The 113,402-nt window shown below is 40.2% G+C and overlaps 1 protein-coding gene across 3 annotated transcripts; it reads left to right on the top strand.

The window, feature by feature from the left end:
• The first annotated feature begins 11,790 nt into the window (after positions 1–11,790).
• Positions 11,791–98,060, top strand: gpr45 (G protein-coupled receptor 45). 3 transcript variants are annotated; one of them, XM_072577580.1, is made up of 2 exons: positions 11,791–12,189; positions 93,942–98,060. In XM_072577580.1, the coding sequence occupies exon 2, from the start codon at positions 94,087–94,089 to the stop codon at positions 95,281–95,283; it is 1,197 nt and encodes a 398-aa protein (XP_072433681.1). In that variant the 5' UTR covers positions 11,791–12,189; positions 93,942–94,086; the 3' UTR covers positions 95,284–98,060. The 3 variants fall into 3 exon arrangements, with proteins under 3 accessions (XP_072433681.1, XP_072433683.1, XP_072433684.1); XM_072577582.1 differs by lacking the exon at positions 11,791–12,189 and adding an exon at positions 87,770–87,897; XM_072577583.1 differs by lacking the exon at positions 11,791–12,189 and adding an exon at positions 89,697–89,766.
• The last annotated feature ends 15,342 nt before the right edge of the window (positions 98,061–113,402 follow it).

The raw sequence follows: 113,402 nt of genomic DNA, 5'->3' as shown, positions 1-113,402 counted from the left end.
GGCTAATGGAATGCTGATTTTTATAGTTAGAGGATCAAATACAAGTGGATAGACATGCTTCAGCAAAACAAAAGTCTGGTTTAACTTCTGGAGACATGCAAGTAATTTGGGCACTGCAGATTGGCCTGGGAGGGAGTGCAGAATAGATTCATCAGAATGATAACTCAATCTCAAGAGATCTTTGCTGTAAATTTGGAAGTTTATTGAATGGTTTGATCTAATTATTCAAGGTAGTAAGGAGAACAGGTACAGTTTAATGGGGGAAAAATACTATATTTCTTAGTTGGACTATCTAGAACTAGAGAACTAGACTTAAAATTAAAACCAGACTTCCAGAAGTGAAATTAAAAAGCATGTTACACAAGGGAAGGTAGAGGTTTGGATCCCATCCCCAAATGATTGTTAATTTTAAAGATTAAACTGATTTTTTTTATCCAGACATTTTGGGATGGGACAAAGGCAGAACAAAGTCTCAGATCATTCATGACCTCATTGACAGAACAGGGACAGGCTCAATGGGTGAAACAGCTTTCTGGTCTTACATTTATATCTTATTTGCAAAATAATTCTCTTATGTAAGAAAAACCAATACCCAGAGAGAGAGAGAGCAAATATATTTGGTTAATATTCTGCAAGGTCACATATTATTTGTTACATTGCCAATTTTGTCAACAATTATCCTTTCTTCTTTATATCTTAGGGTAGATAATTTTGAGGATGCTAGACATTCCACAGTGCCTTGTTTAAATGGCCATTAGTCATTTGTCAGTATTGCAAGCTGATGCTGCTTAGTTGAATTCAGCATGCAGCATTTGATTGACCTGCTGTGCATAATGGGGATCAAAGGCAAACAAAGGATGGCTGGGATCATAACTGATTCTAAGATGATCTTGGTTGCCAGTAGCCAATTATTGTAGCTCTGGGCTATCACTAATGGAGTTTCTCAGGGATATCCTCTTGGCCCATTTATCTTCAGCTGTTTCCTCAAACACCATTCCCCTCCCCTTTCAGAAGATGAAGACTATGATCAGTTCCACAGTCCATTCATACCAACTCTGTTAAGAAGCTGCTCTATAAAAGGGACTTTGACACCATACAGCCTTGGATTGAGGCCAAATTATTTTCTAAATTAGATGACACCTCTATTTGACTATTAAGCCTAATGGCTCAAAAGAAGCTCATCATTCTTTTCCAAATCCAATAATTGTTACTTAAGCCATTTTCTTTGTGGAGATCTTGTCACACTCAATATAACCGAAGATGGTGTATGGTGATAATGAGACCTTGACATGAAACCAAATTCCACGTCAGCACTTTCATAAGAAAACATTTTTGGGAGCAACATGCTGCACACTAATTATTTGTTAAATGCAATTTTGGAAAATTCATTTCCTTTGTTACTCAGTTTTTGTTAGTGGTTTCTTGTACCTGAGAGGATGGAAATGCTCATCTGCTAATTTTCTTTTGGAGGGGAACTGAAACCATGTTTAAACAAGCTGATACAGATCAGTGGTCTATTGTGTATTATCACTGATTTTACTCATTAACTGTTCTCTTTTTGTAAAATCATGCAAGAAAACCAGTCCAGACCCAATCTGGCAAATCACTGACATGGAAATGCATATTAAATTCTTTTAGGGTAGGATTCCACTTAGCAAAGTGAAAATTAAAAGCAGAATTTTTAAAAGTTGAATGCTAAATGACGATACTGTTGATAATATGTATAAGCATTTATGTTTAGTTTTGCAGTTGATGCGCTTTACAGCAATTGCCAGAAATTCTTTAGATATATCCTCAAAGTATAGGCATTGCTTTGCCAGTAACCCAGTTTACACAGAGTTTTGCGCACACTTCCTCCTGAAGTAGTGTTAATGGATTGGAAGCTGTTCTGAGAAATTCTGTCCCATATTTGCATTAATATTAGTTTATGATGTGATCTGTAGTCAAGAAGTATAGAGTGATGGACATTGTCACTTTTAGCATAAACAGTAACCTATTTTATCTCTATGTTCTACACCCATGCCAGATTCTTTTGTAATTGACTCTAATTTTTAAAAAACAAATTATAAACTAATGATTGTCGTGTATGTATGGGGGAAAAAAATCTGCATGTGATGTGGATTTTTTTTTCCTCCTCCAAGGCCAATCAGTAGTGGTTTTCGTTACTAACTTGGATCAAATTGGGACATAGAATCTTGAATTAATAGAATGAATACACTGCAAACAGAAGCCATTTACCCTGTTGCACGAGCAGTTTGGCTGGTCCCATCCCTGGGTTCTCTGACTCTCTGTCTCTTTCTCCCTCCCTCCCCCCACTTAATAGTCTAATCCCCTTTTAAAAGTCACAATTGAATCTCTGCAGAGCGTACCAGATTGGAGTCACATACTGCATATAAACTATGTTCCTTATGCTGACATTGTTTCCGTTGGCAATCACTTTAAATCACTATCCCCAAGTTCCCAACCTTCCACTACTGGAAGCAGTTTTCTCTATCCAAGCTTTTTAAGGTTGTCATTATCACTGCACACCATCTTCAGTTCTATTAAGAGAAAGTGCATAATCCAGAGATTCAGATTACTGCTGTCAGGACAGGTGGTGTATTTCAGTGGCAGCTGGCGAAACTTAACTTTAATTAATTAATAAAATTGAAAGTAAATCCTCCACTTACTCTCCATTTGCATCTTGCCAAATGGGATAGGTGGCAAATAAATGTGCCAATTCAACTGGGTATTCATGAGATTTGGTGGGGGTCATTAAGTGCAACAGAATTTTACTCAAACCATCAGTAACCTGCAGTCTATGCTTAATGTTAAGCTAGGAATCAGTTTGATTCAGTGAAGGGTGCAAGTGATCTTGCCAGGAGCAGCACCAGGCATATCTGAAAGATGGTGTCAACAAGGTGAAGTTACAATACAGAAATACTTCCAGCCCATGCATTAGAATCAGCGTGCAATAGAGCTATGATATCCCACAACTAATGGTTCTGATTAAAGTTCCACAGTTCTGCCACATCTCATAAATGGCTTCTTTATTCTTTTGTGGCATATGTGTCACTGGCTAGGGTATCATTCATCGCTCACCTTAATGGCCTTCTAAAAGGTACTAGTGAGCTACCTTCTTCAATCACTGCAACTTATTCAGTGTAGGTCCACATTGATACTGTAGTAAAGTAGGATGTTTTCATTGCGACTGTGAAGGACTAGCAATAGAGTTCAGGTCAGGGTGATGTGTGTCTTGGAGTACTTTCAGGTAATTCTGTTCTTTGTACTATTGAAGGAGCCTTGGTGATTTGCTGTAGTTCATCTTGTACATGATTTATATAGCTGTCACTGTGTATGGATGATGGAGGGGCTGAATATTGAAGGTTTAGAATTGGTTCCAATCAAGTGGGGTGTTTTGGATGAGTCAAGCTTCTTTAGTGAGTTGAAGCTGCACCCCTCCAAGCTAACTAGTAGTATTATGTATTATCAGTTCAGTAATTAATGTTAGACTTAAGAATCGGGGAGAATCTTCACTGGCATTAAGAATGAATGATATTGTAAGGAAAAGAGAGTACAGGTGCATTCTTTATTATGATAAGATGCTAGTGAGCTGTCAAATGAGAGAAATATTGATTTTGTTTGGTAATAAACTTTGTTTTTATGTTAAACGCATTTTGGCAACCCCTTGACTACTAAGGTAATAAAATTGCAAAAATAAAACTTATGATTTATTGGGCCAGGCTTCATGTTCAGATCTGACAACATGAGCTAGAATCACATTTAATTGGGGGCTCTTAGTGGGATGGAATTTTGTTGAATTTAAGAACTATCTTTGATTTTTTTCTTTTGAAGAGATGAGTAAGTGTAAGTATTAGGCATAATGTGAGGTATATCACATAGATTGGAATGTGAAAATGGTTTTGTCTATGCTAAAAGGTTTCTAGAAGTAAAAATGGAACAATGATTATTTGAAATCTTTGAGGCTACACTGAAAGAGTTAGCAGGTAAATTTAAGGTAGAAATAAAAAATAAGATCTCATAAGGAAAAAATGCATTTAGAGATAAGAGGGGAACCTGAAACTGATATGTGACCACCAGAATTAGCTAAAATTTGACTAGAAATTAATAGAACAATAAATGGAAGGAAAAGAACAAGTTGAAAAGTAAAGCAAGTGGAAATTGAAGCAAAAGAATAAAGAAAAAAGAAACTTTGATTTGATACAGTAAGAAAAAGGATAAATAACAAAAGGGAAGTGGTATATTTAAATTAGCTCGAAATCTAAACGCAGGATAATCAGGCAACATGGCTAGAGAAAACTTAGTGAAATAGAAGAAAGAAATGAAAGTAGATCAGAGGAAGGTTCTGATTCAGAAAATAGATTTGATTTAACTTTGTTTAGTGCAGTATGTTTACAGATGAAGCAGTTGAAAGGTATTTCGCCTTATTTGAAAAAAATGGCTGTGAATGTGAAGTGGCCAAAGGCTCTTTTGACCTTGTGTTGCATTATCCTGATTGTTACAACAAACTGCATGCTATGAAACTGTCCAAGGCAATACTTAATGCTTATTATGTTTTTTTTTTGCTGAAGCTCATCAATCAAAAGTTAGGAGTAAAGAAAATAAACCTATTCTGATGTTTGTAGAATTTTGCAAGAAAACAAAATATGCAGTAGAATCAGTAGTTTTAATTACTGAAGCTATAGAAATTTTTTGAGAATATGAGTGTAATCATGATGAAGGAAGAATTCCAAAATAGTATTCAATTTACTCTGAACTTTTGCTTAGATAAACATAAAGTACGAACAGTCTGTGAAGTGGGTGTTCTGATACATACCTATGGTATCTTACATAGGCATTTACATAGTCATATAAGAGTCAACACAACTTGCAGGAATAGAAAATCTGGAGATGGAAATGGTATTAATTTTATGAGCAAATAGAAGGATGTCAAAGTAATAAAGGGGAAAGACTAAAACCTATAAATGAAGTAAAAACAAATAATAGACAAACAGCTTAAAGCTAATTGTGAATGATAAATGGGAAAGTTTAAAATAGAAACATAGGAAGTAGGAGCAACAGTAGGCCATTTAACCCATTGAGCCTGTACAGCTAAGCATGATCGTGGCTGATGTTCTATCTGAGCACCAGACACTTTCCTCCCCATACCACTTGACAGTTTGAGTGTCCTAAATATATACAATAATTTGGTTTTCATATCTCTTACAGTAGTGTTTGCCAATGACCAGCACCATATGTGACAACTTGGATACTGAAACAGCTCATGTTAAATTGAAGCAAAACCTGGAAATAGCCAGGCTTGGACTGCAATCTGGCAAGTAACATTTGTCCCACAGGCAATAGTTACATCAATAAGAGAATCTGACACCAACCCTTCACATTTAATGGTGCCACTTATAAATATCCTAGGCTTGCCATTGAACAGAAACTGAACTAGACTCACCATATAAATACAATGGCTACAATAACGGGTCAGAGGCTCCTGACTCCCAAAGGCCTGTCACCATCTACAAGGCACAAATCATAATGGGAAGGAATAGTCCTCACATGCTTGGATGAGTCTAGCTCCAATAACACTTGAGAAATTTGACACCATCCAAATCAGCCAGTTAGATTGGCACCATGTCCACAAACAGTCACTCCTCCAACATCTTTCAGCAGGAGCAAGATGAACTATCAATAAGAAAGTTGCACCTTCCAAACACACAATTACTACTACCTAAAAGGACATGGGCAGCAGATACATGAGAACAACACCACTTACAAGTTCCCCTCCAAGCCACTTATCCAATTTTGACTTGCAAATGTCATTGGATCAAAATATTAGAATTCCCTCTCTAAAGACATTATGGGTCTACCTATAGCACATAGAAAACAGCAGTTCAAGAAGGCAGCTCACCTCCACTTCTTCAACAGGGACTAAGATTAGGCAATAAATGCTGACCCAGCCACCAATATCTCCGTCTCATGCGTGATTTTAAAAATGAGAATTCCACAGGGACTCAATTTCTGAGAAAAGATATTTCCCTCGTGTCAGTTCTAAATCGTCTACTTTCTATTTTAGGTCCATGACTCTTTATTCTACCAATGCTGCCCTTCCCCCACTGTGTCCTTTGTTCTGCTAACTCTGGCCCCTCCTCCTCCTCCACCACCACCACCACCACCACCACCCCAGACCAGGGTGAACATCGTCTCTGTATCCTTTAGGGAAGGAAACTGTTCCTTATCTGATCTGGCCTACACGTGACTTCAGGCCACAGCAATGTGGTTGGTTCTTAACTGTCCTTTGGATAATTACGGTTGGGCAATAAATGCTGGCCCATATACCATGAATGATTTTTTTTAAACCAGCCTCTTATATTAAGAATTTATATATTTCAATAAGATTCCTTCTCATTCCTCGAAACTGTGAATTTAATCTAATACAAATCTCTCCTCGTGATCAAACGGTCTTCTCAGGAATTGGCTTGGTGAACCTTCAATGAACTGCTGGAATGGCAATTATGTTGTTTCTTAGCTAAAGAGACTAAAATTGCATGTAATCCTCCAAGTGTTGTCTCACCAATACCCTGTACAGCTGCAGGAAGTGATCCTTGCTCCTATACTAAAGGCCCCTAACCAATGCCCTGGAAAAACAATGTATCAGGAAAGGAAGTGGGTAGTAAAACTGTGTAGTAGTGGTAAGGATGGAGCATGTTCCCTCAGAACCTACTAGAAAAGCAAGATGGCCAAAGAAAATTATTCTTCAAATATTGCTTAAAAGAATCAGAACACTGGAGATTCTGATTTTCATTTTCCAAAGGGAAAGGTACTTAAAGTCATAGAGATGTACAGCATGGAAACAGACCCTTCGGTCCAACCTGTCCATGCCGACCAGATATCCCAACTCAATCTAGTGCCACCTGCCAGCACCTGGCCCATATCCTTCCAAACCCTTTCTATTCATATAGCCATCCAAATACCTTTTAAATGTTGTAATTGTACCAGCCTCCACCACTTCCTCCGTCAGCTTATTCCAAACATGTACCACCCACTGCGTGAAAAAGATATAAAAGGGACCTGAGGAACAACTTTTTCACACAGATGTGCTATGAGTATTGAATGAGTTATGAGAGGAAATAGTGGGAGGTGGTACAATTACAATATTTTAAAAGGATCTGGATGGGGAAATGAATAGGAAAGGTTTAGAGGGATTTGGGACTAGATTTGGATATCTGGTTGGCATGGCAAAGTTGGACTGAAGGATTTGTTTCCATGTTATACATCTCTATGACTCTGACTCTAAATCAGAGTTAAAGTTTCAGGTTTAGTGACCCTTCCTTATTACTCAGAACTCCTGATGGAGTGTGCCAGTTTGTCACCTAAAACCAGGGATGGGAATTGATATGTTTTTAATAATTATGGATGTTCCTGCAAGATTTACTGAGGCAGTCCCTTGAGGAAAGAAATGCAATAAAAATGGTAGTAGGAGAGTTTGTTTTTTGAAAAAACATTATGGATTACCCAAAGATGTATGATCAGATCAAGGTTCAAATTTTGTGTTAGAAATAATTCAAATAAATAATAAGCAATCTGGGAATAAGAAAAGCTTTCACCTTCACCTTACCATCCACAAGCCTGAACAGCATTGGCATAATGGCATTAAATTGTAAAGACCATGATTAGAGATTTTTTTTTAAAATCAGGTATGTCCTTGTGAGTGGGGATAAAGAAATTAACTTGTTGCTATTTGCCAATCAGGATTCCATGATTTGGAGTTGATATAGGGGCATGCGATGAAAAGACCCATTGAATGAATTAAAGAAAAACATTATGAAGCAAAGTACAAGACTACACTTCTGAATATGAGTCAAGTTTCTTAGAAAATCTAACTAACATATGTAAAGTCTGAAAAGCATTTGAAGGGTGCTCAACAAACAATTAAAAAGACCAATGCTTGGAATTTTGACATTGGAGACAAAATGTTAGTGCTGTTACCTATCTCTAAAGAACCATGAAAATCAAGAATCACTGGACCTTATAAAATCAAAATACACTTAATAATGTTAGCTATACAGCGTGTGTACTCCAGACAGAAGAAAATATCAGCAATTGTGTCATGTTGATATGTTAAAGTAATACTGTGACAGGGAGAATTTCCAAACAGAAGCATATGTACAATAGTGAAAGAGATAGTGAGTGGAATAAAATATTCAGAACGTTTGGAAAATAATCTGAAATTGAACATTCCTAAATTGACCTCTGTTATTCAGAACCAATAATATGGAGATGTTTGAAAAGTTAGATAGAATAATATGCTATCTCCCAGAAAACTATTGCAGTGACTTACAAAAGGTATTGCAACCTCATAATTGAATGTATGTAAATAATTCAAAAGAAATATCTTTGGCTATACATCACGTTAATGTAGTCAGAAGTCATACAACACCAGCTTTTAATCCAACAGGTTTATTTCACCTGACAAAGGGGGCTGCACTCTGAAAGCTTGTGATTTCAAATATGACTATGATCTGGCATCATGTGACTTCTGACTTTGTCCTCCCAAGTTGAACATGCCACCTCGATCATGTTAATGTATGGAATATATTACCCATAAAACAACATACATATAGACTCAACCCAGTGAAGTTAGCCAAAGTGACATACAGATCAAATTTATCATGAACAGTTACATTATTCAACTGAGTCACAATGCCATCTCACCTATTGCAATGGTGTCAAAGTCAGATGGATCATCATGATTGTGTATCAATTATTGAAATGCCAAGGCTGTACCAAAGTTGGAATCATATTTAATTCATAATTAAATGTTTGTAATGAAACAATTAGACAAGCACAGTTAATGATTTTTTTTTAAACTGATGTGTTAAAAGGGCATTAGTGCATGCTATTGATTGAGACTGAGAAACAAAAACATCATGAAAGCTCAAATAGACTTGATCAATGTTATGCGCTTCAGAATGAAAAATGCATAAACCTTTACTACAAATAACCAACAAGATCATTGAAGGATTATGCTATGTATTGTAGATGACTTGATTACAAACAGCCAAAAATGAAAGGGCAACATTTATAAGATTTGAATAAATTATGTAATCAATTAAAAAAAATTTTTGGTTATACATTTGGCTAAGTGAATTTGCCAAGACAAAAATGACTTATCTGGCCTGCTCTGTGGGTCAGTACCAAAAAGCACCAAGCAAATCAAAAGTAAGCGCTACCTAGGATGTTGCTGTGCCTGAAAGAACAAGTTATTGGCACATCAACAATTGTTGCTTTTATCCAAAAGTTTTTCCAAATTTCAGCACTCTGTGGCATGATACTTGAATGGACAAAAGAATGTCAATAATATTTTGACAACTTGACTACCATATCAGTTTTAGCAGCATCAAATTATGTTAAGCTGTTTAAACTGACTGTAATGTAATTTACTGTGGTTTTGATGAAATGTATAGGGAACAAGATGGGGATCGAACAACCGGCAATTATTTTCCCATAAAATTTAACTTGTGCCAAAAGAAATACTGACCCAATATTGGCTGTATAACATTTTGGCGTGTACGTATTCAACAACTCTACCGAGATCATAATCTTTTAACCTTCCTTGAGTGATCTAAGGCTGTTTTATTGGGGTTTACTACTACAACCATATAATTTGAAACATTATTCATATGTGTGAAGAGTCAATATAATAATGGACGTTTGGTCAAGCACAAAAATGAATGAAACAAAGGTTCATATTGAAGATGAAGTTGTGTAGAAATGCTTATTATGACAATCTACATTTAATGCAGGTATTATTACAGCAAAAGTTAAAATATAAGTAGTGATAAGAGAAAACTTTAATAGAACTAAAATGATATCTCTTAAATGTGCCTTTTTTTCTGGGGGACTTGTGAAAAAGATTTCTGTTATTATTTGGAAATTTGTGTTCTAAGTACAGATAGATGGGTTTTTGATTCTGTGGAGCTGACTTTTTTTCTTAAATGGTCAGAAATATTTTCGTTAGTATTGGCCGAAATCAGTATGTCCAAGAAATCATGTGACTTTAATTAAACAAGTATCCAAGCAATTTGTGAGGTGATGGCTGATGTGTTTATGAAGTTAAGGTTCATGATTCAGATAGGCCAAAGGCCAGAAGCAAGTTTGGTTCAGAAAAAATGATCCAAACCAGCACCTGTACTATTTAGCAGTCTAAGTTGCTGGTAAAAGCAGCAAACCTTTCTTAAAATTTAATGAGGAAAAATCAGTTTGTTAGTCTATTACAGAGGGTAATTATGACAATCACATCTCATCAATATTCAGCACCACTATTATTGACAGTTGTGTAAGGAACTTTAGAGTAAAGAATGGGAATCATATTTCACTGGGATTGAGTGTCTGTAAGGGAGATTACCAGCAGAGAAAAATGAGGGTTTTTTTTGTTTTTGCTGTTTATGGCCTTTCCAAGTTGTCATATATATAGTTTTGGGTGTTTTTTCCCCCTTTTACACATAATCTATTTTGATGTTTTTTTGTTAAAAATACATTTACAAATCACATAAATTAACTAATTTCAACTCAAAACTGGTTTTTGCAAAATAAATCCCAAAGTTTTTCACCATTAACTCTCTTTCTTCTTCCATTGAATCTGCCTGAACTGCTGTTATTGCTGACATTTTGTTTAACTTCTAATTACCAGTTTGTAAGTTTTAAGCTGGAGTTCACATAATTTATAAAGGTTCAAATTTACTTCTTCAATTAATTCAGCTTAGATGTTCCAGATTCAGTAGAGATCTACAATCACATAAAGCTGGAATAGTGAGTTGATGAATGATATCAACCTTTAATGAATATAAGCAAACAATATAATACATTAATCTAACTAACAACATTGTGTAAATACAAAAGCCACAAATGTGTGCTTTCCAGATATTCATGACAGACTCCAGATAAAAAAAATACATTAAATGGCTCCTTTCAGGGCGAATGTTTTAGTCCAGAAAATAATGGTTCTTCACCTTCATTAGATCAGAAAAATACACCTGTCTGTAAAAAGCCTCTAAAAATACCCAGATTAAGGGAGCGATTCTTATGTCTAAAGTCTATGAACCCGAGTTCAGTTACATTTTTGTGCAATATTTCGTTTTGGTGTAGTGTGTGTCAATGTCTACAATATCAAATGACAACATTCTTGAATTATCTGTATTTCAGGACTTTCGTGCAGTTGTTTCTCAGTTTCTTGATCCCACATTAAATGGGGAATAAAAATTAAAAGAATCTGGGAAAACTCAACAGGTCAAGCAGCCTCTGGGACAGGAACAATTTATCCGGTAAACAATCTTCCATCAGAACTGGGGTGATACCAGAATTTAATGGGTATACTAATCAGGAAAGGCTGAATAGGCTGAGAATCTTTTCTCTGGAAATGGGAAAACTGATGAGTAATGAAACCACCAATATATCCAATAAGGAATCCAGGAGAAATTTGTTCACCTACTGAGTACTGAAACGATGAAGGCAACACACAGATGGACCTGAAACATTTAACTGTTACTCTGCAGAGATGCTTCCTGACCTGTTGAGCTTTTCCAGCTTTATTATTTTGTTATTATTTCAAATTTCCCGAATACCCGCAGTATTTTGCTTTCCATGTGAGTGGATGAATTCCATGTTTAGGTGGGGGTGGGCGTGATAGAAGTATTTTTTAAATCTTCCTCATAAGCCGTGACTGTTGAAGCTTGTGTTTCCATTGAGCGTTTCGGAAGTTTCGAGAGGCAGAAAATGACCATCAAACCCCGCAGTGCATTTCTTCCCGAGAATACGCTTTCCCCCGCCCAGCCTGAAGCCTCGCCGTCCGCTGAAAGTATACAGCTCCTCCCGCATGACTGGCTCTTGCACAGCAGACTTTCCACTGCATCCAGCCTTCTTTCTCCCACAGACACTCCATGACTTGAGTAAAGTGTTTTTTTTCTCTCGTTTCTCTGACAACCACAGCGGAGCCATTGGTGCGAACAATCAGCAAACTAGCTCCTTATCCAGGCTGGCTGCGGTAACTCTTGTTTTCATTTAGATTAGCGGCATTGATACTCATTCTTTGTGTATCATTGTACATTCCCCTACTTCTCTGGTTTTCATACGGTTACTTGCGGAGCCGCTGTGATCCTATTTTGTCATTTATGTGGTCGTGACCGAGAAGACAAATCGAAGGTAATTCCGTTTCCATCTGTGTATGTGTGTGACCGAAAACCGAAAGAACTGCGGATGCTGTAAATCAGAAACAGAAACAAAAGTTGCAAGTCTTTTGATTTCTCTTTGCAGGTGCTGCCAAACCTGCTGAGCTTTTCCAGTAACTACTTCTGTGTTTGTCTCTGGTGTGTGCCACTGTTGTGCATTCTCAACGTAAACCTCTCCGCTTTCCTAAGTTGCTGCATGACGGGTGAAGGAGAAAAAGAGCTTTTTACTCTCTTTCTGCAAAGGTGGCAGACGAGAGAGATGTGAGGCAATTTAAACCGGTGTGCAGCTGGGGCCTGGTCTGCTAACCTTAGCACTGAACTGATTTCATATAGAATTGGAACAACTGCCCACACCAGTTCTGATCAAAGTATTGCATCATGCCAAAACGCTCTTACATCAAAAATTGCTGGAACTGCTCAACGAGTCAGACAGTGTCTGTGCAAAGAAAACAGAGTGAATGGCACAATTCATGTTCACACCTGCTGAACGATTGGAGCATTTTCTGTTTTTATTTCAGATTTTTAGGATCCTCGGTGCTTTATTTTTGCCTCATGATAGAAGTGTAAAGTACAGCCATCATTAATTAAATGTGTATTGTCATTATTGAGCAATATTTACAAATCAGTGGTTTACGTATAAATATAATCCTGTGGTAAAGTTTGCATTACTAATAATCTGCATAAATGGTTGGTGTATAGAATGAGTTGCCAGAGGAACTGGTGGAGGTTAGTACGATTGCAACATTTAAAAGGCATCTGGATGGGTATATGAATAGGAAGGGTTTGAGGGATATGGGCCGGGTGCTGGCAGGTGGGACTGCATTGGGTTGGGATATCTGGTTGGCATGGACGAGTTGGACCAAAGCCTCAGGCGACTGACTGTGTGGAGTTTGCACGTTCTCCCCGTGTCTGCGTGGGTTTCCTCTGGGTGCTCCGGTTTCCTCCCACAGTCCAAAGATGTGCAGGTCAGGTGAATTGGCCATGCTAAATTGCCCGTAGTGTTAGGTTAGGGGTAGATGTAGATGTAGGGGTATGGGTGGGTTACGCTTCGGCGGGGCAGTGTGGACTTGTTGGGCCGAAGGGCCTGTTTCCACACTGTAAGTAATCTAATCTAATATAATATAATCAAAGTGTCTCTTTCCATGCTGTATGTCTCTATGACTCTTCTTAATGTAACCTACAGATAACAGATATTTCTAAACTGAACTCATTTAGTTAAATATAACACAAATTAACTTGGCATTGGAGGTGGTATGTTGCGGCTCCAGTGCCTTGGAACTAGTGGACATCTGCGTAATGTGAGTTGATATGGTTTTGATGCAGATGAGGCACTAGCAAGAGGTAGGCCAGCTAGTGGGAAGGAGTTTCCTGGGAAGGAACCAAGGGATCAGTTAAAGTGTGTTTGCTTTAACGCAAGGAGTATCAGGAATAAAAGTGATGAACTTAGAGCATGGATCAGTACCTGGTGCTATGATGTTGTGGCCATAACAGAGACATGGGTTTCTCAGGGGCAGGAATGGGTGCTGGATGTTCCAGGGTTTAGAGCATTTAAAAAGAATAGGGAGGGGGGGAAAAGAAGAGGGGGTGTAGCACTACTAATCAGAGAGAGTATCACAGCTACAGAAGCTTCCATTGTCGAGGAAGATCTGCCTACCGAGTCAGTATAGGTGGAAATTAGGACAGCAAGGGAGCAGTCACCTCGTTAGGGGTTTACTACAGGCCCCCCAGTAGCAGCAGGGAGATGGAAGAAAACATAGATTGGCAGATTTTGGAAAAGTGTGGACATAATAGGGTTGTTGTAATGGGTGACTTTAACTTTACCAATATTGATTTGAACCTCTTTGAGTAGAAGATTTGAATGGAGCTGTTTTTGTAAGGTGTGTTCAGGAGGGTTTCCTAACTCAGTACGTTGACAGGCCGATGAGGGGAGAGGCCATTCCAGACTTGGTGCTCGGAAACGAGCCGGGGCAGGTATCAGATCTTGTGCTGGGAGAGTATTTTGGTGATAGTGACCACAACTGCCTCACATTCTACATGGCTATGGAGAAGGAGAGAATTAGGCAAAATGGGAGGATATTTAATTGGGGAAGAGGAAACTATGATGCGATTAGACATGAGTTAGGAAGCATGGATTGGGAGCAATTGTTCCATGGTAAAGGCACTATAGACATGTGGAGACTGTTTAAGGAACAGTTGTTACAAGTGATGAATAAATATGTCCCTTTGAGACAGGCAAGAAGTGGTAAGATAAAGGAACCTTGGATGACGAGAGCGGTGGAGCGTCTCGTCAAAAGGAAGAAGGTAGCTTACATAAGGTGGAGGAAGCTAGGGTCAAGCTCAGCTCTAAAGGATTACAGGCAGGCGAGGAAGGAGCTCAAAAATGGTCTGAGGAGAGCCAGGAGGGTGCACGAGAAAGGCTTGGCAGAACGGATTAGGGAGAACACAAAGGTATTTTACACTTAAGTGAGGAATAAGAGAATGGTCAAAGAAAGAGTAGGGCTGATCAGGGATAGCATAGGGAATTTGTGGGTGGAGTCTGAGGAGGTAGGGGAAGCCCTAAATGAGTTTTTTGCTTCTGTCTTTACAAAATAAACCAACTTTGTAGTGAATGAAACCTTTGAAGAGCAGGTGTGCATGCTGGAATGGATAGAGATAGAGGAAGCTGATGAGCTGAAAATTTTGTCAAACATTAAGATTCACAAGTTGCCAGGCCCGAACCAGATTTGTCCTCGGCTGCTTTGGGAAACGAGAAATACAATTGCTTCACCACTTGCGAAGATCTCTGCATCCTCGCTCTCCACTGGAGTCGTACCTGAGGACTGGAGAGAGGTAAATGTAATTCCTCTCTTCAAGAAAGGAAATAGGGAAATCCCCGGCAATTACAGACCAGTAAGTCTCACGTCTGTCGTCTGCAAGGTGTTAGAAAGGATTCTGAGGGATAGGATTTATGACCATCTGGAAGAGCATGGCTTGATTAAATGCAGTCAACACGGCTTTGTGAGGAGCAGGTCATGCCTCACAAACCTTATCGAGTTCTTTGAGGATGTGACTAGAAAAGTTGATGAGGGTCGAGCTGTGGATGTGGTGTATATGGACTTCAGCAAGGCATTTGATAAGGTTCTCCATGGTAGGCTCATTCAGAAGGTCAGGAGGAATGGGATACAGGGGAACTCAGCTGTCTGGATACAGAATTGGCTGGCCAACAGAAGACAGCGAGTGGTAGTAGAAGGAAAATATTCTGCCTGGACATCTGTGGTGAGTGATGTTCCACAGGGCTCTGTCCTTCGGCCTCTACTGTTTGTAATTTTTATTAATGACTTGGATGAGGGGATTGAAGGATGGGTCAGCAAGTTTGCAGATGACACAAAGGTTGGAGGTGTCGTTGACAATATAGAGGGCTGTTATAGGCTGCAGCGGGACATTGACAGGATGCAGAGATGGGCTGAGAGGTGGCAGATGGAGTTCAACCTGAATAAATGCGAGGTGATGCATTTTGGAAGGTCAAATTTGAAAGCTGAGTACAGGATTAAGGATAGGATTCTTGGCAGTGTGGAGGAACAGAGGGATCTTGGTGTGCAGGTACATAGATCTCTTAAAATGGCCACCCAGGTGGACAGGGTTGTTAAGAAAGCATATCCCATCTACATGACTGGGATATCTGGATAGGTTGGACCAAAGGGTCTGTTTCCATGCTGTGCATCTCTATGACTCTATGACTCTTCATCAGAGCTTTTCACTCCACGGATGCTATCTGACCCACAGTGATTTCCAGCATTTTTTGTTTTCAGTCCAGATTCCAGCATCTGCAGTAATTTGCTCCAATTCTGTTTTGTAACATGTTTAATTGTATACAAGATTCCTTTGCATGTCACTTCCCTTCAGAGAATGGGAGCACAAAAAGCAAACAATGAGGAAGGAATGTGATGAACTGTAACTTGGGAATTTAGTAAAATTGGGAATGAGGTGTGGAGGAGAAAGGAGATGTTTTTCAGTTTTCAGTAGTTGGTGAGTATTCAAAGGTATTAATTAGCTCAGCAGATTGGAGAGTTTTTTTTTAAAATCCCTCTCAAAGGTGGCAATAATTTAAACTAATACTGGAGAGATTTAAGAATTACATTAAACTTATAGCATTACTTGTTAAAGTACAAGACGTTAGTTAGGCCACTTCTGGAATCTTGCGAGCAGTTATGGTCTCCTTCCTATCAGAAGGATGTTGTGAAACACGAAAGGGTTCAGAAAAGATTTACAAGGATATTGCCGGGGTTGGAAGATTTGAGCTATAAGGAGAGGTTGAATAGGCTGGGGCTGTTTTCCCTGGAGTGTTGGAGGCTGAGGGGTGACTTTATAGAGGTGTATAAAATTATTTGAATGTGAGCATAAGAGGTATAGTTAGTAAGTTTGCAGATGACACCAAAATTGGAGGTGTAGTGGATAGCAAAGAAGGTTACCTCAGGTTACAACGGGATCTTGATCAGATGGGCCAATGGGCTGAGCCCGGGCAGGTCAGTTGGTAGAGCATCAGACTTTTAATCTGAGGGTCCAGGGTTCATGTCCCTGCTCAGATGGTCGCTTTGGGTGGCACGGTGGCTCAGTGGATAGCACTGCTGCCTCACAGCACCAGGGTCCCAGGTTCAATTCTGCCTCGGGTGACTGTGTGGAGTTTGCACATTCTCCCCGTGTTTGTGTGGGTTTGCTCTGGGTTTCCTTCCACAGTCACAAAAGATGTGCAGGTTAGGTGAATTGGCTATGCTAAATTGCCCATAGTGTTAGGTGCATTAGTCAGAGGTGGGTTACTCTTCAGAGGGTCTGTGTGGACTGGTTGGGCTGAAGGGCCTGTTTCCACACTGTAGGGAATCTATTCAAATGGCAGATGGAGTTTAATTGAGGTAAATGTGAGATGCTGCATTTTGGGACAGCAAATCTTAGCAGGACTTATACACTTAATGGTAAGGTCCTAGAGAGTGTTGCAGAACAAAGAGACCTTGGAGTGCAAGTTCATAGCTTCTTGAAAGTGGAAGCGCAGGTAGATATGATAGTGAAGAAGACATTTGGTATGCTTTCCTTTATTGGTCAGAGTATTGATAGGAGTTAGGAGGTCATGTTGCGGCTCTACAGGACATTGGTTAGGCCACTGTTGGAATATTGTGTGCAATTCTCGTCTCCTTCCTATCGGAAGTGTGTTGTGAAACTTGAAAGGGTGCAGAAAAGATTAACAAGGATGTTGCCAGGGTTGGAGGATTTGAGCGTTAGGGAGAGATTGAACAGGCGAGGGCTGTTTTCCCTGGAGGGTCGGAGGCTGAGGGGTGACCTTTATAGCGGTTTATAAAATCATGAGTGTCATGGATAGGATAAATAGACAAAGCCTCTTCCCTGGGGTGGGGGAGTCCAGAACTAGAGGGCATAGGTTTAGGGTGAGAGGGGAAAGATATAAAAGAGATCTAAGGGGCAACTTTTCACGCAGAGGGTGGTACGTGTATGTAATGAGCTGCCAGAGGAAGTGGGTGGAGGCTGGTACGATTGCAACATTTAAAAGGCATTTGGATGGGTATATGAATAGGAAGGGTTTGGAGGGATATGGGCTGGGTGCTGGCAGGTGGGACTAGATTGGGTTGGGATATCTGGTCGGCATGGACAGGTTGGACCATAGGGTCTGTTTCCATGCTGTAGGTCTCTGTGACTCTATTTAATATAACCTACAGGTAACAGTTTGAGAGATATTTCTAAACTGAACTCATATAGTTAAATATAACACAAAACTAGCTTGGCAATGGAGGTGTGTGTTGTGGCTGCAGCTAGTGGACATCTGTTTGATCCAAGGCAAGCACATCTCCAGCTGCGTGAGAAACTGCAGCTCCAAGTTGATAAGCTGGAGTACAGGCTTCGGATACTGCAGTGTATCAGAGGGACAGGAATTGGACACTTGTTCCAAGAGGCAGTCATGCCACTTGGCCTACATATATTTGATTTGGTCTGTGGACAAAGAAATGGAAATAATTGTGAGAAAAGACAGATCAAGGGCCTTGAAGACTTGACTGAGACTGCAGGGAGGTGAACAAACTGATTATAATGTGATACATGAAGTCATTTTTAGTGGAATGAGTAAACATGAGTGTTATTATAACAGTAAAGAATATAATAAGGAGGATAGATATGGTTCTGTACAATTCAGTTGCAGTGCCTATTTACCTGCTCAGTGCCAGGGATAAAGATATCTTCAGGCCACAGAAGAACTTAGAGTTGGAAAGAAAATGTCCGTAAGTTGTGGTGAATTTGCATATGAATAACATTGCTTCTAAGAGCATACAGATATGTGAGAACTCAAGGAAATATGGTGACAGTGGGAAAATTGGCTTCACATGAACAGATGATGAGCGTTTACATGGAGAGATTTGGAAATCCAAAGAAGTAGAGGGTAACCTGGGGAGTAGTAAGAGTAAATAAATTGAGACAATTAATATCCGGAGAGGAAAATACTGGAGAAAGTCAAGGAAGTAAAATCTGACAAATCCTTAGGACCGGATGGACTTCTTCCTAACGTTCTAAAAAATATGACTGTCAAGGTCATGGATGTATTATTGCATCAGAAAGTAAGGCCTGTGCAATAAGTAGTAGTAAAAAGATGAAATAGAAGTCACTTTATCTGAATGTGTAGAACATCCACAGGATGATGGACTTGTGGCACGAATAGAGATAGCTAGTTTGGATCTAATTGCTATTATGAAATTACAGTTACAAGGTGAATGAGGTTAGAAAATAAAGATTCCAAGATGAATTTCAAAACCATTTGAAAAGACAGACACGGAAAAGGTGAACACTTATCCCTGATAATAAAGAAAAGCATAAAGACATCAGTGAGGAAGGATTTTCGCTCAAAAAATTACTAAATTCATTAACTACGAATGGAGATTCTGAATAGAAAAGATTAAGAAATGTTGGTGGGAATACTTTATAAACCACACTGTTCAATAAACTGGAAGTTGTTGGAGCTTGCAATAAACACAGTATAAGAGTTGTAAGAGACTTGAACTTCATACAGACAAGTAACAGTTTCAAAAGTGGACCCTAGAAGATGAGTTTAGGAGAAACCATTCTCCGGAGAGACCATTCCCATCCATGACTTCCTCGTCAGGTCCTTGCCCCACTGTTGGCAGCTTTCCCTGCTACCGCAGGAACTGCAAAACCTGTGCACACACCATTCCCCTCACTCTGTCCAAGGCCTCAAGGGATCCTTCCACAGAGATTTACCTGTACCTCTACCAATGTCAGCTACTGCATCTGTTGCACCCAGTGTGGTCTCCTCTACTTTGGGGAGATAGGACGCCTTCTTGCGATCGTTTCCGAGAACATCTCTGGGATACCCACACCCACCAAGCCCACTGCCCCATGGCTGAACACTTCAACCACTCCCTGCCCACTCCGTCAAGGACATGCAGGTCCTGGACCTCCTCCACCGCCAAACTGTTACCACCCGACGTCTGGAGGAAGAACGCCTCATATTCCACCTTGGAACTCTACAACTACACAGGATCAACGTGGATTTCATCAGCTTCCTCATTTCCCCTCCCCCCACAGTATCCCAGTCCCAAGCCTCCAACTCGGCACCACCCTCCGGACCTGTCCATCACTCCCTAAACTGCTCCCCCCCCCCCCCCCCCCGATCTATCACCTTGTCCCTCACCTTCATCCATCTATTGCTTTCTCAGCTACCTTCCCCATTTACCTCTCAGCCCTGGCCCACAAGCCTCATTCATGATGAAAGGTTTATGTCCGAAATGTCGATTCTCCTGCTCATCAGATGCTGTCTGACCTACTGTGCTTTCCCAGCAACACACTCTCGACCCTAGGAGATGAGTTTGTAGAATGTCTTTGTAACAATGTCCTAGTGGAATATGTTGTGGAAGCAATTGGAAATAATGCAATTTTGAATCTAATATTGTGAGGTGAGGAATATTTTATTAGTAATGTAGTTAGTAAAGGATCTACAGGGATATAGTGAATATCATACAATTGAATTCAACATTAGGTTTGGAAAAAAAACTCCAATTACAAACAAGAGTTTTAAACTTAAGCAAAGTCGATTACACAGGTACAAAGTGAGAGAGTGATTACAGAGGTACAAGGTGAGAGAGCGATAAGAAGGCACAACTTCAAATGAACAGTTGAAAACATTTTCTAAAAAATTCAAAATGTTGAACAAAACAAGTACATTTCTTAGAAAACAAAATCTTAGCAAGAAACATCTACCTGTGGTTTACTTTGGCAGTTAAGGATAACATTAGAGTAAAAGCAGAGGCTTAGAAAGCTGAAAATAATAGTACGAAGGGCACAATTTTTTTTTCCCATAAGGGCTGTTCTTCTTGTTATCCTGAAGGCTACATTTTGGTTTTCAGGTGCTACACTTTTATTCTCACTAACTATTCTCACTAAAAATAGCATTCACACCACACAAATCCTAGGCTATGACCATCACCAATAAGTGACAATCTAACCACTGACCTTTGACATTCGATGATATTACCTTCACTGAATCCCCTACTATCAACATCCTAGAGGTTACCATTGACTGGAAACTCAACTGGACTCGCTTCATAAGCACAATAGCTAGAAGAACACATCAGAGGCTAGGCATACTGTATGAAGTAGGGCAGAGGTTTACGATGAGAGAGGAATCATTTAAAAGGCACCAAAGGGGCACCTTTTTCATGCAGAGGGTGGTGTGTGTATGGCATTAGCTGTCAGAGGAGGTGGTGGAGGCTAGTACAATTACAACATTTAAAAGGTATATGAATAGGAAGGATTTAGAGGGATTTGGGCCAAGTAATGCCAAATGGGACTAGATTAGGTTAGGATATCTGGTTGGCATGGACAAGTTGGACCAAAGGGTCTGTTTCCATGCTGTACATCTCTATGACTCTGTAAGTACCTAACCTCTCAATTCCCCAAAGCTTGTCCAGTGTAATAGGATACTCCTCACTTGCCTGGATGAGTGCAGCTCCAAATACACTCAAGAAGCCTGACACCATCCAAGATAAAGCAGCTCACTTGATTCGCATTACAACCACAAGCATCCACTCCCTCCACCACCAACACTCAGTAGCAGCAGGGTGTACTACTTACAAGAGGCACTGTGGAAGTTGACCAAAGATCCTCAGACAGCTGTTCCAAACCCACAACTACTATCTAGAAGGACAAGGGCAGCAGATACATGGGAACACCACCACCTGCAAGTTTCCTTCACCATCCTGTCTTGGAAATGTATTTCTGTTCCTTCACTGTCACTGGTCAAAATCTTGGAATTGTCTCCCAAATGGCATTATGGGTCAACCCACAGCAGGTGGACTGCAGCAATTCAAGAAGGCAGCTCACTACCACTTTCTCAAGGGTGACTAGGGCCTAACCAGTGATGACCACATCCCACAAATGAATTAACAAAAACATTTTTTTTAGTTGGTGCAGTCATGTAATAATACATTCTCTGCTTGCTTTGATATTTGTGGTATTTGGACTTGTGCAGGAGCAGAATTTGAAGAATTCATCAATATCCTCAATAATTCTCAATCTTCCCTTAAATTTAAAACCACACATACAAGGAAACCATTAATTCCTTAGATACAAGGGGATCTAAGTTAGCGCAAGACAGCATGCATTCAGTTTGCAACATCACTTTTTCAAAAGAATGGACACACACGTCTACATACAGAAACCATCATCCTAAACATAGATTCGCTGGAACTTTACCGACCTGTGCTAATCTATTTCCATCAAATAAGTATAAAGCTGAAAGATTTTAACCTGTGTTCTATCAGAAGGATGTTGTGAAACTTGAAAGGGTTCAGAAAAGATTTACAAGGATGTTGCCAGGATTGGAGGATTTGAGCCAAGGGGAGAGGCTGAACGGCCGGGGCTGTTTTTCCTGGAGTGTCGGACGCTGAGGGGGTGACCTTATAGAGGTTTATAAAATCATGAGGAGCATGGATAGGATAAATAGAGAAGGTCTTTTGCCCTGGGATTGGGAAGTCCAGAACTAGAGGGCATAGGTTTAGGGTGAGAGTGGCAAGATATCAAAGGGACCCAAAAGGCAACTTTTCCACACAGACGATGGTGCATTTATGAAATAAGCAGTCAGAAGAAATGGTGGAGGCTGGTACAATTACAGCTTTTGAAAGACATCTGGATGAATACATGAATAGGCAGAGTTTGGAGGGATATGGGTCAAGTGCTGGCAAATGGGACTAGATTAGGTTAGGATATCTGGTTGGCATGGACGAGTTGGACCGAATGGTCTGTTTTTGTGCTGTATATCTCTGTGACTCTATGTCAGTACTACCCTTTTTATTGTATCTCCACATTTAAATTTAACAATTGAAAAAGTGTTCATTACAATAGCCTCTGCTGCATTTTGCCTCATATACTAACCTCTGTACCAATGCAACCTTAAGAGATTAGAGATGTGTCATTTATTTACATGTATTCATTACCACATTACCTTCAGGTTTCTGTGACTCCCAATTAACTGAATGTTCCTTTGTTGACTGATTTAAGACTATTTGTTCTGCTTTGCAGGCTTCCTTTCCCCCAACGTTTGCAGTTTCCTTCTCTTTCTGCTTAACTTGCATCTAACCTCTCTTCTGCCCCTTGTCTTGCAGGCACTCTCTCTTCACTCCTTGTAGCCTTTCTCTATTGCCCCTCATTGCAGCCTCCTTCTCTTCTCCCCTTTGAAGCATAGCAGCCTTCTTCTCTCTTCCCCTTACAACTTCCCCACTTTGTGACCTCCTCCTTGCAATCTCCTTCTCCACCTCCCCTACTTTCCTTTTAGCCTCACTACCCCTCCATATTGCAGGCTCCACATTCCCTCTCAACTCACTAACACCCCCTCCCAACCCTACTAAACTGCAACCTCTCAGTCCCACCCCTCCTCCTATCCCCACTCTGCACCTTCCAATTTTCTGGGCCTCAGCAAATAGACCCCTTCAGCTCCTAATAAATGGTAATAAACCCCATCCCACCCTTTGATAAAAAGGCCCCCTTCCTGGTCCTCAACAAACAGATGTGTCATTTATTTACATGTATTCATTACCACATTACCTTCAGGTTTCTGTGACTCCCAATTAACTGAATGTTCCTTTGTTGACTGATTTGGCTGCCTCAGAGATTCCATCATCACTAGCATGTATTTACCGAAAATGTTCATGACCAACAAGCACAGGAAAATACAGCCTGTGATTTGAGAGCTTCCCACTATTGCGTTCCACTCCATGTATGAGGACAACTTTTCTCCCATGGTCTCCTTTGGGCATTTTCAGGCATAAAGTCAGCTTGCATTCTCAAATGTTCTGAGTGCTGATAGTAACTCTGACAGTTGGAAGTGTTTAGGGAACTGGCAAGTGCCCACTAAAAGATGATAAAGGAAAAAGTAAAATATGACCATGATTAATTGGAAATATTTAAACAGACTGTAAGAGCTTCAACTAGTAAACAAAAAAAAGAAAGTCACTAAAATTAATGTTTTGTCTCTGAAGCAGAGATTGTGGTGTCATCCCAATCGAGGTCAGAAGTGACATTGGATGGAGAAAGAAAGGGTAATCTAGGGACTAACAAGAGTATAGACATTAATAGAGAAAAAGTGCTGGAGAAACTCAAGGAATTAAAATTCAACAAATTTCCAGTTCCTAATGACCTACATCCTTAGGTTCCAAAAATGATAGCTGCAGAGTTCATGAATACACTAGCTATGATTTCACAAAGTTCCAACAGGTTTAAAATGTAACACTGCTACTGCATAAAAGAGGGCAACATAAAACTTTGAACTATCGGCCAGTTAGCCTAACGTGAGTCATTAGGGATGTTCTGGAATTATTAAGGAAGACTTAACAATACACTCCGGAAATCTAGTATGATTAGAAAAGTCAATAATTTTACAAAAGGAAAGCCATGTTGACAAATTCATTAGTGTTTTGAAAATGCAACAAGTTTGGCAGATATACAGGAACCAGTAGCTACGAAAAATTGATATCCAAAAGGCATTCAATAAGGTGTCACATAAAAGGTTAAAACAGAAGCTAAAGGTTCATGGAGTTGGTAATGCTATACTGTAATAGCATGAATCGCTTAATAGATAGAAAGCAAAGATACCACAGAATTGGGGCATTTTAAAGTTGGCACACTGACTAATAGACTGCAACAGGATTAGTTCTCAGTCCAAAACATTTTCCAATCTTTACCATATATATTTGTGTATAGGTTGAGTTTTGAAGACATTTTTTAGCTGAAATTAGGGGGTTGACTTATACATGTCGTATTGTTTTCGAGGGGATGAAATTCATGATTGGCTTGAGTCAAAAAATGGACAAACAAGAGCCAGATCTCTTTCTAAAATAATAAACAACAAAAGGGAAAAGAATTACGGCCATTATTGAATACTTATCTTCGAACTAACTGTAATCATTTTGCCTGCTATGTTAGAATGGTACTATTGTACTGTATTCAGTTACCATTACTGTAAAGTGCATCTAGGTTGACTCGTATGCACAAAAGTTAATAGACATGCCAGCAGGTAGTCAGACAATCTACTGGGGCTATTTGTACAACACACAATTGATGAAATAAAAACAGAGGAGCAGTAAAAAGAAAAAAAAAGCCATATTACTTTATTAGAAAAAGACAGCATGAAACAGTTAATAATGTATGATAAATATTTCACATCAAAAAACTGATATTCACAGCAAAAAGCTCTTCTCACCATACATCACAAATATTATGGGATAGCTGCTTAAAACAAAAGTTACTGGTACATGCAAAAGTCCATTAGAATCCTTCAAATTCACTGCCCTCATCAGTTGCACTGCTGAATAATTCATTCCAGTCATCTGGGTCAAGTATGTTGTTGTATGGATTATCTTCATCTGCACTCTCAAGGGCATCATCAATTGATGTGTCATCACTTCCATCTGACCATAAATAGTCATCCTCCATACCATCCAAAGCATTAGAAATTCCACATTTTTGAAGGCTTTCGCAATAATTTCAGTTTTCGTCTCCTTCCAGGACTCACCAGTCCACTCACATACAGTTGCAAGTAATGGAGCATTCATGTTGCCGGCCTTTATGAAGCTTTTTTCTCCTGCTTGCATCCAAGTATCCCATTTCTTCTATACGAAGTCCTTAGAAGGTTTATTGATGCTCACATCCAGTGGCTGCACCATGCTTGTAACGCCTCCAGGAATCATTACAATGTCAGTATTGTTAGCTCAAAGTTCACTGATAACACTTTTGTTTTCACTCTTGTGTGATCTGAACATATCCCAAACCAGTAAGCTTTTTTCCTTTCTAAATCCACCTAGTTGTATATTCCAGATCTCCCTAATCCAATCTTGCAGCTCCCTTCATCCATCTACCCTTTTTCACGGATGAGGACAGCAATGGCTTTCGGAAATTTCTGTTTGGGCAGAGTTTTCTTCTTAAAAATTACCAGAGGTTTTAACTTTGTTCTATCAGCCATACAATCAAGTACCAAAGTGAATCAACTCCTTTCATGGCCAGGAGAAAGTGAGGACTGCAGATGCTGGAAATCAGAGCTTAAAAATGTGTTGCTGGAAAAGCGCAGCAGGTCAGGCAGCATCAAAGGATCAGGAGAATCGATGTTTCGGGCATAAGCCCTTCTTCAGGAAGAAGGGCTTATGCCCGAAACGTCGATTCTCCTGCTCCTTTGATGTTGCCTGACCTGCTGCGCTTTTCCAGCAACACATTTTTAAGCTTCTTTCATGGCCAATAGTCTTAACCAAAACTGTTCTTGCTCCAATCTGGTCCACAGTTCTGTTCCCTGACATATAAAAGTTCATTAGGGTTTCGTCCACATTGCTGATGCATAAGAGCCTGTACCCATTTTTCTTCCGACTTCTGATTACACAGTGATGGAACTCTATTCTCTTGCCATTAAGTTCTACTGGTAGACATCAGGCAATCTTGGTTTTCTGTCTAATCACTAGATCGTACCTTTTCATAAACCATCTATCACTGGCTTTGAAATCACTGAATCCATCTTTTTTTACTTTGTTTTTGGCACATATTTTTATACATTGTTGAGTCACTCTGCTTCCGTTCTGATGACACTGAATTACCCAGTCAGCAATCTTTTCTTTTAGTTATGGCCACTTGTTCGGCTTTCCTCAGTTGGCATACTTGTTTTAGCATCACCTTTAACTGTGTTGCTTTTCCCCTCCATACTTGAACAAGTTTTTCAGAAACACAGAACTCCCTTGCATCTATAGTATTGTTATTCTTCTCTGCAACTTCAAGAACATTTAGTTTAAACTATGCTGTATACTTGTTTCTTCATGATGCCATTTTGTCAGAAACATTTGGGGGAGTTTTACAATAAGTTCAGAGCACAACTGTACATGGTACCTACTTTTAAGAAACTGAGGCAACACAAGATCAAGGGCTGCCATAAGGTACTGTAGATATTTGCATGCAGAGGTCAAATATATGTATGTAAATATTACATAAATGTATACAGTATTTTTAGTAATCAACATTCAATTTAATGATTTGAAAATCACGTTGCACAAATATATAATGGTGCACGTAGCATGTGATGATGCAGGTATTACATTTGAATCAAAAATGTGCAAATTATGCCCTTTAAGGCTGCATATATGGTCAGTAAGAGACCCCTGGAAAGAGTAGAGTCGACTTATGCACGAGGTACATGAAAAATACTAGATTTTTAAGCCACAAATAAAGGGTCAACTTATACATGAGATCAGCCTATGCACGAGTATATACAGTAATAATGACTTAAATGAAGAGCCCCAGACTAAAGTATCTAACTTTGCTAATGATACAATGCCCGGTTGGAAGGAAAGCTGTGTGAAGGTCATAAAGAAGTATAGGCAAGTTAAGTAAGTCAGCAACAAGGTGAAAGCTAAGAGTTTAATATCGGGAAGTGTAAAGTTGTTAACTTTCATCTGACGATAAATAGAAGCTTTTTAAATGAATGAAACTTGTAAATGTTATTATTTGGATGGATATGTGGCGTACGTTTACAAGGAATACCTGAAAGATTAGCATGCTGATATAGCAAGCAATGCTTGTGGCATGTCGCCCTTTTTACAATGTGATTTGAATACAAATGTAAAGAAGACATGCAGCAAATGTTCAGGCCAAATCTAGAAGGGTCAATCATTTTGGACTGATGTAAGGAGACATTTCTTCACTCAAAATCTTTGGAATTCTCTATCTCAAGGTTATGGATGTGGCATCATTGGATATATTTGAGGCAGTGGTAGGCAGAGGTGTGTTCTCTCAGTGAATCAAGAGATAAGGGGAGCAAGTGGGAAAGGAGTTGGAGCACAATATCAACTCTGATAATATTGAGTTGTGAAGTAGGCTGTGTGGTCTTCTGTTACTGTTTTTTGTTTATTATGTTTTTGACTTCAGAAAACACACAATATCAGCCATGACAATTTTTTATATATATTCAAGGGACATGGATGTTTCTGGCTAGGCCTGCATTTATTGTCCATCCCTAGTTGTCCATGAGAAGATGATGGTGAGCTGCCCTCTTGAGCTGCTACAGTCCATTTTATCTAGGGAGGACATTCTAGGATTTTGATTCAGTGACATTGAAGGAACAGCGATACATTTCCAAGTCAGAGTGGCAAATGGCTTAGAGGGGAACCTGCAGGTGGTGTTGTTCCCATATATCTATTGCCTTTGTCCTTCTAGATGGTAGTGGTCCTCAATTGGAAGGTACTGTCTAAGGAGGTTTGAGGAATTGCAGCATTGTAGATGGTACACATTGCCACTACTCAGTCAGTGGTGGAGGGAGTGAACATTTGTTTATGTGGTGTCAGTCAAGCAGGCTGCTTTGTCTTGAATGGTGTAAATGTTTCTTGAGTTTTATTGAAGCTGCACTCATCCAGACATTATAGATGGTGGACAGTCTTTGGGGTGACAGGAGGTGAGTTACTCACCGCGGTATTCCTTGTCTCTATTTCATAACAGTCTAAATTATTAACCAGCTGTTATATTAAATGGGATTTGTTATAGAAATAAGATAAAGGTAAGATATTGTGCAATTCAGTACAGATTTTACAGTCTGAGAAATGTTCACAAAGAATGAAACGTTATACCAGTCAGATGTGGCAGCTGTGAGTCAGTTGTAAGACTCTCATGTAAATCAGAAAATTGATGTCAGGCTGTGGTTTCAGATTTCACTCTGGAGATTTGAGTGCACAATCCTAGCTGACTATTTCAGTGCAATATCAAGCAGTACTAAACTGTCAGAGTTGCCATCATTCTGATAAGATATTCACTGGAAGCTTTGTCTGGTCTTTTGGATGAATGTAGATTACCATTCATGGCATCGTGATGTATAATTGGAAAGAAATGACCCCAAGTGTCCTCAGCATTGAATCCAAATCCCATGAAGTGTCATGGTACCGCATCAAATACTGACAATCAGACCTCTTACCGTTGATTACTTAACGGCCATACCTCATCTGGCGTATTAGTAGCTTCCATGTTGAAAACCACTTGGAAGATGCTGTGAGGGCAGTAGAATACAGAATGTGCCAGTGACTGAGTGGTGCACCCAGTGACTGAGGCCTGAAAGATATATCAGCAGGGGCCTATGGCAGGGGATGAGAGAATCAACATAATAGAAAAAACTATTTGACCTCATCCTTGACACTCTAGTGTTGCACATTTTTTTATAGTTCAAAAATATATTTTATTCATTGAAAATGTTTTTGTATTGTGGGACTGAAATCTGTGAGTGGCAAAAATAGCCCCTTTATTCAGCAACTGTAAGTAGCACAAATTCAAAGTGACTTTAGAAACCCAAAATACAGTTCTTACACTAGCCTCTTTATATACTGTTCTTACACATATTAAAATTCCAATACTATGGTGTTACATTGTTTTATCTACAGTATATAAAGATTTGAGGGGCTTCTGTCCTGGGAGACAAGAGATGGGTTAAAACATGGTTTGGATGCAAGCATATGAGGTACAGTTAGTAAGTTTGCAGAAGACACCAAAACTGGAGGTGTAGTGGACAGCGAAGCGGGCTACCTCAGATTACAACAGGGTCTTGACCAGATGGACCAATGGGCTGTGAAGTGACAGATGGAGTTTAATTCACATAAGTGCAAGGTGCTGCATTTTGGGAAAGCAAATCTTAGCAGGACTTATACACTTAATGGTAAGGTCCTAGAGAATGTTGCTAAACAAAGAGACCTGGGAATGCAGGTTCAAAGGTCCTTGAAAGTGGAGTCGCAGGTAGATAGGATAGTGAAGAAGGTGTTTGGTATGCTTTCTTTTATTGGTCAGAGTATGGAGTACAGGAGTTGGGAGGTCATTTTACAGCTGTACAGGACATTGGTTAGGCCACTGTTGGAATATTGCGTGCAGTTCTGGTCTCCTTTCTATCGGAAAGATGTTGTGAAACATGTGAAAGGGTTCAGAAACTATTTACAAGGATGTTGCCAGAGTTGGAGGATTTGAGCTATAGGGAGAGGCTGAACAGGCAGGGGCTGTTTTCCCTGGAGCATCGTAAACTGAGGGGTGACCTTATAGAGGCTTACAAAATTGTGAGGGGCATGGATAGGGTAAATAGGCAAAGTCTTTTCCCTGGAATTGGGGAGTCCAGAACTAGAGGGCATAGGTTTAGGGTGAGAGGGGAAAGGTATAAGAGACCTAAGGGGCAACTTTTTCACACAGAGGGTGGTACGTGTATGGAATGAGCTGCCAGAGGAAGTGGTGGAGGCTGGTACAATTGCAGCATTTAAGAGGCATTTGGATGGGTATATGAATAGGAAGGGTTTGGAGGGATATGGGCCGGGTGCTGGCAGGTGGGACTAGATTGGATTGGGATATCTGGTCGGCATGGACGAGTTGGACCGTGGGGTCTGTCTCCATGCTGTATATTTCTATGACTCTATGTACTAAGTACTGGCTGCTATTCCTGATAAGGATTAAGAGTGTCTGCCTGGTCTGCTTCATAATTAAGAGGTGTTAGTCCTTTTGTCTTTTATGTTAGTGAAAAATACTAGGTGTATCTGCTCTAAATAAGTTAGAAATTGTTCCTGTACTGAATAAAAGAATAAAGGATATTAAACTGATTACCACGGCTGGCTTGTGAGATTTGTCTAGTCTTTGTCAGTGTGAGTTTCATTCGTTCATGTAATTTCGTGGAGGTGCTGTTTTGTTATTTAAGGGGATAGTGGCCTTATTAAAAGGTATTCAACAAGTACATACTAATTGGGGAAACTGTTTGGTATTTCAGGTCCAAGAGACAGTTGGTACAGTAGCATCCCAAATAAACAAACAAATATTTGAGTTTGACTGTATCCCAACAAACAATAAGCTTGGGGCATCTGCCACCAGGGCGCAGTGGGGACAGACCACTGTCTGAGATCTTCCTGCTGAAAGTAAATGGGAGTCTGTTCAATTATTGGATCCTCCTAGTGTCTCAAATGTGCAGTATGTAAGTACCCTATTGTATGGGTAAAAATCTGTCCATGACAGCATTAGTGGACATTTACCACTACTTCATCCTTGTGGAGATGAATAGCCTATGCCTGCTCCTTATTCTTGAGTTTTTGACTGGAGCAGTCCAAGAATGTGGATTATCCCCTGTTATTTAGCAAAGCTAATATAATCATAAAAAGACAAATTATTCATCAATGCCATCATTAAGAAGGATATCGGCCATATTTAACTGGTCAGCTCCATTGCTGACTTTAATTGTAAACTAATGTGATTGAGTCTTAATCTGTCATCTAAAGTAATCTAAAGTATCAAAGCATTTTTAAAAAATGTTCAAGGAGATACCACACTATAACTTTCTCAAGTCAGCTACAGATGAGCATTAATGTTGGTCTTATCATTGATACCTAAGAATGCATAAAGAAAAGCAGGAGTCTTTGTATCCTTGACATAGAATCAGAGATTAAATATGTCTCAGAAGGAAATAAGCAATTTGATTCTGAAGCAGAAATGGAATGTTCTCTTTGTATAAATTGCCTAACTGTAAATATAATTAATACTCATACACTTTGGTGAGGTATATCATGTATATCAAACACAACATGTTTTCAGTTCCTGTTTTCAAGGCTGTCTGTTAGATAAATCTAACAGCTCAATGTAAGCAATTATCTGTAGAGCCTATAAACATAATCACCAGGAATTTCCATGGCAAGATGTCTGAACAGGGCTTTGATTAATAGACTGATGTTAAGGTGGTTGATTAACAAAATTCCAGAGGAATTCCCAGTCTAACTTCTTCAGGATGGCTACCAGAGAATGTTAATAACAGCCACAAATAAGCAATGGCAGGGTTTAGATATAGTAACAAAATAAAAGACTCCCCCCCACCCCCAAATCAATCTCAAATACATAACTATTGATCAGAACATCTTTAACTTAGTAGATTTTTCTGATCAGAGATCACACCGTGTTGTTGCAGATATATTTTGTATTACAGTGATTCTTAAAATAAAAACTTTGCAGTGAAAATATAGGGACCTTAAAGCAGATGAGGCCTATGTGTGTTTGTCTTCCTCCTCTTCCTTTCCACATGCTTTCACTCATAGGGTTGGCTGTAGGCAATGTATCTGCTACCATATGACACTTGGCTCTGACTCGCCATCACTTCATTCCATCCTTGTTCCTTGAAAGTGGAATCGCAATTGAACAGGATGGTGAAGAAGGCATTTGACACACTTGCCTTCATTGGTCAGAATACTGAGTATAGGAGTTGGGATGTCATGTTGCAGCTCCATAGCACATTGGTTACTTTTACAACACTGCATACCATTCTGGTTGCCCTTCTATAGGAAAGATTTTGTTAAACTTGAAAGGGTGCTGAAATGATTTCCAAGGATATTGCCTGGCTTGGAGGGTTTGAGTTAGAGGGAGAGGCTGAATACATTGGGTTTTTTTCTCTTGGAGCTGAGGGGTGACTTTGTAGAGGTTTATAAAATCATGAAGGGCATAGATAGGGTGAATAGCCAAGGTCTTTTTTACCCTATGGTGGAGAAATCCAAAACTACAGAACATAAGTTTAAGGTGAGAGGGTAAAGATTTAAAAAGCACCTGTGAGGTAACATATTCATGCAAAGTGTTATGCATGTATGGAACAAGCTGCCAGAAGAAGTGGCAGAGGCGGGTACAGTTACAACATTTAAAAGACATTGGGATGGGTATATGAATAGGAGGGGTTTAGAGGGATATGGGCCAAATGCTGGCAAATGGGACGAGGTCAGATTGGGATGTCTGGTTGCTGCGGATGAGTTGGACCAAAGGGTCTGTTTTTGTGCTGTGTGATGCTCTAACTCTTTTGTCATACAATCATCTTATTGTATCAGATTGCATGTCAAGCAACAGGAATGGATCATTCGAAACTTCTTGAATTGAACTTTGCCAATATCAGAGCCATTGTTTTTTGCCCTACCATGAATTGTCACTGACATCGTGATCCTGCAACGTCTCAGCACCTTGCTGAACCACAGCTGAGTTTGAAGTCAAACATTTTTCTATTACTAAAACTACTTGAATTCATCTCCCTCCCTTTCACAACTGAAACAGTATTGATGTTCTCTCCCTGCCTCTACATCACCTCCTTGGAGGATCAGCATGCTTGCTTCACATTATTGAGGGTTGCCTCAGCATCTGTATACAGAGATAAAACCTTCCTCAGCATTTCAATGAGTCTAAAACTTCCATTGCCTTTTCAAAAATACAAAGTAACATTAACCACTATTTCAGTCAACTCTTTAGAAACTAGTGCAATTCCAAGTGATCCTGAGAGTAAGTCGAAGATTTGTTGGCCATTCATAGTGATTGTGTGTAAATATTGTACCAGGTTCAGTGAACTAGGAGTTGTTACATTACTCCTGTTGATCTTCCCTGCTTAGGTAACGCCCCATTTCCCCAATCATGAACAAATTCTCTTTTACTTCATCAATTGCTTCTGCCTCACCTCATCACATTTCGAGCATTTGACTCTCCTTGATATTGCCTCATTGTGACACACAAACATATGAATTAAGAACAGAAATAGACCCTTTGGCTCCAAAGCCTGCTTCACCATTCAATAATATTGTTTATATTTCAAATTCCACATTTGCATTTACCCCAATAGTCCTTGATTCCCGTGTCTCGCCAGAATCTACCTGGAACTTTTTGGATTAGGTTAACAACAGACTTTCTGAATGACAGATATCTGGTTTGCTGACCTGAGTGCTAATTAATTGATGAACAGCCTCTCTGTGCATTCCACACACTGTACCTTGCTGTACTCACAGTTGCTTCACTGTCAGTCTGGCTTTGTTTTTTTCTTGCCCTTTTGACTAGGCAATTATACCCTTTCTTCATCTGGAACCATTTGTGATGGCTAAAATTAACTGAGCTGTTTTCAGTGTAGGATTATATCTACCTCTCCCCTTCCACCTCCACCCATCCACCCACCAGCAACATCACAATCCCACTGCAGGATTTTCAATATTGCATATATTTTATTGGCAATTCTCAATTCTATTGTCCTCCCCTTCCCATCAAATTTTAAATTTTAACTGTAATTATCTGGTGTCATGTCTAAAGCCCCAGTAATTACTTATTTTGGCACATCACAATCTGTACTCTACAATGAATCTCTGCATGAAATCTCAGTACTTATTTATCACGAAATGATCGTGCCATCTTTTGTGCACTAAGTTCTCTATCTCAACCATTTAAAAAGCCTAACCGTGGACTTCCCGTGAGAAAGAAAGACATTTAAAAAGTGACTTTTATGACCTCAGGACTTTCCAGATCCTTCACCAAAGATGAAGTATGTTGCAGTGTATTTAACAATAATAAGGTTAGAAACACAACAGCCAATTCGTACACAAAAAGCTCCTCCTAACAGCAGTGAAATATCAATCATTGTTTTAGATGTTGGTTGAGAGCTGTAAATGTTGGCGAAGGGTTCTTGTAGCACAGAGGTAGAATCCCAATTCCTGGACCAAGAGGCCTAGTTTACTGTCCCACTTACTCCAGGGATGTATAATAACAACTCTGAACAGATTGATTTAGAAAATAGGTTAAATTTTTTAAAAAGTTGGCTTGGAGGCTCTTGTGGCACAGTGGTAACGTCACTACCTCTGAATCAAGAGGTCAAAGTTCAAGTGTCATCTGTTCTAGAGTGGTATGGACCAGACCAGACCCCCTCAAAATATATTAGGAAAGTGACCAAGACTCTAACTTTTCTGATTTTAAAGGCAAATGTGAGGTGCCGTGTTCCAGGTGTAATTTGATTGTTTAAAGTACTTGATGTAAAAAAAAACAATTTATTTAAACACTATAGCAAAAGTACGACAAAAGGAGGAGGAATTTGGAATAACTTTACGCTATTGAAAAATTTAACAAAATAGTAGTTTTCAAAGTTTGTGAAAAGATTTGTAGCTCGGGTGCTCGTTGTTGTGGTTGTGTTCGCCGAGGTGGGAATTTGTGTTGCAGACGTTTCGTCCCCTGTCTAGGTGACATCCTCAGTGCTTGGGAGCCTCCTGTGAAGCGCTTCTGTGATCTTTCCTCCGGCATTTGTAGTGGTTTGAATCTGCCGCTTCCGGTTGTCAGTTCCAGCTGTCTGTTGCAGTGGCCGGTATATTGGGTCCAGGTCGATGTGCTTATTGATTGAAGCTGTGGATGAGTGCTATGCCTCTAGGAATTCCCTGGCTGTTCTCTGTTTGGCTTGTTCTATAATAGTAGTGTTGTCTCAGTCGAATTCATGTTTCTTGTCATCTGCGTGTGTGGCTACTAAGGATAGCTGATTGGGTCGTTTCGTGAACGATCTGCATCCATGAACACCAACTAGCCACGAAGCGACACGACCAGCTATCCTTAGTAGCCACACACGCAGATGACAAACAACATGAATTTGACTGGGACAACACTACTATTACAGGACAAGCCAAACAGAGAACAGCCAGGGAATTCCTAGAGGCATGGCACTCATCCACAGATTCAATCAATAAGCACATCGACCTGGACCCAATATACCGACCACTACAGCGGACAGCTGGAACTGACAACCGGAAGCGGCAGAGACAAACCACTACAAATGCCGGAGGAAAGATCACAGAAGTGCTTCACAGGAGGCTCCCAAGCACTGAGGATGTCACCTAGACAGGGGACGAAACGTCTGCAACACAAATTCCCAGCTCAGCGAACAGAACCACAACAAAATAATAGTTTATTTTACTAATAAACAGTAACTGTTCCAATATAGTAACATGCCATCAACACACCCTTGACAAAGAGGCAAATTCAGAAAACCGATTGTCTCACATGCAATTTGCATTATAGGCAGAGAGCCCCCAGCTTTTGGCTGGAACTGAGAGAGAGACTCTGACAGCAACTGCTGAATTTAAATAAAAATCCGGGATCTGTGAGAGCTTGACCATACCCAAACAGACTGCTTCTATTGTTCCAACATTAACAAAAAAATCCCCAAGGTCTCACAAGTTATCTATCTTCTCATAATCTGCTCGCAACCTGTCTCCTAATCTTTCTCAAAGAAACCAGGACAAAAGGCACCACTTAAAGCCACAGCTTCATCACAAGAAGTCTATAATAACATCTCTGAACAGGGTTGATTAGAAAATAAGATCAATGTTTGCTGGAATCCTGGGATTGATATTTGCTGGGATCCTTGCTTGTCCTTGCATCAGTCATGGAATTGCTTACATTCACCTGAGAGAATATGTTATATATACTAATTCTTCACAATTTTACATTGATACTCTATTTCAGCAATATTATTATAGTAAGGATACAGATGCACAGCATTTAACACAGAATGTATTCAATAATGTGTATATTTTTCAACTTGAGTAACAAACCTATCATTGTTAACTGCAGTCTGTCTGCATGTGTGGAACATTACCACCAACTTGTGTTTTGACCACCCTTTCCCAGGAACTCATGGTAGTATTCATGATAGTAGTTGGCATAAATGAAGTTGAGAAAACTATGCTAACGTAGCTCACAAGACTACAGTAGAGCAGGTACAAACAAATGTTACATGTTACAGTTCTTAGAAAATACCATGGTTTATATGGCTTGTGAATTTGTTTTGGTTGATTTATGTATCTGTGCGAATGATTTTTTGGCCAACAAAATTGATGAGGAATAGGGACACTTCAACCTAAAGAATTGCCTTATGGAAATCTGTCTGGCATTGGGTTGATTGAAATTTGGACAAATGAGAGGCCATCAAATTGTGAAGAGCAAATTAAGAATTATGTATGATGATGTGGAGACCCACTTCTTAAAAAATAGTCATCCTTAGGAAATCTCACCTCTGCATGCCACATCTTGACAATCTAAATCAAGTTCCATTTCTACTAAGCAATAGAATAATCTCCTTTCTCTCACTGCAGAGAGAAAATTATCAAATTGTTCCTGAATTGAGAGCAGCAAGTTGGATGATTCATTCAGTACATCATTCGGGAAATGTGGTCAGGTGGTAACTCCTTCACAAAATTATAGCTAAATAGCTCCAGTTTATCTGTATCACAAACACAAGATCAATTGTATTTGTAACTCAGCATTTTGTATCATATGAATTATTTTGTACAAAGTATAGATAGCAAAGCTTCACATTCCAGTTTTCTGGCTTGTGAAAATCCCCCACCCGCAGTCAGTGTAATCACCTGAAAATGTGATAAAGTGGTTTCCTCCTCCTCATCTTTTTCCGATATCTACAAATAATCCACATCTCTCTCTCTCTCTCTCTCTAATGCAGTTTCTCCACATCAGCCAATCTCCCACTTTTGCCAACTGCCCTCATTATCAATGACCTTTTGAAGCTATTTACTTTTCCTTCCTTTGCACAAACTCATGTCTATAAAGATCATGTTTTTGCCTCTATTTAACTTTCGCAGTTACAATTGTTTCTACGCAAAAAAAATTTTAGAATCACAAATGTTGATCCGCCAACAGAATACAGGAATCCTGTGCTTTTGGTTATTACTTTGATTGTGGATGTCTGCGACTAATCTATCATTTCCTAAGCTTATCTGCTGAAACTTAGTCTGTTTTCTCCCTCTCCTCTTGATCATACCACTGTTTGTGTGGCTGACATTTCACCTTGCACCCCCACAAAGCTGAGCTCATTCAAAACAGTGTTCCCCACATCAAATCTCATTCCTGCACCATTATATACTTGCTGACCTACACTGGCTGTTTGTTTAGAAATGCTTCCATTTTATAATTGTTATTCCCAAAACTCTGTTCAACTTGTCTCTGTAACTTCCGCCAGTCTTGCAATCTTCCAAAATCTCTGTGCTACTTCAATTCTGGACTTCTGTGCATCCTCAATTTTCATTTCTGTGCCATTGGATGCTAAATCTCAACTGTCGAGGATCTAATTCTCCCTTTAAATTTTCTCTGTACTTTTCCTCTTCCTTTGAGACATTTGTTTAAACTTTCCATTTGATGAAGCATTTATGAACTTGTGCAAATAACATCTCATTGATTCAGTAGCAAAATGTAACTGTTTTAAGCTCCTGTGCAACAATATGGTCTTATGTAAATATGTGTTGTTGAGTGAGGTGGAAGGGAGTTTGGAGCACAAATTATGGCATTGTTTATAGGATAAGACAGCCATGGACTACTTGCAGACTGGGACTCGGGATGAGGTGCCTTCCTAATCAGGCCTTTGGTGCCCCATGAAGACACCTCCCAGTGGCAATGGTTACCCCAGCTAATACAACCCATATCTCCCTGTCCTCTCTAATCACTCACCACTCCTGAACCATTAATCACCCTCCAACCTCTGGCACCTCACCCAAGGCTGTAGGCAACACAAGTATTTCTGCTAGTGGCCCCACAATTTCTTCCTTAGGTTCCACAATGTCCTGGGACACACTTGATCAGGTCCCAGGGATTTATCTACCTTATATATGTATTCAGACCTCCACCACCACCCCTTCTGTAATGTGGACTGATTTTAAAACATCACAATTTATTTCCCTAAGTTCTCGAGTTCCATGTTTTTCTCCACTGTAAATATTGACACGAAATATTCATTTAGTATCTCACCCATCTCCTGAAATTGGAATTGAAATTTAGAAGCATCTACTTTTTAAATTTTTTTAAAAATCTTTTTTCAAAATCTACTTTTTAAAATGTTAAAATTTTAAAAATTTCTCCTGCTCTAGTAAGTTATCTTACTCCTTGGAGAAAACTATGTTAAGGGAGTAATGAGTGCTTTATGATATTCTAGGTTTTAATGCGAATTCAACATAGGTCATGCTGAAGCTGTGCAATAGTTTTTTCAGGCTGCAAATGGAGTACAATATAGAATTCTGGTCCCAATTACATAAGCCCAAAGGGTGAAACAGGTCAGAGAAGAATAATCAAAGTGAACCTCTGAGGCAAAGATAAATGTTATGAGGATTGACTGGATGAGTTGGGGTACTTCAATGGGCGGCACGGTGGCACAGTGGTTAGCACTGCTGCCTCACAGCACCAGAGACCCGGGTTCAATTCCCGCCTCAGGCGACTGACTGTGCGGAGTTTGCACGTTCTCCCTGTGTCTGCGTGGGTTTCCTCCGGGTGCTCCGGTTTCCTCCCACAGTCCAAAGATGTGCGGGTCAGGTGGATTGGCTATGCTAAATTGCCCGTAGTGTTAGGTAAGGGGTAGATGTAGGGGTATGGGTAGGTTGCGCTTCGGCGGGTCGGTGTGGACTTGTTGGGCCGAAGGGCCTGTTTCCACACTGTAAGTAATCTAATCTAATCTAATCTAATCGAAAGAGACACCTGAAAGATGACCTTAGGTAGATTACATGGTAGAGTAGACAAACTAGATCAGAACTTGCAAAAGTCAAGATGGCAACTGTACAGAATTAATATCAGTAGGTACATCTTTACAGAGAGGTTGATAGGACCTAACTCTGAAATAATTTACAAAACTGTTGGCTGGAGTAAAGACAAGATGGCAGGGCTAGTGTTCTGGATGGAGTCAGATACATTACAGTCGAGAGTGTGGTGCTGGAAAAGCACAGCAGGTCAGGCAGCATCTGAGAAGCAGGAAAGTTGACGTTTCAGGCAAAAGCCCTACATTAGGAATGCGGCTGGGAGCCTAGGAGCTGGAGAGATAAATGAGTGGGGAGTGGGGCTGGGGAAAGGTAGCTGAGAGTGCAATAGGTGGATGGACATGGGGATAATAGTGATAGGTCAGAGAGGAGGGTGGAGTGGATTGGTGGGAAGGAAGATGGACAGGTTATGAGGGCGGTGCCGAGTTGGAAGGTTGGATCTGCGATAAGGTGGGGAAAAGGGAAATGAGGAAACTGGTGAAATCCACAGCGATGCCATGGGGTTGGAGGGTCCTGAAGCGGTAGATGAGGTGTTCTTCCTCCAGGTGTCAGGTGGTTAGGGAGTGGTGATTGAGGAGGTGCAGAACCTGCATGTGCTTGGCAGAGTGAGAGGGGGAGTTGAAGTGCTCGGCCACAGAGCGGTGGGCTAAGTTGGTGCGAGTGTCCCAGAGATGTTCTCTGAAGCGGTCTGTGAGTAAGCGCTTTGTCTCCCCAGTGCAGAGGAAACCGCATCGGGAGCAACAGATGCAGTAAATGGCGTGTGGAAGTGCAGGTGAAACTTTGGATGTGGAAGGCTCCTTTGGGGCTTGGACGGGGTAGTAACGGGAGTTCCCATTTATCTCTCCACCACCCAGGCTCCCAGCTTTTGCCCAAAATGTCGACTTTCCTGCTACTTGGATGCTGTCTGACCTGCTGTGCTTTTCCAGCACCACACTCTCGACTCTAATCTCCAGCATCTAAAGTCCTTACTTTCGCCTCGGATACACTACAGGGCCATTTTTGCATGAGTTTGCTCTGTGATCATTGTAATAATATTCTTGTTTCATCAAAATGCAATACAAGATTGAATAGGACAGAGTGGTAGACGTTATTTACTTAGACTTTAGTAAAGCCTTTGATAAGGTTCTGCATGGTAGACTAATTAGTAAAGTTAGATCACATGGGATTCAGGGGGAATTTGCTCATTAGAGACAAAATTGGCTTTACGGTGGGAGGCAGAGGGTGATGTTGGAGGATTATTTTTTGGACTGGGGGCCTGTGACCAGTGATGTTCCACTGGGTTCAGTACAAGGTCCACCTTTGTTTGTCACTTATATAAATGATTTGGATGAGAATATAGGAGGTGTGGTTAGTACATTTGTGAATGCAACCAAAATTGGTGGATATTGAAGAAAGTTATCTAAGATTACAAAGAATGCAAGGTATTGAATTTTGGTAAAACAAACAAGGGTTGGCATTTTTACAATTAATGGTAGGACCCTGAGTAGTGTTGTAAACAGAGACCAAGGGGGTTCAGATGCATAATTCCTTGAAATTTTCCATCACAGGCAGACAGGGTGGTTAAGATAGTATTTAGCATGCCTTCATTACTCAGACCTTTGAGTACAGGAGTTTGGTTGTCATGTTGAGGTTGGTAAGGCCTCTTCTGGAGTATAGTGTACGTTTCTGGTCACCCTGTTATTGGAAGGATATTATTACAATGGAGAGGGTTCAGGAAAGATTTACCAGGATATTGTCAGGAGTGGAGGGTTTGAGTTATAAAAACAGGCTGGATGATCTGGGACTTCTTTCACTGGAGCATAGGAGATAAGGATGATTTTATACAATTAGGCATAGACAAGGTGAATAGTGAAGGTCTTTTCCCAAGGTGTTGGAGATCAAAACTAGGGGACATATTTTTAAGGTGAGAAGAGAAAGTTTTAAAAAGGACATGGGCAACTTTTTCTACACAGTGGTTAGTGTGTGGAATGAACTGCCAAAGGAAGTGGTGGATGCAGGTACACTTACAACATTTTAGAAAACATTTGGATAAGTACATGAACAGGAAAGGTTTGGAGGGACATGGGCAAAATACAGGCAGGTGGGACTAGTTCAGTTTGGGAATCTGTCAGCAAGGATTAGTTGAACAGAAGGGTCTGTTTCTGACCCATAAGTCTCTATGACTCTAAATAAGGTATGTGAAAATCCCCAGACAGAGCCTTGGAATAGTTGGGAATACTCTTGAGCAATGGTCATGTGACAACATCTGACTGCTTGGTTTATTTCCATTTTGAACTCTTCAAGGGTTCAAAGGTGATAATAACACAATCACATAAGTGAGATGATCTAGATCAGAATTGCAGTGGGGAAGTTAACATTGGCCTCAGTATATTTCAAATGAGGAGGAGAAAACTGGTAGGAACCATTTTTCCGAATACTATTCAGCAAGTCTTGCTGAAAGATTCATGTGAGGACACAACCTGTTTTGTTTTTGTATTCTCAAATCATTAACTTTTTTGGTTCAGTTTAATTGCATTATATTGAAGGGGCATTTTTCTTTGCACTGCTAAATAAACAACATCTTGGGTAAAATCTCCCAGATCAGACAAAACGTTGTCCAGTTATTTTTCCAAGATATTACTGGCTATAATTCAGGAAACTGTGTAACAGAAATAGACATAAAGGCAGCAACAAGATTTATCTTCACAGAAATATTTTCTTTCTTTTGTAGCAGTAGCTCCAATGCTCCATAATTAAATGTCCCAAAGTGATTTTGACAGCTTTTGAGGGAATGTAAAGCTGTAATAAGTGGGGGATACAGTAGCGGTGGGTGCAGGGTAGGATATCAGATGATTGATGGAATATAGCTCACAGCTGGATGAGAGTGTACAGGTGGCAGTGCCAAGAGGGTGGCAAGTGGAAGAGGTGGTAGTGTGGCAGTTAGATGAGGGATGTAGAGTGCCAGGAGTGTGAGGGGGTGCATTGGTAGGTAAGAGAATAGGTGGTGGGCAGATGTCAGGAGAAGCATTTGAGTGTCCGGGGAGTAGGGTGCTGAGTCGAGTGTTTGGGGATGGATTTAGTCAGTGCCATTGAGGTGAGGGGTCCTGGATTCAGTGTCCTTCAGGAATGATGGGCCTTGGGTACTTGCTGTGGTCAGCATGAGAGGGTGAATGGTCAGGTCTTAGTGGTAGCTGTGGGTGTGGTGCGAGGGTAAATGTTAGGTACTGGATTGGATGATAGAACACGCAGAGTGAGTGATGGTGCAAGTCGGGGGTAAGTTTTAGAGTTAGTCTGGAGGTTGTACTTTTAATCCTCTGACCTTTCCTGGTTAACTGTTTAGGTCAGTAAGTCGGGACCCTCCAAAGTCTCGAACTCTAACTCAGAGATTGGGAAGCTTTACCAGAGGATTCCCAATGTGGAGTAATTGCCCATTGGAAGTTTCAACTTCCTGGGGCAAATCCCACATAATCAGTGCATCAGGATTTCCGAGAGATCTCAAAGCATGTCTTCCAGTGTATGGCTATCTGGAGACCAGTTGATCTGAGCAATAAGGATCTGGAATTATCTGGCTCTGCAAAGAGTCTTAATGAATGTCAGTGCTGGGCTCAGTATATAAATTTGACTCACTGCATTCCTAATATTGAAATGATTCATGAACTTACCATTTACTGACGATTTTATCGCATTGACTCAAACCGGCAGTGAAACAGTTGCTGATGCACAGTTCTCAGTGGCTGCTTACTTGGCACAATGACATTATACACACTGCTGCGCCTAAAATGGCAAGTCTATCAGAGTCGATTGAGAAGCTCGACGTAACAGTCAGAAAGGTGTTATGGATTTCTGGCAGGGGTTTGCTTGCAGCTTTGAAAATAATGGTGATTTGGTGTCCTGGTATTTTTTCTCTGGGGTGAAAAATATATACCATACTATAAGGATCAAAACCAGAAGCAATCCAGCAGCATTGAGAAAGGATTGATTTTGTTAAGTGAACCCTGTAGTGAGAAGAGTGGGCAAAGTGAGGACTGTATGGCATGCAGTCAGGTTAGTGCCGAGAAGGGCACTACCTGTGAGATCCTACACATATGCCCGGTTGGGCTATGACTCAGCATGCTGCCCTTGAAGCAGCTGTGTTGGGGGTGGGGGGGGGGGGAACCGGGGTGGGGGCGGGCAGTATAGTGGTGCTGTTGAGACTGTTATATTTCTCTGGCTGGAATCTACCTTTGTAAAGAACATTGTGGAGAAAGATGCAGTGGTTTTTGTTGAGGTTCATCCCAACAGCTCTGTGACCTGGGTCTCTGTGCACTATGGCTGTTCCCCAGGACGCTCACCAAGACAAACATTGACCGTGCCTGGAGGATCATCAACTTGGTGAAAGGTGCTGTTTGGTCTACCCGAACCTTGTTAGTCTTTCAGAGCAAGGAGTTGATCTTAACCATGTGTTGCAGACTGGCACATTCTAAGGTCCAGGACCACATACTGAGAGATGCACGAAACCTTGGGGCATCTGCCGCCAAGGCGCAGCGGGTGAGGACCACTGTCTGAGGCCTTCCTGCTGAAGTTACTTGGAGATTCATTCAGTTATCAGATCCTCCTAGTGCCTCAATGTCTGTAAATATAATTTTGTATGTGTAAGAGATGACTTTGGATTGTTGGGATAGAGTCAACCTCAAATGTTTGTTGAGAATCAAACTGCATTTGTAACTAAACTTAGATTTTTATGAATAAAGTATTTATTTAAAATTGAAAAAAGTCAGCATTGCTAAGAGGAGTGGGTGAGGTGAGAACCCTGTTGAAAATGTGTACAGGGTTTAAGCAGGTAGGGAAAGAGTTAAGTTTTGTGAAACAAGAGGTTCTGCTGAGCATGACTCAGATCAGATAAGAATTTGCCATTAACAATGGAGTGCTGGAGATAAGGGTAATGGGTTAACAAGGTGGAAAAGCATTCATTATGTAGAGCCATTTAACAATATTGGAAGGATTCAGTATGTAAGGTCAGTTTAACAAGATGAAAACTCTGATTGCAACAGTCACCCAATCAATATATATGTTGTCTTATCTGGATGCTCCTCCCCGTAAAATGACTATGTAATTCAATAAGAAACTACTGTTTGAGAGAGAAGACAGAGAACTAATTTCTCTGTACACAGGGCCAAACGTTCTCTCTCTCTCTCTCTCTCTCTCTCTCTCTCTCTCTCCAAGGCCCAGAATAAAGATGAAGGAGGCAAAATTATATTGTGTCTCTAAGCATTTTGTTTCGGAGGCAGGGGGGGTAAGGGTCGACACTGTGACAGACTTTAAGGAGTTGGAAAGGGAATTGAAGAGCAGGTATTGATCTCTGGATTACTCGTGGTGTCACACTGTGGTGGGTAATGGGACATAAGGGTATACCAGATGAATACGTCGCTGGAGAGATGGTACAATAGGGAAGTCTTTAGACTCCTGGTGTTATGAAGGTGTAGTTGCATACTATACCTTTGAGAAAGAGGAAGCTAGCAAGGACTGACTGAAAGAATAGAGTGCTGAACAAGGTAAAAATGTAACACCTGGTTGAAATGAATAGCTGGAGTTGTGTTGCCATGGAACAAAAACAAATTCAAATGCAACCAATCAGTTTAAATTATGCCCCAGATACCAAAATCTAATCGAATTTGAATTTAATGTTTTGATGATATCAAACCAATGAAATGATTCTATGTTTTGGGGTGTAAAACCAGACAGTTTGAACAGTTAAGGGGGAGAATCGCAAAGAACACCAACAAGTACAGACTGCTAGCCAAATAGCTCTCTGAAAGGTACCTGTCCATAAGAAAAGTTGTGCAGCAGAAGACTGAAGAAGAGATGACCCAGGAAAAGCCAGAGGAAAATTGCCAGAGCTGAACTGGTTTTGAAATGTGATTAATGTTTTTTGTAAATCTTAATTGGGTTTTTTTTATCAGACCGGTATTGTAGAGTGGGAGGTAAACGATCGGTTTAAGAGAAAGAAGTTGTAAATAATTGTTTAAGGTTCTGTATTGGACTTAAAGAATAAAATTGTTAGTTTTTACATTAAATAGTTCAATCTAGGATAGTTCTTTGCCTCTTGAAATTTAACAGCTTACAAGGCAAGGTGAGCTTCTCTTGAGTCGGGTTAAGATTAATGGAGGGGTTTACCCTGTATCATAACACTGGGCCATTGGGACTGTTTCAGGAGTAGGTGAGACATGTGCAAGTTGGACAGGTTACATCACAACAGGAACAGGACCACCAGCCTCTTGGGGAGATTTGCCAATGCTGTTAAGGCAGTGCTAAAGTAGACTGGCAGGGGAATGGAATCCTAACAAGGAGTTCAGAGGGGAGAAAAACTGAGGTGGAATTAGACGTTAAAATGCAAGTGAGTCTGAAACAGAGGAAACATATAAGTTCGAAAAGAAAGAAGCAAGTTTCGCAAGGCTAAATGGAAAATATTTTAATGCGTGGCATCTGATGAATAAGATAAGTGATTTGAGAGCATAGATAGTCACAAAGGAGTATAATATATAGCTATGACTGCGACTTGGTCAAAGGATAGATAGGACTAGCAGTTCAACATTCCTGGTTAAAGGGTATTCAGATGAGATAGAGTAGGGGATGCGTGGGGGTGGGGGGGTGCAAATCACAGTTTTGATCAAGGAATCAGTTAAAGCAATGAGGAGGGATGATATCTTGGAGGGATCACTAGTGGGGCCCTGTAGGTAGAATTGTTGCTTTTAGAAAGGGTAATCGCGCTCTTGAGTGTACAAATAATCTGGGAGAAATAGTAGATCAAATATGCAAACAAATTTCAGAAAGATTTAAAAATAAGACAATAACAGTAGGGGATTTTAATTACCCAAATATTAAGTGGGATAGTTTTAGTGTACAAGGTAGGGAGATAACAACATTTTTAAACTGCATCCTAGAGACATTTTAACTTTTTCAACTTTTTTAGTATATAAAGTCCAAACAAAAGAGAGGTCAGTTTTGGACCTAAATATTCAGAAATAAGCCTGCCAGGTAAAAATGTGTCAGTGGTGAAGCATTTTGGAGATAGTGACGATAACTTAGTTAGATATAGGATTGTTATGGAAGATGATAGAATGGTCAGAAATAAAGGTTCTAATTTTAGTTTTATTAAGATATTCTTTGGCCCAAGTGGGCTAGGAGAAGCTACGTGTAGATAGAGCTGTGCCATAGCAGTCGGAGACATTCAATAAGAAAATTTAGAGATTACATGGCAAATATGTTTCTGTAAAGTCAAAGAGTGGGACAAAATCTGAAGAACCCTGGTTGTCAAGATTAAGAAAAACAGAAACTGATGGCAGATTCTGAAGTTCCATCAAGACCGAATGCTCAGAAAAGTATAAAAAGTGCAGGGGTCAGTTAAAAAGGAAATGATAAAAGCTAAGAAGGAGCAGAAGAAAGCATTGGCAGATAGAATAAAGAAAAAACCAAGTAGTTTTATAATTTTCTAAAGAGTAATAAAAAACTAGAGGAATAATGTGGCCTATGAGGGACCATAACGTAATCCGTATGTGGGCCCAGAAAATATGGGTACAGTCTTCAATGAATACTTTACATCAGGCTTCGCAATAGAAGAGGATAATGCAGACATAGACATCAGTTTGGAGGCCTGTGAAATATTAGAAGAAGTTAGCATACAGACAGAGGAGGTACTCAAAACATTAATAACCTGAAAGATGGATAATTTCACAGGCCCCGATGAGAAGTATCCGAAGCTGTTGAGGGAGGTAAGGGGGGAGATATCAAAGACTCTTGTAGTAATTTTCAAATCTTTGCCCAGAGGTGAGGTGTCAAAGGAATGCTGGCATTGTTGCACATAAGTCAGTCCATCCTCGGCAGCGGGGAAGTTATTAGAAAGATTTCACAGAGACAGAATATATTTGCACTTCAAGAGGTGTGGATTAATCACGGATAGTCAGTATGGATTTATTAAGGGGCAGTTGTGGCTGATAGAATTTGGGTGAATTTTTTTGAGGAGGTAACCAAGAGTGCTAACAACGCATTTGATGTCATATATATGAGCTTGAGCAAAGCACGGTGGCTCAGTAATTAACACGTTGCCTCACAGTGCCAGGGACCCAGGTTCAATTCTAGCCTTGGGCGACTGCCTGTGTAGAGGTTGCATGCTTTCTCCAGGTGCTCCAGTTTCCTCCCACAGTCCAAAGATGTGTACATTAGGTGGATTGGTCATGCTAAGTTACCCATAGTGCCCAGGGATGTGCAGACTAGGTGGGTTAGCCATGGGAAATAGAGTTACAGGGATAGGGTAAGGGGCTCGGTCCACGTGGAACACTGTTCAGAGTATTGGTGTGGACTTGATGGGCCGAATGGCCTGCTTCCGTACTGTAGGGATTCCATGATAAGGTCCCTCGTGGCAAATTGGTCAAGAAAATAAGAGCCCACAGGATTCAAGGCAAAATGATACAATGGATTAGCTGAGAGTCAAGAAGCAGAGGGGATGGAAGAGGGGTGTTCCTGTGACTGGAAATCTGTTTCCAACTGGGGCTCTAGTGCTGGGGCTTTGCTGTTAATAGTGTACATTCATGATTTGGACTTCAATGTAGAGGATATGGTCAGGATGGTCACAGGTGAAATGAAAATTGATAAGATGGTTAAATAGTATGGAGGATAGCTAGAAACTGCAGAGGGCTGTGGATGGACTGCTCAGGTGGCAGAGCAGTGACCAATGGAATTCCAGCTGAAAAAGTGTGAGATAATGCACTTGGGGGATGCTAACAAAGTGAAGAAATACAATAAGTATGGTAGGGTCAGAGGAAGTACTGAAGATCAATAGGAGCATGGAGTGCAGGTCCACTGATCCCTGAATGTAGCAAGGAGGTAGATAGCGTGATTAAGAAGTCATGTGCTTACTTATCTTTATTAACTGAGGATAATTACAAGAGCAAAATAAGATCGTGCTTGGACCACAACCTGAGTAATGTGCACAGTTCTGATTACCACATGAAAGGAAGGATGTGATAATAAAACAAAGAACTACAACTGCTGGAGATCTTTGAAAAGAAAGGAAATTGATGGTGGAACTCAGCCGGTCTGGCAATGTCTTGGCAAAAAAGCAGAGTTAACTTTTCAAGTCTGGTGAGTCTTTATCAGAATAGGAAGCAATGAAGGAAGAATGTGATTGCACTAGAAAAGGTGCAAAGGAGGCTTACCAGGAGCTGCCTGGGCTCAAGGCTCTGAGCTATGAGGAAAGATTGGATTGACTGGAGTTGATATCTTTGGATGGAGAAGGTTAAGAGGGAACCTGATAATGTGTATAAGATTAAGAGAGACAAAAAAGTTTGGTGGATAGGAAGACACTTTTTTCAATCGTAGTGGGGTCAATAAACATAGATTTACGGTAGGAGACCGAAGGCTAAGTAAAGACTTGTGGAAGAGAAATACTTTGACTCAGAGGTTGGTGGGAGTCTGAAACCCAATGCTGGAAAGAGTGGTTGGGTCAGAAAGTCTGAATTAGTATTTAAATATTCATTTGGATAGCAGTAGCCTCTAGAGTGATGAATTAAAAGCTGGAAAATGGGGTTTGGTTAGTCAGAGCTTTGTTGACTACAGACATAGTGGGCCAAATGGCTTTCTCCTATGCTATAAACATCTACGACTTGAATCCAATTTCTTTAAAACTAATATCTGCCAATGCTTTCTCCTGCTCCTTCTTAGCTTTTATCATTTCCTTTTTAATAATAAACAACAATGTCACATCATCCTGCTGAACAATAGCACATTTAGGAATGAAATTATCTTAGATTGCCAGGTGCTGATCTTCTGAAAAACATAATTATTATTGCTTAGCTAAGATGAATCAGTAATGATACCATATTTTCCTTTTTGCATGAGTTTTCAATGTAATAACCCTGAAACAGCTGCCTGAAAATAATTAGCCTAATGTTTGTTTTGATTTTAATTATGCTGAATTTCTGTAATAATAACTTTAGGTTATTCAATGACTGTACAGCAGACAGATGATGTAATTATTGGGTCACTGATTCTTCTTTGAAACACAGACGTGCAGTAGTATAAAATGTTTGTCAGATGAAAGGTCAGGTGAAAGATGCAACATTGCCAGCAGCACAGGGTTAGCAAACAGAAGCAAGGAGTCTGTTCCATTAGAAAGTTGTTGCTGCAGTGAAATTTCACTGGTAACCCAAGTATAATTTACAATTATGTCTGTTGGTGAGTAAAGTTGCTGTAAATGGGCAGACTCTGAATTAGAATTAGGTTTTATTGTCACGTGTACTCAGGTATAGGATACAGGAATACAGTGAAAAGTGTACAAAGTCACCATTCCCGGTGCCGTCTTGGGTACAAATCTTAGATACAAAGTAGAAAAAGAAACAAATAAATGTTACAGTTCTTCTTAGTATAAATTAGGGAAATAAAAAAGTTAGAAGTTCAATGAAGGGAATATGATGGCCTAATGGTATTAACAGTAGACAATTAATTCAGAGACCCAGATAATATTCCGGGGACCCATTTCGAATCCAGATATTGGAATTTGAATTCAATAAATTTTTTTTTAAATCTGGAATTAAGAATCTACTGAAGACCATGAAAGCATTGTTGATTGTCAGAAAAAACCCGTCTGATTCACTAATGTCCTTCAGGGAGGGAAATCTGTCATCCTCACCTGGTCTGGCCTACATGTGACTCCAGACCCACAGCAATGTGGTTGACTCTCATTTGCTGTCTGAAGTTGACAGCAAGCCAATCACTACAAAGCCTCAAAGAAATGAGACCAGACAGATCACCTGGCATCGACCTAGGCACTGGATAAGACAACAGCAGAAACAGCCTTGTCCACCCTGCAGAATGCTCCACACTAATATCTGGGAGCTAGTGCCAGAATTGGGAGAGCTGTCTCACAGACTGACATAGTCATACTCACGGAATCATACCTTACAGACAATGTCCCACACACCACCATCCCCATCTCTGGATCTGTTCTGTCTCACCGGTAGGACAGACCCTGCAGAGGTGGCAGCATGGTGATGTACAGTTGGGAGGGAGTTACTCTGGCAGTTATTGACATTGACACTGGACCCTGTGAAGTCTTGTGACTTCAGGTTAAACCTTGGCAAGGAAATCTCCTGCTGATTACCATGTACCACCCTCCCTCAGCTGATGTATTGGTACCCCTCCATGTTGAACAACACTGAGAGGAAGCACTGAGGATGGCAAGGACATAAAATGGAGTCTGGACAGAGGATTCCAATGTCCACAACCAAAAATGGCTTGGCAGCAGCACTACGGATCGAGCAGGTAGGGTCCTAAAGGATATAGCTGCTAGACTGAGCCTGCAGCAGGTGGTGAGAGAATCAACAAGAGTGAAAAATGAAATTGTTTTCATCCTTACCAATCTGCTGGTTGCCGATATTTCTGTCCAGACAGTATCGGTAAGAGCGACCATTGCACAGTCCTTGTGGAGATAACATCTCGCCTTCACATTGAGAATAACCTTCATCGTGTTATGTGGCATTATCACTAGTTCAAACAACTGTAGCAACTCAAAACTGGGCATCCATGAGGTGCTGTGGGCCATCAATACTAGCAGAATTGTACTCCAGCACAACCTGTAATCTCATGGTCTGGCATGCACCCCATTCAACCATTTCCATCAAGCCAAGGGATCAATGAAAAGCGCAGGAGTGTATGCTAGGAGCAGAAGCAGGCCTACCTAAAGATGAGGTGTCAACCTGGTGAAGCTACCAAACAGGACTACTTACATGCTAAACAGCATAAGGTAGCAAATGACAGATTTGCCAAATGATAAGCAATCCCATAACCAATGGATCAAATTCTAAGTTCTGCAGTTCGGCGACATTCAGTCGTAATAAGTGGTGGATGATTAAACAACTCAGTGGAGGACAAGGTTTCACAAATTTTCTCATCCTCAATGATGGAAGAGCTCAGCACATCAGTGCGAAAGATATGGCTGAAGCTTTTGCAGCAATCTTCAGGCAAGTGCCGTGTGGATGATCTATCTTGGCCTCCTCCAATGGTCCCCAGCATTACAGGTACCAGTCCAACTAATTTGATTCACTCCATGTGATATCAATAAACTGTTGGAGGCACTGGATACTGCAAAGGCTACAGGTCCTGACAACATTCTGGCAATAGTACAGAAGACTCGTGTTGCAGAACTTGCTGCTCCCCTAGCCACGTTGTTCCAGTACAGTTACAACTCTGGCATCTACCGGACAATGTAGAAAATTGCCCAGGTATGTCCTGTACATAAAAATCAGGACTAATCCAACCTGGCCAATTTACCGCCCCATCAGTCTACTCCACATCATCAATGAAGTGATGGAAGGTGTCACCAAAGGTGCAATCAAGCAGCACCTGCTTAGCAATAACCTACTCAGTGATGTCCAGGTCCTGGTTCTGCCAGGACCACTCAGCTCCTGACCTCATTACAGCCTTGGTTCAAGCAAGAACAAAAGAGCTGAATTCCAGAGGTGAGGTGAGAGTGACAGCACTTGACGTCAAGGCTGCATTCAACAAAGTGTGGCATCAAGGAACCCCAGCAAAACTGGAATCGATGGGTATCGAGGTCAAGTTCTACAGTGGTAGAATTCATACCTGATACATAGGAATATGGTCGTGGTTGTTGGAGGTCAGGCATCTCAGTTCCAGGACATCTCTGCAGGATTTCCTCAGGGTAGTGTCCTCAGCCTAACCATCTTCAGCTGCTTTAACAATGACCTCCCCTCCATCATCAACTCAGAAGTGTGGATATTGTGCAATTGACAATCAATGTTCAGCACTATTTTAGCTCCTCAGATACTGAAGTAGTTTGTGTTCAAATGCAACAAGATCTGGACAATATCCAGGCTTGGGCTGACCAATAACAAGTAACATTCACGCCACACAAATGCCAGGCTATGACCATCACCAACAAGAGACAATCTAACCATCATCATTTGACATTCAATGGTGTTACCATCACTGAATCCCCCACTATCAATCTCTTGGGGATTATCATTGATCAGAAACTCAACTGGAATCTCCACTAAATGCATTGGCTACAAGAGCAGGTCAGAGGCTAGGAATACTGTGGCGAGTAACTCACCTCCTGACTCCCCAGAATTTGTCCACCATGTACAAGGCGCAAGTCAGGAGTGTGATGGAATACTCCCCACGTGCCTGGATAAGTAGAGCCCCAACAACACTCAAACAACATTCAAGAAGCTTGACAGCATCCAGGATAAAGAAGCCTGCTTGATTGACACTACATCCACAAGCATCCACTCCCTTCACCACCAACACCCAGTAGCAGCAGTGTGTACTATTTACAAGATGCACTGGAGAAATTCACCAAAGAACCCACAACCACTTCCATCCAGAAGGACAAAGGCAGTAGATACATGGGAACATCAACACCTTCAACTTCCTCTCCAAGCCACTTGACATCCTGATTTGGAAATATATTGCTGTTCCTTCACTGTCACTGGGTCAAAAACCTGGAATTCCCTCCCTAATGGCATTATGGGTCAACCTACAGCAGGTGGACTGCAGCGATTCAAGAAGACAGGATGCTACCACCTTCTTGAGGGCAAGTAAGTATGGGCATTAAATACTGGCCAGTCAGCAAAGCCCACATCCCACAAAATGAATAAATGAAAAAGAAATTACACTCCGTCTTTGGCAGTGGGCCTGCAGACTCTCCATGGTGGACTCTCCCCATAAGGGCTCGATCTCTTCTCCTTGCGGTCTCCTCCGCGCTGCTGTATCGCTGCCGATCACTATCCAGGCTTGCCATCCTCCTCACCCCCAACTGCTTCAGACCTTAGCGATGCCAACAACGCTGCCAACTGTTCAGTTTCCACCCGGTTGACTAGTGATCTCATCGCAGAACGCCAAATTCTCTGCTTGGCACTCTCAGGGCAGGCTTGATGATGGTGGTGTTGGAAAAGTACAGCCGGTCAGGCTGCATCTGAGGAGCAGGAGGATCCATATATTTTGGGCATAAACCCTTCATCAGGAATGAGGCTTGTGGGCCAAGGGGACTGAGAGATAAATGGGAGGGGGTGGGGCTGGGGGGGGGGGGGGTGGTGGTGAGGTAACTGGGAATGTGATACGTAGATGAAGGCGATAGGTTGGAGAGGAGAGTAGAACAGATGGGTGGGAAGGAAGATGGACAGGGAAAACTGTACATGAGGATGGTGCCAAGTTGGAAGGTTGGGACTGGGATAAAGTAGTGGGGGAAGGGAAATGGGGAAACTGGTGAAATTCACATTGATCCCATGTGGTTGGAGGATGCCATGTGGTTGGAGGATGAGGCATTCTTCCTCCGGGCATTGGGTGATTAGGATTTGGCGATGGAGGAGGCCCAGGACCTGCATGTCCTTGGCTGAGTGGAAGGGGGAGTTAAAGTGTTCAGCCACGGGGCGGTCAGGTTGGTTAATGCGAGATCAGCAAGTTGACATCCTGTCCCCCCAGTGTAGAGGAGACCACATTCGGTACAATGAGATACAGTAGATGATGTTGTGTCCTCACTTTCTCCAGGCTTGAAGTTGAAAGCCTGGGAAGTTGAAAGCCTAAAGCATTTGTTATCCATCCCTAATTGCCATTGGGAAGGTGGTGATGAGCTGCTTTTTTTTAAACCACTGCAGTCCATGGAGGTAGGTGTGCACACAGTGTTGTTAGTGAAGAAGTTCCACGATTTTGATTTAATGACAGTAAAGGAATGGTGATCTAGTTCCAAGTCAAGACTGTGTGTGACATGAAGCGGAATGTGTTGGGGTAATGCTCCCATGTATATGCTGCACTTGACTTAGACAGCAGAGGGTGCAGGTTAAAGCTGCTGTTGAAAGAACATTGAGTTGCTCCAGTATATCATTTGTTTAGTACACATGGCTACCATTATGTGTTAGTGGTGAAGGGAGTGGATGTAAAAGGTGATGGATGGGGTGCTAATCAAGCAGACTGTTTTGACTTAGATGATGTAGAGGCACTCAAGTGTTTTTGGAGCTGCAGGCAGGTGGAGCATCTTCCTGACCTGCACCTTTAAAATGATGGGGAATAAATGTGGAGATGGAAGGTGAATTACTTGCCATAGAATTACAAGCTTATGATCTGCGTTATAGTCACAGTATTAATATAACTGATTTAGTTCAGCTTCTACTTGATGGTAAACCCCAAAATATTGATAATGGGCTGCCCAGTTATAGCACTGCCATTGAATGTCAAGGAAAGATGGTTAGATAATTTCTTGTTTGAGATTGGTCATTACCTTGCACTTGTGTATTGCAAATGGTAGTCACCTTTTATCAACCCAAATCTTAATAATGACCAGGTCTTGTTGCATATAAAAATAGACTTCTTTCATATCTGAGTTGTCACAACTGGTGCTGAACATTAATGTGATTGACAGTTCACTGCTAGACTTTATTCAAATTTTAAATCGTGCAGGTTGACTGATTGGTAGGGACATTGCTCTAGGAAATGAACCAGAAAATAGCTATTATCTATTTTGTTGAGTTGAAAGAGGCAAAGTGTGTGTCTGAAAGAATGTAGATACACAAGGCCTGTCCATCAGTATTAATAGGTTAATCCTGTATGGCAATTCCTCGAGTAATCAGCGTCCACTTGCTAAACAGTCAGCGCTCTCCCCTCAGACAGTATAAATGATGGTTTCCCCTCCACCCCCCCCCCACCCCCCCCCCCCCACCCCCCACCCCCGTATCTTATTCTTGTGACTTAGTCTTGTGTGCAAAATGAAAAGCTTTGATAAAATGTATCATTTTTAACAGTACTTGAGTGAGAGATTAGGTACATAATAAAACGTGGAGAAAGAGTGATCTGAACTTGAGAATGTGGGAGAGACAGGAGGTCAGGGTGGATCATTAATAACTGAGTGAGCTCCTGTAGGACAAACTATAAAGATGGACTTTTGCAAATGTGTGCTCCTCTAAGTACTTCATACCTGAAATGCAACATTTTTAGCATGCAATATAAGAGATTTCAGAATTCTGCAGAGCTTGCTAATCTGCACAATTTATTTCTTGTTATTTATTCCTGGTGCCCAAGTTCTGAGCTGGCAGCTCCTACATATTTTTGCTTCTTCATTGTCATTTACTAGAATGTCTCCCATAAGACACCAGGGAGCAAGAGTAAGTCAGAGAATAGGAGCTATCGCAAGCTGAAAGAATGAAACTCAGTAAGACTAGATTCAGATATATGGCATTTGAAAAAATGATGAGTGGGAGACTAAAGGCAAGATAGAGAAATGCAAGGTAATGGAATCTCATTCAACAGCTTTTATCTCCAACATTTTTTCACTATTAATTGTTGATTAGTGCTGCTTTACAATATCCCTACATTCAAATGTACTTCATTAAAAGTTACTTCCACTGTTACATGATGTACAAAATTGGCAACGCTGTGCATTTTTTCAAATGCAATGTAACAGAGATAGAGTCATAGAGATGTACAGCGTGGAAACAGACCCTTCGGTCCAACCTGTCCACGCCGACCAGATATCCCAACCCAATCTAGTCCCACCTGCCAGCACCCGGCCCATATCCCTCCAAACCCTCCTTATTCATCCAAATGCCTCTTAAATGTTGCAATTGTATCAGCCTCCACCACATCCTCTGGCAGCTCATTCCATACACGTACCACCCTCTGTGTGAAAAAGTTGCCACTTAGGTCTCTTTTATATCTTTCCCCTCTCACCCTAAACCTCTAGTTCTGGGCTGCCCGATCCCAGGGAAAGGACTTTGTCTATTTATCCTATCCATGCCCCTCATAATTTTGTAAACCTCTATAAGGACACCCCTCAGCCTCCGACGCTCCAGGGAAAACAACCCCAGCCTGTTCAGCGTCTCCCTATAGCTCAAGTCCTCCAACCCTGGCAACTTCCTTGTAAATCTTTTCTGAACCCTTTCAAATTTCACAACATCTTTCCGAGAGGAAGCAGACCAGAATTGCACGCAATATTCCAACAGTGGCCTAACTAATGCCCTGTACAGCCGCAACATGACCTCCCAACTCCTGTACTCAATACTCTGACCAATAAAAGAAAGCATACCAAACGTCTTCTTCACTATCCTATCTACCTGTGACTCTAATTTCAAGGAGCTATGAACCTGCACGCCAAGGTCTCTTTGTTCAGCAATGCTCCCATTAAGTGTATAAGTCCTGCTAAGACTTGCTTTCCCAAAATACAGCACCTCGCATTTATCTGAATTAAACTCCATCTGCCACTTCTCAGCCCATTGGCCCATCTGTTCCAGATCTTGTTGTAATCTGAGGTCACCCTCTTCGCTGTCCACTACACCTCCAATTTTGGTGTCATCTGCAAACTTACTAATTGTACCTCTTATGCTCGCACCCAAATCATTTATGTAAATAACAAAAAGTAGAGGACCCAGCACTGATCCTTGTGGCACTCCACTAGTCGTAGGCCTCCAGTCTGAAAAAAACCCTCCACCACCACCCTCTGTCTTCTACCTTTGAGCCAGTTCTGTATCCAAATGGCTAGTTCTCCCTGTATTCCATGAGATCTAACCTTGCTAATCAGTCTCCCATGAGGAACCTTGTCGAATGCCTTACTGAAGTCCATATAGATCACATCTACTGCTCTGCCCTCATCAATCTTCTTTGTGAGACATGATTTCCCATGCACTAAGCCATGTTGACTATCCCTAATCAGTCCTTGCTTTGCCAAATACATATGCATCCTGTCCCTCAGGATTCCCTCCAACAACTTGCCCACCACCGAGGTCAGGCTCACCAGTCTGTAGTTCCCTGGCTTGTCTTTACCACCCTTCTTCAACAGTGGCACCACGTTTGCCAACCTCCAGTCTTCCGACACCTCACCTGTGATTATCAATGATACAAATATCTCAGCAAGAGGCCCAGCAATCACTTCTCTAGCTTCCCACAGAGTTCTCGGGTACACCTGATCAGGTCCTGGGGATTTATCCACCTTTAACCGTTTCAAGACATCCAGCACTTTCTCCTCTGTAATCTGGACATTTTGTAAGATGTCACCATCTATTTCCCTACAGTCTATATCTTCCATATCCTCCTCAATTTTATTTGCCAACGCTATCTCATGTCCCCTTTTTGCCCTCCTGATTTCCCTCTTAAGTATACTCCTACTTTCTTTATACTCTTTTAAGGATTCACTCGATCTATCCTGTCTATACCTGACATATGCTTCCTTCTTTTTCTTAACCAAACCCTCAATTTCTTTAGTCATCCAGCATTCCCTATACCTACCAGCCTTCCCTTTCACCCTGACTGGAATATACTTTCTCTCGATTCTTGTTATCTCATTTCTGAAGGCTTCCCATTTTCCAGCCGTCCCTTTACCTGCGAACATCTGCCTCAAATCAGCTTTCGAAAAGTTCTTGCCTAATACCATCAAAATTGGCCTTTCTCCAATTTAGAACTTGAACTTTTAGATCTGGTCTATCCTTTTCCATCACGATTTTAAGACGAGTAGAATTATGGTCGCTGGCCCCAAAGTGTTCCCCCACTGACACCTCAGTCATCTGCCCTGCCTTATTTCCCAAGAGTAGGTCAAGTTTTGCACTTTCTCTAGTAGGTACATCCACATACTGAATCAGAAAATTGTCTTGTGTGCAGTTATGAAATTCCTCTCCATCTAAACCTTTAACAGTATGGCGGTTAAAGTTAAAATCCCCTACCGTAACCACCCTATTATTCTTACAGATAGCTGAGATCTCCTTACAAGTTTGTTTCTCAATTTCCCTCTGACTATTAGGGGGTCTATAATACAATCCCAGTAAGGTGATCATCCCTTTCTTATTTCTCAGTTCCACCCAAATAACTTCCCTGGATGTATTTCTGGGAATATCCTCCCTCAGCACAGCTGTAACGCTATCCCTTATCCAAAATGGCACCCCCTTCTCTCTTGCCTCCCTTTCTCTCCTTCCTGTAGCATTTGTAACCTTGAAGCTACCAGTCCTGCCCATCCCTAAGCCATGTTTCTGTAATTACTATGATATCCCAGTCCCATGTTCCTAACCATGCCCTGAGTTCATCTGCCTTCCTTGTTAGGCCCCTTGCTTATCTCAGTTGGTAGCAGTCTTGCTTTTGAGCCCATGTTCGTGTCAAGAGGTTTAAATGAAACAAATAAGACCAGCAAAAGCCCTTTTTAAAATTGTTAGAAATGTTAACAGAGGAAATGAGAGCAGGAATAGACCACTCAGCTATTTCAGCCCACTTCACCATTCAATTACATCATGACTGATCTGTTGCAACATCATTTTTGTGCACTGTCCCAATACTCTGATGTTTTTAATAGGTAGATATCTGTTGATTTCAGTCTTGAACATACGCAACGACTGACCTTTCGTCGCCTTCTGGGGCAGAGAATTCCAATGATTCATCACTCTTTTGAATAAAGGAATTCCTCCTTAGCTCAGTCCTAAATAAACTGCTCCTTCTTCTGAGACTGGGGTCCCTTAGTCTAGATCACCCAGCAACTGGAAACATCCTTCTTGTATCTAGCTTATAAAACCTTGGAAGAATTATATATGATGGAATGAGATGACATCAGAGAACAACCGCCCAACTATTTAAACATTCCTTCTTGCACAATCCATTCAACCCTGGAATAATTTGGTAAACCTTTTTTGAACCTCCACCATAGCAAATACAAATATAAGGACACCAAAACTGCACACGGATGTGATCTCATCAAGGCCCTACATGTTTATAGTAAGACATTTTTAATACAGATCTGGAATTAAGAATTTAACAATGACTGTAAATCCATTGCAGATTGTTGGGAAAAATCCATCTGGTTCACTAATGTCCTTTAGCGAAGGAAATCTGCCATCCTTACTTGGCCTGGCTCTGGACCCACAGCAATGTGTTTGACTCTTAACTGGCAATTAACGATGGGTGATAAGTGCTGGCCCAGCCAGCGACATCCACATCCTGTGAATGAATAAAAGTAACATTTTCATATAAGCTTACCTCAGAGTACAACGGAATCTTGATCAAATGGGTCAGTGGGCCGAGGAGTGGCAGATGGAGTTTAATTTAGATAAATGTGAGGTGCTGCATTTTGGGAAATCAAATCTTAGCAGGACTTATACACTTAGTGGTAAGGTCCTAGGGAGTGTTGCTGAACAAAGAGACCTTGGAATGCAGGTTCATAGTTCCTTGAAAGTGGAGTCTCAGATAGATAAGATAGCGAAGAAATTTAGAGCATTGGGTATGGGAGTTGGGGGGGTCATGATGTGGCTGTACAGGACATTGGTTAGGCCACTTTTTGAATTTTGTGTGTAATCCTGGTCTCCCTCCTTTAGGAAGGATGTTGGGAAACTTGAAAGGATTCAGAAAAGATTTACGAGGATATTGCCAGGGTTGGAGGATCTGAGCTATGGGGAGAGATTGAATAGGCTGAGGCTGTTTTCCCTGGACCGTCAGAGCCTGAGGGGTGACCTTATAGAGGCTCATAAAATCATGAGGGGCATTAAAGACAAGGTCTTTTCCCTGGGGTGGGGGAGTCCAGAACTGGAGGGCATAGGTTTAAGGTGAGAGGGGAAAGATTTAAAAGGGACCCATGGGCAACTTTTTCATGTAGAGAGCAGTGCATGTGTGGAATGAGCTGCCAGAGGAAGTGGTGGAGGCTGGTGCAATTACAACATTTAAAAGGCATCTGGATGGTTGCATGAGTAAGACTGGTTTAAGAGAGATATGGGCCACGTGTTGGCAACTGGGACCAGATTAATTTAGGACATCTGGTCGGCATGGATGAGTTGGACCAAACAGTCTGTTTTTATGTTGTACACCACTATAACTCTTTGACTCAATATCCTTTTGTCATAAAGACTAATATACATTTTGCTTTCTTAATGGCTTTTTGTACCTGATGTTAACTTTCAGTGACTCATGATAAAAGACACAAAAGTCTCTTTGAAGTTCAACATTTCTTACCATTTAAGAAATACTCTGCATTTCTGTGTAGTGGTATATAATGTGGTGGTAATGTATATCATCCAGAAGGTCCTCAGTTCTCCAAAGTTCAACAAGATGCATTGCAGAAAATTGCCAAGTCTCCTTAGTCAGCAGCTTCCAAACCATTAACCCCTACCATCTGGATGGAGAAAGGCAGCAGATGTGTGAGAATGCCACTACCTGCCAGTTTTTTATATTCAGGATATATCTTGGCAATTTTCCACATTATGAGGTAGATACCAGTTTTGTAGTTGTACTATGGCTATGGGTGGGGATAGTTTTAAGCACAGTCTTCTGTGCAATTGCAGAACTTTATCAGGACCCAGAGCCTTTACAGAATCCAGTGCCTTCAGTCGTTTCTTGATAAAACATTGAGTGAATTGAATTGGCATCTGGGATATTAATATGGGTCTGAGTTGAATCATTCATTTAGCACCTTTGACTGAAGAGAGAGGCAAAAATGTCAAAAAGTTTTGCTCTGATGTTCTAGGCATTCTGGTCATTCAGGAATTTTTCAATTATCTAACATCATTAATGACTGGATGTGGCAGGATTGTGGAGTTTTAATCTGATTTGTTGGCTGCAGGATCACTTAGCTTCCCTATTGCTTGCTGCTTTAGTAATTTAGCATGCAAATAGTCCTGTGTTTTAACTTTTCGAGGTTTTTCACCTCATTTTTAGGTTTATCTAGTGCTGCTCCTGGCAAGCCCTCCTGCACTCTACATTAGACCATGGTTGATCCCCTGGCTTGATGTTGTAGCAAAATGGGGGCTACCCCAGTCCATGAATTTAGAGTTTGGTTGAGTACAATTTTGCAATTGTTGATGCCCGCTGCACCTCATAGATGCCCAATTTTGAATTACTAGATTGTTTCAAATTCTGTCCCATTAAGCATGATATCATGGAGCAAATTCTCAATATGAAAATAGGACTTTTTTCACCATAATAACTCTGCAGTGGTCACTTCAATTGACACTGTTACAGAAAGGTGCATTTGCGACAAAGATTGGCAAGGATATGGTCAAGTAAGTCTTCTCTCTTGTTAGTTTCTACAGACCCTGATTAGCTGCTGTCTCCTTTAGGGGCATGACCAGCTTGGTTAGTAGTCCTGCTGCTGAGTCACTCTTGTTGGTGGCTAGTGATGGTGGAGAAAAGTACAGTAATAGGCAGAATAGGAGACTAGGTTGGCAGGAGGCACTGATGTAGTCCAAGAGTTAAGTTTGATAGTGTAATATGGTAATGAGTCAGTATTCCTAACTGCAGGAAGTGGTGCAGCATCACATAATCTTATTTTTGTTGTAACCTGTGGCAAGCTGATGCCACAAGATTTTTATTAAATAAAGTTAATGTTTATATACTTCAGCAGACTCTGGTTAAATTCTTCAGCAGTAGAATAAAACCAAGAATATTATGGGCTCCTTGACACCACATTGGTTCAAATGCTGCCTTGGTGTCAAGGCTATAGATCTGGAGCTGAATGGTCTGCATAGACTCCAGATGAAGTGCCAGTAAGGAGGTTGTTGGTTAGCAATTTCACTTGATAACACTCTTAACAACACTTTTCATCAATCTACTCATGAGTGAGAGTGAGTTGATTGGTGGGAATTGGGGGTTCAATCCTTAGCTCCCTGAAAGTGGCCACACAAGTAGTTAGGGTGGTAAAGAAGGCGTAAGGCACGCTTGCCTTTATTGGTCAGGGAATCAAGTACAAGAGTCAGGATGTCATGTTGCAGCTTTTTAAGACTTTGGTTAGGCCCCACTTAGAGTATTGCATTCAATTCTGGTTGCCACATTACAGGAAGGATGTGGAGGCTTTGGAGAGGGTGCAGCCGAAGTTTAACAGGATGCTGCCTGGATTAGAGGGAATGAGCTATGAGGAAAGGCTAGACAAACCCAGGTTGTTTTTCTTTGGAGCGGTGGAGACTGAGAGAGGACTTGATAGAAGTCTATAAAAAAATTATGAGATGCATAGATAGTGTTGATGGCAAGAATTGTTTACCCCAGAGTTGAAATGTCTAAAACTAGGAGGCTTGCATTTAACGTTGGAGGGAAAGCAAGGAATGGAGAGATATGGACCAAGGACAGGCAGAAGGAACTGGTTTAATAAGGCGACATGTTTGTGGGCCGCATGGCTTGTTCCTGTGCTTTACAGTTTTATGTTCTGATTGACGAAATTGCATTTGTTCTGCTCTTTGTGGACAAGGTGAGTGGGCTATTTTCCACATAGGTAGGTGTCAATGTTGTAGCTACACCAGAATAGCTTGCCTAGAGGAGTGACTAATTCTGCAACACTCAATTCTTAATCTTCAATTCAACTCCTTTGATGTTATCAGGGCCCATAGCCTTTGCAGAGTCCAGTGCCTGTAATCATTTTCTGATATGTGTATTGAATCAAAATGGCTGAAGGCTTCAGCGGTAGTGATGAGGAGATCAGGAGGAGGCCGAGTTGGATCATCAAGTTGGCACTCTCTGCTAGAGTATTGTAATAAGCGTTTTGGTTTCTGTCATCATTTAAAATGGGGATGTTCATGGACTCTCCACCTCTGATTAGTTGCTTACTTGTCCACCATCATCCATGACTGTGTGTGGTGTGCTGCTTTGACTTAATCTATTGTTTTTGGGATTGCCTGGCTCTGCCTGCATATCTTGTTTCTGCTGTTAACCATGCAAATAAGCGTGTGTTATAGCTTCACTATGTTGGGACCTCAACTTTAGATTTAGTTCCTGGCATGTTCTTCTGGACTCAGCAAACCAGCATTGGTCCCCATATTGATGATGATGGTTGATTGAGGTATATGCCATGTCACAAAGTTATGGATTGCAGTAGACTATAATTCTGTTACTTTTGATAACACACAATGCTTCAAAGATGCTCAGGGCACAAGCAGTTTGGGCAATTTTAGTGCTTTCAAGTTACCCAGGATGATGGACATTTAGGTCCCTAACAAAATGCACTCGGTGCCCTTGTTACATTCAGTACTTCTACTAACTTGAATGTGGAGAAGCACTTATTCAGTAACTGAGGGAAAACAATAATTAATAGGAAGCTTCCTCTCCCAAATCGACCTGAGACCAGGTGACTTCATGAGATTTGAAGTCAATGCTGAGGATTTCCAGTGCCACTCCCCCACTGACTGTATAGCTCTGCATCATTGTTTTGGTGAATCTGTCGTACTGGTTGGACATTGCATTCCCAGTGGTGACTGACAGGGCACAAAGTATATTTTTCTTTTGCAAGGCCACTCTAAGATCTTCTCATGGACTCCTTTTTGGTTTTGAAGGAAACTAACACATTTGCTCAGTGATGCAGTCATGTAACAATATCTTCTTCCTTTGTGTTGGCATATTTAGTATTTAGTCTCACAGGTGTACAATTCAAAGAACACCTCAATATTCTCCGTAATTATCAATGTTCTATTAAACTTAAAGCCAAAACACAGAAAGAAAGCAGTAATATCCTGAATACCAGGGGCAATAGGCAAAAGTTACAACAAAAGTTTTTATTTCACACACAAAAACTTCCACACTCAAAAAGCCCACCCCCTAAACATTCATTCTACAGACTGGTGAGGTCAGAGCTAATTCATTCCCATTGAATTTGCAACCAGGCACCTTTTATGCATTTTAAAATAAAAATCGCCATGGGAAATGGATTACTGGCTTGAACTTAATAAAATAAACTCTTCAGATGGATGTAAGATACTTGCCATTAATTACTTTGATAATTCCAGCTACCAGATACTGGTTAAATATAACAGTACTCTTGTCAACAGCTGAGGTTTTCGAGTATAGCCTTCTCAGGATTCTGTCAACTGTAAGGTGGTTAAATTTGCCGTAACCATGTACCAGTTACATTTGCCTGCTCCAGATCACCTAAGGCTACTTCTACTTCTAACTTGACAAGTGTAACACAATCGCAGCCTCCCCATTCCAGTGTCCTTTCTTTTAAACTTGAACCATTAAGTGGCTCAGAGCAAAAAACATTCCATAAATAAATGCTTGGTAATTCAGAACTTTAAACATTACTTTAAAAGAAAATTAGCAGTTGAAGCTTTATTTCTTGCATTCATCAGAATGCAGATGCTGGAAGCAGACTTGGAAAAAAGAGACGCTATGTTGTACAGAATGAGAAGAGGGTGCTGATTGGTTGAGTCATCATTGGCATGGAGATGCAGCAAGAACCTTTAATTGTCCTTTAATTCTAATAACAGGAAGGTAGGTGCTGATTGTTCAGAGTGTTGCCATGGAGATATTGCAGAGTTTAGCTGGCTCCATGACCCCAATTTTTTTGAAAACAGTACAATGTATGTGCAAATTCCTTTGTCTACATGACACACAGTCCTGGTTATTTATGTATGTAGTTTCCAGTACATGCAAATACATTTACACCGTGGGCCCAGCAGATTATCTAAAATTGGTCAGGTCCCTTTTCACATTCTCCTTATTTCAAGTCTGTTTCTCCTGTTCCAGTTCTGATGAGTGCAAGATAAAAAGTTTCAACATCTAGTCTGCTTTTTAGCAATGTATAAAATATTCTATATATATAGATATATATTCTCTTTTATGAGATGCGGCATTTTTATTCCTTTATTAATCTATAAACAAAAACATAGAACTTTGTGAAGAGCCAATTTTTTTTTGGAGGAAGGTACTCAATTTCTAAGTAGTATTAGCGAGCAATTAGGACACTTCCAATTGAATGCAGCTAATTAAATAAAACTGTTGACCTCAGAATTGGAATGGGTGCTTGAACATAAATAATTAATGCTACTTCCCTGTGTTCCTTTTCAATTTTGTTTTTGCAATTTTAATAAGGTTTTTTAAAATTCACTTATTTCCACTTGAGATTATTGAAATCACGACACAGAATGCGAATTGCAATTGAATTATTCTATTGCCTGTAGATTTCATCCTCAAAATCCACTAAATCAGGGGCAATCAAAAAATATACGCCAAACTTTGAACTTTTCAAAAAGCTCATACAGATTGTAATGCCGCCCATTAAATCCAAAAATCAGCAGACACCAGTTCCCTGTTTTTTCCCAGTGGCTTTGCCCAGAGTTTGTATTCATATTCTTTAAGGTTTTGAGAAGATCTGTAGCTGGGGTTGTGGATGAGGTAGTTGGTTAGCTCATCAAGCTGCTGGGCTATTGTGCAGACATTTTGTTACCCTACTGGGTAACATCTTCAGTGCAACTTCTGTGTAGTGCTGTTGTTCTGCCCCACCTGGGTTTTTATGTGGTCCAGTCTGTTGAGGTGAGTGTCAGTTCCAGGTCTTCTCTGCAGCAGTCTGTACACTGGGTCTTTCTCTTTGTCTGTTGATGGCCTTTTTGGTTGAAAACCAGGCTTCCAAGAACTCTCTTGTATGTCTTTGGTTGGCCTGTCTTAGGATAGTAACTTTGTCATAGTTGAATTGGTGGCCCTCTTGGTCTTTGTTTACAGAGAGGGGGAAGAGTGGGTTATGTCTTTTGGTGGCCAGTTAGTGTTTGTGACGTTGGATGGCTAATTTTCTACTACATTGTCCGATGTAGTGTTGCAGTAGTTGCAAGGGATTTTTCATACCACATTGGCCCTGCATGCTGTGGATATGGGGTCCCTAGTCCTGGTAAGTAGCTGGCATAGTGTGGCTGTTGGTTGGAGTGCCACCATAATACCTAGTGGTCATATCCAACAGGACCCCTGGAGAGATTTGAGTTTAAAACCAACCTGGTAACTTCTGGCATTAGTTCTGTGACTCAGCTGAACGTACAGTGAATAATATAAATGTTTAATAAATGGATTTAAAAACACTATTTGATAAGATGCTCCACAAAATACAAGTTATAAGAATTAACATGAATGGCATTAAGCAAAATTTAGTGCATGGATAAATGGATTGCTGGCGAGCAGAGTGAATTAGTCAGATGTAGGTAGTACTGTGACCCAGGGTATTTTCTGAGGCTATTTCTATTTTTTATTTTATAAAAGTGATTTAGACATTTAGCAGGAGTAATTGAAGTTTGCTAATGATACAAAATTAGGGGACTTGGGGGAAGTTGTGCTGAGGAACAAAAGCAAAGGATAGCAGGTAGCGGATAGGATGCGATGCATGTAGAGAATTATTACGAGGTGGCCAGCTTTACAGCAAGTGACTGCAGTGCTCAGGTCAAAAGTGGAATTATAATGGGAATTGAATCATTTAAATGGGAAAGACTTTCTTTAAAAAACTGAGGAAATGGCTAAAAAGAAGGAGCAGATAGTTATGGTTGAATACCAAATGCCAGTACAGGCATGATGGACCTATTGTCATTTTTGAGTTGTTAATCAATTGATTCAATCCCATTCCCAATTATTTGCTCAGGTTTACTCTGATATTCTGTAACTTCCATATTTAGCTTGACCCAGAAAAGATCTTTAATCCTACATCCAATCCACCACAAAAACCACTCACTTTCACAATATTGCTTCGTTCTGCCCCTTATTGCTGAAACTCTCATGCATGTCTTTAAACTATTGTCCTTGACTTCCCATGCACTATTGCTTGCCTTTTGGATTTCATTCTGCTCAAACTATAATGTAGCCAACCTTGTATTTCCTGTTCTAATCCTCTTTCCCCTTTCAGTCCAGTTCGAACACCCTCCATTTATTCCTTGGATGTATTTTTAACTTCCACAGAAGAATGAACTAGGGTCAGATGAAATGTAAAATATTTAAATGACAAAGCTGACCCCTAAGTTGTCCACATTTGGCTTTCACACCGCTAAGGCAGGAAGTAAACTGCTAACCCCACTCTTGTGAAGATTAGACACCTGCCAACATCTGCCCCTACATTCTGCCATGCACACAATCTAAGATCAGACCTCTTTCTTCATAGGATCGAGGTTAGATCTCCAATCTCCTGCAGATTGAGGGGTTTGGTCCACTCTCAATAGTACAGTGGAATTGGATAACCTCTCTCTTCCTCCCATGATACCATTCAGAAGAAAGATTTGGAGCACAATGCACTCCCAACCCACCACTTGCAGAGAAGCAGACACCTGCTCTTGCAACTGTGATGTCACCCAGAATGTTCCCCATTCAATAGCAAGTTGAGCCCAGTTAGAGAATCATAGGTTTCCTACAGTGTGGAAGCAGGAATTTGGCCCATCAACTCCACACTGACCCTACTGAGTCCCACCCAGATCCACCCCTCTATCCCTTCCCTGTAACCCTGCATTTCCCATGGCTAATCCACCTAGCCTGCATATCATGGGAAATTGAGCATGGCCAATCTACTTAACCTGCACCTTTGGGATTGTGGAGGACACAGAAGCACCCATAGAAAACCCATGCAGACACGGGGAGAAGGTGCAAACTCCACCCAAGGGTAGAATCGAATCCGGATCCCTGATGCTGTGAGGCAGCAGTGCTAATCACTGAGCCACCATACTGCCCAAGGTACTGCCCAATCCTGTCAAGATAAAATGTCATGGCTTGCCACTATACAAAGATCAATTCCCCTCCCCTACGACACCCAGATAGTCATCCCCAATGTACAGAACTTGAACCACAGGGACCTTTTTGTCTTCTAAATGAATTCAAAATTGCAACACTCACTGTAAAAGATTTTTGAATTTTTCCCTACCTAATTCTGTCACCAGGTATGTGCAGGCTAGATGAATTAGCCATGGTAAGTGAGGGATTACAGGGACAGGGTGGTCTAAATGGGAAGCTGTTCAGAGGGTTGGTGCAGATTCAATGGGCTGAATAGCTTCTTATGTACATGACGGGGATTCTATGATTCTACCTCCTCTACTTCTAAGTGTCAGCATACACTGTTCCTAATTATAACTCTGGGCTGCATTACATCCTGTTTTCCCTTTGTTTTACCTTTAGTCAGATAGCGTTTGGTTATCTTAGATGATATTTTGGAACTCTTACTGTTAAGGTCTCCACCTTGCAATTTCTCTTCCAGCTTTCAAAAGGCTCCTCGTAATTAATCACTTTGATCTTGTCTTTCAATATATCCTCCAATGCTTCTTCTCATCTCATGAGATAGTCTTTTCACTTTAGGATGCTTTCCAAATTTAAAGTCAGCTTTGAAACAGCTTAAATCAAAACAGAAAATGCTGGAGAAACTCAGCAAGACTAGCAACATCTGAGGAGTCCAGCATGACTTTTATTTGGAACTGCTACTTAACTTGATTGATTATTCTCAGGCTTGGGGCCATATTTTCAATTATGGGTGGTTGGGTCCTGCTATGGATACACTCTGACACCTATGGTCATAGAGGTCATTTCAGGATCTCAAAGCTTCAAAGACAGGTTGAGATTTTAAACTTGTTGGTAGTGGGAAAGGCATGGAGGACCAGCTCACAACAACGAATGCCCCATGAAATGCTTTGGGAACTGGTCAGGGGACCTATGTGATAAGGAATGCAGTTTTTATTGTTTATTTTGTGAACCTGACCAGTGATGTTAGTATGCTGGTATCAGGAATGTGGTAGAATAGAGTAAAACTCCTTGTTCCATCTGCTGTCAAACTTGCAGATCATTTGAGTCTGAATGTATACATACTTCTGTTTAGCCCCTTCACCATCATTCTGAAAAATTTGCCCTTCTGCCCATCTGGCAATCTGCCAGTTGTCGTCAGCAATTCACCAGCAGACCCCCGTCATGGCTGCCATCTGCCTTTGCAACTGGCACCAGGCAGGCAGCCAAAACCTCTTGGGGCCATTGGTGCCACTAATTGGGTTCAAAGTTGGCTTCCCATCCAGTTAGCGCATTTACGTGGAAAAACCGCATCACTAAAGCTACATTGCAGAGACACAGGGTAAGGGCACAGTATTCATCCAGTCGTAGAATTTCTGAAAATCCAGACAAAAATCCAAAAGAACTGCGAATGCTGGAAATTTGAAATGACAACAAATTGCTGGAAAATTGCAGCAGGTCTGGCAGCACTTCTGGAGAGAAACCAGAGTTAACATTTCTGGTCCAGTGACTCTTCTTCAGAACTGATAGTGGCTAGGAAAAGGATGGGGTATGGTAGAGTAAATGATAGGTGAAGATAGAGCCCAAAGAGAGAGAGAAAAAGGGTTGGACAGACAAAGGAGTGGGTTAAAAGTCGATCTGGGAAATGAGTAGCTGCTAATGAGGACAATTAGTGGCTGACAATATGAAGTGTGTGGTAGCAATCAGTGTAATAACAAGACCTGGATGTGTGTATATGGAGGAGGATATGGGAGAAAATGCTGACACGCTAAAATTGTTGAACTCCATATTCAGTCCAGAATGTGGTTTCCCAAGCAGAAAATGAAGGGCTGTTCTTCCAGCTTGAGCTGAGCTTCACTGGAGCACTGTGGTAAGTCTGAGACAGGCCAAGGAGCACAGGGTGTGTTGAAGTGGCAAGCAACTGGAACATAGGTGCTCTGCAAAATAGTCACCCAGTCTGTGTTTCGTTTCCCCAGTGCAGTGAGCAGTGAATGCTGGAGACCAGATTGTGTGAAATGCAAGTAAAGTGCTGCTTCACCTGGAAGGTGGGTTTGGGCCCTTGGATACTGAGGAGGGAAGAGCAAGATAGAGTCATAGAGATGTACAGCATGGAAACAGACCCTGCAGTCCAACTTGTCCATGCCGATCAGATATCCTAACCTAATCTAGTTTAGTTGGGGAACACTTCAGTGGTCCAGGACTTTCAGCCTTGGACCTTTGGGTGACCATCCTCCAAGGTGGACTTCGGGACAGGCAGCAGAGAAAAGTGGCTGAGCAGAGGCTGATAGCTAAGTTCGGTATCCATAGGGAGGGCCTCAATCGGGATCTTGGGTTCATGTCACATTACAGGTGACCACCATTGCACTATACATACACACACACTCTCACACACACACAGGCACTCCTAGACACTCGGACACGTGGACACTCGGACACGTGGACACTCGGACACTCGGACACGCGGACACTCGGACACGCGGACACTCGGACACGCGGATACTCGGACACGCGGACACTCGGACACGCGGATACATGGACACGCGGATACACGGACGCACGGACGCACGGACGCACGGACACACGGACACACGGACACACAGACGCGCACACAGCCACCCACACACACCCTTACAGACACACACACTCCCACACTCACACATGCACCCCCTCACAGACTTGAGACACTCTGCACTCACTACACACACACACATACACTTTCTCACACTCACAACCCCCAACCCAGACAGACAGACACACACACACACAGACAAAGATCCACATGCACACATATATTTTGTGGGGTGAATTTGTACTTTCAGGGTTACATTGTACTTTGCTCAAAAACTGCATACATTCATGTAGAACTCTGAGCTCAAAAACTGCATGAATTTATGTAAAACTCTGTTATCTCACTTGTTAGATTAGAATTTAAGCATCATGGCATAGACAGAGAACACAGGGGGCCAACACCTTCAACATATTGCCTAGCTATCACCATTGTTAACAGTTAACCCGAGAATGCAACATTTTAATTAAAAAAAGTTTTGTGATTTACACATGAAAGAAGTGAAGCTATCACTGTATTCTAACAGATGAAAGGCTTAACAGACAATCAATTTTTCAATGTATAATTTCAGTTACATCACACTGTAAATTTTTGCTATAAATTCTGTGTTACGATTGAGCCCTCCACTATCACCTGATGAAGGAGAGTCGCTCCGAAAGCTAGTGTGCTTCCAGTTAAACCTGTTGGACTATAACCTGGTGTTGTGTGATTTTTAACTTAATCTAGTCAAATTTACCAGCACTTAGCCCATATCTGTTTAAACCCTCCGTATTCATGTAGCCATCCAGATACCTTTTAAATGTTGTAATTGTATCAGCCTCCACCAATTCCTCTGGTAGCTCACTTCATACATGCACTACATTCTGAGTGAAAAAGTTGACCCTTAGATCCCTTTTATATCTTTTCCCTCTCACTCTAAACCCATGCCCTCTTGTTCTGGATTCGTCCACTTCAGGGAAAAGACTTTGTCTATTTACCCTATTCATGCTCCTCAAGATTTTATAAACTTTTATAAGGTCACCCCTCAGCCTCCAATGCTCCAGGGAAAACACGTTTCCCAGCACAGTGGTGTGTGTGTGGAGGGATGTGTTGGGAGTGAAGGAGGAGTGGGACCAGGGTGCCCTGGAGGGAATAGTCCCTGCGGAAGGCTGACAAGGGAGGAGAGGGAACTATGTGTCTGGTGGTGGCATCAAGCTGAAAGTGGTGGAAATGACGGTTAATGATCCTCTGGGTGTGGATGTTGGTGAAGACAGGGGATCCCTATTGTTGTTGTGGAAGGCAAGAGAGGGGTGAGGGCCAAAGTATGGGAGATGGGTTGGAATTAGCTGAGGGCCCTGTCAACCACAGTGCTAGGGATTCCTCGGTTGAAGAAGAAGGTGGACATTTAGCACGCTCCCTTGTCGAAGTTGGCATCATCAAAACAGACATGATGGAAATGGAGGAACTGGGATAATGGAGTGGAGTCTTTACAGGAAGCAGTGTGTGAGAATGTATAGTCAAGGTAACTGTGGGAGTCAGCGGGTTTATAGTGGATATTGGTGGCCAGCCTATCTCCAGAAATTGCAACAGAGATGTCAAGGAAGGGATGGAAGGAGTCAGAGCTGAACCAGACGAAGGTGAGATTGGGGTGGAAATCGAAAGTGAAATTGATAAACTTTTCCAATTCCCAATGAGAGAGGGAGGCAGCACTAATGATATCATCGATATACTGGAGAAAGAGTCATGAGTGGGAATTAGAATAGGACTGGCACAAGGAATGTTCCACGTACTCCACGAAGAGACAGGCAGAACTGGTGTCCGTGTGGATACCAATGGCAAACCTTTTGACTTGAAGAAAGTGAGATGAGTTAAAAGAGAGGTTGTTCGGGGTGAGGACCAACTCAGCCAAGTAGAGGAGGGCAGTGATTGATGGGGACAGTTCAGGCATTTTTTTCCAGGAAAAAGCAGAGAGCCCTGAGACCATCCTGGTCAGAGAAGGATATGTAAAGGATGCTGAATCTGATGTAAAGTGTCAGAGGAATCACGGATGTAAGTAGGAAGGAATCAAATAAGGGGAGAATACATAAGGAGAGAGGTAGGAAGAGAGGAGTTCTTTGGGGTGAAGATCTGGACCCCTTTGTTGGGTGGGGAGGAGGTGGGTGGCGGGATTTCTTTGTTCCACGATCGGTCAATAAACACTAGCAATCGGTTTGGTTCTTTAAGATTTCACACTTTATTCAATCGCAGCCGGGCACAGGTTGTCCAGTAATATAGAGGTTAAACACCTCCGTGTTCCTCAGAGAAACTGCGCACATGGCTTAAAACAAAGAAATTTTTATACTTTTCCTAAACAGAGGTATAATCATAGAGCACATTCAAACAATTACCAATCAATTTTAATGAAATGGTTTCATTGACAGCAACTTAACCCAATGATATTTCCTGAGAACCAACCGTGTTTTCCAAAACTTAGCCCATTCTTATCTCATGAGCCGAGTTTTTGCACCTGCACTTGAAGGTCAGTTAGGATGGCCAGTAGTGTCTTATCTAGTCTAGTTATTTCTATGCTGTAAAGGAAGCATTGTTTGCTAATCTTTGTTGAGAGATCTCAGGGCCAGGAGCAGGCAGAACAGTATTGTTGGTGGATTTTGGGAAAGAGGTAAAAGCGGGCTGTGCGGGATTGGCGGACTGTCAGCTTGGAGGCAGTGGCAAGGAGATGACCAGACAAAATAAAGTTAGTGACCATTGCGTATACAATGGCCTGATGTTCTATGATGATGACATGGTCCAGTGGGAGATAGGAGGAGATATCTGAGAGCTGGAGCTCAGCCTCTGCAATGTTGAAGTCAGTCCGCCAGACAACAACAGCACCACTCTTGTCAGCAGGCTTAATTACAAAGTCAGGATTGGATACACGATGGATCAGTGATTGGCACTGCTGCCTCACAGCAGCAGGGACCCAGGTTCGATTCCAGCCTTGGGTGACTGTGTGTCTGGAGTTTGCACATTCTCCCTGTGTCTGTGTGAGTTTGCTCACACAGTCCAAAGATGTGCAGGCAAGGTGAATTGGCCATGCTAAATTGCCCATTGTGATCATGGATCTGTAAGTTAGGTGTATTAGTCAGGGGAAATTTAAAGTAATATATTAGAGAAATGGGTCTGGGTGCGATGCTCTTTGGAGGGTTGGAGTGGACTTGTTGGGCCAAATGGCCTGTTTCCACACTGTAAGATTCTATGATATCTGAGAGCATGGAGTTCAGTTAGTTCATGGGGAGATAGGTTGGAATGGGTGAGGGGGGAGAGAATTTGAGGTGACCAATGTCACATCAACTGTTCTAAATGAACAGGTCGGGTGCGGGTAAATCCCTACAGTTAGGAAGTAGGCCGTTGGGCCTATTGAGTCCACACTGACCCTCTGCAAAGCATCCCACCCAGACCTTCCCTATCCCTGTAACCTTGCACTTCCCATGGCTAATCCAACTAGCCTGCACATTCCTGGACACTGTGGGAAATTTGGCATGGCAAATCTGCCTGTCCTGCACATCTCTGGACAGAGGGAGGGCTGCAGATGAAGGGAGAGTGTTGGATGTGGGTGAAGGGGTCTATGAGGCAGAGAGAGGACTCTTGTCCAAAGAAATGGGCACAAGGCTGGGGAGTTTGTGTTGAAAACCCAGCCCTAAGACTCTGAGAATGCAGAATAATGTGAAATCAAATTAAGTAGAGATCACTGGCTGTCTGTCGAGTAGATTTCTGTCTGGATACATGTGCATAGTTATTTGGCATAATTGATCCTATACATCTGAATCTTGTATCTCAATATCTAATGGCAGACACTGGCTAAGGACAGTATATATGCAGCATATTTAGTACGGTGGGCTTATGGAGATTTGAGTTGGTAAGTTTCTTTTACCATGTCCTTTCATATTCTGAACCTTTTACAAATCTTTGAAATAAAGACTTCAAGGAGAAAGTGAGGACTGCAGATGCTGGAGATCAGAGCTGAAAATGTGTTGCTGGAAAAGCGCAGCAGGTCAGGCAGCATCCAAGGAGCAGGAGAATCGACGATTTGGGCATCAGCCCTTCTTCAGGAATCTGAAATAAAGACCCCAGCCAATGTGCACTTCAGTGGTGAAGAAATGTTTGAACATTATTTTTAACTATTGAACAATTCTGAATTATTTATCAGATCTAACACAACATTCATCTCAATCAAAGGGTGCCTACTGTGACATTTCATGCTGCCATGGAAACTAAACGTGTTCCACAAGTTGAAATGTTTCATTGATCTGATTAAATAGGATGAGAGTGTCAGAATTTATTGTGGTGCTGTCTGAGATTGAAAACTCTTTCAGCTCAGTATACTGATTAAATTGGCTGTGTTTTTAAAAGAAAGAACTCAAGTAATTATAGCTGAGCTCATGATATGTTTTCAGCTTAGTGCATCAATACGTCTATTTATTCTGGAAATGTTATAATGGTTTCTGAATTTGGCATAAAACACACAATGACAACTGATTTGAATTCAGCAGTCAACTTAGAAAAAGCCATAAAGTTAAAATTATTCCTTGCTTCACCAAAGAAGATTGTTTTTACTGAACTATCTTTTGTAAATGAAAACTGAGTACTGCATTGGTTTACCAGCTTTCTCCCAATTTCTTCGTAAGAGAAAGTGCTGACAAGTTGGCCTTTGAATTGGATTTGGACTGATAAATAGAGCAAAGTGGTTGCTGACCCCATGCTGGCAAACAGCTGGATCCTTGGTGGTATTTTATTAGTGAAATACAATTCAGTATTGCTGCTGGGAAACCTGTCCAATTGAGAACAGCGACCCACCTCCCAGAGCTGTCTCTCCAATCACAGGGTTGGAAGCTAGACAGCTTTGGCAGAGTTAGGGTTAAAGATGGTTGTCGCTTGGTAATAGCGAGGAGTGGGCACCTTTTATGCTGCCGTGTTTTTGAAGACAAGGCAGTCCTTTTCTTTCTCCCCAAGTTTTGGTCAATCAGATAGGTCTCAATGATCAGTAAGGAAAATGCACCTTTCAGAGTCAATGCTGTAGCTGCAGGGGCAAAAAAACATTGCTGCCAGGAAGCTCCACTAAGTAACTATAAAGGAAGTTCACCACCCAGCAACCTACTGGGAGACCACTAACGTGAATCCTATATGTCTGAATTTTTTATCGCAATACCTAATGGCAGACACTGGCCAAGGACAGAATATGTGCAGCGTATTTAGTGCAGTGGGCTCATGGAGATTTGTTGGTGAGTTTCTATTACCATTTCTTTCATATTCTGAACATTTACGAATGTTTTACCAACATTTGCCTGGTATTCTCTCGCTGTTGTGACAGTCCCTTTAAATGCTGATGAAATGCCAATAAGAGGCCTTTAATTTGGAACTTAATTGTGGTGCTGAGATGCTGAGTGTTGGTAATATGGCACAGTGGTGGGAAATTGCCAATGTGGTGTCTTCAACTGCCACTTTCTCAGCATTTCTGCCTTTCAGCCTCACTCCAGAGGGCTGGTAAAATTCAACTCTAGATTGCAAGATGTCAATAATGGACTTTACAGTTGGCATCTCTTTCTTACACACATAGTACTTAGCAGAATCTACAAACAAAGATGGTTTCAATCACCTTTCAGGTTGTCACCTTCTCGAAATGCTCTATTTGGTACTAGAGGTCATTGGTAAAATGTTAATTTTTGATGACCTATAATCCAGTTCCCTGAGGTGAACAGCATTAAATTGTACCAGTTAAGGTCATCACTTCCTTTAATTTTATCGAAATGTCTTGTCTATTCTTGATGAGCAATCATTTTAGAACTACTGCAATGCAGTATGTCAAAGTTATCAGGTTAATTTGGCATAAGAAAATTAAAGAAAAAGTTCTTACATTTTAAACACATTGTGGTGCTGATCAATCTAAAATTTATAAGCAAATTGCAAACTATAGTTCTAACTCTTCAATTTATTGTCATTTATTTGCTATGTTGCCTTTACATCATTTAAAACTTTCTAATGTTTTATGATTGATTTATTGATTTAGAAATAAAAAAGATTTGATTTTAGAAACTAAAAACTATAACAGTTTGAAGTTAAATTCCTTACACTTCCTGATAAAGACTTCTACTCACATTGACACATTTAGGCCAAGGATGTATGCCTGATGTACAACATAAATTGAGCCCTTGTGACAAGCAGTGAGTCAGCACCTCCTTTTTTACAATTCAGTTTATTAATGAGCCAAGTAGATGATTATTCCACTTCATTTGAGGCTAGGTAGGGGTCAAACAGTTAAATTTAGTAAATTATCAATGTGACAGACCAAATGCAATTTAAGTTGCTAATGGAGAAACCTGATTATGGTACATATCTGCAGTGAATGATAATGAGACATCTTTTCAATATTTTATCAAATTGGCAGAGTAAAAAGATGAGGTATGAAGAGATTTTGTTAGTACTGCAAGGTTGCATTCTTTCACACAATGGCCAGCTTTAGTCTGTCCAGAAATGTTTATCTTGTAGGATAACTCCTGTGTTCTTTTTCTGGATTAAAACACACAACCACACTGTAAGTAATCTAATCTATCTAAAAAAAATAAAGCCCAGAAAGAGCTAACTGCTGCATTTTTTGATATTTCAGATCACTCCTAGACGACTCCCATGATGAGGGCCTGTAATTTTATTTTAGTTTTAAACAAGAGCTAAATAGTTTTTTTTATTAATTCTGAGGAAGTCTTTTTGTAAGGGTCAGAAACTTTTTCGGCATTCCCAAGAAATCATACACGGAAATTAAATGACTAAATGAGATAACAATAGGATGGTTGTTGAGATGTTTACTCACTTGAGCTTTTATGACCCAGAGATAAAGAAGCCAGAAGCAGTAACAGTCCAGCTGTGCTATTTTGTAGTCAAAATAATTGCTAAAAGCCCTGATCTTTTTTTCCTGAGAATTCAGTGAGAAAAGTCAAGAGTTAGCTTGTGTCTATGTCTCTGGGAAAGACAACAAGAATCAGACCAGGTGAATGTGCAGGAAATCACTGAAAGTAAGTACTTTAGATCAGTTGAGTTAGAGAATGAATAGTGAAGATAGGAGTGATATTCCACTGGATTTGAGTGTCTGTAAAGGATATCACTGAAAATAAAAGGGTTGAATTTTTGCTTTTTGTTTGACTTTTCCAAATTCTCTTACATTTTTCCTTTTTTGTGTAAAAAACTGAATTGTTCAAAGTACATTGGCAGCCTCATTTGAAAACGTTCAGTGACTGATCACCGCAGTAAATACATTGCAAACATAAAATATATGATCTATCAAACTGGGTTTCAGTCTGGGATCTGTCTTATCTGCTTTTACTGTCAGCTGGGAACTTCCAAAATGGGATCAAAATGCATTGAATGTAAGAGGGACTTATGTAGCTTTGAAGAAATGAGTTTATGGAGGAACAAACACACAAAATGCTGGAGAACCTCAGTGGGTCTGGCACCAACTGCGAAGAGAGAAAAAAGATCAAGGAATAAAATGAAAAGCTTGAATTCTAGAGTGAGAGAAAAACCAGGCTTCATTTGGCTGGAGAAAGTTTTAGAATAAAAGAATAAATAATAGATGGTACTTCAGAGGATGGTTCAGATTCCAAAGAGGGCCTTGATTCAATTAGAAATCTGTGTTTAGTGCCTATATTCACAGAAAATGGAGTTGAAAGACACCTGCCCTCATTTGAAAAGGTAACAGTGAAGTTGAAGTGGTTAAAAGATATTTGGACCTGAATGGTACAGCTATAAATGTGCACATCAGTTTGTGAGAAGAACAATGTACAGAACATGTAGTTATTGTTGGAAGAGCAATATTCAATGCTTCTCAGCTTGCTGCTGAAGCTTGAAACTTACTTAGATGAGCAAGTATTCAAAAATCCGCAAAGCAACAATTTTGGCAGATAATGGGGAAAATAGTCAAATGGGAACCAATAAGGAAATTGGTGGAATAGAAACTCTGGGATAGAAAGCATATTAGTTTCAGGGGACCAACAGAAAGATGCCAAAATAATAAGAGGAAGGCTAGAACTTAAAAATAATGGCAAGACATTAACAAACATTAGAAAAATGAGTATATTGAAGCTAATTGCTAGAAATTAAATGATAGAGAAATTGCAGTGATAGAAATACCTATGGAAGTTTAAGATAAGTGTGTATCTGGAAATAAAACAGTGACACAGTTGGAGCATGTTGCCTCAAAGCTGATGAGGAAGGAGTAGATGACTCGGGGCAGTCAAGCCTCGATTATTGAACATGCAAGTCAGCCCACTAGAGGTTCTGAATACTTATTGGTATTGCTTTACTCTTCAAAGACATAAAGCAATGAAGCTATTGGAAGACACTGGAAAAAGTCAGTCACTGAGGATCTCTGATGATTGAGTTTGCCTTCTAGAGGGGCTAATGTAGGAAAGAGATATTAATTGAAGGTACACAGGGGTTTCTAACCAATCTCACTTTATAGAGTTTGATTAAGGGTGGCATAGTAAGTGGAAAGGTTGTAACCAAGGTAATGCAATAAATTTTTATAAGAGGAATTGATGTTATCTTTGTGAATGACCTAACTGGTTCAGAAAAATTAGCCTTGCTGAGGGTATTGGACAGACAACACAAGTAAAAGTAGTTGAGACGCTATGGGAGGAACATGCTTGATTGTTTCTTGACTGCTGTTACTCGGTCATAGGCTCAAAGAATTAGACAGGAAGAAGAAGTATGCATGAAAAAGGATGATGGTGTGGAAATTCAGTTATCTATTATTGTTTTCAAAAACCTAGGGCAAAAGGATGAAGGGAGAGAGAATGAAGCTGACATGTTTAGCCCATATTCTTCGATAGAAATGCAACAGTCAGATCCTGAATTGAAAGAACTGTATCAAACAGCCTATGGAGGAGTTGAATCAGAGCAATACCTGAGTGTTATTATTTAAGAGACAAAGTGAGCAAATGGCAATCATCTCAACTACTAGCCCATGAGGTATATGCAGTAGTCCATCAGATGGAGGTTTCCTCTAAATATTGTAACAAACTTTTATGTGTAGCTCATGAAATCCCAATGTCAAGTCATTTAGATATTAGGAAAATATGCATCAAAATACTGAAACATTTCAATTGGCCAGCATTACACAAGGATGTGGTTACATTTTTCCAGTTGTGCTATACCTGTCACACAGTGGAGCAACCATCTAACCACGAATTAAACTTGTACCTTTAATTCCAAAACCAGCTTTCAAAAAGCTGTTTAGTGGGAAGTTAATAGACCATGTGAAATCCCTGCTTAAAACCAGGAATTGGTATTAATATCTTTAAGTCTTTAAGGATTTTCTGAAGCATTGATTTTGGGGAAATCTATGGCAAAATGGTCGTGGATAAATTAGTTTCTTTTTTTTTACAAGATACTGATTACCAAAGACATGAAATCAGATCAAAATTTAATTGGAAGTATTCAAAGAAGTAATCAATAGTTTGGGAATAAAACTCTTTACCACTTCAGGTTATCGTCCAGTCTCAGGACCAGTGGAAAGATGGCATCAAATGTTTAAGACCATAATTATAGCTGATCAGATGAAAACTGTACTTTACAATGGGGAAAGAAATAGGAAGCGAAATAGAAATACCTGAATTATTTAAGAATGAATCAGAAATTTAAAATGTGAGAGTCGACCCTTCATAAATCTGATTGGATAATGCACCCCTCCATGAAGAGAACAGGAAAATAGCTTTTGACTTTATTTGATGATCATGAAGGAGATGCATTACCCATAATCCAATATTCTTTTAGACTCAATACGGAAAAGTTAGCTCAGGAAGTGAAGAGTTAAAGCATATGATAAGCAATGACCTAAGTGAACTGAGTCATAGTAGCAGCGGCTTGCTTAATGCGATAGTGCTAAAAATTACAACAGTGTAATTACTATCACAAAGTCAATATGGGAACCAAGCACAGATTTGTATCAAATTCCATGAGTGAAGAATTGTATGAAGAGGTTTGAAGAGCCACAATTTATTACAAAAAATTACTTGTTTAAAGGATATATTGGCAAGCTCCATTGACTGAGACAGCCAAACAAATATAAATTTCTGTAACTTTGTTCACCATGAAGCCATATCATTTGGAATGAAAGTGCATTAGCAACCTTTCAGTGATTAACCAAAAAGACCATTGAAAGCTTATGCAATTGTGCTGTTTATATTGGTGACTGTTTATATTGATATTCAGCTGAGCATGGGAAAAACATTCACAGGACTTGAATTAACTTCTGATCAGTTGCAAATAGTCAATTTGATCATAAATTTTGCTAGAAATGAATTTCCCGAAGAAAAAGTGTTTAATTTGAAATACATGATGAAACAAAAGCATAAGTAAGGTTGAGACAAGTGAAAATAAGGACTATCTTGGAATTTCTCATACCTAAGATAAAATACAAATTTCTTTTGGCTTTTTGGTTATGTGGATTTTATCAGAAAGTAATTCCAAGTTACTGTACAGTAGTTGCTCCTTTGATGAGTTTATTAACAGAAATCAAGAAATTTGAAGAGATAAAAGCCTGTCAGAGTATATTTGATAACTTGAAAGCTATATTGATGAAAAGGTCAGTTTAGTAGCACCAAATTGCGATAAGTAATTTAATCTGTCAATGCCAGTGATTTTGGTATTGTACAGTGTTGCGGATTGTATGACCCATTATTTATTTTGCTTAAAAATTGAATTTGAGCCAACAGAACTATTGAACATATGCCAAGTAGGGATAATATTCGAAACAGAACTTTGTCAACAACAAATATTGGGAGGGAAATGTCAGGATTTACATGGACTTGTGTCAAATATAATTGTTGTGGAAATCCTTATCTGTTTACTATAATTCATTAATACAGTCAAAGTGAAATGCAAGACGGAGTAAAAAAAAATGTTAATACAAAATGAAGTTGCTAGATAAAGGTAGATTGTTTTCTCTGGGGAAGATGTGTTAAGGTTTATAATATATTCCTATTTGAGAACTTGGTTTCAAAAGTAGAGTTAAATTGATTTTTGGTTTTCAGTTCTGTGGAGGTCTTTTGTTCAGGGTTGGCAGGTCACTTTTGTCAGCAATGGGTCCATCAGCATTGCCAAGGAATCATGAGACTTAAATGACTAGCCAAGATACCTGGTGAGACAACTTTTCAAGTTTTTACTAAGCTGGGCTGTTATGACTGGAGAGAGACAGATGGAAAAGCCACAGACAGAAAGCAGGTTCTGTTTTGATCAAAGATCCGTATTACTGGATGTGCTGTTTAGAAGTCTCAGAGAAGTCATAGTAACTGGAAAAAGCCCTGAGATTTTTTTCCCATGATTTCAGTGTGAAAAATCAATGAGTTAACCAATATCTGCATGTTGGATATAGATAGAGAAGATCACATCTGATAAATGTGCAGAAAATCATTGAAAAGAAATGCTTATGACCATGTCAGTTGAGTAACAAATTTAAGAGTGAAAAATAGAAACGTTATTTACTAGGTTGAGTGTCTATAAACGATAATGTACAGATTTATTAGAAAGAAAACTTATGTGAATAGTACAATTGGCACATTGTAGATTTACTGATGTAACAGTCTTAACTCTGCCTTCTTGCAAAATAAAAAATGCAGTTAATACCCTATGCTCTCCATTTCCATAGCAATTGGTCCTCAGAATCAAAGGCATAATAACAAAATAAGATCTGTGTGAGGAAAACCTGGCAAGAGATCCTGGTGTCCCTTCCTCACATGAAGACAGGGCACTACCAGGAGAGACCCAGCTGGAGGAGAAACCACACACAGGTCCCTCGCAATTCTTCTTTCAGGACACTGTCGAGTTGGTTGTGTCCTCTACTTCCGCCTTAACCGCCCCACGTCAACCCTGAGAAGTTAACATCATAGAGGGTCCACTTGCATTTGGAAAGAAGGCCATTGATGTGTCTGGCCTGTCTACACATCAACGCTCCTGGAGGTCACCCAATCAAGCCTGTAGAACCAATGGACTCCACCACTGAGCAGGCTTCCTACACCCCAGCTGTGGAATGAGGGACTACACTGAGATCTAATGAAGGGGAGACTAAGAAGAAAACATATTGAGGGCACTTTGGTGGCTCATATGACAACATATGTTATTTGTTAATTTTCTGTAAATGGTACTGCTCTCACCTCTACACAGTCTCTCTGTAGCCCTAAATTCAACGGTAGCAGTGTGATGCCTAATGTCATGTCCACACAGGATGCTCATTGTCATACACTGGCCCCACTTGAAGCAAGGTCCACCAGACTATAGACAAATCCCCATCCCACATGACCCCTTCCCATCCATTCTCTATCTTATCACCTCTTACAGAAACTATTGCTGCTCTTCACAGTTGTCAATGCCCTTTGCCCCCCAGGCTGCAGCCCCCAATCTTAACCAACCCTCCGTCCCATGCAGTGAGCTCCTTTGTCCCTTGACTGACTGACTGTGGCCCAGCCCCTGAGCAACATAACCAGACAGCTAAGAAGTACCCAGACCCCTGACTGATGGCTGTGTGCTTCCTCCCCCATTATTAGCTGTGGACTGGCTGCTATGGAGACACATGACCAACTCCCCAGATTGCAGAGGCATCATCCCCCTGACTGAGAACACTGTGATTGAACCTTTGATTGTGGACAATTCCTGGTCATCTATCAGAGGGTACTCTTAACTTACTGTGCTAGAAGCCTGAGACTGTCAGGTTCCTCCATGGACTTGGATAAAGGCTATTATTTTGAGACATAACTGCTTGTTACACATGCAGTGTGCTTGATGCAGAAGTTGATGTGGAAGATTAACATAATATGCTGTTGTACAGCAAGGGATCCAGCCCCTTGAAATGGACCGCAAGATGAGCTGCCTGGTGGTAAGTGACCCTGGAAGGCATGGCATAGGGGACTGGTTTGGGTATATTGGTAGGTGTCATATGAGCAAGCAAGTAGCCCTGAGATGCAGACTGGTTCAATTCATGAACTGTGTGCCTGTCTGTGTGTACAAAGTGTTCTGGCTGTAGCCTTTTAACACTGGGAAAAAGTAAGGACTGCAGATGCTGAAGATCAGAGTCGAAAGGCAGAGCAGGAAAAGTCGATGTTTCGGGCATTAGCCCTCCATCGTCCTCAACAGCATAATGCTGCATTGTTTGCTTGTTTGGGGCATTTCTCCACCTGCACCTAATGTAGCAGTGTGCCACCCACGTTTATCTCCCATAATACCTATCACGCTGTCTGATTGCAGGAGGTAAACAGTGTGCAGTGGGGCAGAAATAGTCAAGGTAAATCGTGTGCTGCCTGTCATTCTGCTCCTCCTCCCTAATGAGGAGAGGGTCCTGATGCTGATCAGTCCGAGCAGGGCCTGGACTGGTATTGGAGGCTGACCTTGACTTACTGTGGAGAGCTCACCACATGCCCCCATCCAAGATCAAGGCCATGATCAAGCATCTTGGTGGTGTCTTGTGAGAATTTTGACTCACTGCTTGTGAAAAGCTTACAGGATGGAGAGAGATCATTTCAGCATTGAGGTAGACCTTGCCTTATTTGTTGCCTCATTCTGCTACACCACAGCCCACATCACACTGACCCCTATTTGGTTTTACTCTTTATTACTAAGGGCAACCTTTAGAATTGGTCCGGCTGTTAATCTTCATTATGTTAGGTAGTTGCCATATAAGGAGGCAATAATTATTTGACAAAGCTTTTTTAATTGGATCAGCATTTACTGACTAGCTTTTATGCTAGATGCTCTTGAGAAGGTGGCAATGAGTCTTCCTTTTGAATGACTATATTCTGTGTGCTGAAGGTACTTTTGATCAGTCTATTAACGTGTGTCCCAGGATTTTCATTTACAGCAACAATGAATTTAGTGATAATCACTCCATCGTTCTGTATTAAATTCATATATTTGGATTCATGGTTGTATGAATGGATGTTAAAACCTTTTAAAACAGACTTAAAAATACGATATGATGGCTTGAACTTAAAGGGCTGATATTCCTCTTTGTTACTTTTGAGAAGAAAATCTCTGTTCCATTGCAGCCTCCTGATACGATATGTCATCTTTGTCAAGAATGTTTATAAGCAATTTAATCAACATTGGTGAACTGTATTTAATGCCTAGGAAGAGAGATAGTTCACCTAATAGGCGTAAGGATTAATTAAATGATTTATTACAATGGAAGAGGATGTAAGTAATGTCCTATCAAATTTATGCCCCATGTGTATCATATGTAGTATTGCACAAAATAATTGCATGTTTGTGCTTCATTAGCCTTAAAGATATGAAAAACAAATAAAAATATTGGCTTGTTATCTTTTTGAACAAATCTAATTCTAACAGATACAGTTTATGGAAGTGGGAATTAGCATACAATTGTTTACTTATAAGGCTTTCCAAATGAATGTTTTGGTGTTGTAGGAGTTAGGATTTCAAGGTTGGATCTGTTTTTAAAAAAAACTCAATTTTTCTGCTCTCAGTGCCTTCTGATGAAACAAATTAAAGAAAATTAAATCGTCCATGCAGCAAAATGTCACTTCTCTCATTATCTCTATTGCATTTGGGAATGAATATTGTGAAACGATTAGTCTCATACTTGCAGAATGAAGAACTGTGATTTTTTTTCCTGCCTCAAATAACATGGGTGACTTGTGAATCTGTTAACATAAAAAAAAGGAGCAGGCCATTTATCCATTCAATATGATCATGGCTGATCCTCCGACTCAAGTGCTGAAAATGTGTTGCTGGAAAAGCGCAGCAGGTCAGGCAGCATCCAAGGAGCAGGAGAATCGACGTTTCGGGCATAAGCCATTCCTGAAGAAGGGCTTATGCCCGAAACGTCAATTCTCCTGCTCCTTGGATGCTGCCTGACCTGCTGCGCTTTTCCAGCAACACATTTTCAGCTCTGATCTCTGACATCTGCAGTCCTCACTTTCTCCTCCTCCGACTCAGTACCCACTTCCCACTTTCTTTGCATACCCTTTGATTTCTTTAGCCCTAAGAACTATATCTAACTCTTTTTTGAAAACATTTTAATGGTTTGGCCTCGGCTACCTTCTGTGCAAAGAATTCCAGAGGCTTAGTTCTCTCTGGGTGAAGAGATTTCTCCTCATCTCAGTCCTAAATGGCCTATTCTATTCCCTTAAATCCGTGATTCTGGACTCCTCAGTAATTGGGATAATCCAGCAATTATTCCTGACGAAGAGCTTATGCTCGAAACGTTGACCCTTATGCTCCTTGAATGTTGCCTGACCGGCTGTACTTTTCCAGCACCACACTCTTCAACTCTGATCTCCAGTAACTGCAGTCTTCATTTTCTCCCAGTGTTTATCCTGTCTAATCTGTTAGTATTTTATCGGGTTCTATGGGACAGTCCCTCATTCTTTGAAGCACCAGTGAATATAGTCCTAAATGATCCATTCCTGCTGGATAAATCAGTCCTGCATTTCCAGGAATCAGTCTGATAAAACTTTGTTGAACTCCATAGCCAGAATATCCTTCCTCAGGTAAGAACACCAAAACTGCATACATTACTCCAGGTGAGGTCTCGCCAAGGCCCTGTACAATTGCAGCAAGATATCCATGTGCTTGAATCTTCTTGCTATGTTCATACCTATCTATAGCCAATCTGATAATAGTCTGTCTCCCTGTTTTTGAGTCTAAAGTAGATGACCTCATATTTATCTACATTATACTGCATCTACCATGCATTTGCCCACACACTCAATTTTCCAAATCACACTGATGCATTTCTGCATCCTCCTCACAGCTCACTCAGTCTCACCCAGCTTTGTGTTATCTGCAAACTTGGCAATATGCATTTAGTTCCTTCATCTACTTATTAATTTGTAAACTTTTGGGGTCCAAGCACTGATTCGTGGTACCTCACTTGTCACTGCCTGCCTGTTCATCCCCATTCTTTGTTTACTGTCTGCCAAACAGTTCTCTATCTATGTCAGTACACTACCCCATTCTCCTAGTTTTACATGATAATCTCTTATGTAATACTTTATTGAAATACTTTTCAAAGTCCATGTCATCTGCATTCCTCTGGCTCCGTCTCTACTGGTTACATACTCTCAAAATTCCGGTAGATTTGTCAAATATGAATTTCCTTTTGTAAATCCATGCTGACTCTGTCCAATCCTGTTTTCCAAGTGCTCTGCTATTAGATGTATTACAATGAACCCTCACATTTTCCCAACTACTGATGTCAGGCTAACTGGTCTATAATTCTCTACTTTCTCGCTACCTCATTTTTTTAATATGATTATCCACCTTGCAAACCACTGAAAGATGACCATTGATTATCCACAATTTCTGGGGTTACTTTCTTAAATGCTCTGGGATATGGATTTTCAAGTCCTGGGATTTATCATCCTTTAATCCCATTAATTTTCCCAACACCATGCTCCTATTAATATTTATTTCCTTTAGTTTCTCCCTCTCACTAGACAGTGTGCTCTTCATTACTTTTGGGACATAATTTGTGCCCTCCTTTGTGGGCACAGAACCACAGTATTTATTTGATTGATCTGTCATATCTTTTTGTCCATTATAACTTCCCCTCTTTCTGACTAAAAGGGAGGAAGTAAGGTCTGCAGATTTTGGAGATCAGAGTTGAAAAGTGTGGTGCTGGAAAAGCACAGCCGGTTAAGCAGCATCCGAGGAGCAGGCAAATTGACAGGAATGGGATCAAGGGGTGATGAAGGGCTTAGGCCTGAAACAAATTCTCTTGCTCCTCAGATGCTGCCTGACCTGCTGTGCTTTTCCAGCACCACACTTTCCAATTCTGACTGAAAGGGAACAACATTTGTCTTTACTAGATTTCTTCTCTTCACATACCTGCAACAGGTTTTACATTTGGTTTGAATGTAACTCTCATATCACGGTTTCCAGCTGTCAATCACTTCCTCACTTCCTTTGTTCTGATTTTCTGAAATCTAAACTGCCGTGAGTCTTTAGGTCTGCTGGTTTTTTGGCCAATTTGTAACTAAGTAAAGGCCTAGTTCAAGTAAGGCTGAACAGATAACTAATGGCTGAACAAAGCTTAAAATATACCATTGTCATCTGATGCAATTCATCAAATCATATATTGACCAGCCCTATTAGGGGCTCTTGTGGTGTAGTGGTAGACTTTAGATTCAAGTCTTACCTACTCAACAGATATGTACTAACATCTCTGAACAGGTTGTTTACAAAATGTGTAGAACAATCCTATTAAGGCGAAGATTTTTTTAAAGTAAATTATGTAAGTAAATTTAAGTAATTTATGTAAGTAAATTATTTAAGTAAATCAATGCAAATTCCTTCATTTTATAATTCATTTTATAAGCCTTTATAATGAAAAATTAACTGGAATATAATTTGGGGCTTTTACAAAAGCCTGTTTAAGTTCCTATCATTTTCTTACAGTTTAATGGAAAATGATTGATTACTGCCTTAAAATAATCAAAGGTCCAGGTGGTAAATCTTTGTAAGTTGGATTGTATTCACTCTAATTATTAAAGCAAAAGTGAGGACCCCTTAAAAAACATAGGGTTAAACATTTGCTTGTCATTTGCTGAATTTCTGAAAGAGCTTGTAATGGGTATTAAGCTTGCATTTACACATCCCACAGATCTAACTATTCCTTTAGGTATCTGCTGGAAAGCTTGGCAGTATAACTACTACCTGTGCAGACTGGCTATCTGCTGTCCTAAGGTAAAAACAATGACTGCAGATGCTGGAAGCCAGATTCTGGATAGTGTGGTGCTGGAAAAGCACAGCAGTTCAGGCAGCGTCCGAGGAGCAGGAAAATCGACGTTTCAGGCAAAAGCCCTTCATCAGTCCTCAGGCTAAATTGGTACGTCTTCCACCTGCTTTCTGCTTACAAAATGGACACAGTTTACAACCCTCCTGTTGTTTGGCATCCTGAACAAATTAATGTTCTAACTGTTCTTGGTGTCAGATTAGGATGGATGCTGATAGAGTCCCTTCAAATTCAATTTACATTGCTTAATGACTACAGTGTACTTTGATTTATTGTAATACCATGCAAGCAATTTATGCTCTTTCGAATTAAGGACAGTTTCTCTCCACTTTTCCTTAGTCAATAGCCTTTGTTGTCATCTCCATGGTACAAATGGTAGTCTTCAAGGCTGGTATCTAGTGTGTCTGATGACTAGTTCTAACAAAATACTGTAATGGGGATTGCCACATAGATCTATACCTCATCCCAACTTAGGGAAAGTAGTAGCACATTTTCTGTTTTGGTTCAGTTATCCAGCTCTCTGTTACAAACAGAGCCATTCCTGAAGAAGGGCTTATGGCCGAAACGTCAATTCTCCTGTTCCTTGGATGCTGCCTGACCTGCTGCACTTTTCCGGCAACACATTTTCAGCTCTGATCCCCAGCATCTGCAGTCCTCACTTTCTCCTCTGTTATAAACACCAAGTTTACTATGCAGAACATCAAATGAAATACAAAATGTCATTTTGCTTCTGCAGAAAGGAAATGAAAACCCTACACAGTCATGACATTATACATATAAAAGACAAATGTGCCAGTCTTCAATGAAAAGTTTTTGATTGTTTTTATTTTGTTTTACAAATGTAGATTTTTCATTCAGTTAGACTCACTTTAGTTTACCAGATCTTTTAGCCTGCCCACTCACTTCAGTGTCCACATCTTCTCTTTCAGGAGCAGCTCTTCGTTCTCCTCCACTGTCTTACTGTTTGCAAACTTACCAGATTTTTTTAACTTTACTTTTCTCATCATTTCCCCCAGCAACAACATTGCATCCATTTAGTGCCTTTAGAATAGTAAACAACACATAGTGGTTTCCAGGAAGATTGTCACACCAAGCCACATTAAGATGATATTTGGGCATACGACCCAAAGCTTATTTGAGAAGTTAGGTTGAGAAACATATTAAAGAAGAAAAGAGAGAAAGAGATGCAGAAATTACAAGGGGGTAAATTAAATTAGTGCCTTTTGAAATTAAGGTATGGCTGCCCATGGAGTCATTAACATCTGTGTTGAACAAGGTGTCAGAATTGAAGGAATGTCAATATTGCTAAAAGGAAACACAAAGTTGAAACTTTTTGACACTAACTCAGCAGGACTGAAACTCAAGAAAACCAACTTAGGAAGCAAAATGTGAGAAGAGGGTTCTGACTGATTGTAATAAGTTGGTATGAAGATAAAGCAAGGACTCTTAACCCTCTTTGATAACTGATTACATTCAAAGCAGGCAAGTCAACTTTGGTTCTGACATTATTCATGGGAATGCAGAAGGGATTGACTGTCTATCATCTTTTCCTCAGTGAAAAAGGTGGAAAATATGGGCTTGTGCCTTCTATGTATAAATGATGAACAAGGTCTTTGTGTGTGAATAAAGGCCATTTCTTGCACATGCAAACGGATCACATTGTAAGCTTAATTATCTTAAATTGGTTTCTGGTGTACAGAATTCTTCAATAGCTTTCATCCAGTTGAATAATTACATCTGAGTGCTATATTCTGAGTTTTGGAATCAGCACCCCTTTCTTCGGCCATGCAAATTGTTGCTTCCTTTCTAAGTATTGTTTTGTATTTCAGTCCCAGTGAGTGCAAAATGAAAATCTTCGACTTTGTCTCGTTTTAACAATGTTTATGTTTTGCAGTACCAATAATTTGAATGTAGAAGTCTTGGAGAGATGTAATGCTGAGGTGTGTGCAGAGTTAGCAAAAGGTGAGGCTATGGGGGAATTTGGGAAAAAGAATGAGAATTTTAAAATCAAAGTGTTGCTTAATTAGGAGTTAGTATATGTCAGTGGCCATTGAGTTGATGGGAACTTGGTGCAAGTTAGTTATAAGTAGTAAAAATTGAGATTTTCATAGGTTTATTGAGGGTTGAATGTGAAAAGCTAGTCAGAGATATATTTGAATAGTTAAGTCTAGAGGCAATCAAGGCATAACTGAGGGTTTGAGCAGCAGATGAGTTAGGACAAGTGGAATCGAACAATGAGTTAGGTAGTGATAATAATGCTAGAGGCAAAAAAATCTGCAGATGCTGGAATCCAAAGCAGACAAGCTGGAAGCCAAAAGACCACAGCAAGCCAGGCAGCATCAGGAGGTGGCGAAGTCCCACATTTTGGGTATCACACATCTTCAGTGATAATAATGCCACTCTGAAGTCCACCTTGAGATGAAATATGACATGCAGGTAGAAAACAGTATGATTCATGCTCAGTTTTGAGAGGAATGAACTCAGTAGCTAGGGATCAATGCTTACATCAGAAATGATGTAAAATTACCTCAGTCTTCCCAACATTTAATTGGAGGAAATTCTGTCCATTCATCAATAAATGTTGGACAAGAAGTCTGACAATTTAGAGACAGAATAGGTGTGTAGAACAGCGCTGGACAGACAATAGTTTATTGTCAGTATAAATGCAGAAGCTCTCATTGTGTCTTCACTGCTATCAAGGGTTAGCATAGAAATGGAAGGAGACTGATGATTGATTTTTAGGCAACACCAGAGATAACAATGCAGGTGATTAAAACCAGAGAATTGTCTTCAATTGGATCTTTTCTGCGTGGAAGGAGAACCAACCTGGTTCTACCCAGCTAGAAAATGGAAAAGAGGCGTTAGAGGAGGGCGATGCAGTCAATTGCGTCAAAGTCACAAAATGAGTAGATACATGAGCACAGTCACGTAAGATATCATTTGTGACTTTGTTTATAGCATTTCATTGGAGTTGTAAACCTGTATTGGAGGGATTAAAACATCGACTTCTGGTAAGGCTGGCATAGATTTATGGCAAGATTTATTTCAAGGACTTCGTGAAGAAGCGATAGTTGGATAAGAGGTGGCTACTTGTGAGAAGGAGACAAGGATTGTTTTTTTGAGAGGGGCTAATGGAGAGGAGGATCTGTGCTTGAGGAGAGAGACCATTAACAATGTCAGCTGACATGGTAGCCAAGAAATGAAGTTGACAGCTTAGTGAGAATAGAGTCAAGACAGCAGGAGGCAAGTGTCATGGACAAGAAGTTGGTGGGAGCATAAGAGGAGGCTAGAGAGAGTAAGTAGAGAAAGATGCAAGTTCAGAGCTAGGATTGAGGCAACTTTAGAAGAGAGATCCCCCAATGAGTTAAAGGAAGGCTGGAAAGAGGCACTTGAATGAATGATTTCAACTTTAGTGACAAAGAAGCCTATGAGTTCCTTATATTTGCTGCAAAAATGTAACCCTCTGTTTTTCATAGTTTTGTCTAATCATCTATTGCCTTTCTTCTATTCTTTACATCCCTACCCTACCATACTGAACCTACAATTCTGCCAATTTCTAACTCTTTTTATTTTTCCCCAACATGTTACAGCCACCACCCAATCCCCATCTATGCCTTTCTCTCCCCTCTATTCTGTTTGTTTTCATGACCGTCTTCTCTTTTAGTGCTGCCAGGGCACTTCCTCAACAGGCAATTATCCTTCTTGTTCCTCCTGCTGTTCTGGGTTTGTGTCATCAAAAACTGTGAGATAATATTTTATTAAGTTTATAACTATTAAGACTCACAAGACTGCTTGCAGAGCTTATTCCAGTAGAACTCTATTGAAAATGAAATTGCTTGAAACTATGACAAAACCCAAGACCTTCTTTGTATTTTGTAGTGCTCAGGGGATAAAATACTGCTTTCATCTACAAACATCAAACACACTACACTGCAGGGAGCAAAAGCCCATTACTGCTGTAACTCTGCCTGAGTTTATGATACACATTCATCATTCTCTTCCATACCTGTTTATTTCTAAATTTCTTTATCAGTGACTGTTTATATCCAAACAGTAGGAAGGAGGAAAACAGGGCAGAACATACTGCGTCAGAACAGGACAGTGCAATTTGTTTTTCACAAATTTTCACATATTTAGTTGTACATAGCAGCTCAGATATTTCACCCTCTGTCCATGTAAGGTATTAAGGCATCTCAGCCCATTCAAATCTTTTTCTGCACATTTTCCATTTTATATCTTTTTATAACTGCTTGACCAAACTAGCTATACATTGGAGACTGAACTCTTATTGTGTGATTCTTCCACCATCTGCCAAGTGTAGTAAGTGGGTGATAAATCTCTTTTAGCATCATGGTATGGAATCAACCCTAATCTCTCAAGCATTCCTTCTATGTTTGTGGAGGCTGTTTGGATTAGTGAGATAAGGGAGTTATAGCTGCGCTTCATGGCGGATTTTCTGTGATTGCATGTGAACTGCAACTGCTACCTCCCCCCCCCAAACTGACTGTTAGGCTCATTGTGTGCCCACCCACAAAAGAGAGTGGGGGGAACTAGATTTGAGAGGCAGGGTATAGAGTTAAAGAGTAATAGGTGACACCTTGTGGGGAGGGAGGTTGAATAGCTGAATGGCTAGTGCCTGCTTCTATTTCTAATGTTACACTCTTTGTCTGACACCAGTTACTCAGTAAAGCTGCTGAGCTATCTATTTTAGCCTGGACCTCCCCCAGCTGGGGGTAAAACAGCAGCAGGAGTGATAAGACAAATGCAATAATTATTTTATTCACAGCACTGCGTAGGTAGTAGTTAACCTCTGTTCGGGTGATAATAATTGGAGGAAAAATGTTGACCAAGGTTATTCTTCAATTAATTAATGGAATCGATAACCCATATTGTTTCTGCTCTCTCACACACACAATTTCTCCCTTTCCCTGTTTTAAAAGATTTGGGGCATTACATCATAAGTAGGGCAGAAAGAGGTGAAAACAAGCATTATATTTAAACTTGTTAAAAATGCTGGAAATACTCAGCAACTCAGGCAGCATGTGTGGAGAGAGAATGCAAGTTAAATTTTAAGGTCAGTGATCTTTCTTAATTGAACCGTTCGTAGATTGCCAATCTTACTGCTTCTGTCTATTTTGATCTGTTAGTTAAATTAAGGAAATATTTTGAGCCTGTGTATGGTAACGTAGTTTATGGTATTTACTCTCATATGGTATTAACTAAGATAATACAAAATATGTAGTCAATATCCGATCAAGTGTTCAGTGACTGATTTACCAAGTTTAAATTTTTGATCTAGACATGCTCTCATTGCATCAGCTGAGAACAGAGACAAAAGTATGAGGTGTAAAAACACTTGGTCTATAAGTGGTAGTCTAATTGTGTAAGATGTTAGGCAGTTATGGTGGAAGTTGTGTTGGAAGTGCTTGACTTTAGGTTCTGACTGAATTGGGGACAGGAAGCTAGGAGTGGCAGCTGTGTCAGGACCCTGAGAGAGGTCAGCCAATTAAGGATGGGAGGGTCAATCAGCATACCAGAAGCTCCTGACATTTGGCAACCCCACATTGTAGGTCAGGAAGCTGCCATTATGGTTGGGGCAGTACAAAGAAGCAACAAGTTTGGTGACATCCCCTGAAAGCTAATAATGCATAAACTATATTATAACCACAGTTCTTAGGCTATCATCATAGGGGAAGGTGAAAGGGCTTTTCTTCCACAGAATGGCCTACAACCACAATAATGGCAACCACAGATCAGCAGTCCATCATATGGAGGTCCTTACCACTCCATCTATGAATTCCAGCCACATTGTGGAAGCTGGGAGTTGAATAGGTGTACCCCATACAGACAGTGTATGGAGTGCCTTCTATTGACACTTTAATGAGCCCCAATGGCTGATCACCCCTGGCAAGCCATTGTCATTACTCCCAGCAGTCACCTCCCTGGAAATAGGCCAAAGATGGAACGTGAGGCAGACCAAAGTTAGTCAGAAATTGCAGACACGCCTGTCATCAAAACATGCCTCAACCTTCGGATGAAAAATCAATCCAAAGTGTTTGGAAGATTGTAAACTTGAAACTGGTGATTTAAAACAAAACCTGTTTAAATAATCTTGTCTTTTTCTTTATTGTTCCTAGGCAATGAAGTGCTGTTTGGAAATTATCATACCGACTAACAATGTGGTGGAAATAATAATGAAGACAATTCATGTCAAGATGTCCCTGCAAAGCTTTATGTCCAGTTGCAACGGATTTTCATTACTAAAGAATTTGATCCGTCTCCATGTTGAAATGTGAAATGTTAAATAACAGTCATTTTCCACCAAGAAGTGAATTTTTAGGCACATTTCACAAAATGATGGAATGTAATAGCACTGTTTTGCAGAGCTGTACCCCTGAAGTTTTGAATGAAACAAGTCCAATGGTGATTTCAAGCAAGCCAAATCTTCCCATCATTATAAGGATATTACTAGCAATAGTTATGATGTCAATGATTGCAGTTGGTTTCCTTGGCAATGCAGTTGTGTGTTTAATTGTGTACCAGAAACCTGCAATGCGCTCAGCAATCAATCTGCTTTTAGCAACCCTTGCATTTTCAGACATCATGCTGTCTTTGATGTGTATGCCTTTTACCATGGTCACCATCATAACTGTTGAGTGGATCTTCGGAAGTTATTTTTGCCGGATATCTGCGATGCTTTACTGGTTTTTTGTTTTGGAAGGCGTAGCAATACTTATGATAATCAGTGTTGATCGTTACTTAATCATTGTGCAACGGCAAGACAAGCTGAATCCTCATCGTGCCAAAATAATGATCGTTATCTCATGGGCAGTTTCCTTTTGTATTTCATTTCCATCAGTGATTGGCTGGACCATGGTGGAAGTGCCTACTCGAGCACCCCAGTGTGTTCTGGGATACACAGCCACTGAGGCTGACCGTATTTATGCAGTGGTCTTGCTGGTTACTATTTTTTTCATTCCTTTCAGCGTGATGCTATACTCTTACCTCTGCATTCTGAATACAGTGCGAAGGAATTCTGTACGGATCCACAACCATGCAGAAAGCCTCTGCTTGAGCCAAGTCAGCAAGCTAGGATTAATGGGCTTGCAACGTCCTCATCAAATTAACATTGATATGAGCTTTAAAACCCGAGCCTTCACGACTATTTTAATTCTCTTCATTGGCTTTTCCTTTTGCTGGTTGCCATACACAGTATACAGTTTACTCTCTGTTTTCAGTGAGAGCTTTTACCACGGTCGCTCCTTCTATACTGTTAGCATCTGGGTCTTATGGCTCACTTACCTGAAATCAGTCTTCAATCCTATCATCTACTGCTGGCGAATTAAGAAATTTCGGGAGTCCTGTATGGAATTCATGCCTAAAACATTTAAAATTTTACCAAAGCAGCCTGGAAGATCAAGACGGAGAATTCGGCCCAGTACAGTCTATGCTTGCAGTGAACATCAGTCAACTGTATAAATTAAAATGTTTGTTCAAATGCATTTTCAAACAGCCATAAACAGAGCATTTTGGGGCAATGTGAACTTACCTTTCATTCTATGAAACTGGTCTGCTTTTACAAAGACCGGTTGCTGCCATAATGAATTTGTTAATATTGCAGACAGGTTTATTACATATAAAATGGTTGCATTATGCTGAAATTATACTTATGGTTCTTGATTTGGTATAGTTCATGTGCAATAATGGGACAGTATTGAAAACCTTCTCTCTACCTTTGCTAATTCTGATTAAAGCTAAGTAAATAACACTTCATATTTCAAAATTGCTCCAAGCAATTGCGCAAACAGTGCACATAATGAGGGAATTAACATTCTAATACCCTAGATTTTGCCACACATCATTTATGACCCCTCTCATTTATAAAATGGATTGTGTTTTCATGATTTTCTATTATGAAGATCCAATTTAAACAGCATCATATCTTCTGTTTGGGAATAAGCCACTCATTCTAGAAATCACACTATTTTAATTCTACCGACGATAAATAAACTGAGTAACTGTGCTGACGATGGGTAACGTATTAGTCTCTAAGTCCCAAGGGTGTTAGGAATGTCAGGTTCTCTTAATTATGCTTCTAAACTGTTCATTTAATTCTAAGGTAGAATGATGTAGGTAGCCTCGATAACAGTGAATTCACATTTCTACCTGGATACAAGACCCACATGATAAAAGTTGTCGTGGAAATGGGCTTTAAAATGGGCAAGAGTCCAATACTGATTAAGCATGAATTTATCTAAAAAATATCGCTAAACCTTGTAGACATGATCAGTCTACAAGAATCTGAGAGATAGAGAAGAAAAGACATAAAGATAGCAAGTCCACTATTCACCATGTAGGATGTGGCTGGGAGCTTACACTGAGATTGAAGAGACCAAATTAATGATGATTTTAATAAATCTGGAAGATTCGCCTAACCTTGACTAGTTGGAGGGATCTTAGTCATCACCTACCATGAAAGTAAATTCAAGAAGTTGAATTGTAAATTGGAAAATGTAAAAGGGGCTGAGGGTAGCTTTAGAGTAGCTTCTAGAAAATGAGATATCCACTTAATGAATATAGTATAACCATCATGGAGGGATTTTCAATTTTCTAAAAGTTTAATGGGGATCTTTTCTGCAGTTTAGAGTAAAATATTGAAACAGTTTATGCAATTTTGTTTTTGGTTTGCTTCATTCAGTAAAATGTTGTGCGATTCTTTCAGTTAAAAATTCTTTTTAAAAGTAATATCTTTCTATAGAAACCATAACAACTTTCATGTGCCCTCATGAAGTTTGGAAGGACTCAACTTATACAGCACGTCAATTGTGGCTCAGTTCATGACACCCTTAGCTCTGATAAAAATCAAAGGTGACACTCAAGTTCAATATTGAGGATGTGCTGACAAAAAATTGTCAGAAATGAATTTTTTTCAGATGAGATGTTAACTTGAGGCTACGTTTGCCTTCTTAGATGGATGGAAAAGATTCCCATGGCATATTTTGATGCCTCATGTCTAGCCCATATCTGTACCTTGGTTAACGTCACACACAAAAAAACAGATTTTCTGTTTTTTGCTATTTGCTATTTGTGGGAATTTGTCCCACTTTGCTATTTGTGGGAATTTGCTGTGTACATATTGATTGCCATACTTCCTACAACAGTAGCTACACTTCAGAATTAAAAATTGCACAACACCAGGTGATAGCCAACGGGTTTATTTGGAAGCACTAGCTTTCGGAGTACTGCTCCTTCATCAGGTAACAATGGAGCAGGATCATAAAACAGAATTTATAGCAAAAGATCACAGTGTCTTGCAACTGAAACAAGATATTGAACAAACCTAGATTGCTGTTAAGTCTTTCATCTTTTAGAATGGGCTGCAGGTTTTGGTTCATTAATATGTAAATCCCAGAACTTCTTTTAAGTCACATTCTTGAGGTAACTTAAGATTTTATTTAAAAAGGTGACATCTCAGCTCAAGCAATATATTAGAGATATGAAGTTAGAGTCTGTCTGTATCCCAGTCTTGAGTCAGACTGGTTCTGTTTCCAAAGTAGGAATTCATCAGATGTTATATGGATTGACTGTCTGCAGATCTTGTGCTTTTTGAGCGAAATAGAATGTATCTGCAATTACAATTCTGCAAATGCAAATTTACCCCACAGACTTATATGTGTGTGTATGTGCATGAGGGAGAGTGAGTGTGACTGCATGTGTGCTTAGTAGAGTGTGTGTGTGAGTATGTCAGCGTATAAGCCTGTTTGAGTGTGGGGTGTGTGTGTGTGTATCAGAGAAAGAGAGTGTGTGTGTGGGAGAGGGTCAGCATGAGTGTTTGAGTATGTAAGTGTGCGTGTGCGCAAGTGTATAGTGTAGTGGGGTCACCTGTAGTGTGACATGAGCCCAAGTTTCTGGTTGAGGCCATCTTCGTGGGTACAGAACTTGGCTGTCAGTCTCTACTAGGCCACCCTTCATTGTTGTATATTCCAAAGTCCACCTTGGAGGATTGTCACCTGAAGATCCGAGACCGAATGTCCCTGACGCTGAAGTGTTCCCTGACTGGGAGGGAATATTCTTGTCTGGCGATTGTTGCACAGTGTCCATTCATCAGTTGCCGTAGCGTCTGCTTGGTCTTGCCAATGTACCATGCCTTGGGGCATCCTTGCTTGTCGCGTGTAAGATGGACAACGTTGGCCAAGTTCACCTAAGTACCTGCCGCGTCCATGTCACAGCAAACACTTCAGAAGTAATTGATTGATATTAAGTGCCTTCAGATGTTTGGTGGTCAGGTAACATGCTATACAAATGTAAGTGTTTCCAGATTTCTTTCTCTTGTGTAATGTCTTGTAGCAGATATGGAATATATCTTTAAGTGACATGCTTATGATGTCATCACTGTATCATGGCATCTAATGTGATATAATAGTATAAAGCTCCCAGGTTCCATCTTACTAAGTTGTCTTGCAGTGTGATATGCTGAGGGACGTGTGCTACAGTACATCTAAATTGCTCAGCTTGAGCCCAGACATGCATGTGCAGCGGAGGGTATTTCGGGGAGGGTTGCATGATTTGAGGAGAGGAGGGGCTGATATTTCTTTGGTTAATGCAAATTGTATTGCATAAATGTAGAGACCAAATCTTCAGTACTATATGACTGACATCTCAATCATATGTTATGAGAGTGAACGTAAGTGTATCACTTCGTGATAATTGTCATGTCATATCATATCACTTACTTGCCTCCACAAATACCTTGGGCCTCAATGCTGCGAGAGGAATGGAAACTTCAATTGTATGGAGAGTCAATGGTTGAATCTGCCCTTAGAACCTCTCCCCTTGATTTACCTATCACTTATGAAACATTCAGACCTTGGAATGACAGAAACTTGACATTTGATTGTATCAAAGATTATTTCAAATGGATTCACTCATATTTCTGTCCTGGGAAAAAAAATGTTTAAGGCAATTTTGGTCAGGGGTCAATGACTACATTTAAATCTCAAAAGTGTAATAAGAATTTTCAAGGATAGCCGCAGTAAAGCTGGTTCCACCAATTGTAATAGGCTTCCAGCTCTAGGAAAAGTAAAGCAGGGACTCTTTAAAATCTTTTATTTTAAAGACTGCTTTTCAGATGGATTGGCAAGTGAATCTAGCAGCAGAAGAAATGCAAACAGGAAAAAAAAGAGGAAAGAGAAACAACTTTTCCAGTTTGATGCATTAGTATCCCAATAAACTATCAACATGCAGGCGCCAGCAGTAACTTTAGAGGACAGTCCATGGACAGTCAAAACCTCATTACAACACAGTTTGGTGCACTACTGAACAATTTGTAAGGGGTGTTGCAGAATATGCAGGAAAGCAAGAAGAGACTTTGGACAGATTGCTGACATGCTCTTGCCTTCCCCAGCTTTTCCAGGAGTAGCTTCTGTACTTTGACAGCAAGTCACTCAGCAGCAACTGGAAAAAGTTGATGCTGATGTTGATGTGATTAGCAGTTGGCCAAGTGGTATGAAATTTTGTTGTATGTGCAGCTCATCAACTCGCAGGAAGACTGTGAGGGAGATTGGACAACCTTGAAGCCACCTGCAGGCAAAGGTTTGTAATTGCATGATTATCTCCTGAGGATTGTTGTAATGAATAGTGCTGGTGTTCCTTTTGATATAAGCCACCACCAAAACACCCATATTGGTAGCTAAGTTAATTAATTACAACCACTGTTTTCATATCTTGATTTTCTTAACTCGTGTCATTGTACTAATACCGCTATTAACTAATAGAGACACCCTTCCACCTTTTCCTAGTTTCCTGTCATTCCTAAATGTGACCCTTCAACATTCATATCCCTGTAATGGCACCTTTAGATTATACTTACCATTTTTTATTGCACTCAGTTCATCTGTTTGGTTATGAATGCTATGTACATTCAAATACAGTTTTTAATTTTATCCTTTAACTGTTTGTAAATTCTAATCATTTCTGTTAGTTGACTCTACCTTTTCTTGCTTATCTGTTGCTTATTTTCCACATTAATACCTTGTGGTGTAGTGATACTGTTCCTCTGAGCCAGGTGGGCCAGGTTCAAGTCCCACTTACTCCAAAGGTATGTCTGGACAGGTTAAATAAAAATAACTACAGAAGAATTTTAAAATACAGATTTCCTGAAAATAGTTGCTTTCTGAATATGAAAGCAACAGAAATACATGTCAACTTAGTAGTGATATACATAATATATTGTATTCACATTTCTTCAGGAGCCAATCATTCCAGTTACTGGAGTTGTGGAAGGACATAAAAAGCTATGCTCAGAATGAAGGCAATGATGAAAGTCTTCCTCATAATGATGGGGTCACTAAGGTGGGTAGAACATTTCATAAAAGACCTACTTCAAGAAAATGATTGAATCTTCTGTATAGGTGTTTCATGATCTCAGGAGAAATATGCACCTATGAGTTAAATACTTATATCCTGGGTACATATGTCAATACCTATTGACATCAGATCCAAGACTGTATTTCCATTGGGGGATTCCCAGTCTTGACCCTTGTTGAACTATTCTTCTTGCTCAAAGGAAGTGATGGGATAGTCAATGATATCACATACCTTCACATTGTGTAGAACAACAAATTGTGCAGAGCAAGCATTCTGCATGATTATGTGAAACATTTGATATGACAAATTGTGATGATCCTTCAGATCTAGCTACCTCTCTGGTCCTCATTTTTAACAGGACTACGTTGAGTTAAATGTTTGTCCTTGTAAAGACATGACAGCAGTTACACCTATTTTGCCTTTGTATTGGGGTTCCACAGACTTGAAAGGAATTATGTCTTTTGAATGTAAGGACTATACATATTTAATTTACATCAACATATAAACTGAAAAAAATGGAAGTTTGGACTTCTTTTGTTGCAGAAAATAACCCAGCTGATTTTCTAAATATATATAACTGGAAGGAAAGTGGAATTGATTGTATTGCTTTGCGAGAACTGGCACCAGGTACCTTTTCTTTTCAAAAAAAAAGTAACTGCTCAGCAACAGGGTTTAGATTAAAAGTACATTTTATCACAGGATCATTTGGGACACAGACCTTAAAAAACTCTGAAAGCAAGCCAGACCCATCTGTTTGTTTCTAAAAAGACAGCTGGATGGGAGAATGAATAAAGAGTTTGGCGGGATATGGGCCGTGTGCTGGCAGGAGGGTCTAGATTGGGTTGGGATAGCTGGTCAGCATGGACAAGTTGGACCAAAGGGTCTGTTATGTGCTGTACATCCCTATGACTCTATAAAAAGAAAAAGCTCACAAAGACTTTGCAAAAAGAAAGCTTCTAATTCAAGTCATGACAGGGTCCAACTGAATAGCTACTGCACTGAGAATTGTCACAGTGGACAACAGATAAAAGAAAAATCTGAGAGAAAATTCACCTTGTACACTTTCTGATTCAACACTGATCCACAAACCTTGGTTTTTTAACCTATATTTTCCACCCCGATATTCCTAGAGACTCTCATCCATCTATGTGTGAAGATGTGTGTGTGTTTGTGTTTAAAAAGGGGTACAGGTAATTTGCATATTAAGGTTATTAATCTGTGTTTACCAAATATTGATTGTTATAGTAAATACACTTTTCATCCTTGTTCATTGAAAACTGGCATGAGCTTTTTTCAGACAATGGTAATGACACTGGAATAACCCATAACTCAGTGCCAATGTTCTGTAGATATGGATTCAGATTCCTCCATGGTAGAAATGAAATCTGAATCAATCCAAAAAAAGCTAGACTAGTTGTGACCTAATCACCACTGTCAATTGTCGTAAAAGAAGCCATCTGTTAAGGATGGAAATTCGTTCCATCTTTACCTGGGCTAGTCTACAGGTGACTCCAGATCCACAGCAACTTAGTTGACCATTAATGGCCCTTCAGGCAATTAGGGATGGGCAAAGAAAATGCTGGTCTATCCAGTGACATCTACAACCATGGACAAATAACAAAAATTGCTTACTGTAAAGGTGTTAATCATTCCAGAGATTAAACTTTAGATTTTACATTGTTTCCACAGCACTATTCCCATTGTTTAGATCAGAGTGGTGCTGGTATTGCACCTGATCAGCAATAGATGATATACCATAGTACAGCAATTACAAAAGAGGCAATGTTCTTAGTTTACTAGTGTTTATTGCATGAAAGCAAGAAATGCAACTGATTCTGCTCCCACTGAAAGTAAGGTAGAATAACTTGTGGCTGATATCAGTAGAATGTCTGGAGCGAATGTAGCATGAACATTAACCCCTTCAGAACGATAACTTTATACAGCAACTTGCTGGGTCTTTTTCACTGTTTGCAAACTAATTTAAACGTGCAATTATGAAATGTCTTCATGTTGAAAAGTTCCTTGTTATGCTGTCAGACCCTTGGTGTCCACATGCCCATAATCAATCCTCTCACATAGGGTAATCCAGTGATGTCCTTGAATGGTATCACTCTATCTACCTGGTCAATTTCTGATATATTGCCCAATTTACTGGCAAATGGCATCCTTCACTTTAATGCAGTACTTTGTATTGCGTTATTGATGAAAAGGTTCCACAAATATCTCTTGAAGATCCCTGGAATGGTTGTGGTATTAAAGCTAAATACTACCATGATCACTGCCACAGGCATTAAATGTATAAGACATCCCATTGGTCTGAACTCCTCTGCAGCACTCCACACTTGACTGCACAGTGACTGACTTTGAAGACACTGCTGCTCCAAAATCTCCAGGCAGCACAGCCTTTATTCGTTTGTTGTCTTTGCCTACATTGCCTTGGATTCTTGAGCTGAAAATGTGTTGCTGGAAAAGCGCAGCAGATCAGGCAGCATCCAAGGATCAGGAGAATCGACTTTTCGGGCATAAGCCCTTCTTCAGGAATCATCTTCATTCATGAAGAATGGCTTATGCCCGAAAAGTCGATTCTCCTGATCCTTGGATGCTGCCTGACCTGCTGCGCTTTTCCAGCAACACATTTTCAGCTCTGATCTCCAGCATCTGCAGTCTTCACTTTCTCCTTGCATTCTTGAACCAATGTACCCTCCTCACACCCTATTGAAACTAGTCTTCCCATGGTTATGATAGCCCCACTTGATGGTTGAATCTTACTCTCATTTTTTCCTCTGAAGATGAGGGAAGTAAAGTGTACCAATCATGAATAGGAATCCTCAAGAGCTAAAACAACATAACTCACTTGTGCTGCCTTTATTACATGAAATGGATCAGTATGGGGTCAAATCACATAATCACTGACTTTTTAAATCTTTGAATGACCCTCCATCTGCCCATTTCACAATGCAGCTAAATCAATGAGCTTGTGCCACCTGTTAGCAGGTGTGTTTGTGCTGCTGTATGGAAATGATGTGCCCCAAGAAAACTTATTGTAAATGGGCTGAACAGTCTCCATTGTCTGCCCATTGCTGCCATGTGCACTTTCAATCCCACTAACTGATTGCACCAGTGCTACTATCACTGTAGAGACTGGTAACTGTTAAGGGAGTTGAACTTCCTGTTATTAGTTCAATGGTGGGCGTGAGGGGGGTAGGGGGGTGGGGAGGTGGTGAAGGAGGAGGAAAGAGTGAGCAGATAGGTGGAGTCATGGCCCAGCGAGAGAGGTAAAAAAGGTAAGCAGAGAAAGGGATTGTTGATAATAAGCCAGGGTAGAACTGAAGCTAGATGGGTGATAATGGGTGTTACAAGTAGTTGAAAATGGTTTGGCTACACAAATTGAGTTACAGTAATCAAACAACTTAGGCTTCAGAACAAGTTACCTGACCCTTTTCATTTACCCTAAAGTTAAAAGTTACATTCCCAAACTGAAATAATCTTTTAAACTTCACAATTGTAACTGAAATTCTCCACACATTGGGAAGTCATTGGTGTTCCAGTCCAATGTATTCCCTCAGCCACCAAGACTATTGGAATTTAATTAGCACCATGACAATCATTAGTTCAATCAAGCTTTCCATCACCACCTAATTTCTCACACCATGATGGTGTCCATTTCTTCATTTTATTTCTCGGGCCTATTGTATGATGAATATTCGCCACTGTCACCTTGACAAAAGATGCATCTGGTAACTTTGCCACCACTATCCTCCTTTTAGGTGGAGATAGAAAGATTAACTAATTTAGTGTAGTACAGCAAAACAAATTTGGTATTTAACGAAAAGAGGCTCTTGCCTTGAAAAAGATTTCATTTATTGCATGGTGGTGATCAGTTACAAGTTACATTGATTTGATAAACATTTTTGTTACTAAGGCTATGAAAGCTAGATTGGTTGAACACCTCCTTCAAGATCCAGATCTATTCTCCCACCTAAGGCTATATAACATCACATGAACTAACCCTTTCAAAATCCAACACCTGATCTAACAGTAACAATTTTTTTTTTACAGTGAAGCAATCAGTAAATACACATTCTTACTTTTGATTTGTGTTTCAATTTGTATTTTTATGACCTTACATGCTATCATTTAACTAAAAAAACCCTAAAATATTCAAACTTCATTGATCAGAACGTGAAGTGTTGGATGGATTAGTGTCTGCTCAGATTTAAAAGCAAGATCAAAAAGGATCTATTAACTATTACTCTCCCCATCTCATACTCTAATTCATCATCTGCTATTAATTATAATGACCCAATACAGTGCAATAATTGTACTGTGATTTTAAATGTTGCACAAAAAAAGCAGTAGCTTACATATGACAAACCAACCATTTAACAGCCCATCTTGTTGATACCATGGACATAAAATAATGTAGATTTATAATCATTAGTTGAAGAAAGCAACTCAACTGTGACATTGTTTAATTCATATTCAGAGTCTTTTGATCAGAAATATGGATGGGTGGTGGTTATGGTAATGTACACATAATTGCACACAGCAGTTTGAAAACAAATTCAATTTAAAAAAAGAAAATCTTAGCAGTAATAACAGCAACCAATGTTGTTGAATTGTTTCATTCAATTCCAGTGAATGAGAAAAATAATGAAATTTTATTTTGTATTTTGAAATTGTTATTTTGTAAAAACTGAGTAGCTGTTAAACAGTGATTAATAGAAACATTTACAACATAATCATTATATGCTGTTAAATATTGCTTTGCTCACTGACTTATAGCATATTAGCAATGTTGGATTATTTTGAGGTAACAGTTTCCATGCTGTGTTTTGGATCCAGGAGAATATTCAATCTTATGAAGGTGTATAGGCAGTGGATAATATTCCCCCTCTTTCTAATCTGCTGTATTGCTGTTCCTACGTTTCAAACAAGGGTGTACATTTTTATTCTTCTTCTGGACAGCAATATGTCAGAGAGGATTGTTGGTCAATCATACATGAATTATTTTCATTTTACTGAAATTTAAAATATTATATAACAAACAAGATAATATGCCTGCATCTGGTTATAAAGGGCATTTTATTTTCTGATGATCTTCAGAAAAATAAGATTTTCATTTTGTCAAACGAGGACCTCAAAATCCTTATGCTCCAGCCTCCTCCATTCTTTTTGTATCTAAGTAATATTAAGATCTTCCATTCTTCCCACCGAAGTTCATAACCACACATTTTCCTACATTATATTCCATCTGCCAAGTTTTTGCCTGCTTATTTAACCTGTCAATATCCTCTTGCGGACTCTTTGTATCATTCCCACTACTTGCCTTCTTGGTGTTTTTGTATCATGTCAAGACTTAGCAATAAGTATATTAACATTCATCAAGCAAGCCATTAATATCATACACGATTGTGGCCTAGCACTGAACCCAGCAGCACTCCACTATCTGAAATATTGCAACAATGGTGTATTACACTACATTTATTTCTTTACTCAAATGTGACTGTGCTTTTTGCTCTTCTCTTACCTCAGTTTGCTTTCTAGCTTAAAAGAAAGCTTCAAATTATGATTAACATGGAAATACAAGACTTACTGGCAATTTTTCAAAAGTAAATTTCGAGGGATGTTGATGCAATGTTTTGTTTATCCTTTGGAAGGAAGAAACTAAAAACTTCTTTGGCACAACTGAAGGACTAGCTGCCAGTTTTCCATCTACAGTATCTTGTATGATGGTTTCAGTGTAGAAAATTGGCAAGGGATTTCATGACAACAATATGTTTTGTTTCTAAGTCAAAGGAGGAGATGTCAGGACAACTTAAATCAAAAGCTTTGTCAAAGATAGGACAAAAGTCTGCATATAGGAATACAAGTTATTACTGATTATGAGTTGGCAAAACAGTTCTGTGCATTTAAGGCATACCCAGATTATCCGAACTGCATATTATAGAATTCTGTGAATGACTGAGAAACTTTACCCATTATCAAATGAGAGCGAGGGGTTTGGTAGCTGATAGTGGGACTAGTGCTTCAGGGAAGGAGAAATGGCAGTAAAGGGAATTAAAATGAATAGCCTTGGACCTGAATGCATAAAATGAAACCATGCCCTCAGAGAACAGAAATGGGAGTCTGGAAGAGTGACATCTCAGGCAATTGATATGGCAGCCCATAGACAGACAAGCAGATGCTGAAGTCAAGGAACCATCAGGACAGAACAGATGCAGCCGCAGGTAATTTGATAGTTTCTGGTTTGGTTTTAATTTGGAAATATTTATCAACAGAAGGAAATCATTTTGGTCTCACAGGAAATGGATTAACATGGAAAGTACTTGAAGATAACAGAATATTTTCCTTCCAGTGAGAGCAATTTTACAATGCAATTCAGTATTCAAAGCTATGTAATAGAACACCATTTCACACTGCCGTTACTTACATTCCATCTGAAAGACAAATATTAATTCTGAAACCAGCAGTTATATACAGATTTTAGTTAAAAACTAGAAATGGAAGTGAAATTCAAGAGTCAAAATTGCCATCTAAAAAAAAGGAGACAGGATTGTGTTACAACAATACTGTAAAATTATAAACAGAACACTGCAATAGTTACTAATACTGAGATGCTAATCTGTGTATAACAAGACTCTCTCTAGATGTGAAATGGCAACATTGTGGTCATGTAAACATTTTCACATTATATATGCTACAAAATGTTGTTCATAATCTTGGTGGCATTCACTCCCAATTATTTATTTGTTTACTTGGCAAATAGCCTTAATTTATTTATATCAAACAAGCAATGGACTCAACTACAGGAATCATTCCAATTCATTCAGCCATCTATTCAATAGAGAATCAAGCATAACTATTTTTAGAACAGTGATTATTTTGCCAAATTTATAATTCTGATTTCAAGTCTGAACAAACCAGACAGTGAAAATGCCTCTATAAATCTGCTACTTTACAAAGAGAAATTGCTGACAACCATGGGGGCTGCTTGAATCATTATGATGGAGGACCAATCTCAGCCAGATCCATCAAAAACTGGTATAAAATACCTTCTAATTAAATGAACATACACATTCTAGAAAATTAATGTAACTAATATGAGCACAGAGCTAGCCCAACTTATATGGGGTCTCAGTTTCATCATATTTACCATTTTACATAAAATGGCAGATGTTATTATGTTTAATGCTACCTTGCCAATACCATTTTGTTAGTGATTCTGTTGCCAAGTAACTTTGTTTAATGCTGAAATTTAATTGGCAAACAATTACTTAACTTGCAGAGCCAAATAAGCATAACAGTAATTTGCAACAAAGGATTCTTCAGGTCAGATCATCGGAGAAAATAAGCCCATATGCCAAATAGTTTAATTTCAGTATTCAATTCAAATTGAATTGATGCTCCATTTAATGGCTTAGCTTAGGTTTAGCAATTTTTTCTGCCAACGGCATGACCAGTGACAGCATCTTTGGTAATGGCAAACTGCTCGATTGTCTAAGTCTTGTATTCAGATTAAGTCTATTGTCTAAATCGATTATATTCAGATTAAGTTAAAAATCTCTCAATACCAGGTTGCAGTCCAACATGTTTATTTGGAAGTACTAGCTTTCAGAGCTTTTCTCCTTCTTCAGATAGCTTTGGAGCAGGATCATAAGACACAGAATTTATAGCAAAAGATTATAGTGCCATGGAACTGAAATGATATATTGAACAAACCTAGATTGCTGTTTAGCCTTTCATCTTTTAGAATGGGTTGCAGGTTTCGGTTCATTAATATGTAAAACCCCGAACTTTTCCCAGTCAAATTCTCAAGATAACTTAAGGTTTTATAAAAAAGTGACATCTCAGCTCAGACAATGCATTGAAAGTGTGAGGTGAGAGTCTTTTTTCATGTATAAGTTTGAAGAAGACTTCTTTGCTGCACAGGATCTCCAACTAGCACTATACACCAGATATACTGATGACATTTTCCTCCTCTGGACCAATGGCGAGGAATTACTGAAACGACTACATGATGATATCAACAAGTTTCGTCCCACCATCAGATTTACCATGGACTATTCTTCAGTATCTGTCTCATTCTTGAACACACACATCTCCATCAAGGAGAGACACTCAGTACCTCACTCTTCCACAAACCCATGGATAACCTCCTGATGCTGCACTTCTCTAGCTTCTAACCTAAACATATTAAAACAATGTATCTGCAATTACAATTCTGTAAAAGAAAATTCACCCCATAGACTTGTGTGTGCATGCACGAGGGTGACTGTTTACGTGTGCACGAGTGTAATAGTGTATAAGCCTGTGAGAGGGTGTGTACGTGGTGAGTGCATGGGGAATGTGTGTGTGTGTGAGGGGGATCCGTCCCCTATGCATACACAGGATCTGTTCAGATCAGATAAGGAGGAACGTGATGGACACCTGAAGGATGCCCTCATAAGAACAGAGTATGATGCTCAACTCATTACCTGTCAGTTCAGACATGCCACTGAGAGAAACTAATGACCTCCTGAGGAGACAGATAAGGGATACAACCAGCAGGGTATCCTTCGTTGTCCAGTACTTTCCAGGAGCAGAGAAACTACGCCATGTTCTTCGTAGCCTGCAACACATTATTGATGAGGATGAGCACCTCATCCAACGTTTTGCCTTTAAACAACCACTGAAGCTTACACAGACCATTGTTCGCAGCAAACTGCCCAGCCTTTAGGACATTGACCACAACACCTTACAACCCTGACATGGCAACCACTGCAGAACATGTCGGAGTGTCAACATGGATATTACCATAACATGTGGGGATACCACTTATGTATGTGGCAGGATCTCATGTGACTTGGCAAACGTCATCTCATACGCTGCAGGCAAGGATACTCCGAGGCATGGTATATTGTCAAGACCAAACAGATGCTATGACAGTGGATGAATGGACACTACGTAACAATCTCCAGACAGGGATATTCCCTCCCAGTCGGGGAATCTTCAGCAGTCAGGGACACACTGCCTCGGATCTTCAGGTGACCATCCTCCAAGACAGACTTTAGGATGTGCAACAACGCAGAGGGGCCGAGCAATGGCTTGATAGCCAAGTTCAGTACCTAGGATGATATTCTCAACCAGGTACTTGGGTTCATGTCACACTACAGGTGACCCCACTAAACACTCACATGGACCCCCCTCATACACACATACATTCCCCATGCTCTCACCATGTACACACCCTCTCACACTGTTACACTCATGCACACGCAAACACACTCCCTCATGTGCATGCACACACAAGTCTATGAGGTGAATTTTCTTTTGCAGAATTGTAATTGCAGATACATTGTTTTGTTCAAAAAGCACAATCTGCAGGCAGTCAATCCATATAACATTTTATGAATCCATGCTTTGGAAATAGAACCAGTCTGGCTCAAGATTGGGATACAGACAGACTCTAACTTCACACCTTTAAATCCATTGTCTGAGCTCAAATGTCTTTTTTTTATATAAAACCTTAAGTTATTCTTGAGAATGAGACTGGAAAGTAGTTCTGGGACTTACATTGTAATAATAGAAACCTGCAACCCATTCTAAAAGATGAAAGACCTAACAGAAATCTACATTTGTTCAATATCATTTCAGTTGCATGACAGATTTTTTGCTATAAATTCTGTCTTATGATCCTGCTTCACAGCTACCTGATGAAGGAGCAGCACTCCGAAAGCTAGTACTTCCAAATAAGCCTGTTGGACTATAATCTGGTATTGAGAGATTTTTAATTTTGTCCACCCCAGTCTAACACTGGCACCTTCACATCATGTATTCAGATTAGTCAGTAAGAATATTAGACTTTCACAAGGCATGGGTGCACTAGCAAGGCCAATGCTTATTATACATTGCTAATTATTCTTGAGAAAGGTCAATCCTGGTAATATAAAAGAATATTTCAGGATATAAAAGGTACGATAATGGTGGATTACAATTCTACTGTTAGTGGCCCATTTCACCTCACGGACAGACAGGTTTGAGCTTTTCTGAATCTACCTTGTTTAGCACAATGGTAATGTAGTACATCATAGTATCTATCCTTAGCTCAAGGATGAGACTTCATCTGTACAATGACTATATGTAATCACTCTAATTGATATTGTTAAGGACAAATACATTTGCAGCAGGTAGATTGACAAGAATGAGGTCAAGTTGGATTCTTCCTTATATTAGTCTTCTCAGGACCTACTACAATCCCTCAAGGAAGTTACAGATATAATAGTAGATACATATTACTCAAAAGTGTAATCAAATCAGGAGTACACAGCATTATGAGTCCTGTGTGGAAACCAGAATAGATACGTCAGCATAGATGTGGTGTGGCACTAATTAAATTTAATGGATGATGCCCAAATTAAGATATTACCAATGAAATTCTACTGTTGTAGTTTTAACGCAAATCAAAACCAAAATTACGTAAGCAATAACATTTCAAATAAAAATGTAAATTTCATTGATATGATACAAAGGGTACATCACACCCAAATACAAACATTTATAATTCTCCAAACAAAAAGCTACATAGTTCAAAAACATTATGCTCTTTATTTACTTAGGTTTGATCAGTGTTTCTAACAACTGCTTTTATTTGGTTCGGAGATGCCGGTGTTGAACTGGGGTGTACAAAGTTAAAAATCACACAACACCAGGTTATAGTCCAACAGGTTTAATTGGAAGCACACTAGCTTTTGGAGTGACGCTCATTCATCAGGTGATTGTGAATCACCTGATGAAGGAGCGTTACTCCGAAAGCTAGTGTGCTTCCAATTAAACCTGTTGGACTATAACCTGGTGTTGTGTGATTTTTAGCTTTTATTTGGGAGTTTCACATCTACAATTGTCTGCAAAGTAAAAATCATTTTTATATTGGGACTCAAGAGTCACAATGGTGCAGCTTTCCATAGGTCCTTTCTAAGCAACCCACTAGGAACACAGTGATTCACTGTTTAGCCAGTTCTGGGAAAGATATCCAGCTCTTTAGTATAATGATTTCTAGGTTTTTGACCTTTTCAGCCAACTCTCAGTCTGAAGACTACAAATGCCACAACAGGTTAGACAGCATCATGGAGACACAGCAAGCTAACATTTTGACTCTAGATGACTCCTCATTAGAGCTTGAAATGTTAACTTGCTCTCTCTCTCCATGGATAATGTGAGACTCTCTGATATTTAGCACATGTCATTAGAACAGATTCCAGCATCTGCATCAATTGTTCCGACAACTCTTTTAGGCTTTTTTGTGTGTGTTTACACTGGTGTCTTCACCACAGCTCCTTTGCTTGTAGACCTTCTTTGTTTTTACTAATTAAATGGCTTCAGGTCTTAATTTCCTACTTGTTGGTACTACTGTCAGGACAGGTCTCACCAGGTCAGGTAGACCTAATATCATCCAATAAAATTACAATTGATCCTATTATAGATTCAAATTCATAATTGTTACCAATCATTGAAATTCCCAATTCAACACATTTCATAAGAAATTGCAAACTTTCCTGGCTGTATTGACTTCAAGTCAAAGGTCCTCACACCATCCACTAAAAATTCCTTAAAAACGAGTGTCATCTCAGGTGATTTGTAAGGTAATAGAATTATTGTACTAGCCTCTCACCAACCAAAAGGCATTGGCAGATTTATTGATTTGTTTGAAGAAATATTTATTTACTCCATGAATTTGAAAAATATGCAGCTTGTTAATATTTACAACAGTAGCAAATGTACTAAAATGTTAAGTATGTTTTTATGATCCATAAAGTTGTTAAATGAGGTTTATACTGCACTTATGGGATAGGATATTTAATTTATGGCATTAATGTTAAAATACTGAATGCTCTCCTGAAGATGTTTTTGTTGTATTTGCAACTTCAATAAGCAACTGAATAATTATCTTCTGCTGTTGAAAGATGCATTAAATATTAAACTCTTCTCAAAATTCTCAATTCTACAGTTAAAGCCAGGTCTTTTAACCTTCAGATAGAACTGTGTTATGGCCAGATAAGATTCCTAAACATTGTATTTTTGGGGGCGGGAGGGGGGGGCACGGATGAAAAAGAAAGAAAATAAAAGTGACATTTACTGTGCAATATTAATTTTGTCCCCAGAGAGGCTTTCTTATTGAACTATAGCAATTTTCATGGCAAGATAACTTCTAATTGTAAGATGTTGTCATGATTGCTAGAATATTGTCCTGGTTTTGTTTCATTGCAGGCAAGTTGCTTGGGTATATTCTACAGATTACACTGATAGCTGCCATAGTGCATGTGATAATTTGGAGGGTAAGGCTGCAGTGAGAAGAGTGAGTGGGTAGACCTTGAACACCACATGTATAAACGGCTCCATTATGAACAACGTTGACGGTCTTGTCTTTTGTTACTAGACTGATTGGATGCAGCTGAAGTGCATATTCCAAGGAACTTCTGGCTTGAACTTTGTAGAGAATTGATAGATATCATTCATTGTAAAATACCCATCATCTGTCCTATTCTTACAGCCACATACGATAGGCTCATAAGCTTCTGGTCAATGATTATTCATTTGAAATATGGACAATGGCATGCTCAGGAATGGTCATGCAATTGAGGATTTGTAGAAAACTAAGCTACTGCATTGAGATGGTTATTACTTAGTGTACATGGTTAGGAGTTTTACCTGGTACTTATCATTCCCAAACCCAGGTGTTATCCAGCCCCTGCTGGAAGCAGACATTGGTCATTTTATAATCAGAGGTCAAATTTAGAAAACTGGCTCCACTATCTGTCCATCTCAGGCTTGTAGCTGATTTGAAACAATTTAGCAAAGGATCCATCAACTCTTGTACACTGTCTTCAACAGTCTAGCCAGAATACATAGAGACTTTAGCATATTATAGCAGTTGTTTTGACCTTCGTACCTCCCACGGAGTGAGAAAATGTGTTCATGGACCGGAGTTGGTTTAAATGAAACAGATATACCAGCTTCCAGAGAGATATTTTAATTAATCACTAACATGACACAACTAGTACTGTCCTGGACTGCCAAATGTCTAAAGGGAGTATTCTCTTTTTAAAAATTCATTCAAGGGGTGAGAGCATCACTAGCGAGGTCAGCATTTATTGCCCTTCACTAACTGCCAGTGGACAGTTCAGAGTCAATATTAGGTCTCATGTAGGCCAGAGCAGATAAGGATAGCAGTTTCTTTCCCTAAGAGATGTTAG

Source organism: Chiloscyllium punctatum, chromosome 9, assembly GCF_047496795.1.
Source record: "Chiloscyllium punctatum isolate Juve2018m chromosome 9, sChiPun1.3, whole genome shotgun sequence".
In the NCBI taxonomy this organism is placed as follows: domain Eukaryota; kingdom Metazoa; phylum Chordata; class Chondrichthyes; order Orectolobiformes; family Hemiscylliidae; genus Chiloscyllium; species Chiloscyllium punctatum.
Note: the sequence above shows the minus strand (reverse complement) of the source record. Positions and strands in the feature narration are given on the sequence as shown.

Excerpts from the sequence above, each read along its gene's own strand:
- gpr45 (XM_072577580.1), top strand. The coding sequence starts at position 94,087 with ATGTTGAAATGTGAAATGTTAAATAACAGTCATTTTCCACCAAGAAGT.